This window comes from Mus caroli, unplaced genomic scaffold (genome assembly GCF_978045245.1).
Source record: "Mus caroli unplaced genomic scaffold, Mus_caroli_1 scaffold_2, whole genome shotgun sequence".
Lineage (NCBI taxonomy): Eukaryota > Metazoa > Chordata > Mammalia > Rodentia > Muridae > Mus > Mus caroli.
Window position 1 is genome coordinate 157397195 of NW_028227257.1, and position 144179 is coordinate 157541373.

General features: G+C 37.4%; 1 protein-coding gene and 1 pseudogene across 1 annotated transcript; one reads left to right on the forward strand and one right to left on the reverse strand.

Annotated features, from left to right (window-relative positions):
* The first annotated feature begins 19870 nt into the window (after nt 1-19870).
* On the forward strand, nt 19871-79599 carry Spopl (speckle type BTB/POZ protein like). Its single transcript, XM_085835126.1, is given in 14 exon segments — nt 19871-20118; nt 29203-29290; nt 47108-47243; nt 47414-47535; nt 47788-47939; nt 49555-49682; nt 51266-51331; nt 51333-51362; nt 55184-55361; nt 55439-55494; nt 71159-71281; nt 73809-73951; nt 74041-74094; nt 78740-79599. Coding segments are annotated over 12 exon segments (1275 nt in total). The 5' UTR covers nt 19871-20118; nt 29203-29290; nt 47108-47165; the 3' UTR covers nt 78885-79599.
* Nucleotides 79600-80829: 1230 nt separating this feature from the next.
* On the reverse strand, nt 80830-81582 carry LOC147005961 (ubiquitin-conjugating enzyme E2 D3 pseudogene; annotated as a pseudogene).
* Nucleotides 81583-144179: the final 62597 nt, after the last annotated feature.

Sequence of the window (144179 nt, forward strand, 5' to 3'; positions counted from 1 at the left end):
AAGTGAACAAGGAACGTTCCTCAATGTAAGTTAAAGGAAATGACTGGGGAAGAAAGGGAGAACCAGGAAGCAAACACAGGTAACTGAAAGCAGGGCATGAAAATAAACATCTGCAGAGTGTCAAGAGATCACTGATTTCTTGCTTTTCTTCTCTTTGGTAGTTATTTACTGTTTTCCCCTGTCCTCATCCTAGACAACAATAGAAAAAGGTTTGTTCTACTGCTGTCTGCAAAGGCATAGTGTCATTTAAGAAGACTCGACCTCACAACAACAGAATCCTGCCACTTCAAATCATGTATCTCTATTCCTTGTTTGACATTGCCCCCTCTAATACTTTTTCTTTTATCTTATATTACATTGTCATTTTGCTAGTGAGACCCATTGGTGTCTTGGTGTTGTATGCATCTGTACAACACATGTATGTATAAAACATAAGACTACATACAAATTCTTGTCATACTTCATATAATCAACATATTATATGATGTGAGTATATGTGGATATAATTATCAGTCCATAACTTATATTTTGCAAGAGGTATAACATATGTCTTTTTCTTGTAACTCAGCTGAATTTCTATTTTAAGTTCTCATTTTCCTTCAGTAAAATAAATTCAGTGTTAATCAGTTTGTGCCCAACTTCCTCCCATTCTAATGATTATACCAATGTTTAAGGGTTTCATAATATGCCATAGGGTTGGAGAATGGCTTTAGAAAACTCCTAATAACTCACTCAATGTATTTATAAAACTCATCTGAATCATTCAATCTCAAAGTTGGAATTAAACAAAACATACCAACAAGACTCCCTTTTCTCTTGCTTTCAAATGCAATCAGCTTTGTCTGAACTATGTATTTTTCCTTTGGCTTCCAAATCTATGCCCTCTCTACTTTCCATCAGGTTTATTTGTAGAAATATATATACATATACTGTGGCTGGCTTTAGAATTTTGTACTCTATATTGAACCAGTACCTTGAAATCTGCTACTTGTAATAATCACTCTGCAAATATTCTGCTGGGATGATGCCACCTTTTTCTGATATGATCTTGAGTGATTCAATCCTGGTTGCCCCTTTTCTACACAGAGACTCTTAAACGTATTTCATTCTATTTGATATTGTGGTTGTCAGATAACAATGTTTCTAACATGCCATGAATTTAATTAATTTTCACTTCAGATATCATAACTGTTTTTGTTTCAATGTCAAACCGGATTTTAGAAAATATGGATGGGTTTTCAAGGTCCCTTCTGCCTGGCCCTTATGTTATTGATGTCAGTCTCTGCAACCAAACACAGACTGAGGTTCATTACTGTAGAGCCACTCATTTTCTGATACTTCCCATCTCTCTATCCACTTTATGTAACTGAGACTGGGAAATAGGATTCACTAATAAGAGGGGAATAAAAATATATAGACATATAGCATTTAAATACATAGACATATATAAAAATATATAGACATAATAAAAGTATATAGACATATAGCAAATAAACATATATAAACATATAGCATTTAAGAATAAGAACTCAAGAAAGACTAATTCTCCCACGTAGAGTTCCTTACTTCACTATGTTTGGTGTTAGTGTGAGGCCTTCTGACATTTCTTCCCCATAAATTAGTATTGTTGGTGTCTTTGTTTTGCTCATGTTCAAGCAGTCATGTTGGTTAGACTTTATGGGTGTATGTATCAGCAATGAATGGGAAAAGAGGTAGTAAATTTGAAAGAGAACAAGAAAGTGCCAGAACACAGTCCAAGGAAGTGTCAGATAAGGATTCAATGGGTTTTTGAGAAAACTCCAAAAAAATAACACAAGAGTCTTTTGACCTCAGTTTCTTCAAAACATGGAATTGTTCTTAGAATGTGTTTTCTTCCTCATCCCAGGTAAAGCAAATAAGAGTGAGTTTACTTTAGATTATTCATTACATATGAATATTGTTATTTGTTTATATGTCTTTACAGAGAGTGTGGCTCACCTGCTGCAAGAGGCCTGTCTGCCATGTGTGGCTTACCCTTGTGATTACACACTTTACTCATGTAACACCTCTCAACCCTCAGAGTATAAACTGTCTGATGCTCTGAATAATGTTGGCTATTGGATGAGACTTTAGTTCACTTCATTTATTGCCTCCATTCTCCCAGGTAATACCACCTTTAGAGCAGTGACAGGAAGAACTTAAAACATGCTCACTACAACATGTCAGATTCCTTATTTAATATTAAGTTAGAGCTGGCAAACTACAATGAATATTTAAACTTATTGCCTCAAATCAACCTGAAAAAAAGCTATACGTTCTACTCCATTTTATGTATAAAGAAACTGTGATTCAGAGAAATTAAATATATTTTCCAAAGATTTGCAGATAATTTTACAGTAAGTTACTCCAATTAAAAGCCCAACACAAGCCTGGGCAGTGGTGGCGCACGCCTTTAATCCCAGCACTTGGGAGGCAGAGGCAGTCGGATCTCTGAGTTCGAGACCAGCCTGGTCTACAGAGTGAGTTCCAGGACAGCCAGGGCTACACAGAGAAACCCTGTCTCGAAAAACAAACAAAACAAACAAACAAACAAAAACAAATGGAAAAAAGGCCCAACACACACAGATTTTTTTCTCTCAACCTACTGGACCTGTTGCATATGCTGTCATCCACAAGTACTACACATACGTATTATGTTATTGTCACATGAGAACTTATGCATAGCCTTCTTCAAAACCATGAAATGTGTCTGTGAGTTTGGGTTTTGACTATCTCTTGGCTGTTTTCAGATTCCTTACTTCTTCTATCCATCTGCTGCCTTTCCACCTTTTCTACTCTGTTAGCTTTCTGAATTATATATAGATGCACTTAACAAAACATGTAAGAGGCTGGAAGAAACTGCCAGATTGTTTCCCAAAGTGGTTTTACCAGCTAGCAATCCCACCAGCAATGGCAGAGTGTTCCTCTGTCTCTACAGCCTTGCCAGCATCTGTGGTTGCCTGAGTTTTTGATCTTGGCCATTCTGGTTCGTGTGAGGTAGAATCCCAGGGTTGTTCTGATTTGTGATTCCCTGATGACTAAGGGTGTTGAACATTTCTTTAGGTGCTTGTCTGCCATTTGAGGTTCCATGGTTGAGAATTCTTTGTTTAGTACCCATTTATTAATGGGGTTATTTGGTTCTGCAGAGTCTAACTTCTGGAGTTCTTTGTATATTTTGGATATTAGCCCTCTATCAGTTGTAGGGCTGATAAAGATCTTTTCCCAATCTGTAGGTTGCCATTTGTCTTATTGACAGTGTCCTTTGCCTTACTGAAGCTTTTCAATTTTATAAGGTCCCATTTGTCAATTGTTGGTCTTAGAGCCTGAGCCTTTGGTGTTCTGTTCAGGAAATTTTCTCCTGTGCCAATGTGTTTGAGGCTCCTTCCCAATTTCTCTTCTATTAGATTCAGTGTATCTGGTTTTATGAGGAGGTCTTTGATCCACTTGGACTTGAGCTTTATACAAAGAGATAAAAATGGATCAATTTGCATTCTTCAATATGCGGATTGCCAGTTGAAAATGTTGGGGTTTTTTTTCCCCCACTGGGTGGTTTTAGCTTCTTTGTCAGAGGTCAAGTGACCACAGGTGTGTGGGTTTATTTCTGGGTCTTCAATTCTATTCCATTGATCTAGCTGTCTGTCTCTGTACCAATATTATGTGGTTTTTGTTTTGTTTTGTTTTGTTTAAAATACTTATTGTTCTGTAGTACAGCTTGAGGTCAGTCAGGAATGGTGATTTCCCCAGAAGTTCTTTTATTTGAGAATATTTTTTGCTATCCTGGGTTTTTTGTTATTCCAGATGAATTTGAATTGCTCTTTCTATCTCTGTAAAGAATTGAGTTGAAATTTTGATAGGAATTGCATTTAATCTGTAGATTGCTCTTGGTAAGATGGCCATTTTTACTATGTTAATCCTGTTGATCCATGAGCATGGGAGATCTTTCCAGCTTCTGACATCTTTGATTTCTTTCTTCAGAGGCTTGGAGTTTTGTCTGAAGACCCAGCTCTACAACTACTGGGCATATACCCAAAAGATGTTCCAGCATATGACAAGAACACATGCTCCACTATATTCATAGCAGCCTTGTTTATAATAGCCAGAAACTGGAAACAAGCCAGATATTCCTCAATAGAAGAATGAATACAAAAAAATGTGGTACATTTACACAATAAAATGTTTTGTTGTTTTCAAAACAACAAGCTATCAAAAACAATGACTTCATGAAATTCGCAGGCAAATGGGTGCAACTAGAAAGTATCATTCTGAGTGAGGAAAACATATGGTATGTACTCACTGATAAGCCAAAAGAATATCCCTGATACAACTCATAGACCATATAAAGTTTAAGAAGAAGGAATACCAAAGTGTCTTAGAAGGGGGAATACAAAAACATGGGAGGTAGAGGGAGGGAGGGAGGGAGGGAGGGAGGGAGGGAGGGAGGGAGGGTTGGTTCTGGGAGGGAAAGAGGAGGGAGAAGGAAACAAAAAGGGGGCAGGATCTGATATGGGAAGAGATAGGAGAGAAGTACAGAAACTCAGGAAATTGCATTGAAATATCTAGCAGTGGAGGGTGGGGAACTGGGGGTAGCCAATAGAAACTCCCAGATGCTAAGGAAATAAGAGTTTCCCAGGACCCAAAGGGGATGCCATTCATGAAAATACCCAACAAAGAGGAGAAAAACCTATAGAGACCACCTCCAGTAGATAGGCATGGCCCCCCAGTTGAGGGAATTTTTCCTCTCTAAAGGAAAAACAGGGACAAAAATATTGAGCAGAGACTGAAGGAAGGGTCATCTAGAGACCGTCTCACGTAGGAATCCATTCCATCTGCAGACACCAAACCCCTATTGCTAATGCCAAGAAGTACTTGCTGACAGGAGCCTGGTCTCATGAGAAGTTCTACCAGCACCTGACCAATTCAGATGCAGATACTCATAGCCAACCATAGGAGTTTGGGACCACAATGGAAGAGTTAGAGGAAGGAATGAAGGAGCTGAAGAGTATTGCATCCCCATAGGAAGAACAACAATGTGAAATAACTGGACACCACCACCACCACCACCCCACCACCACCCTGCAGAGCTCCCAGGGAATAAATCACCAACCAAAGAGAATACATGGAGGGATCTATGGCTCCAACTACATATGAAGCAGAGGACTGCCTTATCTGGCATCAATGGAAGGGAAGGCCCTTGGTTCTATGGAGGCTAGATGCCCCAGCATAGGGGGCTTGTAGGGGTGGCTGGGTGGGTGGAAGAGCACCCTAATAGAGGCAAGGGGAAGGGAGTATAGAATGATGGGGGATTTGCAGAAGGGAAGCCAGGAAGGAGACAGCATTCAAAATGTAAATAAATAAAATAACCAATAAAAAAGAGGGGGTGGGGCTTGAGCAGTGAATGAATCACATAGAACTACTGTAACGTATATGAAACAGGGGTCACTATAATTTAACAAACTGAAGATGTTGAATTATTAAAATGTAGCCTGATAGAAAAGGGTGATTTGGAAATGAAAAAGTCAGAAAATTTTAACACATTAAAATTTTCCATTTTTCCATTCTATTGCTTGACAATCTTATAGAGTTATATTATGAATTTTATGTATTTTTACTTCCCATCCTCTTTCCTTATACCTTTCCCATTTACATTAACACCTTTTTTTTTTCAATTAGTTCTCAACTATTTTCAAGTCTTCTTTTTGTTTGTGGATCATAAGTTTAGCATTACTTGCCCAAACAAGAGTGGAGAAGTTATATACTGGAGCAAAGTCAATTTATTATACTACTGAAGAAAGTGACACCCCTCACCCAGCAAACATTAAGTGTTGATAGTCCTTCTAGTGAAATATTGATGAGCCCAATCTTGTGGACATCTGTGAGGATGATAAATGCTACAGTGATTTCCTGAGTTGCAATGGCCATGTCCTGAGTATAAGACATCTTTTTGCATCTCACCATCCTCAGTTATTATGCTCCTTCTGCTCTCTGTTTCAGGGTGAAACAGACTCAGAGAGAATTTTATAATGTCCTAGTTGGAACAGCGCACTTTATCTTCATTTACTCTCAACACTTTGGCCCATAATGGATTCCTACATTAACAATAGCTTACTGCAGTAATGAGTTTCTCTGATGAAGGCTAAACACAACGTTAACCTATGGGTATAAATATAAATTTTTAGAAAGGAGTTTGATGACAAAATTCTTTAACAAAGCAACAGTGGTACATTCCTGACTAAGAGGGCCTGTGGCCTCCCACCCAAGATTTATAGAACAAGGCATGAGTTCCCTGGGTGTGTAAGCACTGAAGATGTTGAATTCCCTTCTGCCTTTGATGGACTAGGCCTAAAACACAATTGAAATGTAGTTGCTTACATTCATAACATCCATGCCACTATTCTACTAGAATGTAAATTGTATCTAATGGGTTACTATTTTAACTCACAGAATTCATAACTGAGTAAGCCTTTTGAGGACTTTTCTTCCCTAGAAACTTGCATAGCACCTTCTCTGATCATGAAGTCTAATTGATATGGAGGAAATTTTCTCAGGTCCGGCTTGATTTCTCTATGCCCTGTGACATAAGTGTGTAGCGATGTAGTTTTAGCAAAAGTTCTTATCACCAAATTGAGAAACATTATCTAGCGTTGAAAGGTACTTCTATTTAATTATCTGTTTAGATTGTATTTTTTTATTCTATCTTTTGTATATACCCTCAATTTTGGTTGCCTTCCTCCTTCCACTCTTCTCCTCTCCCCTCCTATTCTCTTCCTTGTTTAGACATTTCTATATCTAATATTTCTCCCTCCATTTTCATAATTGATATCTTCTTCTATCCTCCTTCTTTCCATTTAATGCCTTTTCTACCTTTCTACCTTTCTAGTTTTACTAGTGCACAATATAAGCATACTACTCCAAAAATTCATAGCTAGGATTAGTAAACCTTTCTGTTTCATCGATTTTCCCACAAATTTTATATTTGTGTTCCTCTTTACCATATGTTATCCTCACATGTTCATCAGTTATTGGACATGTAGGCTGGTTCCATATCATAATACATACATTATGTATTATATACAATATATTATGATATATAATTTTCATTATATATGTATGTAGTATAACATATATTTATATTATATTGCCATGAGGCAGTATCTCTGTTATAGGATATGGACTCCTTTGGGTATATGCCCAGAAACTGTATAATTAAGCCATATGACAGTTCTATCTTTAGCATTTTGAACAAACTCCATAGTCTTCTCCGTAGGGGTTATAAGCAGGTTACAGCTCCATCAGTAAATAAAGTTTCCCCTTTTCTAGAATCTACACTAGCATTTCTAATTCTAAAAAAAAAAAAAAAAGGCAGGAGTAAGATAAAAATCTTAAAGTAGTTATAATTTGCATTCTCCTGAAAACTAAGGATTTTAAACATTTAGAAAGTATTTATTGGACATTTTTTTTTCTTTAGAGAACTCTCTGATCCTTATATCATCATCTTTTAATTGCTTTCTTTTTTTTTTTCTTTCTTTACATTTAGTTTATAAAGGTCTTTAAATAGACTAGGCACAATGAATAGGTAGCAAGGATATTCTTCCATTCTCTGGGCTGCCTCTTCACTCACTTCACTGCTTCTTTTGGTAAACAGTTTCTTTTTTAAGTGGATCTTAAATTTGTTTTGCAAGTATGTTATTAAGAACTTTCATTTAACCAGGCAATGGTGGCACACGCCTTTAATCCCAGCACTTGGGAGGCAGAGGCAGGCAGATTTCTGAGTTTGAGGCCAGCCTGGTCTACATAGTGAGTTCCAGGACAGCCAGGGTTATACAGAGAAACCCTGTCTCAGAAACAAAACAAACAAACAAAAAACAAAACAAAAAAAACTTTCATTTATGTTCATTCGGGATATTGTTCTATATTTTCATTGCTACAAGTTCTTTATTGGATTTTCATATTAGGGTGAATCCTAGCATTATATAAATAATTTAAAGCTTATTTTCCTTTTTGATTTTATGAAATACCCTGAATAGTTTGAGTATTGAATATTCTTTGAAGCTCTGATATAATTCTGCAGTGACTTAATTTTGCCCTGAGCCTTTTTGCAAGAGGACTTTTCATTTTTACTTGAATTTTGTTGGTGGATATGGATCTCCTTAAATTACTTATTTCATCTGAGTTTAATTTGTATTATATTGTATACATCTACAGATTTATCTATTTTTAAAATATTTTTTAAAGATCTATTTATTTACTATATGTAAGTACACTGTAGCTGTCTTTAGTGAAGACAGTAGTAGTAGTAGTAGTAGTAGTGTAGAAGAGGGCATCAGATCTCATTACGAATGGTTGTGAGCCACCATGTGGTTGCTGGGAATTGAATTCAGGACCTTTGGAAGAGCAGTCAGTGCTCTTAACCGCTGAGCCATCTCACCAGCCCTTACAAAATATTTTTTTATTTATTCGAGTATAAGTTTTTAAAGGTATGTCCTCATATTTTTTGAATTTCAATGGTAACTGTTGTGATATCTTTCTTTACATATAAATGTTTTATTAATTTGGACACTGTTGTGATCATAAAGAGAAAAAGAGATAATAAGATATGTTCAATGGGGGTGTTGTGAGGAATGGGAGAAGGGGTACCTCGGTGGGTCCATGCCAAGGCATCCCTTCCCCAAGAAACCAGCCACATGATGGTATAATATAGAATAGAGTTTAGTCAGGGCATGAGGAGGGGAGTTAAGAGGGTAGTAGAGGCAGAGAAAGGCAGAGAGAGAGAGAGAGTAAAGAAGTAGAAGTAGAGGCTTGTCATGACCGTGGGGAAAGAGGCTATTGTCAGGTAACTGTGGAGAGGAGTGTACTTGGTTGTTGCCAAGTAACTGTGGGGGTGGAGTCAAGACAGAATACCAACATTTCCCCATTTTGGTTTCTATTAAAAAAAAAAAAAGATTAGAGGTGATGGCAAAGCAGGAATAGATATCTGGTTGCTTCATGCTGATATTAACACATTGGCAATGTGTCTCTGGGGAACCTGGAAGGATGGATATGGGGGGATGTTTGTCCAGTCTTCAGAGAGTTGGCAGTTTCCTTGCTGTCCAGGGTCTGTGGAGCCATCTGAGGATAGGTCAGAAGGAACAGGTCCAGTAACTAGAGATGGAGCATCTGAGGTTGCTCCTCTGGAGTGGCATCTGGACTTGACATGATGTTGAAACACATTATTATAGGTAGAGAATAAGATTAAGTACGTTTGTGAGAAAGAAAGAAATTTTCTTAAGATATACATTTGAAACCCAGAGGAATCCCATCCTTTGGAATAGGTAGCAAGTGGAAACCTTGGGCAGATGTACTTGTCTGGATGGAGGCTATTTGGTCCATGAGAGGTAGATCTGAGTAGGTTTCCTATAGCTTATAAGTTTATAAAAGAGTTAACAACATGAGTTAGCAACATGAGCAGTCTTTAGGATGAACCTTTTGTGGAGCAGAAGGAACAAAATTAAGAAGTTTAAAAAGTTAGATTGTATAGTGGAATGTTTTATTAGGGGTAGGCAAATTTATAGGAATTCAGATAATGTTAAGACAATGGCATAGCAGAAAGAGGAAATATGCAGTATTTAATTAATGAAAAATGAATTTAGGTAAGGAGATAACAGATTACATCTGTGAAAGTTTTTTTTTTTTTCTAGCTGTCAATGTAGTCAGAAGTCTGGGAAAGTATAAACAATAATCTCCCAGTTACATACCAGTTATATATTATTTTAAAAAATGACAGAGTCCACTAGCCAACAGTTCTCTGTGGTCTCCATGGTCTCCATGTCAACTTGAGCGGTCAGTCTGACTTGTAAGCGCAGAAGATGCAGGGCTTTTTCTCTGTGCAATAGATATGTATGACATGAGAAATGACTTACCTTTATTTAGCCAAGTCATTTGACTCAGGGTATCCAGTGTTGTCCTCTGTGTTTCTCAGTGATTATCATACCACAATCCAGGCAGTATCCTGTAGCTGTGTCCACATCATCTGAGACCTCATGGGGTTGAACTGTTAAAAGCATTGGAAATTCTGTCTGTCATAAACTTAATAATTAACAAACTTCTGACAGGATTGAGGGCTATGGTTATAACTGAATAGAATTTAATAGTAGTCAAGACAGGATAGGAATGAAAATCTTAGGTAACTTTGACAGGTTGTGTATGTAGAGAAACGCACATTGTTGTGTTAGCAAAGAGACATATGCCTAGGACCAGTATAAGGAAGCTGGCAGCAGTGACATAAAATTGTGATGACAGAAAATGAGTTTGTCCAGGCAGGTTCAGGCCTGTGACACAAACTGAGCATGCAGGTCCTGAGAACCTGTGACACAAACTGAGCATGCAAGTCCTGAGAACAGGCCAGGGCTGTGGGAGAGTGGATAGGTAAACGCTTGGGCCTTTTCCAGACTGTTGGCAGTATGTCTGAAGATCCCTTAAAATACATGTTCAAAGACATCGCAGCACCCACTGGGGAGTTATTAAATTATTTGTACCAGCGTCCTCAGAATAACTTAATAACCAAAAATTCCAGCCTGGCTTGAGGCCTAAGTCGTCACTAGGGCACCCTAGAAGCTACACAGTAGGTCCTGGACTTGCCAGAAAGCTTTCCTACCATAGACCTAGGCCTAGGGATTTCTTAAATGGCTACAAGAGCCTGAAAGAGAAGGGGTGCAAGAGTAGCTTTCAAGGGGTATGGTCACCCAAGGGTCAATGTCCTATCTTGTATGTCAGCTGGGAGACTGGTCATAAGAACCATAGTTGTGAAATGCCCCCAGAAAAAAGCTGGCCAGGCCCTATCTGGGAAATTAGGGTCCCTCTTGCTGATTGGAGAAACTCCTTATTAATCAATATGTAGGTGTCTGTGAGCTTCCGCAGGCTGGTAGCAGGAAAAGTGGAACTGAGTGGTTGGTTTGAATCCGTTTGACTTAGTCAAATCTAACAGATGGGAACTCTGACAAAATGTAAGTGGCAGGGACCCACTTTTCAGGCTGAGAACCAGGAGCAGAGCTAAGGAGCAGAGCAGAAGGGCAGCAAGTGAAAAGAAAAGGACAATTAGACAACAATTATAACATGACTCCAGTCAGTGCTGAGGCTGTAGTGGTTTAACTTTTTCCAGCCAGATTTTACACCATTCTAGGTACTAGCAGAGAAAAGTGTCAGTTCTTAGATCAAAGACAAAGTAATTAAACAAGGCAATGAACAAAGCGATCACATGAGGAAGTAATCAAACAAAACAATAAACAAAGTCCCAGTGACACTGAAATTTATAGAGGAGAAAGTGGGGGAAACCGTCGAAGATATAGACACAGGGGAAAAATTCCTAAAGAGAACAGCAGTGGCCTGTGCTGTAAGATCAAGAATCGACAAATGGGAACTCATAAAATTGCAAAGCTTCTGTAGAACAAAAGATATGGTCAATAAGACAAAAAGGCCACCAACAGATTGGGGAAGAATTTTTGCCAATCCTAAATCTGATAGGGGACTAATTTCCAATATATACAAAGAGCTGGACTCCAGAAATTCACATAACCCCATTAAAAAAAAAAAAAAGAATTCTCAACTGAGGAATACCAAAGGGCTGTGAAGCACTTGAAAAAATGTTCAACATCCTTAATCATCAGGGAAATGCAAATCAAAACAACCCTGAGATTCCACCTCACACCAGTCAGAATTGGCTAGGATCAAAAATTCAGGTGACAGCAGATGCTGGCGAGGATGTGGAGAAAGAGGAACACTCCTTCATTGCTGGTGGGATTGCAAGCTGGTACAACCACTCTTGAAAACAGTCTGGCTGTTCCTCAGAAAACTGGACATAGTACTACAGATAGATTCAGCCATACCTCTCCTGGGCATATACCCAGAAGATGTTCCCACTGGTAATAAGAACACATGCTCCACTATGTTCATAGCAGCCCTATTTATAATACCCAGAAGCTGGAAAGAACCCAGAAGTCCCTCAACAGAGGAATGGATACAGAAAATGTGGTACATTTACACAATGGAGCACTACTCAGCTATCAAAAACAATGAATTTATGAAATTCTTGGGCAAATGGATGTATCTGGAGGATATTATCCTGAATGAGGTAACCCAATCACAAAAGAAGTCACTTGATATGCACTCACTGATAAGTGGATATTAGCCCAGAAACCTAGAATACCCAAGATACAACTTCCAAATCACAAGAAAATCAAGAAGGAAGACCAATGTGTGGGTACTTCATTCCTCCCTAGAATAAGGAATAAAATATCCATGGTAGGAGGTTCAGAGACAAAGTTTGGAGCCAAGACGAAAGGATGGACCATCCAGAGACTGCCCCACCCGGGAATCCATCCTATAATCAGCCACCAAACGCAGACACTATTGCATACATCAGCAAGATTTTGCTGAAAGGACCCTGATATAGCTGTCTCCTGTGAAGCTTTGCCATTGCCTGGCAAATACAGAAATGAATGCTCACAGTCATCTATAGGATGGAACACAGGGTCCCCAATGTGGGAGCTAGAGAAAGTACCCAAGAGCTATAGGGGTCTGCAACCCTATAGGTGGAACAACAATATGAACTAACCAGTACCCCCAGAGCTCATGTCTCTAGCTACATATGTAGCAGAAGATGGCCTAGTAGGCCATCATTGGGAAGAGAGGCCTCTTGGTCTAGCAAACTTTATATACCCCAGTAGAGGGGAACACCAGGGCCAAGAAATGGGAGTGAGTGGGTAGGGGAGCAGGGCGGGGGGTGGGGGTGGAGGGAGCACATAGGGGACTTTTGGGATAGCATTTGAAATGTAAATGAAGAAAATATCTAATAAAAAATCTTTAAAAACTAACAAAGAAACTATGCCACAAAACAACAACAACAAAAAGCAAAAACAAAAACAACCTCAAAGTCCCCAGGTCACAGGGTCTGGGGGTTTATCAGGATTACCAAGACAAAAGGAAAGTCACACCTCCTTGTCTGAGTTCTCCTTGATCAGCCCAAATGTGAATATTCTTATCTGAGCCTACTTAGTTGAGCCCAGTGACAAGTACTTGCCAAATTTCTGTAAGTGGTACCAAAAGCTCTCCACATATGCAGGGAGCAGAAAAGGCAGCAAGCAGGGTCTCAGGCAGGGGGCAGAGCAAAACTGGTTTCTCAGGCAAAGGGAGTGAACCAGCAGGCTGCAAAGTAGAGAGGGGAGAGGGGAAAGTCTATGCTACTAGTTGATAGCAGACTAACCCAAGGGTGAGATGTGTAGGGGCTAAAGTCTAATGCTCATAGCCAGTGCTGCTCAGCCAGAGAGCGGCCTGGAATTCTCAGCTGTGAGAAAGAAACTATCTTCAAGGAGAGGGAAATCTCACCCAAGGAAAAGAGTCCTAAAACGAGGGTCAGGGAAGCACTGGGGTAGCTCTGAGCTCAAGAAATATTCTCTAGGACCATGCAGATGGTCACTCTGACCAGTGGGAATGGGGGTTTACCAGATCTGGGCTAGTGATCTCTTGTGGTAGCTGACATGGAATGCAAACCTGCAGAGTTTCTAGATCCAAGTCACGGGACCAATGTTATGATTATAAAAACATAAAGAGATATATGGTAGTAGAGGCAGAGAAAGGAAGAGAGAGAGAGAGAGAGAGAGAGAGAGAGAGAGAGAGAGAGAGAGAGAGAGAGGAGAGAGAGAGAGAGAGAGCACAAAGAGGGGCCAAACAGCCCCTTTATAGTGGGAATGTTATCTTGCTGTTGCTAGGTAACTAGGAGGATTCTACTCTGAAGCTCAGAAGCTTGGGACATTGTCAACCTGACTAAAAGTCAGGAGCCTCTCTTGTGAGGGCTGTGGGCAGTAACTTGGACATGTGCCATGGGTCCAGAGACATGAGGGAATGGTTTCTGACCCATGTAGGTGGGAAAAACACCCAAGGGGTTATACTGGGGTTCAAGACCTCAACTCAACTGGCGACCAAGCTATCTGTGCATAGCACATTGCCCCACAAAAATTATAGAAGAAAACTTCCCTTACCTAAAGAAAGAGATGCCCATGAACATACAAGAAGCCTACAGAACTCCAAATAGACTGGACCAGAAAAGAAATTACTCCCGATACATAATAATCAGAACAACATGCACTAAATATTGAATATTAAAAGCAGTAATGGAAAAAGGTCAAGTAACATATAAAAGCAGACCTATAAGAATCACACCAGACTTCTCACTAGAGACTATGAAAGCCAGAAGATCCTGGGCAGATGTTACACAGACCCTAAGAGAACAAAAATGCCAGCACAGGCTACTATACCTAGCAAAACTCTCAATTACCATAGATAGAGAAACCAAAGTATTCCATGACAAAACCAAATTTACACACAATCTTTCCACAAATCCAGCCCTTTAAAGGATAATAAAGGAAAACTAACACAAGGAGGGAAATCACACCCTAGAAAAAGCAAGAAAGTAATCCTTCAAAAAACCTAAAAGAAGATAGCCACAAGGACAGAATCCCAACTCTAACAACAAAAAATAACAGGAAGCAAGAATTACTTTTGCTTAATATCTCTTAATATCAATGGACTCAATTCCCCCAATAAAAAACATAGGCTAGCAGACTGGCTACATAAGCAGGACCCAAAATTTTGCTGCATACAGGAAACCCAATTCAGGGACAAAGACAGAAACTACTTTAGAGTAAAAGGATAGAAAACAATTTTCCAAGCAAATGGTCTGAAGAAACTAGCTGGAGTAGCGATTCTAATATCAAATAAAATAGACTTCCAACCCAAAGTTATCAAAAAAGACAAGGAGGGGCACTTCATACTCATCAAAGGTAAAATCTTCCAAGATGAACTCTCAATTCTGAATATCTATGCTCCAAATGCAATGGCAACCACATTCATTAAAGAAACTATAGTGAAGCTGAAAGCACACATTGCACCACACACAGTAATAGTGGGAGATGTTAACACCCCACTCTCATCAATGGACAGATCCTAGAAACAGAAACTAAACAGAGACAGAGTAAAACTAACAGAAGTTATGAAACAAAAGGATTTAACAGATATCTACAGAACATTTTATCCTAAAACAAAAGGATATGCCTTCTTCTCAGCACCTCATGGTACATTCTCCAAAATTGACCATATAATTGGTCACAAAACAGGCCTCAACAGATACAAAAATACTGAAATTATCCCATGCATCCTATCAGATCACCACAGACTAAGGCTGATCTTCAATAATAATATAAATAACAGAAATCCAACATTCACGTGGAAGCTGAAAAAACACTCTTCTCAATGATACCTATCTTGGTCAAGGAAGAACTAAAGAAAGAAATTAAAGACTTTTTAGAGTTTAATAAAAATGAAGCCACAACATATCCATACTTTTGGGACAGAATGAAAGCAGTCCTAAGAGGAAAACTCATACCTCTGAGTGCTGCCAAAAAAAAAAAAAAAAAAAAAAAAAAAAAAAACCTAGAGAAAATATACACTAGCAGCTTGACAGCACACCTAAAAGCTCTAGAACAAAAGGAAGCAAATTCACCAAATAAGAGTAGACAGCAGAAAATAATCAAACTCAGGGCTGAAATCAATCAAGTGGAAACAAAAAGAACTATTCAAAGAATCAACCAAACCAGGAGCTGGTTCTTTGAAAAAACCAACAAGATAGATAAACCCTTAGCCAGATTAACTAGAGGGCATAGGGACAGTATCTTAATTAACAAAATCAGAAATGAAAAGGGAGACGTAACAACAGAACCTGAGGAAATATAAAATATTGTCAGATCCTACTACAAAAGGCTATACTCAACAAAACTGGAAAACCTGGATGAAATGGGCAATTTTCTACACAGATACCAGGTACAAAAGTTAAATCATGATCAGAATAATGATCTAAACAGTCCCATATCCCCGAAGAAATAGAAGCAGTCATTAATACCCTCCCAACCAAAAAAAGCACAGGACCAGATGGGTTTAGTGCAGAATCCTATCAGACTGTCAAAGAGGATCTAATTCCAATTATCCTCAAACTATTCCACAAAATAGAAACAGAAGGTACTCTACCCGATTCATTCTAAGAAGCCACATACCTAAACCATACAAACACCCAACAAGGAAAGTGAATTTCAGACCAATTTCCCTTATGAATATCGATGCAAAAATACTCAATAAAATTCTTGCTAACTGAATCCAAGAACACATCAAAATGATCATCCATCATGATCAAGTAGGCTTCATCTCAGGGATGCAGGGATGGTTTAATATACAGAAATCCATCAACATATTCCACTATATAAACAAACTCAAGGACAAATCCATGATCATCTCTTTAGATGCTGAAAAAAAATCTTTTGACAAAATTCATCACCCATTAATGATAAAAGTCTTGGAAAGATCAGGAATTCAAGGTCCATACCTAAACATAATAAAAGCAATGTACAGCAAACCAGTTGCCAACATCAAACTAAATGGAGAGAAGCTTGACGCAATCCCACTAAAATCTGGGACTAACCATGGCTGCTCACTTTTCCCTACCTATTCAATATAGTACTTGAAGTCCTAGCAAGAGCAATTAGACAAAAAAAGGAGATTAAGGGGATACAAATTGGAAAGGAAGAAGTCAAAATATCACTTTTTGCAGAAGATATGATAGTATATAGAAGTGACCCTAAAAATTCCACCAGAGAACTCCTAAACCTGATAAACAGCTTCAGTGAAATAACTGGATATAAAATTAACTCAAACAAATTAGCTACACAAAGGATAAATGGGCTGAGAAAGAAATTAAGGAAACAACACCCTTCACAATAGTCACAAATAATAAAAAAATACCTTGGTGTGACTCTAACTAAAGAAGTGAAAGATCTGTATGATAAGAATTTCAAGTCTCTGAAGAAAGAAATTGAAGATCTCAGAAGATGGAAAGATCTCTCTTGCTCATGGATTGGCAGGATTAATATAGTAACAGTGGCTATCTTGCCAAAAGCAATCTACAGATTCAATGCAATCCGAAGCAAAATTCCAACTCAATTCTTCACAGAGCTAGAAAGGGCAATTTGCAAATTCATCTGGAATAAGAAAAAAACCTAGGATAGCAAAAGCTATTCTCAACAATAAAAGAACCTCTGTTGGAATCACTATGCCTGACCTCAAACTGTACTACAGAGAAATTGTGATAAAAACTGCATGGTATTGATACAGCAACAGACAAGTAGATCCATGTAATAAAAGTGAAGACCCAGAAATGAACCCGACTCCTATGGTCACTTGATCTTTGACAAGGGAGCTAAAACCAGCTCGTGGAGAAAAAAACAGCATTTTCAACAAATGGTGCTGGCACAACTGGCGGTTATCATGTAGAAGAATGTGAATTGATCCACTCTTATCTCCTTGTACAAAGCTCAAGTCCAAGGAACTCCATATAAAACCAGAGACACTGAAATTAATAGAGGAGAAAATGGGGTTGAGCCTCAAAGATATGGGCACAGGGGGAAAATCCTAAACAGAACAGCAATGGCTTATGCTGTAAGATCAAGAATTGACAATTGGGACCTCATAAAATTACAAACCTTCTGTAAGGCCAAAGACACTGAAAATAAGACAAAAGGGTCACCAACAGATTGGTAAAGCATCTTTACCAATCCTAAATCTGATAGGGCACTTATATTCAATATATACAAAGAACTCAAGAAGCTGGAGTCCAGAAAATTCAATAACCCTATTAAAAATGGGGTACAGAGCTAAACAAAGAATTCTCAGCTGAGGAATACCGAATGGCTTTGAAGCACCTAAAAAATTGTTCAACATTCTTAATCATCAGGGAAATGCAAATCAAAACAACCCTGAGATTCCACCTCACAAAAGTCAGAATGGCTAAGATCAAAAATTCAGGTGACAGCAGATGCTGATGAGGATGTGGAGAAATAGGAACACTCCTCCATTGCTGGTGGGATTGCAAGATGGTCCAACCCCTCTGGAAAATTGGACATAGTACCACCGGAAGATCCAGCAATACCTCTCCTGGGCATATACCCAGAAGATGTTCCAACTTGTAATAAGGACACATGCTCCACTATGTTCATAGCAGCCTTATTTATAATAGCAAGAAGCTGGAAAGAACCCAGAAGTCCCTCAACAGAGGAATGGATACAGAAAATGTGGTACATTTACACAATGGAGTACTACTCAGCTATTAAAAACAATGAATTTATGAAATTCTTAGGCAAATGGATGGATCTGGACAATATCATCCTGTTTGAGGTAACCCAATCACAAAATAATACACATGATATGCACTTACTGATAAGTGGATATTAGCCCAGAAACTTAGAATACACAAGATACAATTTGCAAAACCCATGAAACTCAAGAAGGAGGAAGACCAAAGTGTGGATATTTCGTTCCTTCTTAGAATGGTGAACAAAATATCCATGGAAGGAATTACAGAGACAAAGTTTGGAGCTGAGATGGAAGGAAGGACCATCCAGAGTATGCCCCACTTAGGAATCCACCCCATAAACAACCACCAAACCCAGACCCTATTGCATATGCCATCAATATTTTACTGACAGGGCCCTGATATAGCCTTGTAACCTTTGTCTTCAGCCCATAAGCTCCTGTTGATGGACTCAACAGTTCATGACATGTTACACAACTTGAGAAACAATCAACCATCCTATCTTTCTTCAAACTGAGCAACCTCCAAAGTAAGATAGGAAAAAAAAATTCAGGGCTTTAATAGCCCCAACCCTCAAGAAAAGATTTCATTTTGTCTATTAAGTCATCCACTATTCTGCTTTGCAGAGGGTCTTTTTCTGTGTCTGCTGTGTGCCTGTTTCCTCATTCCCAAATAAATATATTCCTTTAGCTACTGATTCTGTTTGTAGTGCATAAGATTTCTCTGTTGTTACCTGGGTGTTCAGTTAACTAGGGGCTGGATTTGTGGTAGTTATGTTTGCTAACTTGATAAGTCTCAGACTGAGTCCAAAAACGGTGATCTGACAGACTGGATTCATCATTGTGTTTCTGCACACTGGATGCAATGTGACCTGCTGCCTTAAGTTCCCATTACCATGTCTTTATTGCCATGATGGATTGTGTTTTCTTAGCAACTCATATAAATCCCTTTTTTCGTACATGGCTTTCCTGGGGTATTTTGTTGCAGGAATAGGACAAGTAGCTAATGTAAGAGTACCAATAACCAAGTTGTGGTATCATCCATTTCTATACACTCCAAATGGCTAAAGAGAGGAAGCAGTAATCTTAATATTACCATTTTTAGTTTAGTACGGTTCACTCTACAGTTGTTGGCTGGTCTTGTACAAAGGAACTCTACAGACTCCTTTCTTGTATGAAAAGTCCCCTTCATTTCCTCCAACCTAAAATGCCTTACATGCAACTATTTATCCACACAGATTTGGGTTTCAGCTTTTAATACAGTTTGGGGGTCAGAAAGGGAGGTGAGCAAACGTTACACCCAGATACAGTCTTAATGGGCACAAGGTCTCACTGTTTCCTCATTGTAACAGGATTTTCTGAGTCAGGAGGTATCCCTGGGCATCTATCTACCTACCTACCTACCTACCTACCTACCTACCTACCTACCTACCTACCTACCTACCTATCTATCTATCTATCTATCTATCTATCTATCTATCTATCTATCTATCTATCTATCTATCTATCTATCTATCTATCTATCTATCTATCTATCTATCTATAAATAATCTATCTACTGTTGCTCAGGGAAAACTTCCTATCAGTAGTTGCGAGGTCTATGGGAAGCAGGAAATTGCTGCCCAGCACGCAAAGCCGCCGCCGGAAGTTCCGGGCCTCGGAGCAGGAAAAGCTACTTGGCGCACGCGTCCTGATGACTGGCGGGGCGGAAACTGGACGCCCGAGCCTCAACACCTAGAGCGGGCTCGGGCTAAGCGCACTCTTTGGCGGCGGGTGTGTTTAATCTTGGGGAAGAAGTTTAGCAGCCGGTGAGGACAAGGAGGGAGGCCGGGAGGAGGATGCGGCTTGGCCGGGGGGTGCCCGCTGCAGGAGCTCGCCGCCGCCTCAGCCTCGGTCCCCGGGGCCGCCGAGGGCCCGCCCGCTGCCCCGCGTGTCCGGGTAGGTGTTCCGGCCGCCGGCCGGTGCTGGGCTGACTCCCTCTCAGCGTTCCAGTCCTTGGTGCTCCGGCCCACGCCCTACGGCCCTGCCCCTCTCTCCCTTAGGCGGTTCTGCTTCCTCTGGACGTCCATGCCCCTTCCGGAGTGCAGTGCTGCGCTCCCAGGTCCCCCTTTGCTCGAGTCTAAGTCCTTCCTCATCTGCATCCACGAATCTACGCCCGCACTTTTATGCCTTCTCCTGTCTTCCTGAAGCAAAGAACTGCACTCCGATAGTCTTCATCCGTCCTCTCAAATGGGTTCTGAAAGCTGTCGTCCCTGTTAACTCATTTTAGGGAGACTTAAGCTCCCCGGACCAGAAGTGTCCGTCTCCAACCACATTCTTGCCCCTAACAGCTCATATTTACCAGGACATGACAAGCCAGCCCCATGATTAGAGTCAGTTCTTGAATATAGAAAATGAGTCGTCCCTTTTTATCTTTTGCTGCTGTCTTTCCTGTTATTTCTCTGTCTTAGGTATGCATATTTGTGTTGACCGAAAGGAAAAGGGTGATAGAATTTTCGCCCTCCAAGAAATTGACAGTCCCTATAGAAATAAAAGCCACTCCTTCTATTTCCATGACTGAATACAGTGCCTAAGCTGTCTGCCCATTTTCCCCAGGTGTCTGACACTTCGCATATATATGAATAATTTTGGGCTTAGTTTACCCCATTAGGAGACTTTACTTATATTCTTGTAGAGTTGAAACCTCCTCTTTATTGGGGTGGAAGGAGAAGTAGTAAAAGACTGGGAAAATTACATTCCCCCACCCCTCATGATAGAAGTGGCAGAATATTTCAAATTATTATTCCCACATTCCTATGAGAAATGTCGCTCCATGGTTAGGAGCTCAGAGAGTAGTTGAATTGCTAAACATTCTACCCAGCAAGCTCTGTTCTGGCTTTGAGAAAGTCATTTATCTTTTCCAGCCTTTAGTGGTCTTATAGCTATAAAGAAGGTGGTGACACAATACTCTTTGGTAGTAGTGCTTGAACAATTTAAATGCAGTTAAAGTGCCTGTCAGTGCCTGGGATGTGCTAAGTGCTTCTGAAATGTTAGCCTTTTATAGCCTGATTCTATTAAAGTGCTGCTAAGTTGATTCTAAGAGAGGAAAGTAAGAATTGAGAGGTACTGTGTTGTTTTTACTTAACGTCCACTTTCGGTGTATATAAGGTTTGTACAGCGTTATTATGCCAATTGATGTGTGTGTGTGTATTTCAAATACATGTTTTAGCTTTATTTATGTTCCCTACTTTTGCATAGGAAAATAGATGAGTTCCTGTTTCAGATATCTGTTTGGAACTTGTAAAACTTTATCATTGCTTTCAGAATAAATGGAATGAGGTACATAGCAGATTTTTCACAGTAGAAAAATTACGTAACAATATTATCACTATAGGTGAAATATTCAGAGCTGAGTTGGTAGCCTACACATGGCTTTTATATTGAATTACAGGAGCAAAGACTTGCCTTCATCTAGAAGACTGGCAACTCTTTTTTTTTTTTTTTTTTGCACCTCTTACATTCATTCATATTCCTAAGCCTTTGCCTGTTTACTAAAGTTCACTCACCTGTTGAGTAAGGTTTGCAGCCATACAGAATGACTTAGAGTTTGTGTTATCCTTTGCTGTCTCTCAGACTTGCTCTTTCCTAGCCGGCCAATTTAGATAAGCTGCTCACGTTTCTGAATATCGTTTATTTTTAAAAATTGGATCTAGACCCTGAGGCTTCCTTTAGGTTGTGTAGGGAAATAGCGTTGTGCTTTTGTAGAACTTTTGGGACAGTTTATCTGAGGCCTTATCTGTGACAAGACATGAAAGACATTTGTATTTGATTGTCTTGATCATTGTCTTGTTTCAGTAACACACAATAAAATGAACTTTTTGGTATGTCAGATGGCTGTTAAAGCTTTTAAAGTTTGTGGAGTAGTCATTTTGTTAGTTCAAAGAACATACTTAGAATGGCTTTGAATATAGAGTAATGTAGTGAGTGGGGCATATAGCTCAGGGCTAAAATGATGCACATCTATGATGCTGCATTCTTTTCCAAGTACCAGCAGATAAAGTAATTTGGGCAAGAAATGATGAAACTTTAGGATAGCAAGAACAGGGTTGAAGTAACTTTCATGAATACCTGAGAGGCAAAATTGGTAGGATTTAGTAATGACTCAATTTGGGACCTCAGAGAGAGGAAAAGGCTGGTACCTGAAGTATGTATTGAAAGAGGCAAGTGTCCATCTTTAGTATGGATGTGTATTACAGGTACACAGTGTCTACAGAGGACAGAAGATGGCGTCAGCTCTTCTGGAAATGGAGTGACAGATTGTGAGCCATCATGTCAGGTCTGGAAACTGAAAACAGGTCCTCTGCAAGAGCTTCAAATGCCCCTAACCACTGAGCAATCTCTACAGACCCCAGGAAACAATTTTGAATGTAGCCAAGAAATCAGTTAAAAACTACAAAACACACTGCTTTTAGTGACATGCAGACAATTCTGAATTCCTTTGTCTACCCACAAACTATTTGATGATTAAATTCCATTTTAATTACCAAAGCTACCACTATAAACATAGAGGGATTAAAAATTTATAGCATGGACCATATTTTCCTTCTTGACCTCGGGTCCATATATAATATGTGTATATACACATATATGTTTTGTTTGGTTTGGTGACATTTGGATACATATCTGTAACCTTTTCCCTTTACTAATTTACAATCTTTTTTTAAAGACTCACTATCAGCTACTGAGTTCTAGACTTAACTATGCACTTAAGAACTTAGAGTGTAGGCAACAATGGCCAAGTAGATGAATAATTGTTACTCTGGTATGAATAGAACCATCAAAGTGGTTTGTTTGAGTTGACTTGGAAAGAGTGGCTAGAAAGTAGCAAGTTGAACTTGAGTGGGTAGTGTAGTAGGTGGGAAGTGTAAAGATGTACTTCAGTTGTTTTTGACAGCATGCATAGGCGAGGGTTTTTAATGCTGTACCTGGCAAAGCCTTAGTTCAGCAGGGTCCCAATCAAAGAAAACAATGATTTGAAAGAAAAGGAGCTTAAGGAGATGTACCTTATATGTTTTGAGGCAGTCTCTTCGTAGGTGAGGCTGGCCTTGACCTTTCGTCCTGCAGTGCAGGGAATATATGCATGCATTGCATGCCTGTTAAATGGTTTGGAATTGTTTCACATCCTCCCTTCCTTTGCATGGTGCATGGGTATATTCTTACATGCTATGGTTCATGTCTACAGGTCAGAAGACAATGTAAGGGAGTGACTGACTTCCTTCTACGGGTTCGAGGGATTGAATTCAGGTTGTTAGACTTGGCTGCATGTACACTTGCCTGTCTAAGTTAGTCTTAAATTTTATATTAAGAACTTTGCGACTTTGGAATTTTGTTTACAAGGTTTTTTTTTTTTTTTTTTTTTTTTATTGCCTTTAACATTCACCACACCTGTGCCTCTTGGTTTTGTAGGTCTGATGAAGTAACAACTGTTTTTTGTATGATCTTCAGTTGCTGTTATTATTTTTTAATTATTGGTATAATAGCTGAGTTGTGTAACATGGTTGTAGGCAACTGAACTTTCCATAGGTGAAAGCTAGCAAATTTATAAGTTAAGGGGCCAGGTGTGGTAACACACAGCCTTTGTTCCATCATCTGAGAGGCTGAGATAGGGGTATTGTCAGTTTCAGGGATTCAGGGAGTCCAGGGAGTGAAGCTGCATCTGCCACTTACATAAAGTCAATATTGTCTTTAGATGAAAAGTTTCATTGTCTTAACTGTGGTTTTGATAGGTTATATGCACTTCTGACTTGAAGGTGTGCCGGAAATAGTTACCTGCAAAACAGGAATGCATTTAGAAAACATGTTTCCCCTGCCCTTGGGATTACTGTTTGTCAGAAATGAAAAGTATAACAAAAGGAGCAGTTTTATTCTCTTAGTAGCTAATGTAGATATATTACTTTTAAAATATTTTGGAATTTTATTAAAAAGGACGTATTGATACTTAGGAAATGGCTCAGTAGTTAAGATAGCTGGCTGCTCTTCCAGAGGACCTAAGTTTAGTTCCCAGCTCCTTCACAACTCAGAACTGCATTTAACTCCCTCCTCAGGGGAACCATTGCTCTGTTCTGGCCTCCATGAGAATTGTATACATGTGGTTCATAGACACACAAATGACAAAATACGCACACATAACAAAATGAAAAGTAAAATAAAAGAACATGTTATTTACTACATGGTTGTGTTTCCTGAAGCAAATTAATTTTTAAAAGTTTTATATAAAGAATATTTGGAAATTTCTCATTTGTTCGTACCACAAGTAATTAATTTAAGAGAAGAAAAATTTTGAAGCTGTTATCAGTTTACAGCAAAGTTGAACAGAAGGTACAAAGATTTCTCAATTTTTTCTGTGCCCATATTCACATAGTTTCAAACGCTATCACTCTCATCTACCAGAATGGATCGTTTGTTTCAATTGATTAATCTGAATTAACATATTATTATTCTACATATCTACATTAAGAACAACTCCTATATATTCTATGAAATTTGTCAAATTTATATTTACCTATCATCATAATGTCATACATAATGTCAAACAGAATATGGTAACTGCCATTGAAATTCTGAGCTTCACCCATTCATCCACCTGTCCTCAATCCCTGGAAAACTACTAACTTTAAAAAAATCAAAAAGCCTATTTTGAGCCGGGCGTGGTGGCGCACGCCTTTAATCCCAGCACTCGGGAGGCAGAGGCAGGCGGATTTCTGAGTTCGAGGCCAGCCTGGTCTACAAAGTGAGTTCCAGGACAGCCAGAGCTATACAGAGAAACCCTGTCTCGAAAAACCAAAAAAAAAAAAAAAAGCCTATTTTGCCTTTTCCAAAATGTGATGTGAGTCAGACAACATAGACTTTTTTCATTCTAGTTTCTTTTACTCAGTGCGCCTTTTAGCTTCCTCAGGGTTTGGAAAAGGATATTGCTTTTTAATGCTTTTCCATTGCATTGATATCCCACCATTTGCTTATTTGGCTTATTAAAAAAAATCTTCAAAGTTTTTGCAATTATGAATATAGCTGTTATAAACAACTATTTTATGGAGACGTAAAATTTCAACTTCTTTGGGTAAATAACAAGCAGTGCAATTGTTGTGTGCAAGATTATGTTTCATTTGATGACACATTGACCAAATATCTTTTAAAGCGGTTGTATCACTGGATAGCCTCTAGCAGTGGTAAGACACTCTGTTTCATAATTTTGTTTGCATTTGGGGTTGTCAGTGTTCTGGACTTTGAGTATTTAATAAGTGTATGTTATTATAATTTGTATTCCTCTAAAATAGAATGAGAAGTATCTTCCTATACGTGTTTGGTATATGTTTGCTCTCTGGCTTGATGTATTTGTTTTCTTGCTGTATTTAAAGGTCTCCTTATTTTGTGTTGCAGTTTTTTGTTTTGCTTGTTATCTTATCAGCTTCACCATTTCAAAGTGTTTTCTGCCCACCTGACTTATCTTTTGGTTCTCTTTTATTTTATTTTTTAAAGGTTTATTTATTATTTATAAGTACACTGTACCTGTTTTCAGACACACCAGAAGAGGGCATCAGATCTCATTATAGATGGTTGTGAGCCACCTTGTGGTTGCTGGGATTTGAACTCAGAACCTCTGGAAGAGCAGTCAGTGCTCTGAGCCATTCTCTCCAGCCCATCTTTTGGTTCTCTTAACAGTGTCTTTTCACAAGTTAAAGAAAAATTTATTAATTTGCATATTTTTTAACGGATTTTGCTTTTTGTTTTCATCCTTAAAGTCACCATTAAATCCAAGGCCATTTAGAGTTTTCCTGTGTTTCTTTTAGTTGTATTGAGGTAGTTTTCTACCCTCCTCCAAGAAAGGAGTCAGGAGACAGGAAAGACACAGTGAAGACCAATAGAATGTACTTTATTGTTGAGCTGGGTCTAACAACTTGAAATGGGATAGAAACAAACAAACTTAAAGCAGGTTCCCATGGAGGATTTAAACGAAACAGTTTTGAACTTTGAATAGTGGTAGAATGATCGTTCTCATGGCTCGAATGAGTTGTCTCTCATAGCCTCTGACATTTGGATACTTGGTCCCTGTGGAGCTGTTTGGGAAGTTTAGGAGGTGTGGCTTCCTATAGGAAGTGTGTCACTGAGGAACAGACTTTGGTAGTTTAAAGACTCAGTTGCTAGTTCGTCGTCTATGCTTCCTGCTTGCAGCTCAAGGATAACTGAATAGCTAGCTGCTCCTGCCATCATATCTACTGCTTTCCTTCCATAAAACACTCTGGAATGGTAATCTCAATAAAGTCTTCCTTCTATAAGTTGCCTTGGTCATGGTGCTTTATCACAGCAATAGAAAAGTAACCGGTACACCACCAGAAAGCTGTTACAGTTCTGAGAAATGTGATAGCTTAAAAGCTCTCAGGGTTTTGGGGGTGCCAAGGATAAGCAGTTGCTAGTGGAGTAAATTTACAGCTAAGGGAGTAGTAGCAAGTTTTGGAGGCTGCAGGAATGAATTCCTGTCTACATACAGCTAAAGTTTGTAGCATTACAACTTGAGGCAAAAATGAGCCTCTCTGTGCCTCTGGCCCAGTTCTGGAAGCTGGACCAACCAAGCCTCCATGGCCTGTCCTCAGAGTCTTGCCTTAGGTTCCTCTTTGCCAAAGAAATAAGCTGGCTGAGTGACAGGCAGTAGAGTCAATAGAGTCTTTAGTCAGGAGCATCTGGGGATGCTGTAGGGTGGGGTTGGGGGCAGATGCATGGACAGGCCATATAATCAGGAGCAGGGTGAGTCTACTTCTCTTCTTCCTCTGTCTATTCTGGCAGCAGTTATATGGCTATGTTCTGAAGTTGGAATTTATAGTGTGTCAGGTGCCTGTGGTCCCTGATTAACAATTGTAGGCATGCAAATAAAGTAAAAAAATGAGATCAGTCTGGGAAGAATTGTCCAATCTGTGGAACTGGAGAACTCTAGGGTCCCCAAAAGATACAGAAGTTCAAAGTCAAATCTGTCTATCCCTATAGAGGTAGGGAAGAAAGTTTTGTTCTTTGTTGCCCTTCCCCTACTGTGACTTTTTGTGTCTTTTGCAAGACTACTTTAGCACTCTACTCTGTTGCTGCTTTGGTCTGTTGATGTGTTAGTGTGATTGATTAATGAATGGGTTTTTTAATGTTGAGCAAGCTTGTGTTTCTGTGATAAATTACAGCTGGTTGTAATGTGTGTGCTAGGGGATCAGCATAGCGGGGGAGATAAGAAAGGCTAGTTGGACTTTCTAATGTAGTGAAGTAGCCTAAAGACTAGGAGCACTTTGGAAAGCCTTTTGTTCCTTTAGTCTGTGGTAAGGGAAATGGTTCTTTTGGTGTGTGTCCGGGGTGGGTGTACTTCACAGTTTCCAGGGGAATGCTGACTTTTGCCTAGTCACAAGGAAATGAGTATCCTTTAGACCTGACAGTATATTGTTGGATTTGATTTGCTTACATTGTTTTGAAGAATTTTTTGTTTATGACAGATACTTACTTGTGCTTCCTTTGTACTGCCCTGGTTTGGTGTGGTCTAGACTGGTTATGGTAGGTTTGATTTTACAAGAGTTTGTAGAGAATTGCTCTAATTTCTTTTTTTATTATTTATTTTTGTGATTGTAGTATAATTATATCCTTTCTTTCTTTCTTTCTTTCTTTCTTTTCTTCCTCCCTCTAACTCCTCCTATATTCTCCTCCCTTATTTTCTTTCGTTTATATTACATGCATATTTAACAGGGCTATTTTTGTTTCATGCATAAATAAATAAATAAAATTAGGGCTGACTATTTGATATTGAATACTCAATTGGTATGGTCTTTCCTGGGGAAGACTTTTTCTTCTTCTCAGCCTGCTTCTGGGGAGGGAAAGGTTGAAGCCTTGTGATCTTTCCAATGTATTAATCATGTTTGTTGTTGTTGCCTCTGGAGGGAAAGGTTGAGGCCTTGTGGTCTTTCCCATGTATTAATCACGTTTGCTGTTGTCCTTGAATAGCTCATATTTAGGCATCTTGTTGATGAGACTTTATGGGTATAGTTTTTGGCATTATGGGAAAGATAATCTTACAGCACACTCCCTGAATTTGCTGGCTTTTATAATCTTTCTGCTCCATCTTTTACAATATTCTTGAGCCTTTGGTGTAGGAGGTCTTTCATAGATGTATCCCACTATAACAGTCTCTGTTGCAAAGAGAAGTCTTCTTGATGAGAGTCGAGGACTATACTTAGATTGCTCCAAGTGTCTTTTCTTTTAATATATATTTTTAATTTATGCATATTTTATCTCTGTGTATATGCCAGGTGTATGAAGGTGCTCATAAAGGCTAGAGAAAGGTGTTGGATCTCCTGGAATTAGAGTTACAGACAGTTGTGAGCTGTTCAGTGTGAGTGCTAGGAGCCAAACTGAGGTACTCTGGGAGGGCAGTGTGCACTATTAACCACTGAGCCATCTCTCTGCCCCATTAATGGTTTAGTACTTTTATGTGTATGTATATATGTAAGTATATGTCTTTGGGGGTTTATGTTCACCACATGTGCATAAGAGTCGGTGGAAGCTACAAGAGGATGTTAGCTCCCCTGGAAGTGGAGTTACAGTGGATTGTGAGCTGTCATATGGGTTCTGGAAACAGAACCTTGGCTTCTCCAAATGTAGCAGTCTTAACTATTTCTCCAGCCCCAAATTGCTATAATTTCTTCCTTAAATTATCAAGCTATCTAGGCATGCTACTTTGTTTTGGAAGTTTAGTTATTATTGATCAAGTTTCTTTAGCAGATCAGCCTTTTCCCCTGGTCTATCTGATGGAACTACATGGTAGGTTCTGACAAAAATCACACCATGTAATAACAGATCTCACATGGGAAGTTTATGAAAAGGGAGGGGAAAGAAGAGATGGAAAAATGTGGCCTTTTATCAGGCTGTGTAGCATGCACAAGAGGACAGGTGACAGGGTTGATAATTTGTCGCCTCTGGAAAGTTAATGATGATATGTCTTAATGTCACCTTATCCCTTGAAAGTTGGCTAAGAAGATGCCTGATTGCAGTCATTGTCGTGGGGTCCCTTTTGGCTGTCTGGAGGTGCCTGATTGCTAACACTATCGCTTATGTGAGTTTTGTAGATTGTTTCTCGTTATATTCATTACATTTTGACTATCAAATAGTGGATATAGAATTGACTATGTTATATTTCTTTATTACCCATTTCATGTCCATAGAGTCTTTTATGATCTATCCCAATTATTTGTGGGGTTTTTTTTTTCCCTTTTCTTTTTTCCCTGATTACCATTTGGGTTTCAAGCTTATCAGTTTCATGCCTCTTTCTAAAGAATCCTGTTTTGGTTTTGCTCTTCTTTATTGATTTCTTACTTTCAATTTTGTTGATTTCTTTTATTACTTTTGGGTTTACGTGGTTTTTGTTGTTTTGGTTTGGTTTGGTTTGGTTTTTGCTCTTTTGTTTGTTTGGTTTTTTCCTAGTTTACTAAGGTAGAAATATAAGTGATCCTCACTGATGATCTGATAATTAGTCCTTTGGTATCTATGGGACATTAGTTCTAAGGTGCCTATGGATACCAAGATGGAAAGATACCCAAGTACTTTATAAAATGGGGAAGTATTTTCATGTAATCATGCATATCTTCTCACATAGTTTAGACCCATTCAGTATGACCCATATTACCTATATTATGTATTATATAGAGAGAGTTACATTACCTATAACATAACTCCTTTGTTGTTAACTATACTACATATTCTTGTTTACAGACTAAGGACAAGGAAAAATAAATATAATGTTCATTATATATGCAAGTTGTTTCTGTAGAAGTAATTTAGTCTAGACTTGGTTAATTGACTCCACAGATGCATAACAGGCTAGTAATTCATTATTTCTAGTTTTTCTTTGAGAGATGTTTTGGTACATCCCACAAGATTTAATTAATTGTCTTTTAATTTTTGTCTAGTTTAGTGTATTTAGCAGTGTGTTGTTTAACATTCAAGTAGTTTGGGATTTTACAACCATCTCTATCTTGGATTTCTAGTTTCATTCCACTATAGTTTGAGAGCAGCATTGTATGATTTGTGCATCTATAATATTATAAATAAGGAGCATGAGTTCTGATTCCTACATATTCTGCCACATTTGCTTTATGTCATATCTTATTTTTTGGCCATCTTGACTTTAAAATGATATTGCATTTTAAATAAGTTGTTTTCTCAAGATAAACATGATTTCTTTCCTTGTCAACATAGTCAAGGAACATGGAACAGAGTACTGTGTATTTTCTTACAGATGTTCCAGTTGGTCAGATGGAGAATATAAAACAAATTTAAATATTGCTTGAGGAAAATAGGATTCTCATGAAAATTATAGCTTCCCAGTATAGTTATTATTTTTTGTCAAATAATGAATTTTGGAGTCAGTTTACTACATACATACACCACATAGCACAGCTTTCATCCTTTGCTAGCTGGTTAGGTTTCTTAGGTACTCACTGAGTTAATCTGCAACATTGCTACAGCTTTAATTACACAGTATTGTGTTCTTGACCTACTACTCAGTCTGTGATTGTCTCTTTTGTTGTTCTGTGAGACTTTGCTACATATTAAGAAGGGAAACCTTGTCGACACCAGTTTACTTAGCTATCAGAACTTGAAATTAACAAATATTGAGAAAGCAAATTTGACCTTGAGCTCATAACATGCCTATTTTAAGATTTATTTATTTATCTTTGTTTGTTTAAAATGTAAGTTTCACTGAAGGAAGTGCATCTAATTTTTCATTTTCATTATTGAGTTATGGTATTAAAGTCACCAAATGAAATATTTTTTATTTTGTATTTTTTGATTGTGAATATTGTTCTATTCTCATTAATATCATATTTTACTATATGAGAGTTTTACACATTTATTTAGTGTGTTTTTCTCATATTCACCCTCACTTCTCTCAACATCAGTTTTCTGCTTTAAAAAAGTTTCTTTGAGGAGGTCTAGGAGCTGCATTAGTCTATGTAGAGATGCATATTCAGAGGTCAGTTTGATAGTATGTCATTTAGGAAGTAATAGCAAATGGTTCTCTCAATTAGGGTTATCATTGCATAGTGAGGAAACACCATGTCCAAAGCAAGTTGGGGAGGAAAGGGTTTATTTGGCCGCATATCACAGTCCATTGAAGGAGAGGAAGCCAGGATCTCAGTCTGGGAGGGCAGAAACATGGAGGCAGGAGTCCTTGTGAAAGGCCTTGAATGAGCACTCCTTAATCGCTTGCTTTTCAGGGCTTGCTCAACTGCTATTTTAGAGAACCCAGTGCCATAACGGACTCTCTGCTTATAGCCTGATCTTCTGAAGGCATTTTTCGTAATTTCTCACCCTTGTGTTCAGCTGGTTGAGTTTTAACTGATGCCAGAATAGTTGAGTTGACAATGAAGGTTAGCCATCATAAACGGGGAAAGGAATTGAAATACTGGCCAATTCTTCTTAGAGCATGTTTACTGATTCTGTTTCATAAATCTGTGTGTCAGGATAAAAATTTCTGCAATCTTTGCCTTATAACAGAGCAGCTATTGCTTTTTTAGGTCTGTTGAACAGTTAAATTTAATCTAGAACAGTTGCAGAATTGGATTTATACTTTTATAATTTAAATTGAAATAGGCATGTTTGGCTAAGGCCTGCCATTTTGAACAGTCTGAAAGCTCTTGTGACATTATACTTAAAATCGCCAACTAATCATTTCATCATTTGGTAAGCCTTTATTTTGAAGCAAATTCTTTGACAACTGTGAGTTTACAAAAAAGTCCTAATTAATGAAATCTATACACGGGTTACACGGCTGCTGTTCTGCTTCCCTTGAAGCCTTTCTGTGCTCTGCTCATCAGCTCAAAAAGGTTGGTGAGGAATGGAGCTTATCAGTAAGTTATAATAATGGAACAGAATAGTGAATTGTTAAACATACCCTCTAGAAAGTCATACGTGTAGATTTCAGGTTCCGTAAGGAAGATAATTTAAGGAAAGACCGGTGACAGAGCATGGATAGATTGGTAGCAAGGTATTAAAGGATTAAGTCTGTGTTATGAAAAGGTAAAGCAAGATTTATTTTCAGAGTTAGTAAAGCTATCAAGTTAACTTGAGAACAAGTAGTAACCTATTAAAATAGGTTATTCAGGAAGGTCAAGGGATTTGTTGCTAGTAGGTAATAGATCGAAAGTCCACAGGTGTGGAGTAATCTTAACTGATGTTAGGAAAGATTAGAAGTGAGGACAACGAAGAGAAGATTTGTTGGTGTATGAAGAAGGCTGGAAAAGTGGTCTCGAAGCAACTATGAGGAGTTGGAAGAACTTGGCTGCCAATGCTTCTTTCTAGAGTCACAGGTTTAAGGAAAATTAATAAATTTGGGAAGTTTGTTTATCTAACTCATCTGTGATCTTTATGTAGTCTTTGTTTCAGCTCCTGGTATATTTAAAATCTTAATATATGTGTGTTCAGGACATGCTAAAGACATGAAAAAAAAATCAAGTGTCTTAGAGTTCTAGAACAAGAAGCATTTCTTAGATTTGTTTAAAAATGGGTAAAGCAAATGCTAGGTCAATATGTAGTTTTAAGTATTAAGTTAACTTCTTGCAGTGAAACATTTGTTTCGAAGGGTTAATGAAGGAAATAATAGCACAAGTATTTACAAAAAGTAATGCATTGCAGTTTCTTGACTTTTTTTTTTTTTAAGGAACAATTTTATTTCTATTTCTAACATGAGTATATGTCTGTGTGGTTGTATATGTGAGTGTAGTTCTGTTGGAAGCCAGAAGAGGGCATGGAATGCCTACAGTTAAGTTAGTTGTAAACTACCTAGCATGAGTGCTGGATACTGAGCTCTGCTTCCTCCTCTCCTCTGCAAAGGCATTGTTTACTTTTAACTGCTGAGCCCCTCTTGATATTTTTAAGAGGTTTCAGAAAGTGTTCTTCATTTGTTTGGCAGGAGGATATTGGAAAACTAACGCAGAATTTTGAGTAGATATTATTGCTCCCATCTCTATCGGCTAGTTTACTTTGATATTTATTTTGTTCTTGTATTACTAAGGTTTTCAGTGAATTATAGGAGATGAATATCAGTGAATGATCAGTAAATTAAGCATTTTAAGGTAAAAAATATTCTGACCATTGTTTCATGAAGCAAACAGAAAAATATGAAGGCAAAGAACTTTTGTGATTTTATTTTAAAAACAAGTGTTGAAGATAAACATTAATTAATTACTTAATGAAAATTTGCTGAAACAGGAGAATTTAGGAAAAGAGAGAATTGAGAAGGGGGAAAAAGCATAATTTTTATTTAATATGAAAGTTTTGGCAGTTAGGTGACTTTGAAAGGTGCCTAGAGTCAATGTCAGTGCATGCAAAATTAGTAACTGATGGTGCAGACTACCCTAAGTATGATAAAGACCTTTCTTCATTTCACCCACAGTCACTGTAGTCTTCCTGTGGTTAAGAAATTAGGTATTCCTTTCTGAAGAGAGAAAACAAAGGGACAGAAGATAAAATCAGTTTAGTTTATAACAAATGTGCTAACCAGCCCCACATATTGGCCTATGGCACCAAGTGATAGTTCTACAGCTACAAGAACCATGTAACTACTATAAACACAGTCCTTAGATAGAACCCAACAAGTGCACTCACCAGGTGGGTATGAGAGCCCAGGGTTCCAGAGACATATATACAAATACCAGATTGGGCACACACAAGTATGACAGCTCTCTTTCTTCACAGAAGGGCTGCATGCAGGGCACTGATGAACAAGGAGGCCATGTTCTAGCTCCTGCAAGCAGCAGAATTCTGCAGAGGTCTGGAGTGGGTCAATGTATGACTATCTATATTGCCTGCAGGGCTCTATCTAGCGACAGTTGCTAAGGTCCTGAAGTGTTCCCCCTTACTACCAGAAACAGACTGGCTACAGTGAGCTATCTTTTTTTTTTTTTTTCCTTTAAAATGTGAGGTTTTACATTGAGGCACTGAGAATGACCCACTTTTTACAGGATGGACCCCCTGAATACAGTGCATCTGGTGTCATTTCTTCAGGTGGATTGTTGATAACTTCTTTCCAGGGCTCAGGACCTACCTTGATTTGGCTGAGGATCAATTTTGTTTATGCTGAGCTGGTTACTTCCTTAAGTACCATTTTTGGTCGCTTTCGAAGTATTTGATTTACTGGTTTGGTTGCTTTGAGAGCATTCTGATGTAGATATTTGATTTGTTTTCTTTGTTTACCTTTAGATCTCTGAAAATATTTGGGATTGGGCTTTTTGTTTTCAGTATTTTGTTCAATTACTGAATTTTGAAAACATTTTAGTTTTTGTCTTATTTTTTGGTATCTTTGAAATGTTTTGATTTCTTAATAGTTGGCTTTTGTTTCCTGACACTTCTCAAATTCACAATTCTGCATTTTTCTGCTGCTTCTCCTGCTACCTTGCAAGGCTTTTAGCTTAGGATTTTTAAGAGGGTCTGGTAATAAAGACATCAGGCTAAATCTGGCAAGGTCACCAGAGATAAAACAAAAGTTTAAGTTCAACTTTAACTCCATTTACTCTAGCTAGAGATAGCCAAGCATTTTGTTTAATTCTTCTTATCCAAATTATATGAACGACAACATCTAATACCAATATTCATGGTGTTTTATACTTTACTGATGCTTCTTGATTTAATTTGAATCTGAAATATTTTATAGTACAAAATTAAATGATATCTTAGTAATATGAAGGAGAGACAATATGATACGTCCTTTTAAATGTACTATTTCTAATCATTTAAAAATAAAGACAGTTCATCAAATGCAAATAACTAAATACAGATGGAAGTATATAGTCAATCTTGTAAAATTTGCTTATTCTAAACAATTTTAAACATTTGTTTATCTAGGCCAAACTATGTTCATGATTATTTCATTTTATATACAATAATCTGTGTCACATATAAATATAATGTCGGTTAGAGAGGATGTAAAAAATTCTAACCTGGACCATGATGACTAGTTCTGATGTGATCCAGGAGTTTCTTTCTTAATGGCTTTTACCAGCTGTTCCTCTCTCCTAAAGACTGTTTGTTGCCTACTATTCAGCCTCAGATAGGAATGAGATTCCTAGCTATGATGGACCTTATAATGTTTAGTAAACAACATGTGGCTCCTGTATACATATAATATGATGCTTGGCTAACTGGGTGAGCTCTGAATAAAGAATTATGAAAAGAAGCTGCATATGGCTATGAACAAAACTTATGTAAGGAATCTATCTGTAGAGACTGATTGGCTAATTAGAATTTTAGTACTGTGGAGACTGGAGTGTTCTATGTTCAGAAACTAATTATCTTGGGCTAAGTTCTGGTCCTCTGGAACAACCATTCCTTGCCACCCTCTGTATTGGAACTAAAAACTTGTAACCATGTATATGTGTGTGTGTGTGTGTGTGTGTGTATGTATATATGTGTGTATGTGTATATGTACATACACACATATACATATATATTAAATACTTTATAGTTAAAGTATATTTTTATAGTTTAAATATAAAATTTAATATTTTAATATTAATACTATTAACAATAAAATAATCATACAGTATATTTATATATACTATATGATAGACTATAGTATATACCATATATAATATAGTGTATTACTATGTAATATATATTACATTATATAATAATAAAATATTTAAAATATATTAATATTAATAAAATTAATTAAATTAAATATATATAAATAAAATGTACATAAATAAAAATATATCATATAGTTTGTTGCTACTGAGATTTTTAAATTACAATTTGTCATTTGTTACCTCAATTGAAATGACTAAACATTTAAATTTTATAAATGTACTGTATGTTTTATTAACTTGTATCAGCCTCTTAAGTGATTTACTTAACTGGCTACAGTTTAGATTATTTTTGTCTTTTCAGAGCTTTCAACCATTTGTAAAATATTCAAAACTTCCTAAGCAGATACCAAAGTAAATGTATTCTTACTGACTTTATGAACTTGAAGATGATTCTTTACAATTAAGTGCTTCCTCTGATGATTCTGTTCTTTTTATTATGTTCATGCTACTTAAAGAAATGTTCACACACAAATGTGTACATACATTTGAATAAGAATAAATTTTAAGCCAGGCGTGGTGGCGCACGCCTTTGATCCCAGCACTCGGGAGGCAGAGGCAGGCGGATTTCTGAGTTCAAGGCCAGCCTGGTCTACAAAGTGAGTTCCAGGACAGCCAGGGCTATACAGAGAAACCCTGCCCCCCCCCAAAAAAAAAAACCCAAAAAATAAATATATAAATAAAGATAAATAAAATTTTAATGACTTTAAACTTTCTCTCAAAAAAGAGAATAGTAAGATTTCTGCTATCTTGTTTATTCTCTTAAATACTATTGAAGTATATAAAGTTATATCCAAAGTATTTGAGTGCTATATTAAATGGAAACCAGGAAGTGCCTCCTCTTGTCCTTCCTTGTGTCGTCAGTGTAGCCTCTCCACAGATACTCACATGGGTTAATGATTAAGAGAAAGTGTATGAAGAATAAGTGATTTTAAAAAAACCTGGAAGAGATTGTGAGGTTGGCATGGTGAATAGTCTGTGTACCGCTCTACTTTAGTATGTTGTTTAAAATAACTACAGACTGTCTTATGTTTCCTTTTGCTTTGATGAAACATGATAATCAACAAGCAATTTAGGGTCTCTGGTAACTGAGCACCCAAGTGGTATCAAGTTTGGGTTGCACTCATAGAGTGGGTCTTAATCATATATTGGTTGGCTGACCCCACAAGCTTTGTACCACTATTGCCCTAGCACATCTTGTAAACAGTATAGCATTGTAGATCAGAGGGTTTGTGCCTGGCTTGGTATTTGCATTTCTCTTTTGGTAGTGTGCAGCATACCTTTGTGTACCAATGAAGCTAGGATGTAATAAAGGCTTGACATAGGCACCAGCTCCACTTCTTTGTGTTTAATGAATTTTGTTAATGTTGTCTTCAGCATTGAGGCCTTGATGTCAGTTTGTAGAGAGAAACCTTTATAGTCTTGGCAACTGCCTCGGTTTGGGAATCACCATGTTGTTTGGGTTACAGCTTAATTAGATGTAATCCTGTTCCAGTACCAGAAGATTTGTTTGGTGATAAGATTGCCTGTTAGGACTGTCTCATTATTTAATTTAACTTTGATTGCCTTTATATATGTATATATTTTAGGACATGTCTGCTAAGTATGGTTTTCTTACTACCCCTCAAATGGACTTTTAATTTTAGCTTTCTTTCCCCGTATTCTCTCCCTCAACTCCTCAACTCTCCCTCATCCCCACTTAATCATCCCAGTCCAGCTATTTCCCCATCCATCCATAATTATCTATTTGATTTCCCTTTCATTATAAGATCTATATGTACTCTCTTTCGTACCTACCCTCTATGGTACTTTGCATTGTAGCTTAGTTATTATTGACAATGCTTAATATCCACATACAAACAAATACATGCCATATATACCTTTCTGAGTCTGGGATACCTCACTCAGGATGATTATTTTTTTTTACTTCCCTGCTGTCTTAGTCAGGGTTTCTATTCCTGCACAAACATCATGACCAAGAAGCAGTTGGGGAGGAAAGGGTTTATTCAGCTAACTCTTCCAAATTGCTGTTCATCACCAAAGGAACTCAGGATTGGAACTCAAGCAGGTCAGGAAGCAGGAGCTGATGCAGAGGCCATGGAGGGATGTTCTTTACTGGCTTGCTTCCCCTGGCTTACTCAGCCTGCTCTCTTATAGAACCAAGACTACCAGCCCAGAGATGGTCCCACCCACAAGGGGCCTTTCCCCCTTGATCACTAATTGAGAAAATGCCTTACAGTTGGATCTCATGGAGGCATTTCCTCAACTAAAGCTTCTTTCTCTGTGATAACTCCAGCTGTGCCAAGTTGACACACAAAACCAGCCAGTACAGTTGACCCCTTGTCAACTTGACTCACAAACACATCACTAGTAAGCCTCAACTCTTACATTCTTATTCATCCCCAAGATCTAAATAACTTTAAAAGTCCCACAGTCTTTACATATTCTTAAAATTTCAATCTCTTTAAAATATCCATCTCTTTTAAAACCCAAAGTCTTTTTACAATTAAAAATTTCTTAACTGTGGGCTCCACTAAAATAGTTTCTTCCTTCAAGAGGAAAAAATATCAGGGCACAGTCACTGTCAAAAGCAAAAATCAATCTCCAACCATCCAGTGTCTGAGATCCAACTCACGATCTTTTGGGCTCCTCTAAGGGCTTTGGTCACTTCTCCAGCCATTCCCTTTGTAGCACATGCGTCATCCTCTAGGCTACAGATGCCTGTACTCCACTGCTGCTCCTGCTCTTGGTGGTCATCTCATGGTACTGGCATCTCCAAAGCACTGCATGCCCCTTCAGTCCTGGGCCTTCAGTTGCAACTGAGGCTGCACCTTCACCAATGGCCTTCCATGACTTCTCACAGTGCTGAGCCTCAGCTGCTCTGCGTGACCCCTTCATGCCTTCAAAACCAGTACCACCTGGGTGACCCTTACACATTACCAAGTCCCACTGCAGCAGGAGTACAACCTTGGCTATCTCTGGAACACAGCCTCTTTGTGCTTTCAGAAAACACTTACCAGAAGATGTCACCTCAATGATGCTGGTCTCTTCTTAATCACCGCTAATTTCTTAGCTCCAGCTAACCAGCATCAATAGTCCCAGTAATGCAAAGGTTTTGCTTTAGTTGTTCTGGTATCTTGTTAATCACAGCTGATTCTTCAGCCCCAGCTAACCAGAACCACAGAATAATCAAACTCCAAAATAGCAATGGCCCTGAAAAGAGTCTTTAATTTTCCCTCTGAAATTTCACAAGCCAGGCCTCCATCTTCTGCACTGTTCTCAACATTATCTTCCAAGCTCCTACACAACATCTGACAGAGCTCTTACCACCAAATGGATCTTCTAGCCCAAAGTTCCAAAGTCCTTCCACAGTCCTCCCCAAAACATGGTCAGGTTGTCACAGGAATACCCCACTATGCTGGTACCAATTTGTCTTAGTCAGGGTTTCTAATCCTGCACAAACATCATGACCAAGAAACAAGTTGGGGAGAAAAGGGTTTATTCAGCTTACACTTCCATTCTGCTGTTTATCACCAAAGGAAGTCAGGACTGGAACTCAAGCAGATCAGAAAGCAGGAGCTGAGCAGAGGCCATGGAGGGATGTTCTTTACTGGCTTGCTTCCCCTGGCGTGCTCAGCCTGCCAGAGATGGTCCCACCCACAAGGGGCCTTTCCCCCTTGATCACTAATTGAGAAAATGCCTTACAGTTGGATCTCATGGAGGTATTTCCTCAACTGAAGCTCCTTTCTCTGTGATAACTCCAGCTGTGCCAAGTTGACACAAAACTAGCCAGTACACCTGCTTTCATCCATTTGTCTGCAATTTTATTATGTAATTGTTTTAATGACCTGAATAATACTCTTATTGCATAAATATATCACACTTTTCTTTATCCATTCTTCTGTGAAGAGACATCTAAATTGTTTCCAATTTGTGGCAATTATGAGTAAAGAAGCAATGACCATACTTGAGTAGGTGTCTTTGTATTTCCATGAAGCATCCTTTGGGTATATGCATAAGAGTGTAGTATAGCTAGGTCTTCAAGTAGATTGATTCCCATCTTCTTGCGGAACTAACACACTGATTTCCATAGTCTATGTACAAGTTTGGGAACCCAGTCAAAAAGATTGATGCTGGAACCACAGTCCGGCTAGGTCTGAGGTAGGGAAAGGTGTAACTGGATGCCCCTGATGTTACCTGAGTCGGTCAGGAAAGATCCTGGTGGACCAGGTAGGCCTAGCATGCTTTCCCCTAGGGAAAAGAAGCCCAGGATTCAGTAATGCCAGCAGATGGGTCCATCGATAATGGATGAGACCTCAGCCATTCTGACAGTTGTAAGATGAAATCTCAAAGTAGTTTTAATTTTCTTTTCCATGATGGCTAAGGATGTTAACAATTTCTTTTAAATTTTCTCAGCTGAGTTTCCTCTTTTGAAAAACCAGTTTAGATTTGTACCATGTTTTCATTTTTTCTCCTCCCCCTCCCCTCCTCCTCCTCCTACTCTTCTTCTTCTTCTTCTTCTTCTTCTTCTTCTTCTTCTTCTTCTTCTTCTTCTTCTTTTTGTAATTAAAAGTAGATTCTTCTCTCATAATTCATCCCAACCATAGTTTCCTCTCCTTCCACATCTCCTAGCTTCCCTTCCCACCTCCCCTCTGCCCCATATCTATTTTGCTTCTGTTTCTTTTTCAGAAAAGAGCAGGCCTCCAAGTGTCAACAACCAAACAAGACAAAACAAGATACAATAAGTCAAAGGAAAAGTCCTTCAAGGCTAAACAAGACAACTTAATAGAAGGAAAATAGTACCAAGAACATGCAAAAGAGTCAAAGATATACCTGCTCCCACTGTTAGGAGTCTCACAAAAGCACTAAGTTAACAGCCATAACATATATGCAGAAGATTTGGTCTGTACCCCATTTTTTTAAGTTGATTATTTGATTCTTGAGATTTAATGTTTGGTTTTTGATATTTAGTCTTTATATATTTTGGATATTAGTCCTCTATTGAATATGTAGTTGGTAAAAATCTTTTCCCACTCTGTAGGCATTTTGTCCAAACAATGGTGCCTTTTGCTATGCAGGCTCTCAGTTTCCACTGTTTGAGCACCTGTAGCCATAACTGCAAGCTTAGTGTCTGATATTATCCTTTCTACTTATATGTTTAAGCCCATTTAAACATGGTTTTTCATGAGTTCCAGTATAATGTGGGAGGCTTTTTCAAAGCCTTAGTATGCTAATTATCTGTATTAGTTACTTTTCCATTCCTGTGATAAAGTACCCTGACATAAAGCAAGTAGCAAAGAAAGGCTTTATTTTGTCTCAGTTCCATTGGAGATACAGTCAATCCATCATGACAAGGCAGGCGTAGCAGCAGGCACTTGGCTGCCATGGAAGCAGAATGATCACATTTTGTCCTCATACAAAAAGAAGAGGGAGAGGGTGGGGAAGACCTCAGAGCCTTGTCCTAGTGATGTATTTTGTTCAGCAAAGTGCAACTTCCTGAAAATTCCATAGTTTACACATGCAGTGCTGCCATGTAGGCAGCAAGTATTCACATTTTATAGCCAAACTACAACCTTTTTTTTTTAGATGACGACTTCTAACTCTGTCCTGTGTGACCACTGCTTATATCATTCCCATTCCTTGTAGGTGATTGCAGCAAATAGACTTTGCTCTAAATGTTTTAATGAATATTAGAGTCCAGAATGCCACTTCTGTATTCCCAAATTGTAGACACAGGTAAAAGAAAGGCAAGCCCTTGAGTCAGGCTTTCAGAGTTAACAAGCTAGTTTAAAGTTCACAAGAATTCTTTGGTAGCAATATACTGGCACCCTCTTCTCAGAACATGGGCTGATAATATCTTGGTTACTGATAAAGGAGGCCCTGATACATTTGCTAAAATGTCATATCACTTATAACTGAACTGAGTAAGTTCTTTCTTCATCATAGTCCACTAACTAAAGTGGGTCTTCTTATTATTGCCAGATTTTTCGTTAAATTTAGAGTCACTTCTCGACTATTTTTTTTGTCATATCTGTGTATGTAGTATTTATTACATCTGTGAACTCCTGCCTGTAAAGTTTAGGGATTCCATGATAAATCTCTTCATTTTCATTTAATGTTATCAGCAATCTCAAGCCAATATTTACTTTTGATAGGGAGAAGAAATGGAACAATAGGTGCATCGTTATTTGACATGACCTTTATTTTCTCATAAATATTGGGAAATTTTTTATAGTAAACATAGGTAGTTATGTTAGTACTCATCTATATCAAAGATTAATGCTGATGCTTCTGTAAAATAGGAAATCTCACAAATGTTCCTATCAGTAAGACTCACTTTTCACTAGTAAGTAAAGGAGGAAATATCACACTTGAAATTTCTAACCTGAATCCAGGCAAGTCTTTCACTTAACACTGGTTTAACCTGATTTTACTACTTTATGAAAGCAGTCCATATTCAGTAGCTAGATACTGTACTTTCAGTTTTTAAACTTTGATGTTTCCTTAGGCTAGCATCATTTAGTAATTATATTCTCATGATATTAGGCTGCAGCAAGCTACATTTGTTGTTTGGCCATGCAAATAAGTACATGGTATTCAATGGTGTAACATATAGTTATGCTGTGATGTTCCATGTGTTTTTAAACTACATAGGATAGTTTTATCATGCTATGGCCCTATCATATGTGTATAGAATAAAGGAGAAATCATTTGTTTACTGATATTATTTTAGTTATGTTCTTTTTATGCAATCTTATTTGAAAGAACAAAGATAGGAAGGTCTGAATGGCATTAGTTTATAGAATACATTATTTTTTTTCTTTTAAAATAAAGAGATGGGTAAAGAATACTGGAAATAGTGAAGTTGAAGTACAAGGATCTCATCTTTGTCCCTTATTCTAGTACTTACTTAACATTGTAAAATCGATATTTCATCTAACCGGTGTCTTTTGGTTGCCATCTGTAAAATTATGAGTCAAAACAGTCAGCCTGTTGCATATCTAACTTTTCGAGGCAGCAATATTCTATGAGAAGAGCATAGGTTTGGAGCCAGGCAAATTAGTGTTCAATCACTTTTCAGTTATTTACATTTTAAGTGTAACATTTTAAAATGGCTATTGTCAAGGAAGGAAAAAGAGACTAGATGCTGGCCTGGTGTGGATGTAGAAAAATACTTCCGCACTATGAGTGTCGATGAGACCTAGTACAGTCTTTATGTAATCTAGGACTTGGAAGGAAGAGGAAAGGTGATGGTGATTGTGAAGACAGCCTGAGTTATATAGCCACAGCTGGATAAGAATCTTAATGACTTTTCCCTTAGCTGTCTGATGATTAGCAATATCTGGCACTATAAAAGCCACCAAGCAGGAGGGACCTTCTGGCTTAGTTTTTACTTGATTTGTGTGATTTCTACTTCCAAACTGTGTGGTACCTTTATTTCAATGGTAGTGTCTAACCTTGTAGTTCTGCTAAAGTACCATCAGTGACAATGAACTGTAGTGCTTGGGGAGCCTTTGAGGTGTTGTTGGTCCAGAACTCACTGAGGGGTGTTCTATACCTGTTACTGGGATTTTTATTTAATAACTCATGATCATTGGGGGGAGACAGAATTCTTCTTATGATAAATGCCTCTATTCTGTTATTATTTTAATTATATCTTTAATTAGCCTAGAAATAATAAGTTTACGTATGGTTTCTTTATAACTTCCTAGTTTGAGTTATTAGCCTTCCCTTCCTACCATCTCTGTCCTTCATCCCATCAATCTCTTGTTTAAATCCTACTGCCTTTAAATCCCTAGTATTTCTTCCTTCTGCTTTTATATTGTATACGTTCTGTCCCACTCCCAAACCTGTTACAGACTTTTTTTTCCCTTACCAGTGACCCTTTTCTAACTTTCTGATCTCTGTAGATATTCTAACTTAAATATACCACTCTGAAAATTCATGAGGATTATCCATGTCTGAAAGAACATGTAGCATTTGTCTTTCTTGTTGGGTTACCTTACTCAGGATAATATCTTCTAGTTTTGTCCATTTTGCAGAAAATTTTAAGTTTTCTTTATAGCTGAATAAAGTTCTCTATTTCTACTTAGCCCAGTGATATTATCTATTCATTAGTTGATCAATAGTTAAGCTCATTTAATTCTCTAGTTGTTGTGACTAGAGCAGGAAGGAGCATGTGTGTGCAAGTATCTCTGTATTGGAACAGGCGTTTTGAGTAGATGGCTGGGAATGGTATACCATAATTCATTCTATTTTTAGTTTTTGGAGAAAAATCTATACAAATTTCCATAATGACTATACTAGTTCTCATCCCCACTTATAATGCATAAATAGTCTCTTCTCCGCATTCACATCAGACAAACATCTTGTTACTCCCCTACCCACCTTGATGGTAACTTATTTTGAATGGAATGAGATTAATCTACATTTCTCTGATGGATAGCTAAGGATGTTCAACACTTTGAAGTGTTTCTTGGCTATTTATATTTCTTCATTTGAAAACTGAAGAGTCCCATATATTTCCATAGCCAATTGTTGTTTTTTTAGTCCTTTGTATATTCAAAACATAAATTCTATGTCCAGTGTATAGCTAGCAAAGATTTTCTGTATTTATGTAGGTGGCTTCTTCTTCAATTAAATTATTTTCCTTTGATGTACAAAATCTTTAGTTTCATAAGGACTCGTTTGTCCTCTATTGCTCATATTTCTTGAATGACCTGAATCCTGTTCAAAATTCTTTACTATTGACCTATATTCTCTAATTTTTGCAATAGCTGTATTGATTTCTGGTCTTAGGTTAAGGGCTTTAATTCCATTTAGAATTTATATACTTATTTTGGGGAAGTTAAGAGTAGTCAAGTTTCGTTCTTCTGCTGGTAGATATTTTGTTTTTCTTTTTTTTTTTAATGTATTTTTTATACTCCAGATTTTATCCTCACCTCCCTGTCTACCCTCCAATTGTTCAACATCCCATACCTCCTCCCCACCCCGTCTCCATGAGGATCGACCCCCCCTCCTCACACACACACACCTCTAAACTGCCTGGGACCTCCAGTCTCTTGAGGGTTAGGTGCATCATCTCTGATTGAACACAGACCCGGCAGTCCTCTGCTGTATATGTGTTGCTTTTCTAGTAGCATTGAGATGTTTTATTTGCATCAATGTGTACTTTTGAAATCATTGTCAAAAGTCAGTTGGTTTAGGGGCATGTTTCCCTTTTCTGTCCACCACTTGCCGAATAAGGGAAAGCTGGCCCTGAGAGCATAAGAGTGAGAGAACTGGCCCTGTCCCTTGCTTGCTGTAGCATCTCAGAAAGCGGTCTTGTATTCACCTGGTCAGCACATTAGAGCTGGCCTTGATGGTGGGGGTGTGGATTAGCCAGCCTCAAGGGCATGAGAGCCAGTGAGCTTACTCTGTGCTTGTTGGCAGTGCCATTGGGTGAGACAGTTGGGGCAGGGCAGGAGAGCTTGCCCTGGCCATGAGGGTGCCAGAAAGCTAGTGCACTGACCAGCTCAGATAACTCTTAAGGCTTTGGCCTATCCCTACATCTACCCCATTGATGAACTGTTGGAGTACTTGAAGGAGCCAGTCCTACAGATCCAAAACTACAGGATCTCCAAATGACAAAGAGCAACAAGATAGCCTAGAAGAGTCCCAGTGAGGCTCTAGTATTGATAGTGTAACAGAAGGTTTACTGCAATGAGCATCTGCAAGCATAGAAGTAAGGACAAAAGGGTATTCCCTGTTTCTACAGTTACCCAACTATAGCTTCTACAATGAGATTTTTTTTCCCTGTTTGGGGAGAGGTTACAAGGCTGGAGGGCAGGGGTGAAGGGAGAGGGAGATAAATAGGATTGGTGTGCATGGTGTAAAATTCACAAAGAACTAAGAAAAAGTTAAAAGAATCAGTTGTAGTTGGGTGGGAAAACTTTTATATATTGTGGTAATATTTTTCATAATTGGTGTGTTCTCTTCAGTTCTCACCTCCATCCTCTTCCCCTCCTCCTGTTGTCCTCTCCTTTCCCCCCAATTTTCTTCTTTCCTGCTCTGTTACCATCATCACCAACCCAACTATTTCTACCTCTGTACTTCCTGTTCTGTTTCCTTTGTTTTGAGACACTCAGCAGGACTATGATGTGTAAAGCAGGTTAGTCCATTATCTCTAGTGATTCTCCTTCAATTTGTCTTGTTTACCTCACTCTGTTTCTGTGATCCTTCTGCTCTTTGGCTGGGGCTCCCAAGTCTGCACCATGATTCCTAGCTCTTGTTTGTTACCTGTATTGAAGAATTTTAAAGTGCTTCTTCATTCATAGTTTTATATGATGGCTTATCTTTTATAGCTCTATTTTTTAGTGTCAAGTGATTTACTCAATCTTCATTTTCTTATTTTACATGGCTGTTTTATAGCTTTCGGGGAAAATCTCCCTTTTTGTAGTTGAAGAATTTGTCTTCTTCTGCCAAGTAGTTACCTCCATCAGCTTTATGTGGTGTTCTTGATCAGTTCTTAAATCAAAAGTAGGTTCTCATTGTTCCTACAGAGTATAGGGTATTCAACAAAATCAACAATGACAATAGGAGAGAACAATGACAACAATGACAAAAGGTGAGAACTGAAGAATAGGACATAGTCACCAAAAATGAAAACTATTACTTTAGTGTATTTACATTTTCCCATGCAACTGCCACTAACTGATTTTGACAGAGATTGCAAAAGTACACCATGGAGAAAAGAGATCATCTCAAACAAATGCTGTTCATGACATCCAGATAGGTTACTAATTGTGCATCCAAATTGATTTGTATCAGGAATAGATAACTAGAAGCGAAATAAATCACTTAGTACATCTCTGAAGGCAACACTATGTCACAGATACAGTCTTAGGACACAGTGGGTAGTCGAGTTATTTATAGGCTTTTGTAGACATCTGTGTTCTTTGGTGAGAACTAGTATCTGGCAGGTGATGGTGACACAGTTACAGTGAGAACTTGCTTATGGCCATTTGCATTTCAAGAAGTGATAGCAGAAGATGAGCCAGACATTGATGACATTAAGTTTCTGTGATATGGTATACTACTACATGGATATTTTTGATTTGTGGTATTTTGAAAAATAGTCTATGTAAATATTAAGCTGGTTTCCATTTTATGAAATATTTCTAAAATTATTTAAATACTTCATATACTTTTTCAAAAGCTTATTTTAATACTAATTCCCCCAACTTTAAATATAATCTCTTCCTGATTTTCTCAAAGATTGATCAATAAATAAATTTTTTTGTTTGTAGCTAAATTATTCAAGTTTGTGGGATACTATATGAATCTTAAGACTGTAATAAGGTGGCAATGTCTCGGGAACCTACTCCACCTCTGCCTGGAGATATGTCTACTAGTCCTGTTGCAGAAAGCTGGTGTTACACACAGGTACATACCATTTAAAATGCATTTGCTGCTTGTCACATGCATTTTCTAACGATGACAAGTATTACTGTAAAATTGTAAAGCAGTATGGCTTTATCACTCTCGTTAGAATGAATATTTGATTTGTGACAAGTTTAAGTCATGAGTATAAAAATGGTTTTCTCATCTCATAGGTTAAAGTAGTGAAATTTTCCTACATGTGGACTATTAATAACTTCAGTTTTTGTAGAGAAGAAATGGGTGAAGTGTTAAAGAGTTCAACGTTTTCTTCAGGCCCAAATGATAAAATGAAATGGTAAACATATTATATTTTTTTTGTTAACTTTGTGTTATTGTTATTGTTGGCCCTATGGTTATTAGTATAATTTTATATTAAATTAGTAATTAATTCCTAGAACAGTGGAGAAATATAAAAAACTATGGGGTTATTTCAGAAGTGCTGTTGTGATATTAATTTGTAGGCAATTTCAGTATTGTCTGCCCTTTTTTTTGTTGTTGTTTATGCCAAATACTAAATTACTATAAATGACCTATTGTTTTATTTTAGGTGCCTGAGGGTAAACCCAAAGGGATTAGATGATGAAAGTAAAGACTATTTGTCCTTATATTTGCTCCTAGTCAGCTGCCCAAAAAGTGAGGTTCGAGCTAAATTCAAATTCTCTCTTCTCAATGATAAAAGGGAAGAAACAAAAGCAATGGGTAAGTGGTTGGCAAACTGGATGAAAAGCTCTCTTCATCCTTTACCTAGAAAGGTCTGAGATTATTGTCCTCTCTTACGTCTTAGTCCAAAGCATTTATCTTTGGCCATTGTTTAATTTCACGTTTCACATTCTAGCTTAGTTGTTTCATTTGTTTTAGCTTCATAGACATATATAAGTAGTTAACAATAATATGAAAATTTAACTGCTTCATGATCTAAAATGATGTTACACTTGTCACTTGGTTGCTGCTAAAACAGAAAACAGGGTTCCTGGTATATGTCATCAGGAAAATGTCTCCTCTCCCTCGCCTTTCTGCTGGACATTGCAAGGAAATGGAATGGCCTCATATTTTGTCACTAGATTTTTTTTTTTAACAATTACTGAAAAGAAAGGAAATTTTCTCCTAGTCAGAACCTTTTAATTTCAGTGAAAATTCTTTACTTCAGAGCTACATAAGAGAAGACTGTTACAGAATATTTACAATGTGTTTAATAGGGTAATAGCCTATGAGCTGCCACACTGAATTGTAAATACTTTCTTAGAAATGAATCAAAGAACTGAGTAACTTCATTACACATACAATTATTAATTTTTACATTTCATATGATGTGTCATTTAAAATGGAGTATTTCAGTTAAGGTTCTATGCTGATTGTATAGATAATGATATATAATAAATACGTTGTTAAAAAAATGTGTATTTCAGCCGGGTGTGGTGGCGCACGCCTTTAATCCCAGCACTCGGGAGGCAGAGGCAGGCGGATTTCTGAGTTCGAGGCCAGCCTGGTCTACAAAGTGAGTTCCAGGACAGCCAGGGCTATACAGAGAAACCCTGTCTCGAAAACCAAAAAAAAAAAGAAAAAATGTATATTTCACAGCATACAATTCAGTACTCCCTAAAATGTATGAAACATCCTAGATATTTGTTAAAATCTTGTAAAATTATACAGAAAGCAGGTTTTTTTTTTGGGGGGGGGGCTTTTATGTATGGATGTTTATTTCATGAGATTATATTTATAAAATCCTGTGAATGGGAGGCTTTTTTACATTCTCACGAACTTGAGGTTTTCTATAATTCAGCAGACTTAAATCAGTAGAATGTGTTTGCCAGCAGTGCTTAAAGGATTTCTAAATGAATTAGAACATTTGGTTTTAAGGGGAGAAACAAGAAGTGAGATATTTTTAACAAAGTTTTGACATTAGATGATGACTCTATGCCAATAGCAGTATGATTTGAATTTATTATTTACAGGCAACAGTGTGTGTATGTGTGTGTGTGTGTGTGTGTGTGTGTGTGTGTGTGTGTGTGTGTATGTGTGTGAAATGACAATGTGTGCATATGTACCTTTGTGTGTCCTTTCCTTCTAGGGGATTTGATGGTTTTTCTTAAGAGATTCAGCAGCTTTAATTTAAGTTCTGTGGCTGTGGCCAAACTTTGAGAAACAATGAAAGGGTTTAATTCTTCTTGACACATTGCTTCAGATGCCTTTTTTATACTGGTAGCACATATATCATAGTGATGCTGTAGCTGTATTCTCTACATCTATATTTCTTTACCATTAAGAAAAAAAATTATCCTTGACTCTTATTTGATTTAAATCTGTTTTCCACCAGAAAGCCAAAGAGCATATCGATTTGTACAGGGGAAGGACTGGGGATTTAAAAAATTCATTAGAAGGGATTTTTTGCTTGATGAAGCTAATGGTCTCCTTCCAGATGACAAGCTTACGTTATTCTGTGAGGTAGGTATGTTTTTATTAACACATAACTCCATGGTTTATTTATTGATGTGGAAAAAATGTGAACCAGGTTAATACAGAGTATAATTTTAAAATGAAAGTGATTGGTTTATTTTTTAAGGTTTCTTTTGTAAATTCGTTTTTAGAAAAAGCTGACTAAAATAATATTAAAAATCAACATGGTGTTTTATATTTTTGCCATCTCCCTAGTTGTTTGCATAGTTATATTACCACATACTAAATATATATCATTGTGTTTGTTTAATATCTTCTTTATTTTGAATAATGCTGACATAGCCAATATTATAGATTAACCTGATACAGCTTTATTATGCACAGTTTATAGTTTGAATGAAAAATCATGTGCAAAACATTAGGACATCTTCAAACTATTGGATTAACGTAATCAAGTCTGTGTTAATATTCTAAAAAACAAATCTGAGATTTTAATGATGTCCATATATAATTTGCCATAAGGATATATGCTTAATTTATATTCATAACACATCATATTTTGAAAATTGTGAGTATTGCCTCTGCCAGGAATTTACTCTTATGACTTGTTGAATTTAGGTTTGGTTTAAGTCATTTTTATCTTTGGGTAGTTTCATTTATAAAAAATTATGAAATTCAACTTTTGGAGTAAACCCAAGGGTTGCATTGTTTCTAGTACAATTTTATTGATAAAGTAGCAGATGAATTTCTTAAAATATCAATATACTTCAGCAAGTTAATGTGAACAGATGAATATAGTAACTTCCTTATCTACTGAATTAGCTAAGTCTCTGTAGTCAATGTATAAAAACTTTCAAAATTACAAACTCCGTATCATTGTATTATATCATTCTGAAGTATGTATAGTAATTAAAATATAACCACAGAGAAATACATACATAAATTAACTGCATAATTTATTTCTTATAAATCAAATTGTTGTGTTGTTTTCTCATCATTTCAAGGGGTTAGAACTTGAAGCAGTTATTTGTAGTAAGCAGGCATTTAAGTAGTATTTTAAATAGATAAAAGTTATTATACTGTTTAAATTTTGGCCTTTAATGTAGACTCTTCCAGAATTTAAGAATTGATATTAATTTGAAAACATTAGTTTTTATTTTTTAAATGTCATCTTAGAATTTAGTGGTCCTTTAACATTATTTGAGTTGAAAACACAATCAAACAAAATGGCCTGATAGTTTTGACTAGTGATTTAACCTTTTTAAGAAAATAATCTGCATTATAGAACTGAAATAATGTTTGTTAAAAGGTATTTTTTCTGGGTGTATGTACTGGAACCTAGACAATTAATAAATTCAGAATTAAGGCTGAAATTAATTTTAAGATTATTCAAGTATGTGTGTTGTGTTATCAATATGCTAAATAACACATTCTAGTGACCCATAAAACTTACTATGACATGTTTTTAAGGTAATCCCATTTTTAGATCTTGAAATGTGCTTTTCACTAGCCCAGACATTTTCTCTTGGGCACTATTTTTAGTATAGATGGGCAAAATCACCTTTAATTAACATTCTTTGTGCCCTCCATCATTCCTTCCACTCCTCTCATGGATGCCCTTCATTCTACAGCATCTCCAACACTGCTTGCAGAAGAGGTGGAAGCATTGCACTGCCCTCCCTAAAGAACTGGCACCTCCCCCTCCACTGCAAGTGGTGCTGTAGACAGGTAAGGCAGCTGGGTGCTACTCTTTTTGTGCAAGACATAGCTTAGTCTTGCAGTCTATGTAGTACAAGCATTAGATCAAAATCTCTAACAGTGTAAACAGCTCTGTTTCCTTTCTCCAAAATGATGCACAAACAGGAATTGAGAATAAGTTGGAGAAATAGAATACTGGTTAGAGTCATTCATATTTTGAAACCTTAAAAAATTTTAAATATTATTGATAGTCTACAGATCTATGACATTCCTTGAGAAACAGAGAAATATATATGTATAGTTAAAATAAATGAGAAGCTTTTATTAAAGCTGAACTCACTCTTTCCTAAGGACACATAAAAAATTCCTATTGATAAGGTATCCTCTTTATAGGTCTGTTTAATACATTGTGGTAATGTGTAGGAGGTGGGTTTTATTTTCTGAATTCATAGCTGTGAGAAATGAAAAGTTGATTACCCTGTTGCTATGGCCAGAACTTTTAAAATGGGATCTTGAAACCCCTAAGCTCTTACTATCTCCCTTTTCTAGGAGATATGCAAAACTGGACTTTTAAAAACATCTGCCTTTTGGAGTCAATTAAGCAAGTAGTTGATTGTGTTGACAACATTGTAATACTGTGTGGGTTTAGGAAGAGCTCCCTTCAGACAGTTTTACAGGACTCAGGTTTTTAAAAGTTAGAGCAAGTGCTTTTCAGTCAAAGCAGAAAAGAAGAATATGAGCTAGATTCATATTCAGTTATACCCCTCAAATGTTCATCTTCATTATAAGCTATGTTCTTAGGGTGAACCAATGGCAAATTAAAAAAGAGAATTAGCCTATGCTTTAAGTCAGTAGAGAATCTCAGCCTTCTTCCTGAATTTTCTCTCTAGGTTCCATAAAGTTGTTCATTACCTGTTCTTGATGTTTTTATCATGTCAAATTATAAATATCAAAACAGTGAGAACCCATCACTTTTCAACTTTATTTAGGTCATTAATTTCTATTTGAATTGAAATGTGTGGTTGCTTTGATAGCACCAGATAGGTATGCAAGGAATGCAAGTCCTTTACATTATGATTGCTTATAGAGAATGTAGCTCGCTGTGCATCGTTACCGCAATGATAATGTCTCTGTTTTCTTCTTCTTTTATATACTTATTTTATATATGATTGTATGTCTTCTGCCAAGTTTTTATATTTAATATGTTAGTGTGGGGTCCAGGGAGATAATTCAGTGTGTAAAAGCCCTTGCTATGCACATCCTTGATGAAACAAATAAAAAGGCAGTTGTGATGGCACACACCTGTAGTCCCAGCACTTCCTCAGTAAATGAGAGAGAGGCTGAGATGAATCAGACTGAGACTTGTGGTCTAACTACAAATAACATGATAACAAGCCAGATTCAACCTCAGCAACAAAGGAAGGAGAGAACTGACGCCTCTAAGTTCTCCTCTGACCTCTGCATTGATGGGAGGACACTTGAGCACTTGCAGTTCACACACACACAGATGCATGCATGCATGCAAACAAATATGTTATTTTGAATTAGATAGAGACAACACATAGAATTTAAGAAATCTTTTCCTATATAAATTGTGACCATATTTTTTATAACCACTGTAGAGTTTATGCAGGTAATTAAACAATCCAGTTCTTTCTACTTAAAAATTTCAAGAGTAATTATTAATACAAGCAATTAAATACATTATATGTTAAAAATGATCACTAAATCAAGTATGTATTTACATCAGCATATTCCATTTGTGTATCATTGTCTTTTGATAAATAGTAAAATAGAGCAATGAAGTAAAGATCAATGGAACATTTTTTTCTCTTTGAAGTTACCAAAATTTTAGATACTTTGAATAATGGAAGTCTTAAGATAGAACCTTTGTATATGGCTCTCTCTATATATGGCAAAGTATATGTAATACTTTGGCCTCCATATTTAGAAAATAAGATTATTGTTATAAATACTTTTGTTCATAATTGTTAAAGGTAATAGTATAAGGTACTTTTATATATTAAAAATAACATGTAGTATGAAGACCTCAGGGGTCTGGAGGCCTATGGAACCTTTTCTGGTACAGACTATCCATGTGGTTGACAGTGTTTTATTTACCTTCGGATGCTAGTTTGAACTGTCTATAAGATAGAGTGAGTGGATCAGATTACCTCTATGCCACATGTACTTCCAATCTAAATCTTGTCTAGCTTTTTCTCATAAGTGCCTAATAACTTATTTGAAGCACACATTTCTATATACTAGTATGTCAGGTCTCTAAACCTTTTAAACAGGACCATGTATTTTTGCATGTTAATAATTTGCTCTAGTTTATCTGTTCCACATTTTCATTTCTACATGGTGTATTATAATACATGTTTCCTGCATGGTGTTTTGTTTTGTTTGAGACAGGGCCCCTTACTGAACCTGGAGCTTCCTCATTTGGCTGGCTGGCCAGGAAACATTAGGGATCCTCCTCTCTCTGCCTTCCCAGGGTTGTGATTACACTTGCTGCTGTAAAATACTATGTTTTTCACTTGGGTACTGGAGATCAAACTCAGATCCTCAAGTGTGCACAGCAGACAGTTTACCGACTGAGCCACTTCTCAAGCCCAGTGTGTACCCTTAAATTACATTCTCAAGAAATCAGTTCATTTCTCTTCTGCTGTGTAAAACATATTCCCATGCCCAATATTTAGTACTCAAAAGCATAGCTAATATAGCTAATATACCACATGCAATTTAAATTTTAAAAATTGTTCCGTTGCTCTGAACTATTTGGTTAGTTGAAGTGTTTTTTTTTTTGTTATTGTTCATTGTAATATGAAATTTCCAAAGTAATATAATGGAATGCTTTCTTTTAAAGATGATGTAAAGGTTAAACAGATTTGATTCAGTAAACAACGATTTTTAATGGGGGATTTACATAATAGCAGTGTCACAGTTATCTCAATTCTTAGTGTTTCACAGAAAAATGAAATATATGGAAATTGAACTAAAGCACATTTGTATTGAACTCACCTTTGACTTTCCAGAAAATGTCGTGGACTTTAAAAATTACAGTGGGAATTCTTTTTCTTAAGTGTGCCTTTTTACTTAATGTAATTTAACTTAAAATTTTAAATCCATTTAGCTGATACTTAAGTCAATTCTACTGTTCTTGAAATGTGTAGGAATTTTCTTTTTATATTTACTTTATCTTATTGTGTGGGTGCTTTGCATCTGTGTTTTTATACCACTCACTGTTCTGGTGCCCAGGAAGGTCAGAAAAAAGTGTTGGATCCCATGGAGTTAAAAATGGTTGAGAGCTGCTGTGTTTGTGGTTCTGGAACCCATGTTCTTTAGAATGGCAGACCGAACTCTTACCTAAGTTCTGAGCCATTTCTCGACCTCCAGGTTTACAATTTTTATATAATAGTTTTATGTCTTTGAAAATTATGGAAGTTGTACATATAATAAAATTGGAATGTTAGTAGGTCTGCAGTGTAAGTGAAAAAAACAAAAAATGAAAATTTCTTTGTAAAATTGTCAACCCTGTAAATCTGATGATGTGGAATTTCTAGTAAGAAATAATTTTGTGATTGTAATAAATGAGCTTCTAATAGATTGATAAGCCATTTATTTACATACAGTGTCACCACTGAGCAAGATTTAGTTTATATCTTAATTCCCCTATGCTATTTCCCACATTTATATCATTTGATATGTTTTGAGGGTACTAGGATTTGGGATTACTAGGCAGTAGATACCTTGAATTAATCAGGATCCTTAGATTTAATAAATAAAATGTACACATAGTAACATGATAATGCTGTATAAAAATGTTTCCTTGTTGTCTTCTTTATTAGGTGAGTGTGGTCCAAGATTCAGTAAATGTATCAGGACATACTAATACAAACACTTTGAAGGTGCCAGAATGCCGACTAGCAGAAGATTTAGGTAATCTCTGGGAAAACACAAGATTTACAGATTGCTGCTTTTTTGTGAGAGGAAAAGAATTCAAAGCTCATAAGTCTGTGCTTGCAGGTACCTTCTCCTTTGGATAATGAAACATTTTAAAAGTGAAACTGTGCATTGAGTAATGATTCTTATTCTCGTTATAGCTCGATCCCCAGTTTTTAACGCAATGTTTGAACATGAAATGGAAGAATGCACAAAGGTAAATGTTTTTAAAAGGCTTCATGATATTTAATTTGTATATGTGTGTGTGTATAGGATGCACATATTAAAAATATCTGTGCATGTTCTTGTTCTCAAATTTTAATAGAACTTTAGAAACTGGGGAAATGTGTCCTCTAATGAAAAAGCGGATGCTCTCAATGTGGATGATCACTGAACATTGTAAAGAACAGCTGTTTTCATGGTCTCATTGCTAGAGCACTTCCTGTTACACAGAAAGCCTTGTCATGTGTCCCAGTGAGGGAGAGGAAGGGGAGGAATCACACTGGGGATTTTATTGAGTAACTTATGCCTTCTAGGACATAAATTACCCACCTGTGTGGGGACTTACATTCAGAAATATTTTGAATTATATATTTTTATAATCGACTTAAAAAGTAACAACTAGTAAGCTTTATGGAGTTCTTTTTCCCCATTGCTTTTGATTATTCTTTCCTCTTATATCTTCTCTGTATTCCCTGACTCATTCCCAATGTAAGAAATCTTTTCCATCCTTAGTATTTCCTCTCTCTACTTTCATAGAATATGTTTTCTACTACTCTCCCCTCCATTTAGGCTTGTATTGTTCCACTCCTCTAATGAACCCATTGTAAAAGTTTGCATAGTCTAAGAATTCAAAGGTAGAATCCTGAGAGGGACGATGGGGGAGTTTTTCTGTTCAGGGCCTTGTTAATTCATTTAATATATGGTATTTTCTAGATCAATCTGTTTATCTGAAAATTTAATGATTAACTAATTAACTAATTAATTAATTTTTGCACCTGAATAAAATTCCAAAGTGCATTATCTGCTTCTCAGTTGATGGACATCCAAGTTGCTTACATTGCCTGGTTCTTGTGAATAGAATAACAAAGAACATGGATATGTAAGTTTCTCCATAGCCAGGTATTCATTCCTTTGAATATATTCCAAGGAGTCTTATAGCTTGGTCAGATGGCAGATCATATAAAAAAAAAATAAGGACACATGCTTCACTATGTTCATAGCAGCCTTATTTATAATAGCCAGAAGCTAAAAAGAACCCAGATGTCCCTCAACAGAGGAATGGATACTGAAAGTGTGGTACATTTACACAATGGAGTACTACTCAACTATTAAAAACAATGAATTTATGAAATTCTTGAGCAAATGGATGGATCTGTAGGATATAATCATAAGTGAGGTAACCCAATCACAAAAGAACACACATGTTATACACTCACTAATAAGTGGATATTAGCCCAGAAGCTCAGAATACCCAAGATAAAATTCACAAACCACATAAAACTCAAGAAGTAGGAAGACCAAAGTGTGAAAACTTCGGTCCTTCTTAGAAGGGGGAACAAAACACCCATGGAAGGAGTTACAGAGACAAAGTATGGAGTAGAGACTGGAAAAATGACCATCTAGAGACTGATCCACCTGGGGATCCATCACATATACAAATCACCAAACCCCGACACTATGGTGGATGCCAACAAGTGCTTGCTGATAGGAACCTGATACAGCTGTCTCCTGAGAGGCTCTGCCCATGCCTCACAAATACGGAAGTAGATGCTTGCAGCCATCCATGGGACTAAGCACAGGGTCCCCAATGAAGGAGCTAGAGAAAGGACCTAAGGAGCTGAAGGGTTTTGTAGCCCCACAGGTGGAACAACAATATGAACTAACCAGTACCTCTAGAGCTCCCAGGGACCAAACCACCAGCCATAGTATACATGGTGGGACATGGGCTCCAGTTGCATATGTAGCAGAGGATGGCCTATTCAGACATAAATGGGAGGAGAGGCCCTTGGTCCTGTGAAAGCTCTATGCCCCATTGTGGGGGAATGCCAGGGCAGGAAACTGGAGTGGGTAGGTTTGTGAGTAGGGAGAGGGGAGAGGGGATGGGAGAGGATGTTTTTAGAGGTGAAACCAGGAAAGGGGATAACATTTGAAATGTAAATAAAAAAAATATCAAATAAAAACCAGGAAGGGGATAACATTTGAAATGTAAATAAAAAAATATCAAATAAAAATTTAAAAACAGAAAAGAAATGAAAATAAAACTTCCACACAAGTTGTATTCCCACCAAAACTGAATAAAGTGTTCCTTTATTCATATCTTCATCATAGTTTTTGCTTTCTTGATAAAAGCTATTTTGACTGGGATAAGATGGTATCTCACAGGAGTTTTAATTAGTATCTTCTCAGTGGCTAAGGATGTTGATTTAAGGATGTACTTAAGAAGCCTACTTTATAGCGTAGTCCATTTAATTGGGTTGTTTTTTGATTTTTAGTTCGTTGTACATTATAAATATTAGTCTTCTTTTAGATGCATAGGAGATAAAAAAATTTTCCCACTCTGTAGATTATGTCTTCGTTCAGTAGTTTCCTTTGATGTGCAAAGTTTTAATTATGTGAGGACCCATTTGTTGGCTGTTGATATTAATTCCTGAATAATCAGATTCATCTTTACAAGGTCCTTTCTTGCATCTGTGTATTTAGTGTCTTTTTTGCTTCTTGATTCTTTTTTTTTAATTAGGTATTTATTTCATTTACATTTCCAATGCTATCCCAAAAGTCCCCTGCACGCTCCCCCCCCTCCCACCCACTCCCACTTCTTGGCCCTGGCGTTCTTCTGTACTGAGGCATATAAAGTTTGCACGACCAATGGGCCTCTCTTTCCACTAGGCCATCTTCTGATACATATGCAGCTAGAGACACGAGCTCGGGGCGGTACTGGTTAGTTCAGAATGTTGTTCCACCTATAGAGTTGCAGATCCCTTTAGCTCCTTGGGTACTTTCTCTAACTCCTCCATTGGGGGCCCTGTGATCCATCCAATAGTTGACTGTGAGCATCCACTTCTGTGTTTGCTAGGCCCCTACATAGTCTCACAAGAGACAGCTATATCTGGGTCCTTTTAGCAAAATCTTGCTAGTGTATGCAATGGTGTCACCATTTGGAAGCTGATTATAGGATGGATCCCCGGATATGGCAGTCTCTAGATGGTCCATCCTTTCGTCTCAGCTCCAAACTTTGTCTCTGTAACTCCTTCCATGGGTGTTTTGTTCCCAATTCTAAGAAGGGGCCAAGTGTTCACACTTTGGTTGTCGTTCTTCTTGAGTTTCATGTGTTTTGCAAATTGTATTTTATATCTTGGGTATTCTAAGTTTCTGAGCTAATATCCACTTATCAGTGAGTACATATTGTGTGAGTTCTTTTGTCATTGGGTTACCTCACTCAGGATGATGCCCTCCAGGACCATCCATTTGCCTAGGAATTTCATAAATCCATTCTTTTTAATAGCTGAGTAGTACCCCATTGTGTAAATGTACCACAATTTCTGTATCCATTCCTCTGTTGAGGGACATCTGGGTTCTTTCCAGCTTCTGGCTATTATAAATAAGGCTGCTATGAACATAGTGGAACATGTGTCCTTCTTACCAGTTGGGACATCTTCTGGATATATGCCCAGGAGAGGTATTGCTGGATCCTCTGGTAGTACTATGTCCAATTTTCTAAGGAACCACCAGACTGATTTCCAGAGTGGTTGTACAAGCATGCAATTCCACCAGCAATGGAGGAGTTTCATCTTTCTCCATATCCTTGCCAACATCTGTTGACACCTGAATTTTTGATCTTAGCCATTCTGACTGGTGTGAGGTGGAATCTCAGGGTTGTTTTGATTTGCATTTCCCTGATGATTAAGGATGTTGAACATTTTTTCGGGTGCTTCTCTGCCATTTGGTATTCCTCAGGTGAAAATTCTTTGTTTAGCTCTGAGCCCCATTTTTTAATGAGGTTATTTGATTTTCTAGAGTCCACCTTCTTGAGTTCTTTATATATATTGGATATTAGTCCCCTATCTGATTTAGGATAGGTAAAGATCATTTCCCTATCTATCAGTAGCCTTTTTGTCTTATTGACAGTGTCTTTTGCCTTGCAGAAGCTTTGCAATTTTATGAGGTCTCATTTGTCAATTCTCAATCTTACAGCACAAGCCATTGCTGTTCTGGTCAGGAATTTTTCCCCTGTGCTTTTCTCTACTTTCTCCCCTATAAGTTTTCGAGGCTTTTCTCTACTTTCTCCCCTATAAGTTTCAGTGTCTCTGGTTTTATGTGGAGTTCCTTAATCCACTTAAATTTGGCCTTAGTACAAAGAGATTGGAATGGATCAATTCGAATTCTTCTACATGATAACCACCAGTTGTGCAAGCACCATTTGTTGAATGCTGACTTTTTTCCACTGAATGGTTTTAGCTCCCTTGTAAAAGGTCAAGTGACCATAGGTGTGTGGGTTCATTTCTGGGTTTTCAATTCTATTCCATTGGTCTTCTTATCTGTCACTATACCAGTACCATGCAGTTTTTATCACAATTGCTCTGTAGTACAACTTTAGGTCAGGCATGGTGAATTCACCAGAGGTTCTTTTATCCTTGAGAAGAGTTTCTGCTATCCTAGGTTTTTTGTTATTCCAGATGAATTTACAGATTGCCCTTTCTAATTCGTTGAAGGATTGATTTGGAATTTTGATGGGGATTGCACTGAATCTGTAGATTGCTTTTGGCAAGATAGCCATTTTTACAATGTTGATCCTGCCAATCCATGTGCATGGGAGATCTTTCCATCTTCTGAGATCTTCTTTAATTTCTTTCTTCAGAGACTTGAAGTCCTTATCAGACATATCTTTCACTTCCTCAGTTAGAGTCACACCAAGGTATTTTATATTATTTGTGACTATTGAGAAGGGTGTTGTTTCCCTAATTTCTTTCTCAGCCTGTTTATTCTTTGTGTACAGAAAGGCCATTGACTTGTTTGAGTTAATTTATATCCAGCTACTTCATTGAAGCTGTTTATCAGGTTTAGGAGTTCCCTGATGGAATTTTTAGGGCCACTTATATATACTATCATATCATCTGCAAAAAGTGATATTTTTACTTCTTGCTTTCCAATTTGTATCCCCTTGATCTCCTTTTGTTGTTGAATTGCTCTGGCTAGGACTTCAAGTACAATGTTGAATAGGTAGGGAGAAAGTGAGCACCCTTGTCTAGTCCCTGATTTTAGTGGGATTGCTTCCAACTTCTCACCATTTACTTTGATGTTGGATACTGGTTTGCCGTAGATTGCTTTTATTATGTTTAGGTATGGGCCTTGAATTACTGATCTTTCCAAGACTTTTATCATGAATGGGTGTTGGATTTTGTCAAATGCTTTCTCTGCATCTAACGAGATGATCATGTGGTTTTTGTCATTGAGTTTGTTTATATAGTGAATTACATTGATGGATTTCCATATATTAAATCATCCCTGCATCCCTGGAATGAAACCTATTTGGTCAGGATGGATGATTGTTTTAGATGTGTTCTTGGATTCCGTTAGTGAGAATTTTATTGAGTATTTTTGCATCGATATTCATAAGGGAAATTGGTCTGAAGTTCTCTATCTTTTTTGGGTCTTTCTGTGGTTTAGGTATCAGTAATTGTGGCTTCATACAATGAGTTGGGTAGAGTACCTTCTGCTTCTATTTTGTGGAATTATATCTTCTTTGAAGGTCTGATAGAACTCTGCACTAAACCCATCTGGTCCTGGGCTTTTTTTGGTTGGGAGACTATTAATGACTGCTTCTATTTCTTTAGGGGATATAGGACTGTTTAGATCATTAATCTGATCCTGATTTAACTTTGGTACCTGGTATCTGTCTAGAAACTTGTCCATTTCATCCAGGTTTTCCAGTTTTGTTGAGTGTAGCCTTTTGTACAAGGATCTGATGTTGTTTTGGATTTCTTCAGGATCTGTTGTTATGTCTCCCTTTTCAGTTCTGATTTTGTTAATTAGGATGCTGTCCCTGTGCCCTCTAGTGAGTCTAGCTAAGGGTTTATCTATCTTGTTGATTTTCTCAAAGTACCAGCTCCTCGTTTGGTTGATTCTTTGAATAGTTCTTGTTTCCACTTGATTGATTTCACCTCTGAGTTTGATTATTTCCTGCAGTCTACTCCTCGTGGGTGAATTTGCTTCCTTTTGTTCTAGAGCTTTTAGGTGTGTTATCAAGCTACTAGTGTGTGTGCTCTCTAGTTTCTTTTTGGAGGCACTCAGAGCTATGAGTATTCCTCTTAGAAATGCTTTCAATATGTCCAATAAGTTTGGATATGTTGTGGCTTCATTTTCATTAAACTCTAAAAAGTCCTTAATTTCTTTCTTTATTCCTTCCTTGACCAAGGTATCATTGAGAAGAGTTTTGTTCAGTTTCCAAGTGAACGTTGGCTTTCTATTATTTATTTTGTTTTTGAAAATCAGCCTTAGTTCATGGTGATCTGATAGGATGCATGGGACATTTTCAATATGTTTGTATCTGTTGAGGCTTGTTTTGTGACCAGTTATATGGTCAATTTTGGAGAAGGTACCATGAGATGCTGAGAAGAAGGTATATCCTTTTGTTTTAGGATGAAATTTTCTGTAGATTTCTGTTAGATCCATTTGTTTCATAGCTTCTGTTAGTTTCACTGTGTCCCTGTTCAGTTTCTGTTTCCATGATCTCTCCATTGATGAAAGTGGTGTGTTGAAGTCTCCCACTATTATTGTGTGAGGTGCAATGTGTGCTTTGAGCTTTACTCAGGTTTCTTTAATGAATGTGGCTGCCCTTGTATTTGGAGCATAGATATTCAGAATTGAGAGTTCCTCTTGGGAGATTTTTCCTTTGATGAGTATGAAGTGCCCCTCCTTGTCTTTTTTGATGACTTTGGGTTGGAAGTCCATTTTATTAGATATTAGAATTGCTACTCCTTCTCTCCATTGTTGATCATTTCATCCAAGGTCCCTCCCTTTGAGTACTGAGAGTCTCTCACTTACCTGGTCTCTGGTACATTCTAGAGGGTCCCCACCTCCCATTTAACCAGGTTGCTTGTTTTCAGTCATTCTGCTGACCCTCAGAACTTCACTCCTGTCCCCCCATACCCCACAATACCTTATCATGTTCCCCTTTTCCCCTTTCTGACCCCTCTCCCATCCAGGTCCCTTCTCCCGTCTGCCCCCTGTGATTGCATTTCTTCTCCCTTTCAAGTGGGATTGAAGCATCCTCACTTGGGCCCTTCCATTTGTTAACCATCTTGAATTCTGTGGATTGTATCTTAGTTATTCTGTACTTTTTTGACTAATATCCACTTATTAGTGAGTATATACCATTCATGTCCTTTTGGGCATGAGGTACCTCAATCAGGATGGTACTATTTTCTAGTTTCATTCATTTGCCTGCAAAACTCATGATGTCTTGTTTTTTGTTTTTTAATGTTAGATTGACAATTCATTCTTTTTTTTTTTTTCACAACATTTTCTTTCTTTTTTAAAATTGGCTATTTTCCTTTTTCCCGGCCTCTCTCCCCACCCCCTACCACTAGAGTCCCCTATTCTATCATCCCTCCGCCTGCTTCAATGAGGGTATTCCTCCACCCACTCATCCACTCACACCTTCCTGCCCTCAGTTCCCCTACACTGGGGCATCTATCCAGCCTTCATAGAAGTAAGGACCTCTCCTCCCACTGATGCATGACAAGGCCATCCTCTGTAACATACAGAGCTGGAATCATGTGTACTCCTTTGTTGATGACTTAGTCCCTGGGAGCTCTTGTGGGACTGCTTGGTTGATATTGTTGTTCTTTGTGTGGGGTTGCAATCCCCTTCAACTCCTTTGTTCCTTTCTCTTAACTCCTCTATTGGGGACCCTGCACAAAGTCCAATGGTTGGCTGCAAGCATCCAATGCTGTATTAGTAAGGCTCTGGCAGGGCCTCTCTGGAGACAACCATATCAGGCTCCTTTAAGCTTGTACTTCTTGGCATCCACTATAGTGTCTAGGTTTGGTAACTATATATGGAATGAATCCTCAGGTGGGACATTCTCTGGATGGATGGCCTTTCCTTCAGTCTATTCTCTACAGTTTATGTCCATATTTGCTCCTGCGAGTATTTTGTTCTCCTCCTAAGAAGGTCCAAAGCACCCCACCGTTGAGCCAGCACCATTTCTTAAAAATGATATCTTTTTTCCACTCAATGGTTTTAGCTCCTTTGTAAAAGATCAAGTAACCATAAGTATGTGGGTTCAATTCTGGGTCTTCAATTCTATTTCATTGATCTACCTGTCTGTCACTGTACCAATACCATGCAGTTTTTATCACTATTGCTCTGTAGTACAGCTTGAGGTCAGGGGTGGTGATTCCACCAAAAGATTGTTTATTGTTGAGAATAGTTTTCCCTACCCTGGGATTTTTGTTATTACAGATGAATTTGGAAATTGCTCTTTCTAGCTCTATGAAGAATTGAGTTGGAATTTTGATGGGGATTGCATTGAATCTGTAGATTGTTTTTGGCAAGATGGCCATTTTTACTATATTAATCCTGCCAATCCATGAGCATGGGAGATCTTTCCATCTTCTGAGATCTTCAATTTCTTTCTTCAGAGATTTGGAGTTCTTGTTATACAGATATTTCACCTGCTTGTTTAGAGTCACACCAAGATATTTTATATTATTTGTGACTATAGTGAAAGGTGTGTTTTCCCTAATTTCTTTTTCAGCCCGTTTATCCTTTGAGTAGAGGAAGGCCACTGATTTGTTTGAGTTAATTTTATATCTAGCTTCTTTGCTTAAGTTTTTTATCAGGTTTAGGAGTTTTCTGGTGGAATTTTTTTGGGTCACTTAAGTACTCTATCATATCACCTGCAAAGAGTGATATTTTGACTTCTTCCTTTCTAATTTGTATCCCTTTGACCTCCTTTTGTTGTCTAATTGCTGTGGCTAATACTTCGAGTACTATATATTGAACAGGTAGGGTGAGAGTGGACAGCCTTTTCTAGCCCCTGATTTAATGGGATTACTTCAAGTTTCTGTCCCTTTTAGTTTGATGTTAGTTACTTGTTTGCTGTATATTGCTTTTAGTATGTTTAGGTATGGGCCTTGAATACCTGATCTCTGAATGTAAGTTTGTGTACCAAATGCATGCTTGGTGCCTCTGGAGGTCAGGTTTGGCCATTGGAACTCTTGGAACTGAAGTTCTTCACTAAATTGTAAAGGAGATATTCTTTTCTGATAATGTCTGTTTGAGTTTCTAAAGGCATCTGATATTCAGGATTAAATTAAGTTCTATAGGTGTAATTTTCTGTTTCAGTAAATAGAGTATCGATTCCTTTTACAGTTACCTTAGCCCCTTCTATCCTATGTATCCCATTGGTTTTTGAATATATCCCAGACTTCTTAGAGGTATTAGTTATAGTTTTTAGTTTTCTTCTTAAGCCTTAAGGTAATTTTAAAGGTTGTTTGTTTGTTTGTTTGTTTTGTTTATTTGTTTTGTTTTCTGTTCTTGAGTCAACCATATCTTTGAAATGTTGGTGGTGGAACTTCCCTCTCATATAAAGAAGATTGAGTCTTCCAGAAGACTACTACCTGCTATTCAAGGTTTTATGATTGCTCTAACCCCTACTTCTGTGATGGTTTTGGAGGTGTAAGGATTGGTATCATCGATTGGTTCTGGGCACATCACAGTATGTTCTCTGCATTGTTATTTGTTGTGGCTTTTTGTAACAGTCTCCTTACTGCAAAAAGAAGCTCCTCACATGAGGGACCAGAGTACACTTATATGTGAGTATAAAATATTGTTTTGGAAAGTGACAACATTAGGGTCTCTTCTTGGTTGCATGACCTCGCCAGACATGAGCATTTAGCTAGTTTTCAGTATGAGGCATGAATTCCTTCTTATTGAGCAGGCCCTAGGTCCCAGTATGTAAGTACCACCATTTTACTTATAGAGATACCTTGTCTTGCTGTGCATTGCTGTGGTTTTTATATATTATATAGCTAGATAGGATTATTTGGTTGGTTGGTTTGTTGGTTGGTTTTTTTGTTGTTGTTGTTGTTCTTGTTTTTTCATTAGCTTCCCCCCTCCCCTTTTCATATTATCTAGTACCTTTTATTTCTGAGGAAGCTTGTGTTCAGGAAGGAGGATCCAAGGTTTCAAGCTGCTTAATTCTTCCAAGCCCTTGTCAAAGCAGCATGGTGAATTCAGCAATAGGGACTTGTCTTCACATTCTTAGAGACATCCAAGGACAACAACAATAGTCTACATTGTTTTGAGAGTTGACCAGCAACTGGAAGGGAGGTTTCCTATGCCTAGTACATGGGTTTTTGTATCCTGCTAGTTCATTCTATAGAGCCCTAACCACCATGGTCTCCTTTTACATCTCAGCTTTATAAGGGTAATCCAGTTAATGAACTAAAGGTTTGTAGCTAGGAACTACAGACAAGTGATATAGCATGCGATGTTTGTCTTTTTAGATCTGGATGATCACTAGATTGTTTCTTTTGCTGTGTATAAAGAAGCTTTTTATGAATTCCCATTTCTGTTTTCTTCTAGGATTCACAGATTTTAACATTTCACATTGAGGTCTTTGCCTCACTTGGAGCTATATTTTTGTAAAGGGTAGTAAGGTCTAAAGTTCATTCATTATATGAGCCTCCAATTTTCCCAGCACCATTTCTTACAGATACAGTCATTACTCCAGTGATGCTTTTGCCATGTTTACTAAATATCAGATGGTTATAGTTACGTGAAAGTACGTTTGGGTTACCAGTTTTGTCACATTGGTCTAAATATCCTTTTTTTCTGCTAGTATTACGTTGTTTTTATTACTATGGCACTGTAGTATATTGAAATGATAATCCCTTTAATAGTGTTCTTTTTTGTTAGAACATCTTTTATGGTTTTATGTGTATTTTGTAGTTTTTAAAAACATTTCTGTAAAGAATGTAGACATTTTGATAGGGATTACATTAAATCTGTGAATCACTTTTGGTCAAATGGTCATTTTCACAATATGAATTCTAACAACCCATGAGCATGGGAGGTCTTTCTATCATCCAGTGTCTTCCTCAGTTTCTCTAGGGATTTCATTGTAGGAGCTTTTCACCTGCTTGGATGGGTCATTCCTGGAGGCTGTGTAAACGGGTGCACGTTCAGCATCTTTCTCAGCGTATTTGTTGTTGGTATCTAGAAAGGCTTCTGAGTTTTAAGTTGATTTTTTTTTTTTGTATTGTGCCACTTTACTGAAATAGCTAATTATTTCTACTCTTTTTAAATTTTTAATGTAGGAATTTAGAGGTATAAGATTTCCTTTTCAAACTGTTTACAGTGGGTCTCAGAGGTTTTGTTGTATTTAGATTTTCAGTTAATCCCATGTATATTTAAAAGATCTTTTTTGATTTCTTTGCTCCTTGAGTCTTATAATTATGAGAGGTTCATTTGGATGGAGTTTTTAAATTTTATTCCATTTGATCAGATTTGATACACAGAATTATTTCAGTTTTCTAAATTTGTTCATCTTTGCTTTCAGGGGGATTCGCTAGGATAGACAGGAGTCAGCATGTAGGTACCAGGATAGGACTTCAGGTTGCATATTTCTCCCACCCTCGACCCCTGTATGTAGGCTTTGAGGACTATGAACTTCCTTCTTAGAACTTCTTTCATCGAATCGCCTAAGTTTTGGTATATTACATTTTTGTTTTTGTTCTTTACTGGAATTTTTATATTTTTTGATTACTTCAATGACTTATTATTTTGAGGTGTATTATTTAATCTCTCTGAGTTTATATGTTTTCAGGTTTGTTTGTTTTTTTTAAGTTTTCAGAGGTTTCTTTCTTTTTTTTTTTTCTTATTTCTTTTATTGAATATTTTCTTTCTTTACATTTCAAATGTTACCCACTTTCCAAGTCTCCCCTCTGGAAACCTCCTATCCCATGCCCTGTCCCCCTGCCTTTATGAGGGTGCTCCCCCACCCACCTACTCCCACCTTCTCACCTTGACATTCCCCTATACTGGGGCATTGAACCCCCACAGGACCAAGGGCTGCTCCTTTCACTTATGTTCAACAAGGCCATTCGTCTTCTGCCACATAAGCGGCAGGAGCCATGGGTCCCTCCATGTGTACTCTTTGGTCGTCCAGTCCCCAGGAACTCCTCTGGGGGGCCTGGCCAGTTGACACTGTTGCTCCCCATACAGGGCTGCAAACCCCTTCAGCTCCTTTAGTCCCTTCTCCAGCTCCTCCATCAAGAACCCCTAGCTCAGTCCAATGGCTGTAAGCATCTCCCTCTGTATTTTCTGTACTTTTGCTGTTCATTTCTTTCTTTCTTTCTTCCACTGTGGTAAAGATAGGATATAGGCAGTTATTTCAGTTTCCCTAACTTCTGTTGAGACTTGCTTTCTATTTCATCTGTAGTCTATTTAGGGTAAATTTCCATGGTCTACTGAATGTATATTTTGTAGTGTATAGTTGGGGTAGTGTTCCATATTTCTGTTATGTCTCTTGCATCTTTTGAGGTAATTTAATTCCATGTGTCTCTATATTCATCTGGATCATGTGTCTTATAGTAAGAGTGGTAAAGTCTCCCACTGTTGTTATGTTGGTGTTGATAATCTTTGATTACATCTTTAGTTATATATTTATATAAGTGTCTCATGAAATTGGGTCTCTCTGTGCTGAAGGTGTTTTACGTTTGGATTTGGTAATATCCTTTTAATGAATTGTTTACCTAATCAGTATGAAGTGAGCTTTATGTCTCCTTACTACATCTGGGTTGAAGTATATTTTCTCAGCAGTTAGACAAGCAACACCTGTTTGTTTTCTAATGCCATTTGCTTGGAATACATTTTTATGTCCTTCCATTATAAGGTAATGTTTGTCTTTGATGGCGAGCTATGTTTCATGTAAAAAGCAAAAAGGAGGATCCTGTTTTCTAATCCAGGGCTCTTCTCATGTGGTTCACTTTGAATAAATGAGAACATTAATATTCAGTTATTATTAAAAGGTATGTATAATTCCCTACATTTCCTTAAATTTTGTTGTCCATTATGTTTTTAACAACTACTTTAGTACCCTCTACTTTCACTTGTTGCGTCTTGGATGGGCTTTTTGGTTTGGTTGGTTTTTTGTTTGTTTATTTTCTTCAGTCCAGAGCTTCCCTTCCAGTATTCTATTGAACTGGCTTGGTGATCATTAATTACTTTATCCTACATTTATCATCTGTCTACTTCAGTTCTGCCACATGTATTAAGACTGGCAGCTCTGATCTTTCAGAACTTGAAATGTATCTTTCTGTACTCTTCTATTAATGTTTCCATTGGATATTTACCAGTACATCTGCACTTCCTTTATATTGACTGTGTTTCCCTGTAATTCTTTCAGCAGTTTGTGTTTTTTGAACATATACATGTTCTATGAGATTGGTAAATTTTTTGTAGCAGATAAAGTGTCTCGGATTAACTGTGATTTTTGCATCAGCACTGTTCATCTGATGCTAGATAAATGGTTGAGTTTTTTGCTGTTACAGATGTTTTAAATTCAGATTACCTTTTATTTTCAGTTGGCATGTTTACAGTGTTCAGGAAAGACTAGGTTGTATAGAGTTGAGTTCATATTTTCCTCTTTAAGAATCAATTTAATGATGTTAAGGACACAGGGCTCTAGTTCCATGGCTCCCCTGAGAGTTGATTACTGCCTGCAGCAACACTCACTGTAGCAGTGATTACACTGAAAAAAGTACAATCACATCTTGAATACTTTAAGTGCTTTGGTGAGTAAAAGGACACTGATAGTACTTTGTGTAATAATGTGTTAGTTATTGTGGGCATGAGCGAGGGAAAGTCACGGTAATACTAAGCATTCGATTGCTAAATAGGTAGAAGAACAGAAGTGGAAGATAAAATTATGCAGGGCTGGGGAGATGCTTAAATGCAGAGTGAGAATCGAGGACTAAAGTAATTGCAGGTAAAATAATAATCAGGTAACACATAGCACTTTAATCTGCACGAGGAGGAGGAGTCATGTTAGTTTGTCAATCAGACAAACGTGTTTCTGAGGAGAGGTCAGAGAAAGAGGACTAAGACAACCGAAAAACAAATATGGAGGGGAAAAAAGAAAAGTATGAACAGTGCGATATCAGAATATCCTGCTGCGTTCATATTGGATATCGTAAAAATAACACATAGTTGCAGAGTCAGGTGGGAGGTGCAAAGAATCCAGTTATAGAACCAGTCTCAGTTCATTCCTTGACCTCACAGAACAATGTGGTGTAGGGGCAAATGCTCTCCACCTTAGCGGTATCCCTGGGTTTGGGAATGAAGTACCTGCTACTTTATGACTTCAATGAAATGTCAGCCCAGAGTAGGGTCTGAAGTCTTCCCTGACTTCCAAGCATATCTTGTTGTGGAATCTGAAGTGTAAGTGGGCTCTCTGACCTCAGAGGGTGGCCAGGTGCAGTCCAAAGTCTCCCATACACTCCCAAATTTCACAGGGTGACATAAGCTGGGATCTGAAGGCTCATCACATGCCTTGTGTGAAGAGCACTTATCAGTGGGCTATGAGGTGCTCAGCAATTATGGTATCCACACAAAATTTGTGTTTCAAATATGCCTGGTTTGTTCACACAAACGTTCCTTATGATAGCATGCTAAAATAAAAGTTAAACATCTCTAAGCGGAGAACAGTTGGCTGGAAATAAAATGCTTGTATAGTGAGGATGCTTCAGAAGCTTGCAGGCTCAGTCCATATCCATGGTGAAGAAGTTGGGAGGATGACACTGGAGTGTCCAGGGCATCCTTGAGAGCATAGGCTATGTGATTAACAGGTGGGATTTCGTGAGCCCAGAGCCACACACATCTTGTAAATGAATATCAACATAAGCTAGAGAAACCTTTCTCTGGAGCACAGCAGTATGATCCTAGGAACCATTTCCAAAGTTCTCATTTTAGTATCAGTTCACTAGGTGGTAGCTTTGCTCTATCAGGCCTCACACCTGGCCATTGGTTCATCAGCACATCAGCACCACCTCCTGTTTAGTCCATCAGCATAGCAAGACTTGTCTTGGGTTATGTTCTTACCTAAACCACCAGGCTGCCTGCCTGGAGTGTCCTTCTGAGCTCTTTCTTCCTAGCTCTATCAGAGCTGCCTGATAGCAAATTTAGACACCACATAAAAAGTTAAACTAAATTATATTTTAACTTACATAACATTATGTCATGTATGTTCCTAACATCTTGACTTCACAAAATGGCCCAAGACTGTTTCTGAAATGTTGACATTTCCTGCTTCCTTTACCTTAAAAGAGAATTGGATATGAGGACATAGAAATATAAGAGCAACTGGTCTTATTTGAATTGGAGTATGTCTTAAGTAAGCATAGCTAGCATGACCAGTAAAATAATATCACCTGGCATTTTGCAAAAGCAAGTCTTCTAAACTAGTGAGCTCTCATTACAAGTATTTGTAGACTGTTCTTTTGCTTAAAAACTGTGAATACAGTTTGTGGCTATAAGGTTTAGATACTATATTAGGTACTCAGGGAAAGCCAGTAACCATCTTCTGAAACTGTTCAGAAACTTACACAGATGTATTTTATTTGAACTGCAGTATTTGTCTTTTTTTTAATTATGAAAAAATGGGAAGGTTCTCACTTAGTAATACCCTGGTTTCACTATCTATGTATGTACTTTCTGGCTGGTCATATCTCTGAGACAGTGTATGCTTTTGTTCTTAAAATAGCCTATATTATAGTTTCGATGATTAACTTACAACAGACTTAACATCAAAGATTCATGTGGAGTCACTTGCATACCTGTTCCTAATTTTTTTTTATTCTTTTTGATAATAGAATCGAGTGGAAATAAATGATTTAGACCCTGAGGTTTTTAAAGAAATGATGAGATTTGTTTACACAGGAAAAGCACCGAATCTTGATAAAATGGCTGACAACTTGTTGGCAGCTGCAGACAAAGTAAGTAATGGGGTTTTTAAAGGACAAAATAAAAAAAACAAAAATCCTCCAACTTGCTATTTATTGCAAGCTATTATACATAAAAAACTAAAAGTAATTTTTGATATAACTTAAGTTGTACTATTTGTTAGATAACTTGCAGATTTTATAAAATAGAATAAAGTAGACTACTATAGAAATAAAATGGTCTAAAATACCAATATAATAGGAAAGTATGAGGGGCCTGGAATTTTCCATAGAAGATTAAGGCATAAGCTTAATAATTTCTAAGATAAATGCAACATATAGTTGCATATAACATGTTATTGGAACTTACAGTACACTGCACAACCTTTGTGTATTTTCCTTCAAAACAATATGCTTTACATTATTCTCTTTATAGATTTAATATGATAGCATAGAAAAGAAAAATTTAATACTTTTGTTATATTCTATTGTAAATATGTTCTGTCTTTTTCAACACAGAGAAACTGCAAAAATATCAGGAAAGTTTTGGATTTTCTCAGTCTCAATCCTAAAAACATATTTATCATACATACACTTAGCAGTTTTATATTCTAACTATGTAAAGAACATTTAGTCTTCAGGGGGAAAAAAGAGTAGATAAAGTTTAAATACTTAACAAATATACTAATGAAGTTCATTAAATACAAATGACAAGTATCATTAAAGAAGTAGAGATTAAAACCATCATGGTGTATATCTATACACCCATTATAATGACTAAAATCAAGTCTATATATAAGACTTGACAAAGATCTGGGAGAATTAGGATTCTCAGACACTTTTGTTAGGAGCATGGAACGGTACAACCACTTTAGGAAATTAAAGTTTCTTTTGAAGTCAAATAAAAACTTGCCATGTGTTCCATTGTATTTACTTTGAGAATTTTAACCCCTCTACCACCCACTAAAAACATATACCTATTTCCAGTTAAGATTTATATGAGTATTTATAACTGTAATAGTTAAGAACTAGCAATAAATATAAATGTTCATCAACTGGTAAATATATGTTATTCAGTAGTAAATGCTAAGTTTGAAGTATTAGAATATAAAATGAATTGTTATAGTAGGTCTCTGGTACACACACAGAGTTGTGTACATATATACATTTATATACACACATATGTAAATATATAGAGAGGAATGAGAAAAAGATGTTCATATTTAAGGACCTAATACTTAGCAGTAAGAAGGGCTGAACTATGATCACTGATGTGCACGAGCCTGAAAATATTCACACTGAATAGCAGTACTAGATGGTAAGTACATACTGTGTAATTACATTTGTGAAAATAACTTAGTAAGATACAAGATCATTTCTCAGCACCACATCTCAGTAGCACAGAAGCTGCTTGGAATCGAATGGTAAAAGATAAATTTCAATGGGTATATTCATTCTTTTAGATGATGAGTTTATGATTGTATTAAATCATCAAGGTAAAAATTTTAAATAAGTGCTATTTATTTTCTGTCATTAAACCTCAACAAACCTACTAATGCAGCTTTAATAACTGCAGAAAATTAGTAGTTACAGTATTTACTTAGCTTTCGGTTAAATCGTTCTTCAAGTTTGAATAGTGGCAGAAGAAATAGAGTGTGCTACATACTAAGTGTAAAGTAGTAGAGAAGAAAATGAATGGTTACAGGAGGGAACTGGCAGCACATGTGAGCAAGAGGTCCAAATGGGTTCTAGACAGTCACTACTTCTACAGTTAGGTATTTCCACACTTAGTAGCCAGGGAGCTAGATAAGGCAGCTTGGTAACTATACTATTATCTCCTGATAGTGGAATGAATGCCTTTCTGTGGTTCAACATCCTTAAAGTTAAGCTTGGGTTCTTTCCACCAAATTAGAAATTGAGGTATTAGGACACTTTTCACAATGGTGAATATGCACACCAGTGAAGATCTAATAAGTAGGGGATTTTTAAAAGGGGTACTATGGCTGCAGACAGCATACAGTAGAATGAGATAAAATAAAGGTGCTACCCAGAAAGAGAAATTTGAAAATGATGTCACAAGAAAAAGGACTGTAAACATCTTTAAAATCCATTATGCAAAATCTACCAGACTGCTGTTATGCTTTCCCTACTTAAGAACAGTTTCACTAAGATCTCTTTTTTTAATATGCTCATTACTTTATTTTCTTTTACTAAACAAAATATAGCTTAAATTGTCTCTCAAATAAGTTCTTTGTTTTGAGAAGAAAAGAACTGAGGTAAATGTTTATCTGACAACATACTCTTTAGTATAAGCTATTACTAGGATAAATGTCTTACATAAATTATACTTTAAAATTTGCCATATTTTCACTTAAGACAGTTTCTAAAGTAAATTAGTATTTCTCCTGAATACGTTCATTTACATTTTCTTCATAAGCTAAATCCAACAGTATATTGATTTAAAATAACATTGATTCAAAACAAATTTTCCTATGCTTTATCTACTATGTTACAAATTCCATGTACTTACATATTAAATAAGGGGGATAAATGTTTAATAACTGTGTTTTCTTTTGGGTAGTATGCACTGGAACGGCTGAAGGTCATGTGTGAAGAAGCTTTGTGTAGTAACCTCTCAGTAGAAAATGTTGCTGATACCCTTGTCCTTGCAGATTTGCACAGTGCAGAACAGTTGAAAGCCCAGGCAATAGACTTTATTAATAGGTAAGCTATACTTGCATTTCATTGGACATGATACATTGCACATGTTTTCACTGGGATTTTCTTTAACCCTGTCTAAATCTTCAATTCAGGTGCAGTGTTCTTCGACAACTTGGGTGTAAGGATGGGAAAAACTGGAACAACAAGTAAGATGTATATCTGTTTGCTCGTGAACAATAGTTGTGCCTTCCGATGAAGTCAACTGCCAGTTATTTTAAAAATAATAATTTTACTACTTTCAGTAGATTCCTTGAAATTTGGCTTTTCATGCAAACTGAGATGGATGGTTTTGTGTTGTTTGTTTGTTTTCTATTATAGGGTTTCTTTGTGTATCCTTGGTTTTCCAGGAACTAGCTCTGTAGACCAGGCTGTCGTCAAACTCATGAAAACCCACCTGCCTCTGCCTCTGTCTCTGGAGGTATGAGTCACTACTGCATGGCAGGATGGATGCTCTTAATTTATTGAACTGGTACACATGCACATCACACACATGGTATATAGCTGAGTACAGGCATTATAAAGGTTGCTAGAAATCTGGCCTCTTGTTTTCAGAACATGGAAGGGTAAATCCCCACGCCTTGGAAGTCTTTGAAATTTTTGTTGATTTTCATAGTGCTTGTGGATTGAACCTGAGGTCTTGCACATGCTATACAAGGACTCTACTACAGAGTTACCTATGTCTTAACCCTGTTCGAAATTTAATTTTGAGTCAAGATCTTATTAGGTTTTTTTAGGGTAGATTCAGACTTGACTCTTCCTGCCTGTACTGGCTAGTTTTGTGTCAACTTGACACAGCTGGAGTTACCATAGAGAAAGGAGCTTCAGTTGAGGAAATGCCTCCATGTGATCCAACTGTAAGGCATTTTCTCAATTAGTGATCAAGGGGGAAAGGTCCCTTGTGGGTGGGATCATCTCTGGGCTAGTCGTCTTGGGTTCTATAAGAGAGCAGGCTGAGCAAGCCAGAGCAAGCAAGCCAGTAAGGAACATCCCTCCATGGCCTCTGCATCAGCTCCTGCTTCCTGACCTGTTTGAGTTCCAGTCCTGACTTCCTTGGTGATGAACAGCAGTATGGAAGTGTAAGCCAAATAAACCCTTTCCTCCCCAACTTGCTTCTTGGTCATGATGTTTGTGCAGGAATAGAAACCCTGAGTAAGACACTGCCCTAGCCTCTCAAATAGTGAGGATTACATATCAGTAGAACTTACGGGTTTGTTTGTTTGCTTGCTCCTGAATTAAATTCTTGCTTTGTATTCTGGCCCATCATCAAACTCAGAGACTTCCTGTTTTTCTACCTCAATAGCTAACTTATTACTATTTAGATCAACCAAATACTCTGCCTTATATACTAAGCTGCTTAATACTGTAAATCAGTAGCATGTTGATTGCTAAGAGGTTGCATAATTGCTAAGTCCTGCTAATCATAGATTTTTATATACAAAGTATTAGAAATGAATAATTTTCTACTTTACCCCATCTCTTGTTGTTGAATATTCTTGTAATTATTTGCAATAACAAAAAGAAGAGATGATAGAGATTTTCATAAACTTTTATTAGTTTTTCTTATAAATCCTTAAATTCTGCTTTTGAAAAATTATCAAAAGTTGACATATGAGATTACAGCCTGCCATGGGCTATTTATCGCAAAATACACTATTGAGGGCATGGGATAGTCAATATAATTTAAGGGAGACAGAATAAATATGCTGGGCTTTGGGTATAGGGGAAAGAAGGGGTAGGGAGCCCATGTCCAGCCAGAGTTCCTGTGCTGTGGGTAGGTGGACACCGGAGGACTGCTGGATGCTTTCCACTCTGCCCTGGGTGGGCATCTGGCTATGTGAAACCACTGACCCCACTCAATGGGAGGTAGACAAGGGGCAGCCCCCCTACCAGAGTCTCAGTCTCCAGCATAGCAGAGGAGATGAGAACAGAATAGGGGCCCCAGGGTGACACTCTTGGCCCCAGGGAAGAGGGCAGAGGGAAAGAGGTTCCCACACAGGTCAGAGTCTTTAGTCCGGTCCAAGCACAGCGGGCCTTGATGAACAGAGACAGTTTATAATTTTAGAGCTTTATTGTAGAAAGGCAGGGGGGAAAAGAGAAGGTAAAAGAGAGAGAGAGACCGGCCATGGCCAAGAGGAGGGAAGGGTGGGGGAAGAGAAAGAGAGAGAGGAAAGTTTAGGGAGTAAGAAAGTTACAGAAAATAAGAGGTTAGAGAGTAAGGGATTGAGGAGAGGATGAGGAGAGAGAGCAGGTGGGACCAAGCAGCCCCTCTTATTACCTTGCTTGTTATCTTGCTCTTGGTAGGTAACTAGGAGTCTAGCCCAGTCTAGGTCAGAAGCTTGGGACATGGTGTATGTGACTACTAGCCATGAGCCTCTCCTGTGGGGAGTGTGGGGGCGATAACTTCCACAGGTGCCAGGGGTCTAGGAGACATGAGGGAACGCCTTCCATCCCATGTAAGTGGGAATTACCACCCATTGGGTTCTACCAGGGTTCAGACCTCAACTCTACTGGAGTCCAGACTGTCTGTGCATAGCCCATTGCCCCACATAAAGACAAAATAGTATATTTAGCTATTTTCCTTTGCACTTATCAGTCTGTTTTGTATTAGTTTCTAAATTTTATTTTCTAAAAGTAAAGCTGTTTACTGCTTTCAAATCTGTAATAGTCCTCTTCTCTTACAAGTGAGTCTGACTTGTGCATTAGCAGCAGTGACCACAGGGTTCTGTCAAGGTGTGAGTCTAACACTGTGTATTAGCAGCAGTGGCTCTGATCTTTTTTACTTAGCTTTAGATTCAGTTTTCCAAGATTTTCTTTAGTCTTAAGAAAATATAAAATACAACTTTTCTTCTATCAAGATATTAGGTAATTATATACTTTTGGTGTTATAGCTATAGACTTTCAATATATACTTACTGAATCGAATTCTTATGGAATGAAATACTTATTAAATGAAAATATTCAAGTAAATTAGTAAGTATTAATGCAATTCTAAATAACTAGTTAAAACTTTAAACATAATGATGGAACAAAAACATTTTGTTGATATCAGCTAGTACTTAATTCAGTATAATCAATATATTTCAAGCACTGTTCTAATGTACTGCATATAAAATGACATTTTAAAAATGTCTTTGCTTTTATGTAATTGATCTAATGGAGATAAATATACACATACCCTTTAAAGTGATCCATAGAAGATGATATGTACAGATACTTGACTAAGCCCTGGAATTTAGTGATGGCTTCAAAATTGGACTGAACTGCTTTTTAAAACATGAATAAGAGGTAGCAGAAGGAGTGAGTGAGAAGGAAAGATCAGATATGACAGACTGAAAGGGACATAAAACAAAGCATAGCACTGTACATGGGTGCATAATTCTTTGTTTACTGAGCTATCAGAACACTATTGCTTAGTACAGAAAATATAGTTGCAAGCATAACAGATATTTCCCCTCTATACAGGTAGTTTATGTTATATTGCAGATTGATTAAACAAGTAATTGAAATAAAGTATGGAACCTAGTTTTATTTATATTACAGAAAAACAGAATGAAGAAGATGTGAAGTATGTTGATAGTGTGAAAAAGCTAGAGAAAGTGAGCAAAGGTCAGCTCCTCCCCCAAACCACATAGCATTAGGACTTTTGACATTGAAATCAAAATAATGAATCTCTAGTAACAGTCAATGCCTCTGATGGGACACAATAAAGTTTTCTTTCATTCATACAATTGTTGATTCCATTCTTAACATTTAGCAGGTTGATGAATGGGTACAGAAAGGTTGGAAGAATGTTGATATTTTTAAAACAGCTTATAATTCAGGTAAAGGGAAGGTATAGAGGAGAGAATGAAGGGAAAGAAACTAATGTGTTACATTTTCAGTTATTCTGATTGCTCATTGAGAGCATGTTATACATACAGGACACAATAAATAAAATAGTAAAGGAGAAACTGGACTGTAGAAGTGGAAATGCAAAACTATAAAAAGGATAGAACCACATTTCTCACTTTTAAAACTTAAATGCAAGGAAAGAAAAGTGGGATAAAACATAATCGAGTCCTATTTCTGTCCGTGTGTTATGGAAGCTGCAATAAGAGAAACAGTATAGGAGATTAAACACAAATCAGGAGAATATGTTAATCCAATTGTGAGATAATGAAGATTAATTTATGGATACTTGATGACATTTAGAATTAAAATGGGACTCTGATGCTTAATCAGAGGCCTGTTTCTAGTATGGCTCTTGAATGTTTAACTTGAATCACTGGACAACAGGAAACCTTCAGCCAAAATTAAGGACAAAAAAACTTGAGACTTAAGGAGAAAGGTGATGAGTTCTCGTGTGGCAGTGCTGAATTCGTGAGACTTAAGGCTCATGTAAATAAAAAGAGCAGTTGACTACAGGGAAGCACTGAGATTTGACTTATCAGCAGTGATTATTAGAAATGTGACAAGCGGATGAGATCAAGTGCCCAGTGTGGTAAAAGGAGAAGAATGTTAAGTGAAAAGTTGGAACTCTGGAGAAAACCTATAAGAGGTATGCGTGAGAAGGGAAAAGAGATGATCGGCTCCTGGGACAGAAATGGCTAGCCATCAGTGGAGAGCTGTGGGAATGACGACACATGTCTTAATGTTCAGACATGCAGAGACTGTTGAGGTTTTCCAGAAAATGCTATGGTGTCTAAAATTTCAAAATGTTCAAGTTAAACAAACAAAAGCAAAAAAATGATAACTGCAAACAAAGCATTTGTAGTGTCTTTTCAGTGAACTTCATTTAATCTTACTTTTCAGCCAAGCAACTGACATAATGGAAACATCGGGGTGGAAGTCCATGATTCAGTCTCATCCTCATTTAGTGGCAGAAGCGTTCCGAGCACTCGCATCTTCACAGTGTCCACAGTTTGGTATTCCACGCAAAAGGTTAAAGCAGTCTTGAGTCTTCTGTGGACAGTAGAAAATGTATTTGCCTTTCCTCCCCCAGGTCCCGAAGGATTCCAATACAGACCATAAGTAACAGTCGCTTCTGTCTCTTGTCCATAGAACAGAAGCGGGAAAGGCATTCTTGCTTTCACATGGATAATTTATGGTTTATCCTTCAGCTTTAAATCTGACTGATTCATTCACTTCAAGGCCTTAAACTGTCTTCCGTGACTTCTCTTGTTCATAGAATAGTTTAATTTTTTTTATTGTGCCTTGTCAGTTTGCCAAGGCTATGCAGGATTGCACTAGCTCCACAATGCAGTAATATTGATAACTGATAATACTGAGTTTCAAAGGATCTTCCATTATTTTAGAAACAGAAGTATTTTATAGGTTTTGTTCTGTATGATCTCCAAGTATAAAACTAGGTTCTATTGGATTTTGAGATTGCCACAGGTACCTCCAATCTCAGTTGTGTAGACACTAAAGAGCCCGTTGCCATCCAGGTAAGTGATGGCCATACACTGCTCTGATTTAAATTATTTTTCATTTCAAGGAGCAGATAAGCAATGAGTTGACCTAAAATTTTAGTAACATTTGTTTAGTAATATGTGTTTGTCTGTATATTAACTGCTCAAGAACTGGTTTTATGCACATTTGTAAAGATTGAAAAATAATATGAAGTTAAAATTTCAATAAAAAGAAAGCATGTTTTTTGTTAATGTTTTAAATTTATAATGACTTACATTTGAAAGAAAAATTCAATAGATGTTAAAGTCAGGATGACCAAGTACATGGAATGAGTGAGTGGGCCAAGTAAGCAAGATATATGTGCACTTTTAATGTGGAAATTTTCTATGATAAATGGTACATATATATTTTCCTTTTTCGTGGATTAATAAGATTTTAATTATGTTTTAACATTTAAAAGAAGTTTTTATGACACATGGAGCCAACGTGGATATTCATGATAATAGATAAAATTACACTTGATTTTAGATTCATTGACTTGGATTTCAAATATTTATTTATCATTGAGTTTACTATAGTTTTATTACATTTGAGGAAGGCACCTAACAAACTAGTCCTATATAGTCCTATACTCTACATAAAGACGGAGCATGTTAGTGGAAAAACGGGTGTATATGCTTGTATTTTGCGTATATAGCTTTATTCCCTATATTAAAATTTGTGTAATTTGTTTATTATAAAATTCAGGAAAAAAGTAAGCATTTTTTTTTTTGGTTTATGCAACTTTATTGAAGAAAAATAAATCAATTACTAGGAGAGCTATTAGTTGATCACTCATCCATTGACAACTCGCATCATTTATTCAGTGCTACTATAACAGTATTGGAAGATAGATTCATCTAACAATTTAAATGAAAATTACAAAATGTTTGAGACCCTATTTTGGAATACAAAGAATGTTTGACTTCCAATTTCCATTCATTCCTTTATTGACATGCATAAAATACATCACATTTTCTGTTCTGCTGATGCTATAATGCAATACCAATTCTCCAGCCACATCAGTTATGAGCATAAAGTATATCATGTAACATCAAACCTCTAACAGTGAAAGGTTTAAACAAGAACGAATGCTGTTAGAATAATGCTGCTTCCTTTGATGTGACAGCTGAGCATCCATCTCCCTCCCCCTCAGATGGCTTCTTCAGCATGTTAGAGCAGTGAGGATTGGTTTAGTCTCATAACCAAGAGAGTGAAGACATTGGCCACATAATACACATGCTCCAGTTTTTAAAAAAAAATTCTGAATCTTGGGTAACTGTTCTCGTGTAACTACTTTACCTTTCTAAAAGCAGTTATTGTCCAAAGCTGGAAGAACTTAAGCCGTCTCAGATGAGCATGTGAATGAATGGAGGGAGGTAAACAAAAAATAAAATTAAAAAAAGATGAGGTCCGATAGGGGAGCAGCCAGATAAGAAAATCAAAAGAGGAACAGTAATTTAAAGTTTATTCCAGCTATAATGCAGGTTATTCTGACTTTAAGGTAGCATCACATGGCATACTTCTGAGTCCATTCCCGAGATATTCTGTTGTACTTATCTCTGTCTGTTTTATAGATCCGTGCAATCTCTGGCACTAGGGGGTCATCTGGGTTTGGATCACATAGCAGTGAACAAATGGATAAAAGAACTTTAGAAACAGTGAAAGCAGGAGACCCCTGTGATCTTAGAATATCAAGACAAATGCTGCCATTACTGTTACTATTTGGATGATAAATTCTTGTTGTAAGTGCAACCGTAGGTGGTTTGAAGGGGGAGTCTGTAGGAAAATGAATTGTCAAAAAGAATACACCACCTTGATATGGGCTGTCATTAGGTCCTCTAATTGTGGCTTGCCAATGAAACGTGTCATCTCCAACTGGACCTGCAGGACATTGTGCCGGAGGGTCACGGGCCAAATCTCTAAGTTCCTTATTAATCGTTTCAGCGCCATAGTCTGTGCTTTTCGCCGGGCTCCTCACTATCCCGAGGTGTACTCAAAGGTCCGGCCAAAACTCTTGATTATCCCGGCGGCGGCGGGAAAGGGTTGTCTCTTCTTCTCACACCGGCTCTGCCAGACACAGGCGCTTGGGATGGAGGTGGCAGATCTCGCGAGAACCCCATAGCCAGCTCGCCGGAGCTCCGGGTCTGCAATAAGTTAAGGGCAGTTTTGTGCTTTCTTCCTGGCTTGGGACCCGCCAGCATATTGTTTTAAAATAGACTTTTTAACTATAGCTTTTTAGTTAACTGAAGCCATCTTAAAATACATTGAGAAAATACTGGCAATTTAATCGTTAGTTATCAAGAGAAAACGAGCAAAGATTTGTATTTTTAAATATTTCAGTTTTGATTCTTTGTTGTGTTAAAATGGTAAGAATTATTTGGAATAGAAGAAAATTTTTCAACTGACAATGAGCTTCACCCTATATAAGAGAATTATGATGAGCAAAAGTTTATTCCCTTAATTTCATCATAATACAAACCCTGTTACATTAACAGTGTAAACTTTTAAACACACAAACACACTTTTAATACAAGATATTTTCATGGTCTAACAAAAAGCAAAGATTCCGCTCCGGGTTGAATACATTGTCACATGTTATAAAAACTCTGAAGTCTATGTACAAGACATTGTAAATTGATTTATTGGTTTGGTCTATATTTCTAACCATGGTGAAATCGTAGTAATGCCATATAATAAGCATTATAAATGTTTATTAATAATGTTCACAATTTTCTTATACAGATTTTTGGGTTTAGTTTGCTAACATATATTCTACCAAAAATTTCCAACACTGTGATCTCTATCAGTGTTTTGCTGAATGCCCACTTTTTGGATGGTACAATAACAACCATTACACTCACAGAATCATACAATCTTTTCTGTTGTTGTTTTTTTTTAAATGTATATTTTAGTAGTTTTGGTTCTTGAGTGTGTGATAAAAGACTGTTTATTTTCTTCTTGGAGTGGCCTAATTGCATTTTCCCCATTCACTCATTTTTAAACTATATACAACTTGGTCAAAATAGGTACTATTTCTGCCTAATACAATCTTTTTTGTTTTAAGTTACCAGTTTGGGTCTATTACATTTTAGTCACCTAATCAAGGCTTTTCTCAGAACACAATGAGTTGTTTTAAATATTACAGTTTAAAAATGTATCTATTGGAAAACTGTTCTTTAGAGTAAGATTTAGAAATACTGTATTTGTGCCTTTTTCATTGTTTTGCTTTTTAATGTGTTTTGATATTTGGAGCACAAATATGAAGGTGCCATAAGATGGCTTGCTAATGTTACCTCCTTAAATACTTTCTATATTACTATCTTCAAATAATAATTGAAGAACCTTGAATGAAATGTGGTCCTTTGTGTGAGACATGTATGTGTTTATATTTTTGGGGGGCTGTGTGTAATGTTTAAAGAGTGAATTTATGAAAATAGAACTTAAATATGGTGAAAGTTCAGATTAATTGAAGTATCTCATTTAAGTGAGCTTTATTTGAAAAGACAGTGGATTGCCAGAAGACAGTGTAATCCTCAAAAATGTGACCAGCATTCTGCATTGTAAAATATAAAAATAGTGCTGTTTTAGGATATCAAGGATAATTAAATTTTAAAAATAATTGCTTTAAATATTTTTAAAGTATCATGAACATTATTGTTTTATTTTTTAACTCGATCTAATTGAGTTTAAATTTTCAGAGATATTAATTTGCTCATTTAAACTTTATACATGAATTTTAAGTAGAAGTTTTTATATGAAATTATAGGTAAGAGCTTCAAGTATGGCTCAGTGATAGAATGCTTATGAATATTTGTGATCTATAGGTTGGATCCATAGCAACACCAACACACAAAAAATGGGATCGTAGATACTATTCATTGTTAGAAAAATGCAACAAAGACTTGGGTAAGTTTTATGAAAATCTCACTCAGCAATGTTACCACATGAAGCGGTGAAACAGTCTGTCTTACACATGCCTAGTCCTTGATGGTTACAATGGAAATATTTGTTGTGTTCTTGAGAGAGGTGGGTGAATGAGTGAGTGGCTTTCAGTGGTCTCAGAAAATAAATACAGCACTTTCAGCATACATGAGAGTATTTTACAAACCTTTTTTATATACAGATTGTGAGCTCCAACTTAAGTGTTCATGGAATGATAAAAATGTTGGCTATTTCTAACTGAAAAAAAAATACTGAGTGCCTCCAATGCAAGACTTCTTTGCTAGGAATGAAATCACACTGTATTTTCTGTTATTATTGTGTGTAAATTTATGTCTGAGAAGGAATACTTATTTTTAAATATTTTCCTGTTAGTAAAGTTTATTGTATACTATAACTAGTTAATTTAACATTACTTACAGATGATTTGAGTCCATTTTTCAAAATAAAGTTCTGCTAAAATTATTTAATTATTAGTTCAGAAGGAAATTGACTTTTAAGACTCAGACCTTTAACATTTAATCTTCCTGGCCTTTCTTTAATCCATTTGTTGTTTTATGATGAGATTCACACTATTTGTATCATTGTTGGAAATAGATTTTGTGTTTCAGCACGTTGAGTTAAAATAAAATTGTTAGTACTTATTCAGAATTAATTTTCTTGCTTGGATTTATTTGCATCTGCTCTAAAATGTCTGCTTTAGTGTGCTGCTTTAACATGAAAATTTAAATTTCACATGCTAAGTGCCTTCTACATAGGGAAGCTTATAGTTCTTACAGTTTAAAATATTGTTGCTATTAAAATGCAGACATAGTCAGGATATCCCTAAACAAGCTTACTAAAAATAGCAAAGTGCTTAGTAGTTGTAGCCTTGATGTCAGGTAGGAAAACACCATGAGAAACCTATGTACCCAATACATGCCCTAAATTTTTACTAGGATTGTAAAATAGAGGTTTTTTTCCATGTAAGTGTAATGAAATGATGTAGAAAAGATGTAATCAGACCCAAAAATAATTTTAAAAGACCTGTTTATTCCTGCATGGCAGCATTTAGCCTGATTGAGCGTGCTCAGATGAATGTTCTGTCCTGTCACCTCAGAGTACTTCTACAGGACTTAGAATAGGAATATGAATTTCTTAATACTTTAAAATATTTTTGAGATTATATTATTATAACATACAGCCCTTCTGTTTGATCACTCAAAATCCTCCATCCTGTTTTTCAAATTCATAACTTTTTTCATTAATTGTTGTTGTATATATGTGTGCCAGGGTGGAAGTGGGAGGTTTCAAAAATACATAAATAAGGCCTACTTAGCCTGTATGATGTTACTTCTCTCTATGTTTTCAGGTCCGACCATTGAAAATGTTCTTCCTAGTGCAAGACCATTTTTCCTGCTGGTAGAATTGCTTTAGGCCTAGTAGATTTTTTATGTTTGCATTCAGGCCTTCTGGATTCCACTCCTACCCTCACCTCTCCCAGCCTCAGCCGCAGCATTAACATGTCTGTTGTTGATTGTTGTTCAGCTCTTGCCTAGGCAGTCTTGCTGAGACTTGGACTTCTGACATTCCTAGGAGTCTTACAGCAAACTCTGGTCCTCTGGCTCTTAAAATCCTTCCTTCTCCTCCCTCTTTACCAGTGATTCTTGAATCTTGGGTGCTATTGTACATGTATTTCTTGGGACTAGACTCTAAAATTCTGCATTTTGATTGGCTATGGTTTGTGGTAACAGTCTGTAAGTCTGTTTCAAAGAGGACTTTACTTTTCTTTGGGTGAAGATTATGCTCATATGTGGGTCTAAGAACTAATGTTTAGAGAGTAGGTGGGGATTCTGTTTTGTAGAATGATGGTTGTAGATTTTCCTCCAAGATCCATGTCCTATCCTTGAGTAGTTGTTAGGTTTCCAATATCAAGCATTATTTTCCTCTTGTTGAGTGGGTTTTAAGTCCAAGTTAGAGAGCTGTTCATTATTGGCTGGTTATATGTGCCAGTACTGCACTTCTCGGGTTATACTGCATGCTGATTATCATTGTGATTCATTGGCATTATAGCAACTGCTCAAGCTTCTCAAAGCTTGTATGGCTTTTTCTAATAGCATGAAAAGCTAGTCTTCAGGGAGGAGGCATTCATTTCAAGTCAGTTCTAGCTCAGGGTCTTCTGGGCCCTCTGTCTGAAGTACATGGGTCTAGAGCAATAGAGACTTAACTTCCAACTCTGGAGGACAACCAAGGACTATAGAACTTAGTAGGCTATAACAATGTATATGAAAAGGCACCATAGACCTCCATTTGTCTCCATTTAATGATCAGGCCTAATTTCCAGAAGGCTGTAAGGGACCAGCTTCAGGAATAGCCATAAGTCCCCGAAACTAAATCATAAGACACCAGCTGTAATAAGAAATAAGACAATAAAGCATACCACCTGAGGAACAGCCTGAAGCCAGGAGCTGCAGTCTCTGTTGCTTAGCATCTCATAGTAAAACAGAAGGAGATTAAGTAGCCTTTGTTCTGTCTGGGCTGTAACTCCCATACTTGCTAGTTGAAGTTGCAAGAAGAAAAGAGACACATTGAAAAGTGATTTTAGCCTTTATTTCTATATTCTAAAAAGTTGACCACAACTTTACACATAAACTCAATTATAAATCAAATAAGAAGTTTACATCAAGGGGAGCATGCTGTGGGAGAATAGAGGGGACTTTCGGGATAGCATTTGAAATGTAAATGAAGAAAATAATCGAATAAAAATTTTTTTTAAAAAAGTTTACATCAAAATGTTTACATGCATATCCATTAAGAGTAGTTATCTGGCTAAACATTTATCATTTGTCACTAACTTTACAGGCTCATGGAGAGTTAAAAACCACAGCTAAGTTATCCTTGAAGTTTTGTATAGATAAACCCAGTCAATATTTTATCTTCTGTCCTTGCACCTATAGTAAACTCTTAGTTTCCTTTTTATGACCTTTGGTTAATGATTTGACAACTTCTTGGAGTATGCTCTAAGTTGTAGATGTCTGCTTGTTGTCTCAGAAACAGTTAACTCATGATACTTGAGTGGCAGAGTTCTCAGTGCAGTCTAGACATTAGAGGAATATGAATAGCAGTTCTATTACTAAAGAGGTCTGAGTGTCTTTGTCTGGGTCACTATTTTGAAACATTGGTGACCCATGCATTGAAAGACCCACAATGTGAGGACTCCCCCATGTTCTGACTCAGGAGAGGCAACACCTCAAACCTCTCACGAGACAAGGTCTTGATGCAAACTGCAAGAGGACTTTTATTCCAGGCACACTCTAGGGCCCACAGTCATACACCACACAGGGTAGAGGACCGTGTGGGCCCCAAGTAGCTGGGAGAGGGGATATTTAAAGGAAAAAACCACACACCCAAGGGGATAAGGAAGGCGTTATTGGAAAATACCGAGAATACCAGTGAAAAATCACAAGGTGGGTACTAAAAATCACAAGTGGAGACTCCCTGCTTCTCAAGATTGTTGTCAAGATTTTAATCTAACTTTTGTGGTCGGCTAGTTCCTGGTCACTGAACTGGCTTGTGTGATTACCTGTTCTTGGAACAGGCTACTTCAGGGACCAACGCTTTCTCTTTCTTGACTCCAACTTGGTCTAAGGGGCCAAACTTAAATTTTCTACCTTACAGCATCCTGGTTGTTTCTGCAGAATAAATGTTCTTTATTCTTGCATACTATTTGAGTCTGGGTCTTTCTTAAGTGATTGTTGAACCTTAACATACATGTTATAATGACAGTAGTAATTCTCAACCTGTGGATTACAATCCCTTTGGGAGTCAAATGACCCTTTCACAAGGGCCATCCAAGACCATCAGAAAATAGAGATACATTAGGATTCATAACAGTACCAAAACTACAGTTATGAAGTAGCGATGAAAATATATGATTGGGGGTCACCAGAACATGAGGAGCTATATTAAAGGGTCACAGCATTAGGAAGGTTGAGAAACACTGTATTACAGTGTTTGGGGAGTCTCTTTGAAAACACTGGTGAACATCAGAAAAGAGCACTTCTCATAGTTGGTGTTAAGGTTTTTGTTAAGAGGACTTTTGGCTTTTGGAGCAGATGGGAAATTTTCACTTGAAATTTAAATATATGTTTATATATTGGGTAACATTTATTTTTAGTAGTTAGTTAATAATATGTGATAGGTATTCTCTGCAGATGAAGTGAGCCAATCCAAGCCAAATTAAAATATGTAAAGGCAAGTTTATTGGGAAGCCATTCTTGGGCAGGTTCACTGGTCTCAAAGGAATATGGCCAGGGAAGTCACCATGGGGAGGAAGATAGAGTAGAGGGAGGAGAGAAAAAGAGAAAGCATACACAGCATGGAGAGAGAATATGCAGAGAGAGACAGAGGAGAGAGGGCAGAAGCCAATATGTCTGAATTTAGATTGAAGAACCTCTGGAGGATAGGAAGCCTGGCCCCAGATCTGGGAAGTTCAGGATAGAGGCCAGAGTGTTGTAGCCATGACCCATAACAAGTAGGGGCTGAGGGATCCTGGGAGAACCTGGAGGCCAGATCCTCTTTCGTATGTAAAATATGCATATCAGTTCTTTGTCCCTGGTCTGAATCCCAACATACTAGCCTTTTGTTGAAAATAAATGAATAAGGGGCTACTTAATCATCTATGACTACTTCCAGCTGACATTGGGGTGTCATTATGGAAGCTGGGCAAAAGGCTGTATTGTTGGCTAAGTCTAGGAAAAGCAGGCTGTTTTACCTGCTCACTGGGGTTATAAGACCATCTGGAGCTAGCTGCTGTAGGAGCTGTCCTGGATACAGATTTTGGAGGAATATCTGGACTTGGTAGGATACTGGAATTATGTATATATATGTGGGGCAGAAAACGTTTAGGCATTTAGGGAGAAAAACATTTTCTTAGGTGTACATTTGGAACTTTTAGACCTGTGATCTTGGAAGATTGAAGCAGGGTAAGACTCAAAAGCAGGGAATAGGGAAGGAGTGCCTACCTTTATGCATAGGCAGTTGGGAAAAGAAAAGGCTATGGATTGACTATACTTCTCTGGAGTCCATTTGATCTGTGAGAGTTGGATTTGAATTCATTCCCTAAAGCTTACAAGGATTTTTTTTTTTTTTAAGTTTAGGCAAAGAGATAAATTTTAAACAGTATTACCACTGTTTGAAATCTGTACTGAAATCCACATTGTAGAAAAAAGAACAGAGCCGTGCCTTTGTATCATAGTAGAAGCTTGGGAAAGAGTTTAAAATTTGATTAATATTAAATGTCTGAACTTTGAAATCTCAATAAAACAGTAGCATGATGAGGGGAAGAAATCAGAAACATTATCACTCCTTTTATGTACCTTCTATCACATTGTTATCACCATTTAAGCTTCATGACTTCATAACTTGTATTTAGGAACCTTTTCTGTTAGTTTTTTTGTTTTCATTTTTCAAATTTTATTAATTTACTTATTCACTTTACATACCACTTACTGGCCTTTTCCTTTCTTCCCTTTCCATAATGCTTCCCCATTTCCCCTCTTCTCCTCAGAGTTGGTGCCCCCTCCCCCTGTGTCTGCCCCAACCCTCACACATGAAGTCTTTGTGACACATTTACTTCCAGTGCAGCCAGACAAGGCAATGCAGGTAGAAGAACATATCCCACATACAGGCAGCAGATTTGGGGATAGCCCCCATTCCAGTTGTTCAAGGACCCACATGAAGGTCAAGCTGGACATCTGCTACATAAGTCCAGCCAGTGTATGTTCTTTTTTTTTTTTTTTAATTTGGGATTTTTTTTATTTTTATACACATGACAAGATTTTACACCAATAGTCAGTTAAATAGTACAAATTTACATTCAGGAGGAATGTTAAAAAAAAAATTTCAACTAAAAAAAACACTTCTTCCCATGACCCATAATCCCAACATTTTACAGTGCAGGGGAGAAGGAGGCTTGGGAAAGCATCCAAACAAGTCTCTCAAAAGAAATGACTTCAAAATTTCACGTTCTTTGACTGATGGTTCCATCTTTGAGAGCCCCAAGGGTCCCAGTTAGTTCACTCTGTTATTCTTCCTGTGGAGTTCCTATCTCTTTAGGTGCCATAATCCTTCCTCCTATTAGTTTCCAAGCTCCATCCACTGTTTGGTTGTGCTATTTGCATCTGTCAGAGTTAGCTGCTGGATTAAGCCTCTCATAAGGCAAATAATAGTGTTAGTGGTTGGTGCTTGCCCACAGAATGGATTTAAGTTGGGCCAGTCATTGGTTGCCCATTTCCTCAGTCCCTCCTTGATTCCCCATTCCTACATTTCTTGTAGACAGGATAAATATTGGATAAAAAGAATTGTGGTTTGCATTTCCCTGACGACTAAGGATGTTAAATATTTTTTTTAGGTGCTTCTCAGCCATTCAGTATTCCTCAGTTTAGAATTCTTTGTTTAGCTCTGTACTCCATTTTTTAATAGGGTTATTTGGTTTTCTGAGTCTTAACTTCTTGAGTTCTTGTGTATACTGGATATTAGCTCTCTATTGGATTTAGGACAGATAAAGATCTTTTCCCAATCTGTTGGTTGCCTTTTGGTCTTCTTGACAGTATCCTTTGCCTTACAGAAGCTATGCAATTTTATGAGGTCCTATTTGTTAATTCCTTCTAGTATTTTCTGTATGGCTGGATTTGTGGATAGCTATGGTTTAGATTTGGATTCTTTTGAAGTGTCTTGTTTTGTCTATCTATGGTGATGGAGGATTTTCCTCTGTATAGTAGTCTAGGTTGGCATCTGTGGTTTTGTTTTTTAAAGTTGCAAGATAGCTGCCCATGCCCTACTAGCTTTTAGAGTTTATATTGAGACATTGGGTGTAATTCTGATAGGTATGTTTTTGAATGTTACCTGCCCTCTTACCCTTACTCATTTTAATATTCTTTCTTTGTTCTGTAGATTTTGTGTGTTTTGATTATTATTTGTATCACGTAGCACAGAGCACAGTTCTCCATGCTAATGAGGTATACCTGGCATTGTCTGGCAGTCAAGATTTAGACCTGGTGGTGTCTCCTTTTCTGGAACCCAAAGGCTCAACTCTACAGCTTCCTGCATATAAGCTTTGGGTCATATTGCAGAGGGAAGCCTCAAATCAAACATCTTTGAATCCAAGGCTCCAGAAAACAAAGACCTGATCTTTGTTACATATCTTTGTTTACCTTAACCAGCCAGCTCTTGATAGGGAATCTAGGGAATCTTGAGACCTAGAAGTTACATTTTGTACTCCATGGTTGCTGGGCCATGGTTACTCAGTGAGTCCAAAGTTTATTGCATCAGGCAGGAGAGATGAGGCAAAAGAGCAGCTCCATGTAGCTGGACACTCAACACCCCCAACACTCATCCCACCCCCATTTTCAGCACTAAGTATTCTCTGCCGACAAAATGATCCCATGTAGTTAAATAAATAAATAAATAAATAAATGGCTTGAGAACATAACCTACAGCAGAATCTAAGCTGCATCCACATACCAGAAAGAACCCCATGGCTTATACTTGGCCAGTTATCCCCTAGCTACTTCCTAGCAACAGTTAAAGATTAGTCTGACTGCTTCAGATGTACTTTTAGACCCTTTGTGATTGTATACCGTCTTCCTTCAGAGCGCCCACCTGTCGGCTTACAGTATTAGATGTTTGCCAGACTGGACACCCCCTCCGTGACCCCCCCCTCACTTGCTCCTATTCCTATAAAAACTTGTCCTGCTGAGGGATTGAGGCTGCTCTTCCTTCCCATCCTACTGTGTCAGGAGATCCCAAGCCCAAGGCCCTAATGCTATTACATCAGAAACGGCTCCTTGGTCTGTTGGGGTTCAGGAAAGCTTCCTGGCACATTTTTAGTTGTATTTTCTTAATCGCTTGGAGCGATTAACATTTGGGGGGTTATTTGTTATTCATTTTCATTTCTTCCTTTGAGAACTCTATGTTCAGATCCCAGGCCCATTTTCTTTTTGAGCATTTTTGTTTGTTTGTTTTGTTTCCCGGTAGTGGCATTTTTTTAATCTTTGTATATTTTGGATATTAATCCTCTATCGGATGTATAGCGGACAAAGACTCTCTCCCATTCTGTGGATTCCTTCTTCACCTAGTTAATTGTTTCCTAAGCTTTGAAGACCTTTTACGTTTTATGAAGTCCTGCCTGTCGATTGTTGGCCTTAAATCTTGGGCAAATAAAGTATGACTCAGAAATTACTTTTGTGTACCTACATCATGTAGAATACTGCCTGTGTTTTCTGTCTGTCTAGTAATCTGTCTATGTATCTGTCTGTCTGTCTGTCTCTGTCCCTCTCTCTCCCTCCCTCCTCCCTCCTGCTCTGTCTGTCTATCTTTTAAATATAGTTTTAGGACTGCCTGCAGATCTTCTTTGTAAGCCTAGTAGAATACTACATCAATTCCTGAATTACTGTTAGTTGGAGGGTTTTTATTAGAATTTCAGTCTCAATATTATGGGTCTGTTTTTGTTTTTGACTTCTTAGTTTAATTGTGATTATTTTAGTGAATTTTGAAAATCATCTAGTTTCTCTTTTTTTTCAACTAAATGTATTTCCTTATCACAGTCTGAATTCATTTCTTGTCTGTCTTAATATTTTCCTATTTATTTCTGATTCCATTCATTTGAATTTTCTCTTTGTGTTCCTTTTTGATTAGTTGGGCTACGGGTCTGTCAATCTAGTTTATCTTTTCAAAGCATCAGCTCTTCATTTGTTAATTATTTGTAATGTTTTCTATTTCATTAATTTCTCTGATTTGTCTTATTTCTTGCCATTAAATGGGTTTAGATTTGGTTTCTTTTTCAGAGTTTTGATTTGGAACACTATTTGTGCTTTTTCTGATTTCTTTTTAATGTAGGCAGTTAGCGATATAATTTTACTTGTAGAACTGTTTTCAATAGAGTTTTTGTTGTGTTTTATTCACTTAATTCTAGTAATTTTTAAATTTCTTTCTTGACTTCTTTGTTACCCTATCAACCATACAGTAATGAGTTATTTAATATTAATAACTTGAGTATATAATAGAGATTTCTTTGCTGTCTGTTTTAATTTTTGTATATTGTAATTAGATAGTATACATGGAGTTTTTGTAGTCTTTTTTAATTAGTGCACATATGTTTTCTGTCTAGGATATGCTCTATTTTAGAGAAGCTTCAAGGTGCTTTTTGTATATTTAGACAAGCTTCCATATGTATTCTTTCATTTTGGGGAAGAATATCCTATAGATAATAATTAAATCTGTTTGATGTGTGATGCCATTTAATCATGAGTTTTTTGTTGTTATTTGGGTTGTTCTTAGGTTTTTGTTTTTGTTTCTTTCCAGATGACCTGTCTATGACATATATGTATGATAATATTGTCGTATTTGTTTACTGTTCTTTTCATTAAAGTGAAGTCACCCTCCCTATTTCTTGTGATGAGTTTTAATTTGAAGTGACTTTTTGTTGTTTGGGTTTGTTTGTTTGTTTGTTTGTTTAGATGTTAGGATGATGATGTCTACTTACTTCTTCCCACTTATTTACAGTGCTGTCTCCTATCCTTTTGCTCTAAGGCAGGGCCTATCTTTAAAGGGAAGATGTGTTGCATGTAAACAACAAATGTGCATTTTTTTTTTAAATTGGAGAGTTGACCCTATTGATATTTGAAGTTACTGTTGAATCTTAATTGTTGCCATTATGTTTTTGATTTTTGGTGGTTGTGTGTGTGTGTGTGTGTGTGTCTGTGTGTGTCTGTGTGTGTGTGTGTGTGTGTGTGTGTTCCTATTCCTCCTTTGTGCTTTAGTAATTACAGTTTTATATTCATTTTCCAGTCTCTTGGATATCCTTATTTCTCTCTCCATCACAATGCTTCATGTATTTTCTTTAGGTTTGGCTGTTGGATATTACAATTTTTAGGATGGTTATATCATGTAAAGTTTTTTCTTCTCCTTAAACTATGGCAGATATTTTTTCTGGGTATATTAGTCTAGCACCACTTTCATGGTCATTTATGATTGGAATGCATTGGTGTAGGCTCTTCCAGATTTCTACATTCCCATTGTGAAATCAGCTGATACAGTTACCTTTATTCATGACTGTATTTTGTTGTCTTTTCTTTTGAAGCTTTAAATATACTTTTTATTTGTTTTGTGTACTTAAGTGTTTTAACAATGATATGACATGGGGGAATTTTCTTTTATGATCTTGTTGAGAATCTTGTCTACTTGACAGGGTATGTCTCCCACTTCTGTGGCTATAATTCAATGCTTTGGTCTTTTTTTATTATTATTTTTAATAGTGTCCCACATTTCTTGTATGTTTCTTTTGGGGGTTTTTTTAATTTTGTTTTGCTTCTTAATTTTTTTTCATATTATGTCCTTTCATCTATATTCCCTATTTTATCTTTGAATCCTGATATTCATTTTTTTTTTTTTGGCTTCTTTCTGCTCTACTCAATTTTCATTTCAATTTTCTAGTTGGGTTATTGGAATTTTTTATTCTGTTTTCATCTCAGCTTGAGTCCTCTGCAATGTTTCTCCTTATTGAATTCATTTTTCAAGTCCTGTATAGACTTAATCATTTTGATAAATCTTCTGTTTATTTTTTGTTGGTCATCACTCGGGTATTTAATTCTCCTTAAGTTCTTTCTCCTTAATTTTGTTGAGCTGTTTTTGTAAACTCTTTAAATTGTTTGATGAAGTTTACTGATTACTCTTTTTAAATTCTGTGTACTAGGATCCACCTAAGTAATTCTGCTGGCAAACATTGCTACAGGTCTGGTAGGGTTTAGAGGTGAGATAGTGGCTTGGCTTTTCATTGTTTCTATTTTTAAGATCAGATCTAGGCATTTGAACTTCTTTTGTTAGTTGTGTTTCTCATATGTACAAAGTGTGCTCTGGAAAATGGAAGATATGGTGGTGCTGCTCTGGCTTAGGTAGAGTGAAGTCATAGACAGAAGAAACTAGGCTGGTATGCAGGATTTTCCTCCTGGTCCAAGTGTTGAGGGTAAAGATAGATCTCTGGATGAAGAGATTAGGTATAACATGGGAGAGGCCTTTAGGTTGGGGAGTAAGTAGGGTAGGCTGGGTCCTAGTAGAACCTTATAGCTTATTTGTGGCACAGGAAACAGTAGCCAGGTGATGCTGATGATGTGAGATTCCGGTAAGATCTGGTAGGTTAGGGAGTATGTGTAGAGTGAAGAGAGTCAGGATGACTCCAGGGATAGACCCTGGATGCAGCCATCTCTTTTGACACCACAAACATCAGAATAATAATTTAGTGAAAACTTTTATAGTGAAATTCACTCAATTTCATGTCCACAATAAGGCAAAAAGCTATATAAAGATTGTGACTACTATAGAAACCCTTTATAAAGTACATGCTATACCTTCCATGAAGGTGGGTTCTATGAATTGATTGGAAAAAAGAAGCTTACAATAATGCCCTAGGTACGGATCCAGTGGGGTATTCCACCACACAGTGCAAAGGCTACCAGGCTATTAACTACATATGCTCCTAGTCTTCTAGGTGGACAACAGGTTATGCACCACTTCTTTTGAAGAAATCAACCTATGTATTTAACATTCCAGGCTCCCCTAATGCAGTGCTTTTTAATCTTCCTAATGCTGTGATTCTTTGTATAGTTCCTCATGTTGTGGTGAATCCATTCATATATTTTCATTGCTACTTCATAACTGTAATTTTGCTACTGTTATGAATCATAATGTAAATATCTGTATTTTCTGATGGTCTTAGATGAACACTGTGAAAGGTTCATTTGACTCCCAAAGGGGTTGTGACCCACAGGTTAAGAACCATTGATGTAATATATATTTTGTAATACATACAATGTAATAGCCTATTCCTATAGCTCTTGATTGTCTTCCAGATTTGGAAGGTACATCTCTTGTTGGTCAAAACACCATGTACTTTAGACACAACACCCAGAAGACCCTGAGCTGGAATTGACTTGAATAAATGCCTCCTCCCTGAGGTCTTGCTTTTCCTGCTATCAAAACAAACTTAAAAGGAAGAGAAGCAATAAGAAGTTGTTATAATGCCAGTGAACCACAGTGATAATTGATATAGCACTATAACCCTAAGGGTACAGTGATAGTACACATAACAGCCTTCTAATTGGACTTAAGATGCACTCAACTTTGCTACTGTTATGAATCATAATGTAAATGTCTGTGTTTTCTGATGCTCTTTGGCCACCCCTATGTAAGGGTTATTTAACCCCAAAGGGTTTGTATTTCACAGGTTGACAATCACTGCCCTAATGCTTATCTGTAAGCACCAAGACGTCTGTGTTTCCTATACCTGAGGAAGAACTTGTAGCACCTGACTGAGTGAAGAGGTTCAATCATCAGACTTTTTAAATGAAGATATTAGTAGAACTCAAATCACAAAAACATGCAGCTTCTGTTTTCTTTGTATTAAGAAAGTTTTCACATATTTGCAGTGCATAATGAATTTTACATTTTTGTGCTGATTTCTATATCAATTTTTGTTCTTTTTCTCTCAACTAATGATTCACATGTAGTCTTGAAGTCTTGTGATATAATACCTATACAATTCCTTGTATTACCCAGTCTTATCCTTTTCCACAAATTTAAATGAGGTCTTAATACTAGAAAAGTGTCATCTGAGAACAGTGATTAACAAACACACACACACACAGATCCAATTCCCTAGGCAAAATTTTTATAGTATATACTGTTCAAAGCTCTAAAAGCATGTGAAGTTCATGAAAATTGAATAGCAAAGATAAAAATGAAAATGGTATACACTTGACAAGGAGTAATAAAGTTAGATGTTTTAAACTTAAGAAAGATCTGAAAGTGCAAGTATATGAATCAGGAGAAGACAAGGTCACACAGTCTCTTACTACATGAGCAAGTGTAGAGAGGTAAAAAGAGACAATTTCATTTAATTTTATTTATCAGTACATTAAGAGAATTGTGTTTTGGGGATTTTTGTTTGTTTTGGGTTTTTTTGTTTGTTTTTGGTTTTTGTTTTTCGAGACAGATTTTCTCTGTATAGCCCTGGCTGTCCTGGAACTCACTCTGTAGACCAGGCTGGCCTCAGATTCAGAAATCTGCCTGCTTCTGCCTCCCAAGCGCTGGGATTAAAGGCATGCGCCACCACGCCCGGCTGGTTTGTAATTTTGTACCATAATTGAAAGTTAGGCTTTCTGAGAAAAAGCTTATACTGCTGTTTGTTCATAACCTCCATTCCCATAACAAAAGGATATGATGCTGACTTACAGGACAGTAGTTCTCAACTTATGTTATGAACTGTCTAATACTGTTCCTCATCTTACGGCGACCACAAGCCATAAAATTATTTTGTTTCTACTTCATAACTAATTTTGCTACTATTACAAATATAATACAAATATCTGATATGCATGCTATGAATGATAACATACCAAGCATGATATATATGCATACCAAGGTCGTGACCCACTGGTTGAGAACCACTCCCTCATTTCAAAGGATATGTCTATAAGGGACAGCTCAAGGAGGATGTGCAAAGTCATAGCTATCATTAAATCCTTGCCTGCCATTAAGCCCCCCATACTTTTACCAGTAAAAACATAGTTCTGCCACGAAGATGAACTGAGGTAACTACTTAAAAAGATTAAATAAATAACACCACTGTACTTAAAGAATTCTGACAATATATTTGCTGTATAAATCCATCATGTGCTCAAGGGGTAGACTAGATGGTTTCCTGTCTCAAATTGTTCTGAGTGTAATGTGGAGTATAGTGGTTTTGAAAGAAAAATAACCTTAGGATCTATATAAGCTTGTTTAAATGGGGGGTGGGGGAGGACAGCCTCAATTTGAGGCTGCTTTCCCTTCTGTATTAGGCAGAACCAGTTGTGCACTATTAAAGAGTTTTTGCTTTACTAATCTCTTAAATGTGCAGTGATTTCTTCATTGGGGACACATTAATTCTGTAACAACCTAAATATAACTGATTTATATGAGAAAGATAATATCTCATCAGTAAATTTATGATTCTGTGTTACCTATAAAACATTCCTATATGGGAAAAATTACTCAAGAACTCCTATTTCGTGACTTGCTTCTGTTGTATAGATGTGAATTTTAAGGAAACCATCTGATAATTTACCTAAATTTATCTAAATCTCAGTTTAGTAAATTGACTCTTTAAAAACCTGGTAGTGAGCATTAAACAACTGGAGGGGAAACTAACTTACTACAGTATTAGAACACAAACAAACATTTTAAAGGAACTAGGCAAGAGCAAAGGGAAAGAAAAGCAGAATTATATATTTCCTCTCTTTTCATACATAGTTATGAAAATTCTTAAGTTTTAAACTGAATTGTATAAGTACTTTTAGTCATAAATTTTCAGTCTCAATTGGTAGCACTTAAATGGTCCATATAATCTGAAAAGCACAAGTTTTGGCATTGTTTGTGACATTGACACTTGTATAGGTAGCAATGTAAGAGAAAAGGGTAGATAATAGATACATAGATATTAACAGCAGAATCAATGTGACAAATTAGAAGAAAACCATTCCGTTATAGTTGAGCAGACATTGTAGATGTCTATGAATTGGATGGATATAACTAGTAAAATATCTGAATGGTGAAGTAAGGAGCATAAGTTATACATCTCAATGTTTAATTGCTAGTCAGAGAAGAAGTATTCCTAAGGGGAATAATGGGATCAAAGAAAGTGGTTCCAGTTGAAAAACTCTGTGAGATTTCTGTCTTTTGAGTTGAGATCTCATATTGCCTTGTTGCTGTGTTGCTGAGGTTGGTTTCAAGTTTTTGCTCTGAAGGAGTTCATCTTACTCAGCCTCCCAAGAAGCTGGGGATAAAATCTGATCCCTGGCTGAGGAGCCATTAGCTACTGCAAGCAGTTATTTCCATTTTCTTTGGCATTGTCACACACGGTTGGTTTGTCCATACTCTATTGGGTGATGCCCTCCAACTGCGAATCATGTGGATAGTACTTATAGGACATGGTGGATTATTTTATAAAGGAGACAAAGTGAAATTGAGGGGTGAAAGAAAAGAGGTTGCAGAAGGAGTTGTAGAGTAGAGTCAACGAGAATGATTGAAATACTTTCTATTCCTATTTTAAATTTCCAATGAATAAGTAAGTAACAGTTTCTTAAAGGCCTAGATAGATATAAGATGACTTTGTGTGGAGATTGTCCCAAACATTCTAGTTTGCTTATGCACATGACAGGTGAAATGAAACAAGTAGTAGTAACAACCTCTAATATGAATCAGATCACTAGATAATAATCATATAACCATAAAATGCACAGAAAAATACAAAGCAACAAGTGAAATGTTTGGAAGACAGTTATGCAATGTCATAGAATAAAACTGATCCCAGTTTCTTTCTCTCCCTTCCTAAGAGACTGTACCACAACTGAGATTCACAGACCTATGTCTTGATTATTAGACTCCTGAATAAATTGCTAATAGCTAGAATTAGACAAAGTATCTGTTTTAGTGTTTCATTATGAAGAGCCGTCATGACCACAGCAAGTCTTAGGAAAGAAAGCATTTAATTGGGGTTGCATACAGTTTCAGATTACAGTCTGTTACCATCATGGTGAGAAGCAGCATGGCCATACACAGGCAGACATGGTGCTGGAGAGCTATCTCAGAGTTCTACATCCTCATTCACAGACAGAAGCTTGACATAAGTGCTTCAACCCTCAAAGCCCAACCCCAGTGATACACTTCTTCCACCAAGGCCACACCACCTACTCATTTAAAATAGTGACACTCCCTGTCACTATTTTTGGTGAGCTTATTGGGATTATTCTCACTCAAAACACAGTAACCAAAGATTAACTGAGGTTCTGACTCATTAGAATAATAGTTTTATATCACATGAAAAGTTAAAACCATAATCATCTAATTTAATTGAATAAACATTCTATATCAATTTCTCACATTTTTTTTTTTTATAAATCAAGTATTGGAAAGAATTCTTCATAGATTGAAAAGTACAAGTAAGTGTCTTTCTGGTTAATACTAAAACTAAAAATTACCTTAGTTATATATTGCAGGCACCCGTCACAAATGGTATCAAACAAAGGAAATAAACATTTATTCTTTAATCAGTAGAGTGTGTGAAACAATAATTACAATTTTAGGGAGAGAAGGCCTATATTTAGAAATTATGTATAATTATCTCCGAAGAGACACAAAAGAAACAAAATTTTGCTTTGGTAAAATAGTAAGGATATATAGGCATAATCTGTGAGGTACATGAACTAGCAAACACCGTTTATGGAAACAAAAGGCTTCAGTCACAGAGAAAATAGGTAAAGTGTAGAAAGTACCTTGCTATACGTTGATTATTCAAGGAAAAAGTTTTTCAACAAAATTGCACTAAAACAACACCCTTCACAATAGTCACAAATAATATAAAATACATTGGTCTGACTCTAAGGAAGTGAAAGATCTGTATGATAAGAACTTCAAGTCTCTGAAGAAAGAAATTAAAGAAGATCTCAGAAGATGGAAAGATCTCCAATACTCATAGATTGGCAGGATTAATATAGTAAAAATGACTATCTAGTTGAAAGTAATATGCAGATTTAATGCAATTACTATCAGAATTCCAACTCAATTCTTCATAGAGTTAGAAAGGGCAATTTGGAAATTCATCAGGAATAACAAAAATCTCAGAACAGGGCAAACTATTCTCAACAATTAACGAACTTCTGGGGGAATCACCATCCCTGACCTCAAACAGTACTGCAGAGCAATTGTGATAAAACAAAACAAAAACTGCATGGTACTGGTGCAGGGACAGACAGGTAGATCGATGTAATAGAACTGAAGACCCAGAAATAAACCCACACACCTATGGTCACTTGATCTTTGACAAAGGAGCTAAAACCATACAGTGGAAAAAAGACAGCATTTTCAACAAATGGTGCTGGCACAACTGGCTGTTAGCATGTAGAAAAATGTGAATTGATCCATTCTTATCTCATTGTACAAAGCTCAAGTCTAAGTGGATGAAACAACTCCACATAAAACCAGAGACACTGAAATTTATAGAGGAGAAAGTTGGGAAAAGCCTCAAAGATTTGGGCACAGGAAAAATTCATAAACAGAACAGCAATGGCTTATGCTGTAAGATGGATAATCGACAAATGGGACCTCATGAATGTGCAAAGCTTCTGTAAGGCAAAGGACACTGTCAGTAAGACAAAAAGGCCACCAACAGATTGGGAAAGGATTTTTACCAATACTAAATCTGATAGGGGACAAATGTCCAATATATACAAAGAACTCAAGAAACTGGACTCCAGAAAAATCAAATAATCCCATTAAAAAAATGGGGCACAGAGCTAAACAAAGAATCTCAACTGAGGAATAGCGAATGTCTGAGAAGCACCTGAAAAAATGTTCAACATCCTTTATCATCAGGGAAATGCAACTCAAACCAACCCTAAGATTCCACCTCACACCATTGACAATGGCTAAGATTAAAATTTTAGGGGACAGCCAATGCTTGTGAGGATGTGGAGAAAGAGGAACACTCCCCAATTGTTGGTGGGATTGCAAGCTTGTCCAGCCGCTCTGGAAATCAGTCTGGAGGTTTCTCAGAAAATTGAACATAGTACTATTGGAAGATCCAGCATACCACTCCTGGGCATATATCCAGAAGATGTTCCAACTGGTAATAAGAACACATGCTCCACTATGTTCATAGCAGCCTTATTTATAATATCCAGAAGCTGGAAAGAACACAGATGTCCCTCAACAGAGGCTACCAGTCACGTAGACTACGTCCCAAGCTGACTAGACTCCTCCACACAGTTACCTAGCAACAGCAAGATAGCCAAGCCCACTTTAAGAGGGCCTGCTTGCCCCCACCTCAATCTCTTAAGCTTTCACCTTTTTTACTCTTTACCTCTCTTTCTCTCTTTCCCTTCACCCCCCCCCAACATGGCCATGGCCAGTCTCTCTCCTTTTTTAACCTTCTCTCCTTTCTCCTGCCTTTCTATAATAAAGCTCTAAAACCATAGACTGTCTCTGACCATCAAGGCCCACCATGCTTGAAGGATGAATAGGCTTTTTTCTAACAAGCTGCGTCTAACCTCCCTTTTTACACTGCAGCCACGGACCGGACTAAGGACTCTCACCTGCGTGGGACCACCCAGTGCCCCCTCTTCCCCTGCCCTCTCTTCCCTTCCTCTCTGGGGCTGAGTGTCACCCTGGTGACCTTATTCTGTTCTTAGCTCCTCTGCTGTATCCAGCGTGGGATGCCAGAGGCTGAGAACCTGGTACCTGGGGTTGGCCCTTTTCCACCATCTGCCATGTGGGGTCAGTGACTTAACACAGCCAGATGCTCACCCGGGGCCGCCTGGAAAGTATGCACAGTCCTCCTGTGTCTGCCTGCCCAGAGTACCAGAATTCTGGTGGGACATGGATTCTCGCCCACTCCCCTCTTTCCCCTACACCAACGCCACACCCCCAAATGTGAATACTTTATGGTTGAAATCCACACTAATTATCTATGTACAAGCATGTATATTCTGTGTCCTTTAATGTTCTCTTTCTCAGGGCTCATAATTATTTTCACCTTGTTGTTGGAAACATAATCAGGCTGACAAAAGAATGATGAAAAGACAGAACTAGATATGGAAAAGCTGAGATTTGATATCTACTAACTCTATTGGAGTAACACCTACTAAAACAGCAACATCCCAACACTTCAGTATATTACTTTACTTATAACATATGGAAGAGGAGTTAGCTAGTTTTGGTTAGTAGGTCTTTGTAGGGGATCCCTTATAGGTTGCAGTCATCCTGGAGGAAGAAGCTGCAGATGCTCATCTGCATGCACTGCCAACATCAATCATAGGCCACAGGAAGGCTTTGATAACTTCCTGAACTTGACATGAGGATGGCTTTGACAGATCCCATGGGGTTGATGCCTTAGCCCTTGTCACTATAACACATCCAGTTATGAGTTCATCTGTGCCCCAATATCAGTGATAGATGGTGTGATGGTTTGTATATCCTTGGATCAGGGAGTGGCACCATCTGAAGGTGTGGCCTTGTTGGAATAGGTGTGACCTGGTTGGAATGGGTGTGTCACTGTGAGTGTGGGTATAAGATCCTCACCCTAGTTGCCTGGAAGTCAGTCTTCCACTAGCAGCCTTTGGATGAAGACATAGAACTCTCAGCTCCTCCTGCGCCATGCCTGCCTGGATACTGCCATGCTCCCACCTTGATGATAATGGACTGAACCTCTGAACCTGTAAGCCAGCCCCAATTAAATGTTGTTTTTTTATAAGACTTGCCTTGGTCATAGTGTCTGTTCACAGCAGTAAAACCCTAACTAATACAGAAGTTGGTACTGGGAGTGGGGTTTTGCTGTGATAGGCCTGACCATGCTTTTATTTGAAAGAATGTGGATTTTGGGATTTTGGATTTGGAAAGCAGTGGAATGCTTTAAATGGGGCTTAATGGGTCATCCTAGTAGGAATATGGAAGATTTTGTTGCTGGGAGTAATTTGAACTGTGTTGACCTGGCCCAAGAGATTTCAAAGGAGAAGAATTTCAGAATGTGGCATAAAGACTGGTTTTGTGGTATTTTGGTGAAGAATGTGGCTACTTTTTGCCCTTGTCTGAAAAGTTTGCCTGAGGCTAAGGTGAAGAGACTTGGATTAATTGCATTGACAAAAGAAGTTTCAAAAAAGCCCAGCAAAGACTTTGTTCTCTGGTTAAGTCTTATGAAGAGAAGTTTGAACAAGCATAGCAAGCTTAGAAAGGAAAAATATAAAATATATGGTTTGAGTATTAAAGGAGGACCAGGGAGTGGAATGTGATGGTTTGTATATCCTTGGATCAGGGAGTGGCACCATCTGAAGGTGTGGCCTTGTTGGAATAGGTGTGACCTGGTTGGAATGGGTGTGTCACTGTGAGTGTGGGTATAAGATCCTCACCCTAGTTGCCTGGAAGTCAGTCTTCCACTAGCAGCCTTTGGATGAAGACATAGAACTCTCAGCTCCTCCTGCGCCATGCCTGCCTGGATACTGCCATGCTCCCACCTTGATGATAATGGACTGAACCTCTGAACCTGTAAGCCAGCCCCAATTAAATGTTGTTTTTTTATAAGACTTGCCTTGGTCATAGTGTCTGTTCACAGCAGTAAAACCCTAACTAATACAGATGGTATCTTAGGGTTAAGTGTTAAAAACATGTTCCAAGAAAATGGAAACAAATGGACCTAAAAGGAAATCTGGCATTTTAATATCCAACAATATATACTTCAACCAAAACTACTCAAAAGAGATAAAGACACTATATACTCTCCAGAGGACAAATCCATCAGGTTGATACTTTAATTCTGAATATCTAATACTCCAAATACAAGGAAAATTAAGTTTTAAAAAGAAACACTACTAAAGATAAATGACATATTAACCTTCCTACTCCAGCTGTGGGAAACTTCAATATGCAACTCTCACCAAAGGACATATCATCCATACAAAAAAACTAAACAGAAAAATGCTGAACCAAATTGATGTTATAAATCAACTGATTCTTTCTTATTTCATTAATCAAAGCTCAAATTCAATAAGATGAAGAATGTCCAAATAAAACAGATATGCTGCAAGGGGGAAGAGCCTCGAACACATCAGCACAGGGAAAATTTTCCTGAACAAAACACTAATGGTTGATACTCTAAGATCAAAAATCGACAAATGGGACTTTATAAATTGTAATGTTTCTGTAAGGTAAAGGACAATATCAATAGGTCAAAGCAGCAAACCACAGATTTGGAAAAGATCTTTGCCAACCCTACATCTGATAGAGGGCTAATATCCAAAAAAATACAAAGAACTCAAGAAGCTAGCCTCCAGAGAACCAAATGACCCCAAAATTTGGGGTATAGAGTTAAAGAATTCTCAATTTCAGAATCTTGAATGACTGAGAAGCACTTAAATAAATGTTCAACATCTTTAATTATCAGAGAAGTGCAAATCAAAAAGACCTTCAGATTCCACCTCACACCAGTCAGAATGGTTAAAAAAAACTCAGGTGACAGCAGATACTGGCAAGGATGTTGGAAAAGAGGAGCATTCCTGTATTGTTGGTGGAACTAAAAGCTGGTAAAACCAATTTGGAAATCAGTCAGGCAGTTCCTCAATAAATTAGAAACAATTCTACCTGAGGACCCAACTATATCACTCCTAGGCATATACCCATGACATGCTCCAAAATATAACAAGGACACATGCTCCACTATATTCACAGCATCCTTATTTGTAATAGCCAGATAACTGGTGGTTTTGGAAACAACCCAGATGTCCCTCAACAGAGGAATTAATACAGAAATTGTGTTACATTTACACAATGGAGTACTACACAGGTATTAAAAACAATGACTTTATGAAATTTGCAGGCAAATGGATGGAACTAGAAAATATCATCCTGAGTAAGGTAACCCAGTCACAATAGAATGCACATGCTATACACTCACTGTTAAGTGGATATTAGCCCAAAAGCTTGGAATACCCATATAGAGCTTAAGGAGGAAGATCAAAGTGTAAATGTTTCAATTCTACATAGAAGTAGGAACAAAATTATCACAGGAGGTAGAGTTAGGGAGGGTCCTGGAAGGGTGGGTCTTGGGAGGGAGAGGAGTGGAAGGGAAAAATGAGGGTGGGGACTGTATCAGGTATTGAAAGGGACAGAAGTATAGTGTCAGAAAATTTAACAGAATTATTTACCTGTGGAGGATGGGGAACTGGGTAGCCACTAGAGAGTCCCAGATGCCACTAGAATATCCCAGACTCCAGGGAAGTGAGAGGCTCCCAGGACCTGGTAGGGATTACTTTAGCCAAAATACCCAACAAAGGGGAGAGAGAACCTGTAGAAACCACTTTTAATAGACAGGCATGGCCCTCAGTTGAGAGATGGGCCATCTATCCATCTCGATATTGTTAATCCAGAGTGTTCCTGTTGAAAGGAAAGGCAGGGACATAAAATGGAACAGAGACTGAAGGGAAGGCCATCCTGAGAGGCCACCCCTAGGAATTCATCCCATATGTAGACATGAAACTCTGACATTATTGCTGATGCCAAAAAGCACTTGTTGACAGGGGCCTGTTCCCAGAGAGGTTCTACCAGCACCTGATCAATACAGATGCAGATACAGCCAACTATTGGACTGATCCCATGACCCCACCTCAAGGTAAGTGTTGTGGATATCACTGAAGCTGTTTGTAATTTGATGCCAATTCTTTTCTCCTGGAAGGGGTTGTGAACAAGGAATGAGTCAGCACTCAGGTGATTTCCTGTAAACCTTCTTCCCACCTTAATTTGTCCTTCTTCCCACCTTAATTTGTAAAATAAAGGCTAGAGCTGGTGATTAGGCAGGTGAAGCCTTAAAAAAGTGGAGCTGAAAGTTGAGAGAAAGAAGAAGTGGGGGAGAGGATGACAGAGGAGGAGGTGGAAGGAAAGCAGAGCAGAAGCACATGGCCTGAAGAAAACTACAAGTTATAAGGGGTCTCATAGATGGGGAAGATGATAGTGTAGTGGTAGATCTGCCCAATCTAGGTGCACAGTTTTTATTCATATTAATTGAGTTGTGTTTTTATTGCCAGGACATATTTGGGTTGGAGAATTACTACAACAGGTTAAGAGCTAGGGGAATGACTGAAGGAGTTGAAGGGGATTGCAACCTCATAGGAAGAACAATATCAACTACCTAGAGCTCTCAGAGACAATCCCCCACCAAAGAATATACATGGAAGGATCTATGGATCCTGATATATGTGTAGCAATGGATGACTTTATCTGACAACAATGGGATGTCCTTGGTCCTGTGGATATTCGATGCCCCACCATAAGGTGATGCTAGAGTGGTGAGGGGGAAGTGGGTGAGTGGTGGAGGAGCTCCCTCATAGAGGCAAAGGGGAGGGGAATAGGTGGTGGGATGTGGGGTCTCTGGAGGGGTAACAGAGAAGGGGGATATCATTTGCAATGTAAATTAATAAAATGATTAATTAAAAAACAAACTGACCATATATCACACCCAAAGCAAGTCTCAACAGATAGAAGAAAATAGAAATAAACTCCTGTACACTATCAGACTAACATAGATTAAAGCTGGATAGCAACAATAGAAATAACAGAAAGTGTATGAACTCATGGAAAATTATAAGAATCTTTTGAATGGAAAGTTACCCAAGACAGAAGTAAAGAAAAGAAAACAAAACAAAACAACCCCCCCCCCAAAAAAAACCACAAAGATTTTCTAGACTGCAATAAATTAAATACACAGCACACCCAAACTTATGGAACACAAGAAAAGTGGTGTTGAGAAGAAAGTTCATAGCACTAAGTGCCCACAGAATAATTCGAAGAGCTGTTATTCTAGCAACTTAACAGCATACCTGAAAGCTTTAGAACAGGGGTCTCAATCTTCTTAATATTGTGATCCTTTAATCCAGTTCATCATATTATGGTCTTAGTATAGAATTCTACCAGACCCTTATAAGAGTTCGGAACTATATTCCTTAAATTAGTCAACTAAATAAAATCAGAATGAACATTGCACAATTTATGAGACCATAGTTACACTGATACTTGAACCACATAAAGACTCAACAAAAAAAAAATTCCTTTATGAACATAGAAGCAAAAATATTCACTACAATACTTGAAAATTTAATCCAAGAAAACATTAAAATGATCACCACAACAATACAAGGATCATTCAATATAAAAAAAATCAGTAACTGTAATCCACCATAAAACAATCTGAACAAGGGGCACATGTAATGTAAACATAAGGCAGGCTGTTTACAGCTGAAGGGGATTGCAACCCCATAGGAAGAACAATATTAAGTAACTGGGCCACTCAGAGCTCCCAGGGACGAAACCAAAGAGTATGATACATGGAAGGAGCTGTGTTCCAGATACATATGGAGCAGAGCCTTATCTGACAACAATGGGAGGGGAGGCCCTTGATTCGGTGGATTCTTGTTTCCCCAGCATAGGGGAATATGAGAGTAGTGATGCAGGAGTGGGGGGTGGATGGAGGAGTGTCCTCATAGAGGCAAAGGGGAGGGGGATGAGGGAGGATGAGATGAGGGGCTTTGGAGGGGTAACTGGAAAGGGGCATATCATTTGAAATATAAATGAATAAAATGATTACAAAAAATGAAATGTTCAGTATCCTTAGCCATCAAGGAATTGCAAAACAAAACTACTTGAGATTGCCATCTTAAACCTCTCAGAATGACTAAGATAAGGAACAGAAAGGACAGCTCAGATTGCGAGAGATATGGAATAAGCAAATGTGGAAATCAGTATGGCAGTTTCTTAGAAATTTGGGAATCAATCTACCTCAAGACCCAACTATATTGTTCTTGGACATATATTCAAAGGACACTTCATCCTACTACAAGGTATATCATCACTCAGTCATGCTCATTGCTGCTGTCTTCTTAATATCCAGAAACTGTAAACAACCTAGGTATCTCATAACAAAAGAAGGGTAAAGAAAATGTAGAAAATTTATACAATGAATGATTAATCTGCTGGTTTAAAAATGGCAGCATGAAATTTAAAGGCAAGTGGATGGTATGATAAAAAAAAAATCATCCTGTGAGAGTTAACACAAACCCAGAAATTTAAATATATTTCTTCTTCTTTTTTTTTTTTTTTACTTTTTAAACCTTTTTTTTTTACTTTTTAAACCTTTTATTGGTTTTTTGTGAATTTGATCCCATGTATTCCAATCCCATTCATATCCCACCCTGAATATGTGTCCTTGTCCTTTGCATCTCCCCCCCCCCCCCCCGCCAACAGAGAAAAAAATGTCATTAAGGAAGCTGTAGTATGTCATAGCATATCCTACACTACACTCTTTGTCCACACTTTTTTCCTTGCAGATCTTTATTGAAATGACTTTTGATCTGGTAGGAGGCCTCTGGATTCTGCTACTCTATCAATACTGGAACCTCACTGGGACTCCTCTTGGATATCAGTCTGAAAGCTGAACAAAGCGAATGTATGGTTGGCCCGTGGCTACATGGGGAACTTGACCAAATTGTGCAGTACCAAGTACAAAAGCTACAACATTCTAATTGACACAATTTAGTAAGTAAGAATGGTTAGTTATGAGAGGAACTATAGAAGCCAAAACGAGAGATTAGTACATTTAAGGACTTTTCCTGTATCCTGGAACTATGGACTAGGTCTTTTAATGGATTAGGACTTTGTTTCCCCTTTGGCAGGTATGTGCTGGGTTCTAAGGTCAGAATGTTGCTTCTAATATTGTGTTGGTTGTGCTAAGGTCTCAGAACCTGTTACAACTCTATACCATGTGCCCCCAAACCAGAAGCCAAACCAAACCTATTTTCTTTGTAGAATAGCCTGCTCAAGATGTTTCATTATATTGATGGAAGCTGGAGTAATACAATGTGGGACACACACAAAATTACTTGTGCCATATTTTGCTGGGTCACATTTCAAACAAGGGGGAATTGATCCCTACTTATTGATGGGAAGAATTTCTAGAGAGTACAAGGTGGAGGTAATTATTGATTGCCATGTTTTCAGATAAATGATGACATAAAGTAATACATAATATCACCTTATATATTTTTCTTTATCCTTTAATCTAACATTCCAAGAGTCTACGATTTTCCTTGGCCCTTTGTCCATTTTCATGAGTGTGCTACTTCAAAGTTGCATTACCCACTTCAGCAGTTATATCACCTTACTTTTTGTTCCTTTGCTTTTATGTTATTTGTCAACATTTTAAATCATGCTTAGTTGTATTTTCATACTTCTCATATCTAAAGGTAAGTAACTCTCCAAGACTTTGCAAAGCAATAATTAGTAAAATATGAATTAGTCAATGTTTAAAATTAAAATACTTCTACAAATTGTACATTAAATATGTAAAAGCCAAAAAACAAAAACAAAAACAAAACCCAAAAAACTAAAAAGCTCTCTGTATATTATTTTCCAACGTACAGCCAGTGAGTAATTTACTAAAAAAAATTAGCCATTTGAATGAAAACTATGGTACATATCAATTTAGCTACCAGAATAAAACATACAAAATAAAACTTAGTAAAATTTAATTGCTTCTCAAGTACAAAAGGTTAATTTTGTGTTATTGAATTTGTTAATGAAAAAGTAAGTGAAAACAGGAATAAATTCAAATTAATAGTCATGAATAATCTTTACTTTGAAATTCAAATGATATAGTTCTAATTCTGCACAGCTTAGATACTAACAACAAAGATTTAATAAACATTTCAAGAGGTGATTATAGCTGATTTTTAAATTGAGGCATCAGAACACAACATTTTAGAGTAGTTGAGATTATTGTTATGCTATTTGGAGATGACCAGTCTTTGTTCCTTTCTGAAGGTTTAAAATTTAAAACTATATGACTGTGCATAGACACTAAGTTAGTCTACTATCATTATTGCATTAATAAGATGGACCTTGAGGATAGCCGTTAGAAGGAAATGCTCTTACTAGAAGTACAAAGACACCTACTTCCCCTTCAGCAGAAGGGATAAAGATAGAAATTATACCATTCTAGAGTTTCCTGCAGAATTAGAGGAAGTATAAAGAAAAAGTAACAAACTCTCATGTGAGAAGTAGAGGCACTCCTTAAATGTCTTTTGGAAGTTAATAAGATAATTTAATCTTTTAATCTTATTTTTCTTTGCTTCTACACCAAAATTCATGACTGGTATACATTTGTCATATGGGAGTCTGTTAAAACTCTGAAAGCTAGACCCTATTGATAAAGATTTGGGTTTATAATTCATTTTTATTTTTTATTTTATTTGATATTTTCTTTATTTATATTTCAAGCGTTATCCTGTTTCTTAGTTTCCCCTCCAAAAACTCGCTATACCCTCTCTCCATTCCGCCAACCTCCAACTCACCTATTCCTGCTTCTTGGCCCTGGCATCCCCTATACTGGGGCATATAACCTTCACAGGACCAAGGGCATCACCTCCCACTGATGACAGACTAGGCCGTCCTCTGCTACATATGCAGCTAGAGCTATGAGTTCCACCAGGTATTTTCTTTGGTTGGTGGATTAGTCACCGGAAGCTCTGGATAGTTCATATTGTTGTTCCTCATATGGGGCTGCAATCTCCTTCGGCTCCCTGGGTACTTTCTCTAGCTCCTTCATTGGGTACCCTGTGCTCTATGCAATGGATGGCTGTGAGCATCCACTTCAATATTTGTCAGAAACTGGCAGAGACTCTCAGGAGATAGCTATCTCAGGCTCTTGCCAGCAAGCTGTTGTTGGCATCCACAAGTGTCTGGTTTTGGTGATTGTATATGGGATAGATTGCCAGGTAGGGCAGTCTCTGGATAGTCATTCCTTCAGTCTCTGCTTCACTTTGTCTCTGTAACTCCTTCCATGGGTATTTTGTTCCCCTTTCTAAGAAGGATCAAAGTATTCACATTTTGGTCTTTCTTCTTGAGTTTCATGTGGTTTGCAAATTGTATCTTGGATATTCCAAGCTCATGGGCCAATATTCACTTATCAGTGAGTTTATACCATGTGTGTTCTTTTGTGATTGGGTTAGTTCACTCAGGACGATAACCTCCAGATCCATACATTTGCCTAAGAATTTCATAAATTCATTATTTTTAATACCTGCATAGTACTGTGTGTAAATGTATGACATTTTCTGTATCCATTCCTCTGTTGAGGGACATCTGGGGTCTTTCCAGCTTCTGGCTACTATCAATAAGGCTGCTTTGAACATAGTGGAGTATGTGTTCTCATTACATGTTGGAAAATCTTCTGGGTATATGCCCAGGAGTGGTATTGCTGGATCTTTTGGTAGTACTATGTCCAATTTTCTGAGGTACTGCCAAACTGATTTTCAGAGTGGCTGTACCAGTTTGCAATCCCACCAACAATGGAGGAGTGTTCCTCTTTCTCCACATCCTCACCAGCATCTGTGTCATTTGAGTTTTTGATCTTAGCCATTGTGACTGATGTGAGGTGGAATCTTAGGGTTGTTTTGATTTGCATTTCCCTGATAACTAAGAATGTTGAACCTTTTTTTTAGGTGCTTCTCAGCCATTTGGTATTCATCAGTTGAGAATTCTTTGTTTAGCTCTGTACCCCATTTTTTAATAGGATAATTTGATTCTCTGGGGTCTACCTTCTTGTGGTTTTTGTATATATTGGATATTAGCCCTCTATCAGGTTTGGGATTGGTAAAAAACTTTTCCCAATCTGTTGGTTGCCTTTTTGTCTTATTGACAGTGTCCTTTGCCTTTCGGAAGCTCTGTAATTTTATGAGGTCCCATTTGTCAATTCTTGCTCTTACAGTACAAGCCATTGGTGTTCTGTTCAGGATTTTTTCCTTTGTGCCCATATGTTTGAAGCTCTTCCCCAATATCTCCTAAATAAGGTTCAGTGTCTAAGGTTTTATGTGGAGGTCCTTGATCCAGTTACACTTCAGCTTTGTACAAAGAGATAAGAATGGATCAATTCACATTTTTCTACATGCTAACCACCAGATGAGCCAGCACCATTTGTTGAAAATGCTGTCTTTTTTCCACTGGATGGTTTTAACTCCTTTGTCAAAGTTCAAGTGACCATAGGTGTGTGGGTTCATTTCTGGGTCTTGAATTCTATTCCTTTGATCTACCTGTCTATCATTGTACCAGTACCATGTAGTTTTTATTACAATTGCTCTGTAGTACAGCTTCAGGTCAAGGATCGTGATTCCACCAGAAGTACTTTATTGTTGAGAATAGTTTTTTGCTATCCTAGGTTTTTATTTATTCCAGATGAATTTGCAAATTGCCCTTTCTAACTTTGTGAAGAATTTATTTGGAATTTTGATGGGGATTGCATTGAATCTGTAGATTGCTGTTGGCAAGACAGCCATTTTTACTATAATAATCATGCTAATCCTTAAGCATAGGAGATCTTTCCATCTTCTGAGATCTTCTTCAGTTTCTTTCTTCAGAGACTAGAAGTTCTTTTCATATAGATCTATCACTTGCTTAGTTAGAGTCATGTAGCCACCTGCAGCTAAACAAACTGGGTTCCTGAAAGGGAGACTGGGCCTGCATGGGAGAAAATGGTGTGAGAAATAAGGAAACCAAGACAAAGGTACTGATGATGCTGATCAAGGCCCAAAGTTTACTTAATAGTCTGAGCTTATAAAAAGGGGGATCCCATCCCCCACCATGCCAGGATCTCCTTTCATTGGATAGTGTCAGGAGAACAGGTCCTGCCTCTCAGCAGTTAGCAATGTCTTGGAGAAAATGGCAGAGGTGGCAGAACAATAGACCTAATCTAGGCCAAAAGACTCCACCCTAGGTGGTCTAGTTCACAGTAGTAGAGCAGGTGTGAGCCAGTCTGCTCAAGGCTGGGGGAGGCTATAGAGTCACATCAAGGTATTTTATATTATTTGTGACTCTGGTGAAGGGTGTTGTTTCCCTAATATCTTTCTCAGGCTCTTTATCCTTTGAGTAGAGAAAAGCCACTGATTTGTCTGAGTTTATTTTATATCCAGCTACTTCACTGAAGTTCACCAGGTTTAGGAGTTCTCTGGTGGTATTTTTGGGGTCACAGATGTAAATTATCATATCATCTGCAAATAGTGATATTTTGACATATTTTCCAATTTGTATCCCTTTGGTCTCTTTTTGTTGTCTAATTGCTCTGGCAAGGATTTCAAGTACTATATTGAATAGGTATGGAGACAGTTGGCAACCCTGTCTAGTCCCTGATTTTAGTAGAATTGCTTCATGTTTCTCAATATTGAGTTTGATGTTAATTACTGGTGTGCTGTATTTTTCTTTTACTATGTTTAGATATGGTCCTTGAATTCCTGATCTTTCTAAGACTTTTTATCATGAAAGGATGTTGGATTTTGTCCAATGCTTTCTCAGCATCTAATGAGATGATCATGTGATTTTGTTTCTTTGAGTTTGTTTATATAGTGGATTACATTTATGGATTTCCATATGTTGAATCATCCTTGCATCCCTGGGATGAAGCCTACTTGATCATGATGGATGATCGTTTTCATGTGTTCTTGGATTCAGTTTGCAAAAATTTTATTGAGTATATTTGCATTGATATTCTTAAGGGAAATTGGTCTGAAGTTCTCTTTCTTTGTTGGGACTTTGTGTGGTTTAGGTATCAGAGTCATTGTAGCTTCATAGAACAAATTGTGTGGAGTGCCTTCTGTTTCTATTTTGTGAAATAGTTTGAGGAGTATTGGTATTAGGTCTTCTTTGAAGGTCTGATAGATCTCTGCACTAAACCCTTCTAGTCCTCGGATTCTTTCTTTTGGAAGACTATTAATGACTGTTTCTATTTCTTTAGGAGATATGGGTCTGTATAGATCATTATCTAATCCTGATTTAACTTTGATACCTGGTTTCTGTCTAGAAAATTATCCATTTTATCCATGTTTTCCAGTTTTGTTAAGGTTAGTCTTTTGTAGTAGGATCTGATGATGTTTTGGATTTCCTCAGATTCTATAGTTATGTCTCCCTTTTCATTTCTGATTTTGTTAATTATAATACTGTCCCTGTGACCTCTAGTTATTCTGGCTAAGGGTTTTTCTATTTTGTTGATTTTCTTAAAGCATCAGCTCCTGATTTGGTTGATTCATTTTATTTTTTATTTTATTTTATTTTATTTTTTGTTTTTACTTGGTTAATTTCAGCTCTGAATTTGATTATTTCCTGCCATCTACTCTTCTTGGGTGAATTTTCTTCCTTTTGTTCTAGAGCTTTCAGGTGTGCTGTCAAGCTGCTAGTGTAAGCTCTCTCCAGTTTCTTTTTGGAGGCACTCAGAGCTATGAGTTTTCCTCTTAGTACTGCTTTCATTGTGTTCCACAAGTCTGGGTATGTTGTGGCTTCATTTTCATTAAACTCTCAAAAGTCTTTAATTTCTTTCTTGACCAAGGTATCATTGAGTAGAGTGTTGTTCAGCTTCCACGTGTATTTGGGCTTTTTATTATATGTATTTTTATTGATGATCAGCCTTAGTCCGTGGTGATCTGATAGGATGTATGGGTTATTTCAATCTTTTTCTATGTGTTGAGGCCTGGTTTGTGACTGACTATACAGTCAGTTTTGGAGAAAGTACCATGAGGTGCTGAGAAGAAGGTATATCCTTTTGTTTTAGGATAAAATGTTTTATAGATACCTGTCAAATCAATATGTTTCATAACTTCTGTTAATTTCACTGTGTCTCTGTTTAGTTTCTTTTTCCATGATCTGTCCATTAATGAGAGTGGGGTGTTGAATCTCCCACTATTAATGTGTGTGGTGCAATGTGTTCTTTGAGCTGTAGTAAAGTTTCTTTTATGAATGTAGATGTGCTTGCATTTGGAACATAGATGTTCAGAATTGAGAGTTCATCTTGGTAGATTTTACCTTTGATGAGTATGAAATGTCCCTCCTTGACTGTTTTGATAACTTTAGGTTGAAAGTCGATTTTATTCTATATTAGAATGGTTACTTCAGCTTGTTTCTTAGGACCATTTGCTTGGAAAATTGTTTTATAGCCTTTTCTCTGATGTCGAGTCTGTCTTTGTCACTGCTGTGGGTTTCCTGTATCCAGCAAATTGTTGGGTCTAGTTTATGTAACCAGTCTGTCAATGTATGTCTTTTTATTGGAGAATTGAGTTCATTGATAATAAGAGATATTAAAGAAAAGTGATTGTTGTTCCCTGTTGTTATTATTATTATTATTTTTAGATTTGGGATTCTGTTCATGTAGTTATATTCTTTTAAGTTTGTTGAAAGATTACTTTCTTCCTTTTTCTAGGGTGTAGTTTCCCTCCTTGTGTTGGAGATTTCCCTTTATTATCCTTTAAAAAGCTGGATTTGTGGAAATTCTGTAAATTTGGTTTTGTCATGGAATACTTTGGTTTCTCCATCTATGATAATTAAGAGTTCTGTTGAGTATAGTAACCTGGGCTGGCATTTGTGTTCTCTTAGGATCTGTATCACATCTCTCTATGATCTTTTGGTTTTCGAGTCTCTGGCAAGATGTCTGGGTTAATTCTAATAGGTCTGCCTTTATATGTTACTTGACCTTTTCTCCTTACTGCTTTTAATATTCTTTCTTTGTTTTGTGCATTTGGTGTTTTGATTATTATGTAACAGGAGGACTTTCTTTTCTGGTCCAGTCTATTTGGAGTTCTTGTATGTTCATGGGCATCTCTTTCTTTGGGTTAAGGAAGTTTTCTTCTATAATTTTGTTGAAGATATTTACTGGCCCTTTAAGTTCGAAATCTTCATTCTCATCTATACCTATTATCCTTAGGTTCGGTTTTCTCATTGTGTCCTGGGTTTCTTGGATGTTTTGGGTTAGGATCTTTTTGCATTTTGCATTGTCTTTGATTGTTATGTCTGTGTTTTCTATGGTATCTTCTGCACCTAAGATTCTCTCTTCTGTCTCTTGTATTCTGTTGTTGATGCTTGCCTCTTGATTTCTTTCCTAGGTTTTCAATCTCCAGAGTTGTTTCCCCTTGTGATTTCTTCATTGTTTCTATTCCCATTTTTACATCCTGGACTGTTTTGTTCAACTCCTTCACTTGTTTGGTTGTATTTTCCTGTAATTCTTTAAGGGATTTTTGTGTCTCATCTTAAATGGCTTCTACCTGCTTAGCTGTGTTCACCTGTATTTCTTTAATGGAGGTGATTATGTCCTTTTTAAAAATCTTCTATCAGCATCAAGAGATATGATTTTTAAATCCAAATCTTGCTTTTCTGTTGTGTTGAGGTATCTAGGACTTGTTGTGGTGGGAGTACTGCATTCTGATGATGCCAAGTAGTCTTGGTTTCTTTTGATAATATTCTTGTGTTTGCCTTTCACCATCTGGTAATCTCTGGTGTTAGATGTTCTTGCTGCCTCTGGCTGGATCTCATTTCCCCTGTTAGTCTGTCAGTCTGTGTTAGCACTCCTGAGAGACCAGCTCTCTCCTGGCAAGACCAGTGCACAGAGGCCTGCGGAACTATCCCACCTTCTGGGTGCAGATATAGGCCTGTAGGACCCTGTTCCAACAGCTCTGCTGCTTTTGTGGCCTGTATAATCCTGACTGGTGTTGCCTTAGACACCAGAAAAAGAAATCTACTTTTATTTTTAAAAGCATCACTACCCAGCATTTTGAAACCAAACGTAGCAGAACCAAACTGAACTGAACCAAACCAAACCAAACCAAACCAAAACCACCCAAAATTGGTCCTAAGCTGATAAGGTGGCTCACTAGATGAATCTTTTGCAGCCTGGTCACTTACCTGAGTTCAATCCCTAAAACTTATATAAAGGTGAAAAGAGAGGTAGAACTCCACCAAGTTGTCCCCTGATCTCCATACATGTGCTATTACAGATGTGTGTCCACACCTACACACCACACACAGATACACACACACACACACACACACACACACACACACACACACACACTCACACATTCACATTTTGAGAAACAATTAATTAATGGAGACTATATATATATATATATATATATATATATATATATACTGAAACATAGATATACACACAGAAAGCTGAGAATAGCTATATCATGAGACCTTAATAAATACCATGTCTGTGGAGTGTATATCCTTTCCTTCCTGATGTAAACTCTTTTTGCCTTTAGTATGATCATACTTTGTGCTTTACTATACAACGTCAGTATCTAGGCCTCAAACTTTTATATTAGATACTCAAAATGAGATTCTTATTCTCTATGTTTCTCTGTACTGATATTAGCCAAACCAGCAGATTTTCTAGTGTATACTCTTCAGTAAGGCAAGAATTGGATTTTAGTAAAGAATTTGCCTTGCTAAATAACCTTTTTAAATGTGGTTTTGATATATTAGTTTTGCTAGTGTGAGTTAGATTAAATTGTCAATTACTTTCTTCCATGTTTCATATTGTCTCCTCTGGGCAGGGTCTGTGTGATGTTATAAAGGTTTCACCCATAAAAGAGCCCTCTCACTTGAACTCTGTTCAGGACATAGAGAAAGATGTCAAAATATTTGTATCAAAATAATGAATTAGCACTAAGTTCTAATTAAAAATTGGTGAAAGTCACACCTTTAATTACCTTCATTATGGCAACATGTCTTATCTTGTCATTAAATGTTTGCAGTATGAAGAACATACTCATTAGCTTGCATTATAAATAATTCTGAGTTACTGCCCTTTGTATTAAAACTGTTTAGAAGCTCTTTCGAAAATAGCATGTTTAATTTTTAAAAATATGTTGAATAATTGTATTTCATGTTTTTGTGTTGTATCTGATCCTGATTATATTTCTACTGCCAAGATAAAATACTTATCAAAATCAATTTCAATTTCATGTTATGATCTATCTTAGAAAGACTGAAGAAGAAACTCAAGGCAGCAATTTGAAAGTAGAATGGAGAAACTTTGGCTACTGGTATGCTCATCTTGCTTTATCATACAACTCAGACAATCTGCTCAAGGTTAGAAATGTCATAGTAAACTGAATCCTGTAACATCAAATATGAGTCAACAAAATACCTCCACAGACATGCCCAAGGACAATCTGATTAAAACAATTCCTTAAGTGTCTTCCCAGGTGAGTCTACTTAGTGTTAAGTAGACAAAAATAAAGCCACACAGTTGTCCCCTTGTCTATGTGAAACACAAAATCCTTCTTGTTAAGCCATATCCTTTCCTTTCTCTGTCCCTGCCACATTAATATTATATTATAAAACATGGTATGCCTTTAAATCTCCCACAGTCTTTAAAAGTTACTATGCTTTAAAGGTTCACTGTCTTTAAAATTAATGGACATTTCTTTGCTATGGGATGATGTAAAATCTAAAGTAAATTATATACTAATTCCGAAATTGAAGAAAATGAGACATAAGAATTAGATCAAAGAACAGTCAAAGTTCAAGAGTGTTAGACTTCTCAAACTCACTCATGATATTTTGATATTAAAGGTGTTTAGTAGGCCTAACTCTGAAGGTCCTCCATCTTCAGGATGCATATCTAGGGTCAATAAACAACCCAACTTTGGATATTTGACCAGATTACAGAACCAGTGTTGAATTTCCTTCTGTGGATAAGGCCTACAAAAGAGTCAGAGAGTGTTTGATTACTGCCACAACTATCACGCCATTCACTCTTATAACAGTGAACATATCTTGCCTGGAAGATTGGTATTGCTAAGTGAAAAGTTGATAGAAGAATAAAGCCACTGATGACTTTTCCTATATTAGCCTGCAGAAAGCCTCATGATACTAAAAACCTTCTGAACAGCAAATGACTTTTATTTCTATGAGATAGGGATTTGGTTAATTGGTTTATTGATTCACATTTGAAGTGCTACCCCCTTCCCAGTTTCCCCTCCACACTACCTTATCCAAATCCCCTTCCCACTGTTTCTATGAAGGTATTCCCTCAACCACCCACCCAGTCCAACCTTACCACCCTACCATTCCCCTACAATGGGACATCAAGCCTGCACAGGACTAAGGACCATTGATGCCAGATAGGCAATCCTCTGCTACATATGCAGTTGGAGCAATGAGTTCCTTAATATGTACTCTTTGGTTGGTGGTTTAGTATCTTGGAGCTCTGGGGAGTCAGGTTGGTTGACATTGTTCTTCCTATGGTGTTCCAAACCCCTTCAATTCTTTCCCATAACTTCTCTACTGTGGGCCCCAGCTCAGTCCAATGGTTGACTGTTTGGTTTTCCTTCTTTTTGAGCTTCATATGGTCTGTAAATTGTATCTTGGGTATTCCGAACTCTTTGGCAAATACCCATTTATCAGTGAGTATATACCATGTGTGTTCTTTTTTTACTGGTTTAACTCAGTCAGGGTGATAGTTTCTAGTTCCATCTATTTGCCAAAGAATTTCATGAACTCATTGTTTTATAGCTGAGTAGCAGTCCATTATGTAAATGTACCACATTTTCTGTATCCATTCACCTGTTGAAGGATATCTGGGTTGTTTCCAGCTTCTAGCTATTATAAATAGGCTGCTATGAATATAGTGAAGCATATGTCATTGTTATATGTTGGAGCATCTTCTGAGTATATGCCCAGGAGTGGTATTGCTGGGTCCTCAGGTACTACTATGTCCAATTTTCTGAGCAACTGCCAGACTGATTTCCACAGTGGTTGTAGCAGCTTGTAGTCCCACCAGCAATGGAGCAGTGTTCCTTTCTCCGCATCCTTGTCAGCATCTGCTGTCACCTGAGTTTTTTCATCTTAGCCATTGTGACTGGTGTGAGGTGGAATCTCATGGTGTTTTGATTTGCATTTCCCTGATGACTAAGGATGTTGAACATTTCTTTAAGTGCTTCTCAACCATTCAGGTTTCCTCAGTCGAGAATGCTTTGTTTAGCTCTGTACCCCATTTTTTTTCTTTTTTTAAATTAGGTATTTCCTTCATTTACATTTCCAATGCTATCCCAAAAGTCCCTCATACCCTCCCCCCCCCACACCCCTCCCCACCCCCTCCCACTTCTTGGCCCTGGCGTTCCCTGTACTGAGGCATATAAAGTTTGTATGACCAATGGGCCTCTCTTTCCACTGATGGCCAACTAGGCCATCTTCTGATACATATGCAGCTAGAGATACGAGCTCCAGGGGGTACTGGTTAGTTCATATTGTTGTTCGAACTATAAGGTTGCAGACCCCTTTAGCTCCTTGTGTACTTTCTCTAGCTCCTCTATTGGGGGCCCTGTGATCCATTCAATAACTGACTGTGAGCATTCACTTCTGTGTTTGCTAGGCCCTGGCATAGCCTCACAAGAGACAGCTATATCAGGGTCCTTTCAGCAAAATCTTTATTTGGTTCTCTGGAGTCTAACTTCTTGAGCTCTTCAGATATATTTGATATTAGCACGCTAATGGATATAGGATTGGTAAAGATCTTTTCCCAATCTGTCTATGGCCCTTTTTGCCTTATTGAGAATGTCCTTTGCCTTACAGAAGCTCTGGAATTTTATGAGGTCCCATTTGACTATGGTTGATCTTAGAATATAAGCCATCAGTGTTCAGGGACTTTCCCCCTTTGCCCACATGTTCGAGGCTATTCCCTATCTTTCTCTTCTATTAGATTCAGTGTATCTGGTTTTATGTGGAAGTCCTTGATCCACTTGGACTTGAGCTTTGTACAAGGAAATAAGAATGGATCCATTTGTATTCTTTTGCAATGCTCACCTCCAGTTGAATCAGCACCATTTGTTGAAAATACTGTCTGTTTATCACTGGATGGTTTTAGCTCCTTTGTCAAAGATCAAGTGACAGTAGGTGTGTGGGTTCATTTCTGGGTCTTCAATTTTATCCATTGATCTACCTGCTTGTCACTGTACCAATACCATGCAGTTTTAATCACAATTGCTCTTGAGTACAGCATGATGATTCCACCAGAAGATCTTTTATTGTTGAGTATAGTTTTCACTATTGTGGGTTTTTTGTTATTCCAGATGAATTTGGAAATTTCTCTTTCTAACTCTATGAATAATTGATTTGGAATTTTGATGGGTATTGCATTGAATCTCTAGATTGCTTTCGGCAAGGTGTCCATTTTTACTATATTAATCCTGCCAATTCATGATCCTTCCATCTTCTGAGGTCTTCGGTTTCTTTCTTCAGAGACTTGAAGTTCTTTTAGTACAGATCTTTCACTTGTTGGGTTAGAGTCACACCAAGATATCTTATATTGTTTGTGACAATTGTGAAGGGTGTCATTTCCCTAATTTCTTTCTCAGTCCATTTATCTTTTGAGTATAGGAAGGCTACTGATTTTTTTGAGTTAATTTTATATCCATCTACTTTGGTGAAGCTGTTTATCAACTGAGGGAGTTCTCTGTTGGAATTTTTGGTGTCATTTAAGTATATTATATCATCTGCAAATAGTGATATTTTGACTTCTTCCTTTCTAATTTGTATCCCTTTGACCTACTTTTGTTGTCTAGTTGCTCTGTCTAGGACTTTGAGTACTATATTGAATAGGTAGGGAGACAGTAGACAGCCTTGTCTAGTCCCTGATTTTAGTGGAATTGCTTCAAATTTCTCTCCATTTAGTTTGATATTGGCTACTCGTTTGCTGTATTTTGCTTTTACTATGTTTAGGTATGACTCTTAAATTCCTGATCTTTCCAAGACTTTTATCATGAAAGGGTGTTGAATTTTTTTCAAGTACTTTCAAGTACTTTCAAGTTCTGCTTTTTTTTTTTTTATCTTTTTATGGTTTAGGTATAAGTGCAATTATGGTTTCATAGAATGTATTGAGTAATGTTCCTTCTGTTTCTATTTTGTGGAATAGTTTGAAAAGTTTTTGTATTAGGTCTTCTTTGAAGGTCTGATAGTATTCTGCACTAAACCCATCTGGTCCTTGGCTTTTTTTGGTTGGGAGACTTTTAATGACTGTTTCTATTTCTTTAGGAGTTATAGGACTGTTTAGATGGTTTGTCTGATTCTGATTTAACTTTGGTACCTGGTATTTGCATAGAAAAATTTCCACTTCATCCAGATTTTCCAGTTTTGTTGAGTATTGGCGTTTTTAGTAGGATCTGATCCCTCCCCTTGGTTTTTGTTGTTATGCCTCGCTTTTCATTTCTTATTCTTTTAATTTGGATACCGTCTCTGTGCCCTCTGGAAAGTCTGGCTAAGTGTTTATCTATCTTGTTAATTTTCTCCAAAAAACAGCTCCTAGTTTTGTTCATTCTTTGTATAGTTCTTTTTTTTTTTTATCACCCCCATAGAAGCAGAGGGAGAGAGCTTTCTGGAGCAGAAACATTTGAAATGTAAATGAAAACATATCAAAGAAAAGAAAAGAAAAGAAAAGAAAAGAAAAGAAAAGAAAAGAAAAGAAAAGAAAAGAAAAGAAAAGAAAAGAAAAGAAGATATTTTCTGGGCCTTTGAGTGGGGAGTCTTCTCCTTTTATTCTTATTATTCTCAGTTTTGTACTTTTCAGTGTTCCAAGTTTCCTAGATGTTCTGTGTTAAGACCTTTTTAGCTTTAGCATTTCCCTTGACTTATGTATCAAGTTATTTTATGGTATTTTCTATGCTTGAGATTTTTTCTTCCATCTTTTATATTCTGTTGGTGATGCTTGCATCTGTAGTTTCTGTTCCTCTTTCTAGGTTCCATCTCCAAGATTGCCTTGGTTTGTGTTTTCTTTATTTCTTCTATTTCCCTTTTCAGATCTTGAAAAGCTTTATTTATTTCCTTCACCTGTTTGCTTTTATTTTCCTGTATTTCTTTATATTTATTAATTTCTTCTTTAAGGTCTTCCATCTGTTTGATTGTATTTTCTCGAGTCTCTTTAAAAGACTTTTACATTTCCTCTTTAAATGCCTTTATCATCTCCATATGATTAGATTGAAAGCAATTTTCTTGTGATTCAGGTGTGTTAAGATTTCAGGGCTTGCTGAAGTAGCTTTTTCTGGGTACTAGTGGTGCCATATTGTCATGGCTTTTATTGTGTTCTTATGCTCAGCTTTACCCATCTGGTTGTCTCTGGTATTAGTAGGTTTGGTAGATTCCAATGAGGGCCTGCCAGAAGAGCTGGTAATCCCTGATATAAGCAGGTCTCTGGGATTACAGACAGAGATGGTTGTCTGGGTGGCAGCAGGCTTCCCAGGATTCAGGCAGAGCTGATAGTCCCTGGTAGGTTTAGGTTGGTGGCTGTCCCAGGTATCAGCAGTTCTCCAGGGATGCAGGCAGAGTTGGTGGTCCCTTAGCATTTTTTTCTCTGATATTTCTGATAGGGATGAAGACCAGAAGATAGATTGCAGAGGGGACAGGACAGACCTCAGGTCTTCCTGGGCTTACTAGAAGATGCAGCAGGCAGGGGTTTGGGGTTTGGGGATCTTACCTGTTTTTCCTGGGTCTCCAATGATGCAGGAACAGTGGTGGCTCAGCAACTGGAATGCAGAGAGGACAGAGTGGAAATCACCACTGCAGGATTGTCCAGGAGGGCTGGCAAGCAGAGAATTGGGGTACAGGTCTTATCTGGTGGTCCCTGATGGCTAGAGGCCACTGGGCCTATGTGAGACTGAAGGTAGAGGTGTGGTCTAGAAGGTGGAACACACAGGAGACAAGGCAAACATCAAGGGGACCCAGCAGACAGGGCTGGTCTGGTGATTTTATAAGAAGCACAGTTACCTCAAGTACCTTAAATTCCTTTAAAAATATGTAGTTAATTTCCAGTAAATATGAAATACTGGGTGTGATTTCTTAAGTCTTTGTCTAACAACCTTGGTGTTATTTGTTGGTTGTCCCTCCTTCTCATTGTGTACCAACACTTCCTTTCCAGTCAGACCCTCATCCACGTTATTCTGTTTCCTACTTCATATCACCCCTATTCTGCTATTCTCCTCCAAAGAACCACTCCTGCACTTATGGTTCATTCATATTTTCTTGATGTCAGTTGTTACTTGATGTTATAAGCTCACATCTGAAGATTCAGAGCTCGGAACTGCAGATGAATAGGAACGCTCGGTGTTCTGAGCCTCTATGAGCTTACTCAATATAATTTACCCATTTACTTGTGAGTTTTATGATTTCGTTTTTTGATCTCTAAAAAATTAATCTATTAACAATATTTAACGTTTTATTATCCCATCTGCTGTTCCCCACCTTTCTCCAAGTCCCCTCTGCCACTGTGTACTGCCTCCATCCACTCCTTCCCTCTCTCTTCAGAAGAGGTGAGGTCTCCCATGGATATCGACCAGACCTGGCATTTCAAGTTGTCCTAAGACTAAGCACATCCTCTCTTATTAGGTCTACATAAGGCAGCCCGGTAGGAGAAAAAATTCCCAATGGCCAGCAACAGAGTCAGAGGCAGCCCCGTCTCTCCTGTTAGGAGTCCCACTTGAAGACCAAGCTATGAAAGTGTAACCTTTGCAGAGGTCAGTTCCACAAAGGCTTCCTGATGGGCTGTTCAGTCTCGGCAAGCCCCTATGGGGCCAGCACAGTTCATTCTCTAGGGTTTCTTGTGGTGTCCTTGATTCTACAGTGTCCTAGCTCCTACAGCCCTTCCTTCCCATCTTTCACGGTATTTCCAAAACTCCGCCTAATATTTGTCTGTGGCATCTGTTTCCATCAATTGCTGAGTTAAGCATCTTTGATGATGATTATGCTGGGCAAGTATGGCAGAATATCATGAATAGTGTCAGGAGTGAGCTCCCTTTCATGGTATGGGTCTCAAGTGGGACCAGTTATGATTGGCCACCCCTTAAATTTCTGCTTCATATTTACCCCTGCACATGCATGAGTTCACTTTTATTTATAGCTGAAAAATATTCCACTACACGTGTATACTACATTTTCATTATGTAATCGTTTGTTGAATGACATTTATCATGTTGCCATTTCCTGGCTATTGTGAATGGAGCAGCTCTGAACACTGCTGAGTGAGTATCTGCAGAAGAGGATTACAATCTTTTGGAAATTATTTTCAGTATTTTGAGAATTCTTCATACTGATTTTCAGAGTGGCTGCACCAATTTGCATTCCCACTGACAATAAATGAAGACCCATTTGGGAGATGTGGGTCTAATTTTATTTCTCTTTTCACCAAGCTCTATCCAGTATTTGTTGTCTGTTGCTTTGTTGAACTTAGCTATTCTGTTTGTGGTGAGAGGAAATCTCAAAGTAATTTTAATTTTCAGCTATCTAGTTGATAAGAATAAGGAAACTTTTAGAGGTATTTCTTAATAATTTTTATTTCTGCAAATAAAAATTTTCTGTTTGGAACCATAGCCAATTTTTTTTTTTAAAAATTGGGTCTTTTTAGTTCCCTGTATATTCTGGATATCAATTCTCTGTCAGATATATAAAACTGATAAAGATTCTTTCCCATTTATGGCTTTCTTCTTTACTAGATTGATTGTTTCATTAGCTGTACAGAAGATTTTTAGTTTTATAATGTTTCAGGAGTTGACCTTAATTCCTTGGCTAATGGAATACAGTTCTGAAAATCCTTTTGTACATTTCTATCTTGAAAGTTACTGTCTATGTTTTCTTTTAGTAGTTTCATTTTTTGAAGTTTCATATTGAGGTCTTTGATGGACTTGGATGTAATTTTTATACTGTTTGAGAGATGTGGGTCTAATTTTATTTTTTCTGCATGTGGAAATACTATTCCCCCAGGAGCATTTCTTGAAAGCATTGTCTCTTGTCTGGTGTATGCTTTTTTTGTTGTCTTTGTCAAATATGACATAGTTTAATTATAAGTACTCTTTATGTGGGTCTTCTATTTTATTTCATTGGTCTTCATGTCTGTTTTTAATGCTAGTACTATATTATTCTAATTTAAATAGCTCTATCATATGTCTTGAAGTCTGGAGTAGCATTTTCTCTAGTGTCTTCCATCAGCCCCTGCAGGCAAATGAATTCACAGGAAAATTAGAGCAGAATATCTCTGATTTTTGAAAGTGTAGGCACTTAATGCTTTAAGTTTTTTTTTTTAAAGAAAGGACTTAATTATATCACATGCATTTTGTATCTTATGTTTTATTTTCATTTTTTTAGAATTTTTAAATTCCATTCTCTTTCTTAAATTTCATTCTCTTTCTTCAGTGATCCATCCTTCATTCATTGTACTAATGAATTTGTATACTTCTTATAGTTTATCTTATGTTTGACTTCTTGTTTTATTTGAAGATAGTATTATATTGATTAAAAGAGTCTTCTCAACTTTCCTATATTTATTGAGACTCACTTTCTGGTGTACCATATGATGTATTTTAGAAATTGTGTAGGTTTATAAAAAGAATGTGTGTTCTGGATTATCTAGATAGAATTATCTGTAAATATCTGATAGGTACATTTTATTCATAGTATAATTAAACTCCAATGTTTTTTCTCTGTTCATTTACTTGTCTGGTTGATCAATAAGCATAGAGGTAGTTGAAGTATGCCATTATTATATTAGCCTTAAGTTATGGTTAATCTAGGTTATTTGCTTTTTGAAATTGGGCAGACCAGTGAATGTATGTTTAGAATTGTTATATGTGCTTGGTATGTTGTTCACTTAATCAATATGATGGTAGCTTCTTGTTTTCTCCTGTTTACTGTACATTTGAATCTCTTTTGTCCAATATCAGAAGTATAAATGGTTATTTATACTTTGTTGTTCTGTTTACTTAGAATACCTCTTACACCTGACTCTAAAATTTGTTTGTCATTAATGGTGAGTTCTGTTTCTTGGACTCAGCTAAAAAATAGATCCTGCTCTCTGATCCAATTTGAGAGTATGTGTCTTTTTTTTTTAATTTACACCATTAGTATTCCAAATTATTATTGAAAATGGTGTATTACTGCCTGTTGTTTTGTTGTCTAGTGGTGCTTTCTTATTCATCACTTGCTTATTTGTCCTACCATTGCTTATCTTTCTTCTATAGACTCTTGGTTGTTTCTTTAGTTTTCATTTTAGACCAAAGTTTTCCTTCAGTAGAGCAGGAGTCAGGATGTTTTTGTTGTTGTTGTTGTTTTGCCTCAGCCTGATTTTATCATAAGAAACGTTTGTTTCTCCTTCAAGTATGACAGTTGATTTTTGGAGACAGAAGTCTGATTTTTTTATTTTTCTATTTGGAGGGAATATAATGGATTCTTGAAAGCCAACATGATAAAAAAAAAAGCAAACAAACAAACAAAATACCTCTATTGAGTAATCAACTAGTATTTTGATTGACCTGCATTTTTATTTGCATTGGGTTTTTCCTCTGGCTACTTTTAGTACCTTATTTTTCCTCTTTATTATTATTTAGTTATCCATTTATTTGTATTTTTACTGTATTAATTCTAACATCAGGTTTCCTTATCATTTTGATAGAATGTTCAAAAGCCTTTTCTATCTGACTTGAAACCTCTTCCCTTTGATTTAAAAAAATGTTTTTCTATGACATTATTGAAAATTATTTGGTGCCTTTGTCATGAATTCCATCTCCTTCATCTATGCTCATAATTCTTATACTTAGTTTTTCCTTAATGTTCCAAAGTTTCTGCATGGCCCCTTCACATGATTTAAAAAAAATATTCTTGAACTTCAGTAAGTGATCCAATTCTTCAGCCCCTATGTTCTGTTCTCCACACAATCCATTCTACTTGCAAAGCTCTCCAGAGAGCCTTTATTTGACTTATTTCAGTGGAATTCGAACCTGCTTTCTTCCACTCTGTGTGATGCTTTTAGTTTCTCCCATTTCTAAGGTTTTCCTTTATATTAATTTGCTCAAGTAGGAGAGAAACAAGGTAGATGTCATACACCAGTCAAATCAAGCCTTTGTGTTCCTTGTGCTGAGAGAGCACTAAGTTATACAACCCTCTGCTCCTTCCTAATTTAGTTCTCATCTGGACTATTCCCCTCAGGGACACAACTGGGGATTGGGGGGGGAGGGTTCCCATGATCACCCTTGGCCTATCAGTCTGTGACTGATGTCACTTTAAGCCTCCCTCCATCTATCTATCTATCTATCTATCTATCTATCTATCTATCTATCTATCTATCTATCTACCTACCTATCTATCTATTGATTTTCCAGTAGCATAGTTCTTCATTTATTTATGGTATGGATATATACATTCACTTGTATACCTCTATTTATTTTTAATGTATGTTGAGAAGAAAGAAAGAAAGAAAGAAAGAAAGAAAGAAAGAAAGAAAGAAAGAAAGAAAGCCACTAATGCTTATGAGATCTGAGTAATCTATCATCTTTCTGTCATCTATCAAACTACTTATGTAGCTAACTTTGTGTTTATATTTTTCAAAAAATATATTTCTTATTTTATGTTCATGGATGCTTTGCTTGCATGAAGGCCTGTACATTACAAGCTCACAGGGCCTATAGAGGCCAGTGGGAGAATTATATGAACTGAAACTGGAAATATAGATACTATTTAGGGGATGGGAATTGAATCCAAGTCCTCTGAAAGAGTAGCCAGTGCTCTTAATTGTTAAACCATAACTCCATCCTTCACTCTAATTTTTGACATCTTGTTAAATGTATATTCCCTTTTGTCTGTGAGTCAAACGTTTGGCACAGGCATATATTATTATTATTATTGTTACCCATAGATTTTGATCAACAGGTAGGATCTTCACACACATAAGTGACAAGGATGCCCCTTTACCATGAATAAACATGATCCTGCCTGTGGTCAGACAAACCCTCTTTCTTTCTGTCTTCAGTCTCTCTACAACTGCCCTTAAATAATCTAACATATGGTGTTAAAGATCTGGGAAGGGAAATCTGATCCTGCTAAAGGCTCAAGCCAGCCATGAATAAACCTCCTTGAGTCTCCTATACTCCCTAGCTCTGTTAAGAGAGCAAAGTGGGGCCACACATTTCTTCCTGGGAGCCTTTCCTTTTCCTTTTCTGTCTCCACCCTTTCTTACCTTAATGTTTCTCCGTGACACAATTTGACCCAGGTAGGAAGCTAAACTGCATTCAACTAGAACACACATGCCACATAGTAAAGTGCAGGGACAAAGTAATCCACTGGACTACTGGACCTAATTTAGAGGTGTCCTAGCTAGGTCTGAGCACTCACTGGAATTTGTTTGTTTGTTTATTTTTGTGAGACATGTTCTGTCTGGGATTGGATTGTAAAAGTTGGGGATAGTCCCTTTCTTTCCAGAAAAGTTCCAGGTGCATTTGGTCATTTCAAGAATTAGAAGATGCTCTAAGCAACTGGATTTCCACTCCAAATTTTCTGTAGACAAATGTTCATTACTGACCCAAATTTGGGACTTTTGATTTTAATATCTAAAATATTATGTAACTTAATAAGGAGACTGCCCCACCTGGGGATCCATCCCATATACAGCCACCAGATGTTATTGTGGATGCCAGGAAGTGTTTGCTGATTGAAGTCTGATATGGCTGTCTCCTAAGAGGCTCTTCCAGAGCCTGGCAAATACAGAGGAGGAAGCTCACAGCCAATCATTGGACTGGGCTCAAGGGTCCCTCATAGAGGAACTGGAGAAAAGACTGAAGGAGCTGAGGGGGTTTTCAGCCCCATGGAGGGAGCAACAGTGTTAACAGGCCAGAACCCCTGGAGCTCCCAGGGACAGGAGCACCAATGAAAGAATACACATGAAGCGACCCATGACACTGGCCACATGTGTGGCAGAAGATGGCCTTGTTGGATATAAGTGGGAGGAACGACCCAAGAGCCTGAGGGTGTTCAATGCTCCAGTGTAGGGAATGCCAGTGGGGGAGGTTGGGAGCGGGTGGGTGGGTGAGAATCCTCATAGAGGCAGGGGTGGGGGATGGGATAGGGGGGTTTCCGAAGGGGAGACATGGAAAGGAGAAAACATTTGAAATAAAGAAAATATCCAAAGAAATAAAATAAAATAAAATAAAATAAAATAACACCTGCCAGAAATTTGCTGGATCTGTTTCCATATGCATAGGCCTGGCCACCTTTGGCTATGTAGGTTTGACCTGCTCTATCCATGTAGAAATAAAAATCAAACGTTTGCTCCTTATCTAAAAATGAATTATGTCTCATGTCTCACACAATAGGGAGATGGGTTCTCTTGACCATCTCAAAGTTCACACCCATATCCTAAATGCCTCAAACATAAGAGAGAGGCAAATAACAATTTCTCTGTCCTCATTTTCTTTCTTTTTTCCGGACAGGGTTTCTCTGTGTAGCCCTGGCTGTCCTGGAACTCAACTCTGTAGACGAGGCTGGCCTCGAACTCAGAAATCCACCTGTCTTTGCCTCCCAAGTGCTGGGATTAAAGGCATGCACCACCACTGCCCAGCATTTTCTTCTGAACTGACTATAAACAGTAGAAATTTGTACCTAAACTTATCACCTGACCTCCATGGCAGTTCAGTTGATCATGCCCTTTTACTCTTGCGTTTAATTCTTCCTCTTACCAAAAGCTAATTTCAGGATCCACACTCTAACCACCTTGTCTCCTGATAAAAGAAGGATGCCAGATATTCTGTTACCAAAGTCACAGCTTTAAAACATTCATATTCTCTAATTGATGCTGTTGGTGTCTTTGACTGTTGGAAACAAGCTTACTGTTCTCTGTATGTGGTGATCTAGAGATCTGTCCTTTCCTTTCCTTTCCTTCCCTTCCCTTCCCTTCCCTTCCCTTCCCTTCCCTTCCCTTCCCTTCCCTTCCCTTCCCTTCCCTTCCCTTCCCTTCCCTTCCCTCCCCTCCCCTCCCCTCCCCTCCCCTCCCCTCCCCTCCCCTCCCCTCCCCTCCCCTCCCCTCTCCTCTCCTCCCCTCTCCTCTCTTTTCTTTTCTCTTTTGTTTTTTGTTAATTCAGTCCCTGTCATATGTAAGCTGTGTATGACAGTTTTGACATCACTGACTCTACTCTCATCTTTCCCCTGTTGGTTGAGTTTATGATGAACTTTGTATATTTATTTTAAACTGATAACAAAATATGTATTGTGATGTTTTCAAATACTATATCTAGCCACTTAATAGTCCCAATTTTAATTTTTTTCTTAGCAAATTGTTTCTAAGCAAAAATTGCATTTTACTTGAGAAATGTTGGTTTTATTCATTAAATAATAGTTGGTATTGTTAATATCTTAAACAAATAAAGTTCTTTATATATGAAAGTAAAAAAATCACATAGATACTAACTGTTCAAATTCATTTCTTAGATGCTGATTTTAACTGACTTCTTTTTACAAAACTTCCCAGGTGCTCTTTCCTTATGCAGGAGTCTTGTGTGAACAAACAGCTAATTATAGTCATCTTATCTTTCTGTAGAACTCTGGTACATGTTTCAGCCAGTTGTACAATTACATTTAACCTTATGTTAACTTTAAACCTCATGTTACAGTGACTCGTGTTAGTCTTAGTTATCTTCATAAAACTTTGTCCCTTAATGCTCCCCACAAAATTGTAGTTATTATTTTCTGTCTTATGCTTTGTATCTCCCAACTGTTGGGTTTATCATGGCCCCTTGAATGGAACCTCTTTTGAAGCACTCTAACTGCTGCTTCCCTCATCGCACTTCCATCAGCCTTGAAGCATTTATTAAGAGATCAATACCCAAAACTTCTAAAAGAAGTTTAGGCGACCTCTAAAAGGGAACTAATAACCCATAGCCCATTCATCTCACCCCTTTTCTTGCCATTGTAGACATTGCTTTTGGAACTCAGAACTAAAAGAGCTGAACTGAACCATTTGTGCATCAATTGTCCTTTGTCTCACTAGGTCAGATAAGCCTAACATCCTTCAGGACCAGCTCAACCCCTTGAATGGTGCAATACTCCAAGATTTAAAAGAGCCGGATCTGCATTTGAAATGTAAATAAGTAAAATATCCAATTTAAAAAAACAAGAACTGGATCTGACTGCTCCTAAAAAATAACATTTTGTCCCCCTCGAATAATACTGAGGTAACTCAGCAAACCTTAATTGGTTTGAAATGGGGCCTAAAGACACAGAGAAGAAACAAAACATTCATTCTAGTTCCGTCCTACTCTGGTTTCTTATCTTGATCAATCTTTCCTCTTTATTAGCCTTATACCCACATTTCTATCCCATCTTTTAAATGCTTAGCTTATAAAACCTCACTCACACACAAATAAAATGTTCCATGCAATCTCTCTCAATAGCTCTTACTCCTTGACAGCTCTGTGTCTGATATATTTGAAAAAGTCCCTTTAGATGCAGTAGAAAAGTTGCAAATGGACATTTATCTCTTTTATTATGGACCAGATACAGTTCTTCATATTCTCTATTTTCTCCTGTCCCCTTCATTTGATGATCTGTAGCTCCTTGTTACTTTTTCTAGCTCATTTTGGTACAGCAGACCTTGCAATGGGAATAGTCATTGTCATACTGAATCAACTTTATGCCCACCTCCTCTTACTGGCCTACTTGTATTTATCCCACCTCCATTTCTTCCTAACCTTTATTCTTTCCAGAAAAGCTCTGTTATACTCCATAATCAGATCATCTGCTGACAGCTCTCCAATAATTATTTGAATGTCTATTCAGGAATGCAGGACAACAATGACCTAATCTACCACAGCTAATCAAATTAAGATTCTCTACCTAAGTGGCACTACTGGATTTGAGAACTGCTCGTTCAAATAGTCATAGAATTCATGAGATGAAATTAAGGAAAAATTTTTTTGATAAATATGGTATAAAAGTCTCAATGGGGCACAATTCTTGCATTATTATGTTTTATTGAATTCCATGTAGAAAATAAAAAGAGGCATTTAAGTAATTTGAAACTTAATTTCTAACTTCTATGACTGCCTGCACAGGAAGAACTCTGGCCAGACGTGTGCTATTCTTCCCTCCCCCCTCCTTCCCCAACACCCTTTAGTTCCCAACAATTGAGGAATTGCTAAAAGCTGTTTATTGGTATGTTGCAGAGCATAAATCAATCTTAAAAAGCAAAGAAATTATACTATAATGCTACAATAAAGAGAAACTAGAGCATATTATGGTAAGGAAAATAAGCTAGTCATAACCCATGCATATTGCATGAATACAGTTATATGAATGAACTTTGATACAACATAACATTTTTTTAGGAGTAGAGTCTCACTGGAGGATGTGGGTCACTGCGTGTGGATCTTGACATTTTACTGTCTGGCCCCACTTCATGTTTACTTTCTGCTTGATAACTTTGGATGCACCATGACTAGCCACATTTTCTGCCACCAAGAACTGTATCACTTCTTAAGATATAAGCCAAAATATCCTCCTCTCCCTTTGTAAAGTTTCTTTCATGAGGAATGTTGTCACAACTAAAAGATAACTACTAGAGTCTTCTAGAGTACCTTGGCTGAGTGAATGGTATCTGCAGCTAATGACTTGCTCATGCTAAAAACCAGAGAATCTTTCCTTCCTCAATGCCTGTGTCTAACCCACCATGAACCTTTATTGACTGTTCCTCCCAAATATCTCTCAGGTCCATTTGCTTCTTTCTATATTTATTGTTAGCAATTATTTCCTACTTGTATTTTGAAATAGCTTTCTAATTGACTTGCTTTTTATGTGATTACCCCTTTAACAGCTCATTCTTTTCACAGAAACTTCAGAAGTCATTGCAAAATAGAAATGATTATATTCTGCCCTTAATTCTTGCCTTAGGATTTCTATAATTTGTCATTGTTCTTAGCATACCATTAAGATCCTGAATTTGACCTACCATGTTCAGCATATTCATTTTCTTGCTATATTTCCATTCTGTCCACTATATACTGATCACACTGGCCTTATATCTTAGTTATAAATACTCCTTATTAGTTTAAGCCACCACAGCTTATGGCTTTCTTCTTGTATTAAACTCTAATTAGTTACTTTTACCATTTACTTGAGATAATACCCTCCCCAAAGAAACATAAGGGTTTATTTTGCTTCATAATTTAAGGAGTAGATTCCAGTGTATTGGGAAAGGCAATGAAGCACATGATGAGTCAGGTGGTCATACTGTGCCCAAATCAGGAAGCAGAAAAAATAGAAAATGTGATTGGGCTATACAATCTCAAGTCATGATCCCATCCCACCTATATTACAATTCAATAATGTGGCTCTATTTCTAATAATTTTACGACCTTCCAAGAGATTTCTATCAGCTATAGTAGATATTTCACATACAAACCACAAACTTCTGCCCCTGGAAGAATGGACATCTCATAAAGCAAATGTCATTCATTACAACTTCAGAAGTTCCTATAGTTATTTGTTTTTATAACATTGTTAAAAGTCCAAGGTCTCTTCTGAAGGGCTGGGCAATTTCTTAACTGTGAGCTTTTTTTTCAAAATAAACAAGATGCATAGTAACAATATATAAACATTGCTATAACATATATAGACCCAACATGCTGTTCTACAAAGAAGTATAAACAGAAGACAAAAAAAAAAAAAATGACAAGAACAAGGAAGGAGAAAGACGCCCTTCCGGTCGGCACCAGCACTGGGGCACCTTTGGCATGGAGTCTGTGGACACCCCCAAGGTCCCCACAGGACTCTCTACTGGATCTTAGGACCTCTAGTGAGTGGAACACAACTTCTACCAGGAGGCAGGTTCGAACTTCAGATATCTGGGCAGCTTCCCTGCAAGAAGAGAGCTTGCCTGCAGAGAATACTCTGACCACTGAAATTCAGGAGAGAGGTAGTCTCCAAGGTCGCTGATAGAGGCTAACATAATCACCTGAGGAACAAGCTCTAACCAGAGACAACTATAACAACTAGCTCCAGAGATTACCAGATGGCGAAAGGCAAACGTAAGAATCTTACGAATAGAAACCAAGACCACTCACCATCATGAGAATGCAGCACTCCCATAGCACCCAATCCGGGGCACTCCAACACACCCGAAAAGATAGACCCAGATTTAAAAGCATATCTCATGGTAGAGGACATCAAGAGGGACTTTAATAGCTCAATTAAAGAAATACAGGAGAGGACTGCTAAACAGGTAGAAGACCTTAAAGGGGAAGCACAAAAATCCCTTAAAGAATTGCAGGAAAACACGACCAAACAGGTGATGGAATTGAATAAAACCATCCAAGACCTAAAAAGAGAAGTAGACACAATAGAGAAAACCCAAAGTGAGGCAACGCTGAAGATAGAAACCCTAGGAAAGAAATCTGGAACCATAGATGTGAGCATCAGCAACAGAATACAAGAGATGGAAGAGAGAATCTCAGGTGCAGAAGATTCCATAGAGAACATCGGCACTACAATCAAAGATAATACAAAATGCAAAAAGACCCTGACTCAAAACATCCAGGAAATCCAGGACACAATGAGAAGACCAAACCTATGGATATTAGGAGTAGATGAGACTGAAGATTTTCAACTCAAAGGGCCAGCAAATATCTTCAACAAAATTATAGAAGAAAACTTCCCAAACCTAAACATGCCCATGAACATACAAGAAGCCTACAGAACTCCAAATAGACAGGGCCAGAAAAGAAATTCCTCCAGACACATAATAATCAGAACAACAAATGCACTAAATAAAGAGAGAATATTAACAGCAGTAAGGGAAAAAGGTCAAGTAATATATAAAGGCAGGCCTATCAGACTTTTCACCAGAGACGATGAAAGCCAGAAGATACTGGACAGATGATATACAGACACTAAGAGAACACAAATGCCAGCCCAGGCTACTATACCCTGCCAAACTCTCAATTACCATAGATGGAGAAACCAAAGTATTCCATGACAAAACCAAATTCACACATTATCTTTCCACGAATCCAGCCCTTCAAAGGATAACAGAAAAAAACCAATACAAGGACGGAAACCACGCCCTAGAAAAAAACAAGAAAGTAATCCTTCAACAAACCAAAAAGAAGACAGCCACAAGAACAGAATGCCAACTCTAACAACAAAAATAAGCAACAATTACTTTTCCTTACTATCTCTTAATATCAATGGACTCAATTCCCCAATAAAAAGACATAGACTAACAGACTGGCTACACAAACAGGACCCCACATTTTGTTGCTTACAAAAAAACCCATCGCAGGGAAAAAGACAGACACTAACTCAGAGTGAAAGGCTGGAAAACAATTTTCCAAGCAAATGGTCTGAAGAAACAAGCTGGAGTAGCCATTCTAATATCAAATAAAATCAACTTCCAACCCAAAGTTATCAAAAAAGACAAGGAGGGACACTTCATACTCATCAAAGGTAAAATCCTCCAAGAGGAACTTTCAATTCGGAATCTATGCTCCAAATGCAAGGGCAGCCACATTCATTAAAGAAACTTTAGTAAAGCTCAAAGCACACATTGCACTTCACAAAATAATAGTGGGAGACTTCATCAATGGACAGATCGTGGAAACAGAAACTAAACAGGGACACAGTGAAACTAACAGAAGTTATGAAACAAATGGACTTAACAGAGATCTACAGAACTTTTTATCCTAAAAGAAAAGGATATACCTTCTTCTCAGCACCTCATGGCACCTTCTCCAAAATTGACCATATAATTGGTCACAAAACAGGCATCAACAGATACAAAAATATTGAAATTGTCCCATGCATCCTATCAGACCACCATGGAGTAAGGCTGATCTTTAATAACAACATAAATAATGGAAAGCCAACATTCACATGGAAACTGAACAACACTCTTCTCAATGATACCTTGGTCAAGGAAGGAATAAAGAAAGAAATTAAGGACTTTTTGGAGTTTAATGAAAATGAAACCACAACATACACAAACTTATGGGACACAAAGAAAGCATTTTTAAGAGGGAAACTCATAGCTCTGAGTGCCTCCAAAAAGAAACTAGAGAGAGCACACACTAGCAGCTTGACAACACACCTAAAAGTTCTAGAAAAAAAGGAAACAAATTCACCCAAAAGGAGTAGAAGGCAGGAAATAATCAAATTCAGGGGCGAATCAACCAAGTGGAAACAAGAAGAACTATTCAAAGAATCAACCAGACGAGGAGTTGATTCTTTGAAAAAATCAACAAGATAGATAAACCCTTAGCCAGACTCATTAGAGGGCACAGGGAAAGCATCCTAATTAACAAAATCAGAAAGGAAAAGGGAGACATAACAACAGATCCTGAAGAAATCCAAAACACCATCAGATCCTTCAACAAAAGGCTATACTCAACAAAACTGGAAAACCTGGATGAAATGGACAAATTTCTAGACAGATACCAGGTACCAAAGTCAAATCAGGATCAAGTTAACGATCTAAACAGTCCCATATCCCCTAAAGTAATGAAGCAGTCATTAATAGTCTCCCAACCAAAAAAAGCCCAGGACCAGATGGGTTTAGTGCAGAGTTCTATCAGACCTTCAAAGAAGATCTAATCCCAGTTCTTCACAAACTATTCCACAAAATAGAAACTGAAGGTACTCTACCCAACTCATTCTATGAAGCCACAATTACTCTGATACCTAAACCACAAAAAGACCCAACAAAGATAGAGAACTTCAAACCAATTTCTCTTGTGAATATCGATGCAAAAATCCTCAATATAGTTCTCGCTAACCTAATCCAAGAACACATCAAAACAATCATCCATCCTGACCAAGTAGGTTTCATCCCAAGGATGCAAGGATGGTTCAATATACAGAAATCCATCAACGTAATCCGGTACATAAACAAACTCAAAGCCAAAAAACACATGATCATCTCCTTAGATGTGGAGAAAGCATTTGACAAAATCCAACACCCATTCATGATAAAAGTCTTGGAAAGATCAGGAATTTAAGGCCCATACCTAAGCATGATAACAGCAATATACAGCAAACCAGTAGCCAACATCAAAATAAATGGTGAGAAGCTGGAAGCAATCCCACTATAATCAGGGACTAGAAAAGGCTGTCCACTCTCTCCCTACCTATTCAACATTGTACTTGAAGCCCTAGCCAGAGCAATTAGACAACAAAAGGAGATCAAGGGGATACAAACTGGAAAGGAAGAAGTCAAAATATCAATTTTTGCAGATGATATGATAGTATATATAAGTGACCCTAAAAATTCCACCAGAGCACCCCTAAGCCTGATAAACAGCTTCAATGAATTACCTGGATATAAAATTAACGCAAACAAGTCTGTCGCCTTTCTCTACACAAAGAATAAACAGGCTGAGAAAGAAATTAGGGTAACAACACCCTTCTCAATAGTCACAAATAATATAAAATACCTTGGCATGACTCTAACTAAGAAAGTGATAGGTCTGTATGATAAGAGTTTCAAGTCTCTGAAGAAAGAAATTAAAGATGATCTCAGAAGATGGAAAGATGTCCCATGCTCATGGATTGGCAGGATCAATATAGTAAAAATGGCTATCTTGCCAAAAGCAATCTACAGATTCAATGCAATCCCCATCAAAATTCCAACTCAATTCTTCAACGAATTAGAAAGGGCAATCAGCAAATTCATCTGGAATAACAAAAAACCTAGGATAGCAAAAACTCTTCTCAAGGATAAAAGAACCACTGGTGGAATCACCACTCCTGACCTAAAGCTTTACTACAGAGCAATTGTGATAAAAACTGCATGGTACTGGTATAGCGACAGACAAGTAGACCGATGGAACAGAATTGAACCCAGAGATGAATCCACACACCTATGGTTACTTGATCTTTGACAAGGGAGCCAAAACCATCCAGTGGAAAAAAGACCCCATTTTCAATAAATGGTGCTGGCACAACTGGCAGTTATCATGTAGAAGAATGCGAATTGATCCATTCCTATCTCCTTGTACTAAGGTCAAATCTAAGTGGATTAAGGAACTCCACATAAAACCAGAGACACTGAAACTTATAGAGGAGAAAGTAGGGAAAAGCCTCGAAGATATGGGTACAGGGGAAAAATTCCTGAATAGAACAGCAATGGCTTGTGCTGTAAGATCGAGAATCGATAAATGGAACCTCATAAAGTTGCAAAGGTTCTGCAAGGCAAAAGATACCGTCAATAAGACAAAAAGACCACCAACAGATTGGGAAAGGATCTTTACCTATCCTAAATCAAAGAGGGGACTAATATCCAATATATATAAAGAACTCTAGAAGGTGGACTCCAGAAAATCAAATAACCCCATTAAAAAATGGGGCTCAGAGCTGAACAAAGAATTCTCACCTGAGGAATACCGAATGGCAGAGAAGCACCTGAAAAAATGTTCAACAACCTTAATCATTAGGGAAATGCAACTCAAAACAACCCTGAGATTCCATCTCACACCCATCAGAATGGCTAAGATCAAAAATTCAGGTGACAGAAGATGCTGGCAAGGATATGGAGAAAGAGGAACACTCCTCCATTGTTGGTGAGATTGCAAACTTGTTCAACCACTCTCGAAATCAGTCTGGCGGTTCCTCAGAAAATTGGATATAGTACTACTGGAGGATCCAGCAATACCTCTCCTGGGCATATATCCAGAAGATTTCCCAACTGGTAAGAAGGACACATGCTCCACTATGTTCATAGCAGCCTTATTTATAATAGCCAGAAGCTGGAAAGAACCCAGATGCCCCTCAACAGAGGAATGGATACAGAAAATGTGGTACATTTACACAATGGAGTACTACTCAGCTATTAAAAAGAATGAATTTTTGAAATTCCTAGCCAAATGGATGGACCTGGAAGGCATCATCCTGAGTGAGGTAACACAATCACAAGAACTCACACAATATGTACTCAGTGATAAGTGGTTATTGGCCCAGAAACTTAGGATACCCAAGATATAAGATACAATTTTCTAAACACATGAAACTCAAGAAGAACGAAGACCAAAAGTGTGGACACTGTGCCCCTTCTTAGAATTGGGAACAAAACACTCAAGGAAGGAGTTATAGAGACAAAGTTTGGAGCTGTGACGAAAGGATGGACCATCTAAAGACTGCCATATCTAGGGATCCATCCCATAATCAGCTTCCAAATGCTGACACCATTGCATACACTAGCAAGATTTTGCTGAAAGGACCCAGATATAGCTGTCTCTTGTGAGACTATGCAGGGGCCTAGCAAACACAGAAGTGGATGCTCACAGTCAGCTATTGGATGGATCACAGGGCCCCCAATGGAGGAGCTAGAGAAAGTACCCAAGGAGCTAAAGGGATTTGCAACCCTATAGGTGGAACAACATTATGAACTAGCCAGTACCCTGGAGCTTTTGACTCTAGCTGCATATGTATTAAAAGATGGCCTTCGGCCCTTACTGGAAAGAGAGGCCCATTGGACTTGCAAACTTTATATGCCCCAGTACAGGGGAACGCCAGGGCCAAAAAGTGGGCGTGGGTGGATAGTGGAGTGGGGAGGGGGGATGGGGAATTTTGGGATAGCATTTGAAATGTAAATGAGGAAAATACCTAATAAAAATATTTTAAAAAAACGTGTTTATTTTGTGAAGTATTGCAACAAAATAAATTCTATTTTCTCATACATTTTGTAAAATTATGGCATGTTCAATAAAATAAAAAAAAACAATATTCTTGTTTTTAATTAAATTTTTTAAATGGTTTTAAAAACATAAAATAAAATAAAATAAAATGCAGTTTTTAGGCTAGTCATAATAAAAACATTTACAAAGCACTCCAGCACTTAAAATTCAGGGGACACTGCAGGAGTGAAAGAATTATTGTAAGAGAGAGGATCAGTATTTTGCTATGAAACTGTCTCCTAGCAAACAGGGCCATTTGTTTTCTCATGACATAGGGGAATAAATCATTTGCAGAATGTAGTGTCCGAAGCTATTCCTGTGAAGCCTCACAAATACGATTGTCTAAATTTGAACTGAACAAGGACAACAAAAATAGATAGACCAAATGGAGGAAACCATGAAGTTTCAACCCTACCCAAAGAACTATTGGTAACTAGGAAATGGCCAGAGTAGGGGAAATATTCTTTCCTAGGAACAGAATATCAGTTACCCAAAACCAAGTGGTCAGTCCTGAAAACACACATACAAGTAACATATAGACTGATCAGGTTACATTAAGTAGTATGCATACACATGCATCTTAAAGAGAACAAGGAGTGTATATGGGAGGGTTTGAGTGGATATAAGGGAATTGGAAAATGATGAAATGTTATTATAATCTCAAAAGTAAGCAATATAATAAAAAAGGGGGGGGCATATTGTGTCCCAGCCTGCAGGACAGTCAAAGAGGGCCTGAGGAACTACCTGTGGAGAGAATGAGAGGTGAGAAACACAAGGTATGACAGCAAGTCTGATTGATCAAGCTGTCAAATTTTTATTATTCCAAGGCAGGTTTTATGCCCACAGAAGCAGGGTATGGGGAGGGGAATGATGCAGAATTGCTTTGTTTCTGGGAGAACGCACCTGTTCCCAAGAACAGGATATTGGCTAGGTAAAAAGTTCAGCAGGAGGAACAGAACAGAATGGTTGCTAGGTACCTGTCCACAAGACCTATAGTTATTTGTTCTTAACTGGGGGTAGTACTTTCCCATAGAGGCCTCAACTTTTTCCCACAGAAATCTCAACTAAGCTAATACTTTTCCACTAAGGCCAAGACTTTGTAAGTATGCACTTATGGCTGACAAGGCAGTTAACATTCAATCAGGGTCACTCCCAACAACATTGATAATGAACTTTAGGAATAAGCATGGTCTTTGGGTGTGGTAGCATTTTTTTTTTTTTACTTTCATCCTTGTCCACTCTTTCATTCCCCAGTCTTTATTTCTTATCTTGTAACCTACTTGCTAGCTGTTTGATGTATATTGTGGTGATGGCAATTGGGATTCTTTCTTACTCTTTGCTTATCATGGAAAACAAGGGACATTGCTGGTATGGGTGCATACTAAATTAAAAGGGTATAATTCTTTTTTTCTGTCTGTTTTTATTAATCATTCCATTTGTTTACATATCAAATGATATCGCACTTCTTGCTTACCCATCCACAATCTCCCGTCCCACATCTGCCCTCTCCTTCCTCCTTTTTGCCTTTATGAGGGTGGTCCTCCACCTACCTACCCTCTCTCACCCCACCACTACAGCATCCCCCTATGCTGGGGCATCAAACCTCAACCGGACCAAGAGCCTCCCCTCCCATTGATGTCAGACAGGGCCATCCTCTACTACATCTTTTCTGCATCTGGAGCCATGGATTCCTCCCTGTACACTCCTTGGTTGGTGTTCTAGTCCCTGGGACCACTGGGTGATCTGGCCAGCTGACATTGTTCTTCCTTTGGGGATGTAACTGCCCACCACTCCAGTCCTTCTGCCAGTTCCCCTACCTGGATCCCTGAGCTCAGTCTAATGGTTGGCTCCAAGAATCCACATCTGCATGGTCAGTTGCTGGCAGAACCTCCCAAGGAACAGCCACACCAGATTCCAGTCAGCAAGTGCCTCTTGGCAATGGCAACAGTGTCAAGGTTTGGTGTCTGCAGACTGGATGGATTTCCAGGTGAGGTGGTCCAAAAGGAATAATTCTTTAAAATGCATTCAGTAGATGCATTCAAGTTGTAATTTTTATTACTAATCCCTTTAGGTAATGTCTGCCACCTTGCTACTAACTAAAGATGAGTGAGTGGCTGGCTGCTCTGTTATTATGGATTGTGATACCACAAGACAAAGTAGGAAGAATAAATGGGGTTTGACTTCATTGGTTTAACCTCTAGAAGAATCATGAGTGTGAGAAGAGAGGCTGTGGGCGGAGATCGATAGCTGACAAATGAGAAGAGTCTCAGTCAGTTGGAAGGTGCATTTGTTTTCACATGATGGAAAAGAATAGGTCACTTGCAGAATTCAACAGGCAGGTTTGTCCTTAGCAAAATAACACTAGCTTTCCTGTATTTAAATTTCCTAGTAACTATAGCACAACGAGGATTTTAAAAATAATATAATTTGGGAAATTGAAGGTATAACTATCCAAACTGATGTTTGCCTCAATTAATTATTAAATATAACATCAAATAATTTGGGATAATGTGAGTCATCACACACAGTCTATGTACTGAAATGTGATTCTTGTGCTGCCACTATTTTCTTTAAAGTAAAGGAGCTTATAGTCTGCTACTGATACGTGATCTCTATGTTATATTGTTACTTACTAATTTTCCCCCACTGATGGTATTTCTCTTACCATTTATTTTTGTTACTTAAATTTATCCTTTAGTAAAAAGTTCTCAACATTTTTATGTTGAGAATAATATAGTTTAATAATATTATATTAATAATATAAATAGTTTAAATATTAATATTGGTACTATATAAATATGTTTGTTCCATTCTGGGTCTTGATATTTGTCTTAACCTGTTTCTTATCTGTTCTCTGCCATTTTTGTTTTAGTGACTAGTAGATTAAGGCAACAGATGCTGTGTTTTACTATAAAAGTAAGGCTATATGGGTTTGTTATTGCCCAGATACAAAGTACCTTCCCATATTGGATCTCAGGATAAAAGAATATTATCATAAGAAGGGCAGAAATACAAGACAGAGTTTAACTCAAATTCCATAATTCTATGTTGTTGTATGGCATTTTCTATAATTTACAACATTACCCATGAATTGAAACTTCTGGTCCAGGAAGCACAGGGAGTCTAGTGAGTCTCAGGAAGTAAACAAGAGGTCATATATCCAGGAGACCAGAAAATTGCAAGAATTTTGGAAGCCTCTATCCAACCCATGTAAAAAGTTTCTAGGAGTGGAGACTGAAGAATCAAACTTCAGAAAGAAATAGAGTGTGAAAGTGTCTGCATGCTGTAAAGAGAGATCCAGAGTGTAGATTTCTGGAGTCTCTACCCATGTAGGATGGCCTCTCTGGAAAATCAGCTACATTTGAGTTATTTCTAATCCTCATAAGTAACACTCTTAATCCTGTTAGTAATACTAATAAAAACTTATTAATTCCCTAAACTGGATATTAATGCAATTGTTACTGTGGTTCGCTCCTTTTTTTGTGGTGAAATGATGTATGTGTTGTGGTCTTCCCTGGAAAAGTCTGACACTCACACACACAAACACACACACACACACACACACACACACACACACACACACACACACACACACAGAGAGAGAGAGAGAGAGAGAGAGAGAGAGAGAGAGAGAGAGAGAGAATTTATTTTTTTAAGAACACTACTGTGCAAATTGTTCAGATTCAAGTGACCAAAGCATATAACATGACTTTCAAGACTCAGAATGAGAAATTCTTATACTGTTAAAACTTACCTTTCCCATGCATGCTCTCTTTTGATGTGTGCTTCATTTTCTTTCCCTTCTAGTTAAAAAGTTTATTTGCCCTCTTGCTTTCATGAGAGAATACAACAGAGTAACATACCACAAGTGTCAGAATCTAAGGAGAGCTGCTTCTTAATTCAGTGCTCTCATATAAGACTAAAAATGGGTGAGTGTGAATGAGGTTGTCATTTGTAGAAGTGTAGAC